At 35.4% G+C, this 107500-nt stretch overlaps 4 protein-coding genes and 4 non-coding genes across 8 annotated transcripts; 2 read left to right on the top strand and 6 right to left on the bottom strand.

Moving 5' to 3' along the window:
- Positions 1-15031: 15031 nt before the first annotated feature.
- LOC144448079 (uncharacterized) lies at positions 15032-23529 on the bottom strand. The gene is made up of 10 exons (XM_078138231.1): positions 23052-23529; positions 22254-22349; positions 21241-21438; positions 20878-20964; positions 20043-20117; positions 19567-19605; positions 19048-19134; positions 17916-18011; positions 17232-17303; positions 15032-16308 (listed from the first exon to the last, which is right to left on the bottom strand). Exons 1-10 carry the CDS (start codon positions 23527-23529, stop codon positions 15875-15877), a joined length of 1662 nt encoding a protein of 553 aa, XP_077994357.1. The 3' UTR covers positions 15032-15874.
- A 342-nt stretch (positions 23530-23871) lies between these two features.
- LOC144448078 (phosphatidylinositol-glycan-specific phospholipase D-like) lies at positions 23872-43319 on the top strand. Its single transcript, XM_078138228.1, has 25 exons — positions 23872-24030; positions 24762-24817; positions 25379-25457; positions 26334-26431; positions 26834-26944; positions 27590-27638; positions 28415-28475; positions 29375-29482; positions 30182-30209; positions 30835-30974; positions 31376-31571; positions 32065-32183; positions 32520-32706; positions 32836-32946; positions 33558-33632; positions 34100-34256; positions 35003-35055; positions 35402-35511; positions 37188-37387; positions 37930-38100; positions 38980-39039; positions 39750-39859; positions 40365-40391; positions 40798-40845; positions 42882-43319. The coding sequence occupies exons 1-25, from the start codon at positions 23919-23921 to the stop codon at positions 42963-42965; spliced, it is 2550 nt and encodes an 849-aa protein (XP_077994354.1). The 5' UTR covers positions 23872-23918; the 3' UTR covers positions 42966-43319.
- A 1817-nt stretch (positions 43320-45136) lies between these two features.
- Positions 45137-64833, bottom strand: LOC144448077 (nose resistant to fluoxetine protein 6-like). The gene is made up of 16 exons (XM_078138227.1): positions 64587-64833; positions 62174-62331; positions 61498-61597; positions 60093-60201; positions 59363-59547; positions 57650-57820; positions 56989-57082; positions 56452-56541; positions 51085-51262; positions 50250-50329; positions 49579-49695; positions 49174-49315; positions 48184-48370; positions 47331-47473; positions 46273-46390; positions 45137-45246 (listed from the first exon to the last, which is right to left on the bottom strand). The coding sequence occupies exons 1-16, from the start codon at positions 64831-64833 to the stop codon at positions 45137-45139; spliced, it is 2229 nt and encodes a 742-aa protein (XP_077994353.1).
- Positions 51431-51504, bottom strand: Trnai-aau (transfer RNA isoleucine (anticodon AAU)). The gene has a single exon. It is a non-coding gene; the product is annotated as a tRNA-Ile (tRNA).
- Positions 52887-52960, top strand: Trnai-aau (transfer RNA isoleucine (anticodon AAU)). The gene has a single exon. It is a non-coding gene; the product is annotated as a tRNA-Ile (tRNA).
- On the bottom strand, positions 61129-61202 carry Trnai-aau (transfer RNA isoleucine (anticodon AAU)). The gene has a single exon. It is a non-coding gene; the product is annotated as a tRNA-Ile (tRNA).
- Positions 64834-69138: 4305 nt separating the features above from the next.
- LOC144448076 (nose resistant to fluoxetine protein 6-like) lies at positions 69139-93733 on the bottom strand. The gene is made up of 10 exons (XM_078138226.1): positions 93436-93733; positions 85967-86124; positions 84991-85078; positions 84058-84166; positions 82530-82675; positions 76384-76560; positions 75468-75561; positions 74932-75021; positions 71529-71682; positions 69139-69375 (listed from the first exon to the last, which is right to left on the bottom strand). The coding sequence occupies exons 1-10, from the start codon at positions 93731-93733 to the stop codon at positions 69139-69141; spliced, it is 1551 nt and encodes a 516-aa protein (XP_077994352.1).
- On the bottom strand, positions 75663-75736 carry Trnai-aau (transfer RNA isoleucine (anticodon AAU)). The gene has a single exon. It is a non-coding gene; the product is annotated as a tRNA-Ile (tRNA).
- Positions 93734-107500: the final 13767 nt, after the last annotated feature.

The following is a 107500-nucleotide window of genomic DNA, read 5'->3' as shown; positions in this document are numbered from 1 at the left end:
CTGGTTTTTTGTACATGTATACCACGTATATGATACCATGACAACATCAGTCGTCATGGAAACCATATACGTCATTTCCTGTCGTGCCCTAGATGTTTTCATTAATAATAAACGATTGTTTAGTTAACCTGTGTTACCATATTTATACGGCACAGCATGTGCCTAGCAAAGACTTTAGACATCCAGCAAATTTATGTGTTTGCGGTTATTTTATATTATACAAGTGGCTACATTTTGACATTGAATTATCTTGAATCACGTCTAGCTACCGAGCAATTTGTGTATCCTATTACATAACACCTTGGGCCCAGTCTCGCTGAAATTGATAGCTCATCTCATTAAAAGCACATGCTCAGAGTGAATCCCCTGTAAGACAGAGTAAATGTAACATCGGTCATTTAAAATGTCAATTGATCTGAAATGCACCCGTGGAGAGGTTTGGTTTGAACATGATTCAAAAGAATTCACTCTACTTTCTGTGCCGGTTCTGGCACTTCTCATTCATTCAAAAATTGGAAGATCCGTAGTCTGTAAAATAAACCTAAAACAAACAAAAGAAAAAAACGTGATGGTCTCTTTGTGATAACTGGTTCCCCTGCGCAATAAAGGGATTTTAATCAAAATACAGCGTATCATCTGCCATTTTAATACCACAGCTTTGACTACAAAATCGTTTTTTTCAGTAGTAGAAGCAAGTTATTATACTTTTCAATTACATGACACGGATGCCAACACCCAGGAAAGACTCCATCTCTGGAATTAGACATGGCAAAGAAGCATCTATTTCTTTGTATTGTCGTTATCACGGCTCTCACGATATTCGGTTTTTATGTTCTAACACACGGGAAGGGCAGTTACATGTATAAATTAACAATGTACAAATCAACGACAACTAACCAATCTGAAATATCTACACCTCTCACGGACGAAGGTACTAAGACACTTAGAAACATAACTAAACTGGAAGTAATGGCAAAGAACGATACAGTCGATCACGGTACGAAGAGTGAAGCAGAGGCTCCGATTGATGTGTCCTTAGCCAACCATATCGTCCCCGCCAAAGACGATTCTAAGCCGTCTGAAACTAAAACTAGAAAAGGACGTTATCTTTTACCAATTGAATACTATTACAGTGGACCAAACTACCTGTATAATGTTTTCAAGACCGCTTTAAGCATAGCTCTTTACCAGAACAGATCTATAGTTGAGCTATCCTTCCCAACACATGGCAGTCAGGGACATACAGACCCATCGAAACTCCGATTGTTCAATACAACATTCGATGTAGCACGTCTGCAAACACTTCTAGGTTCAGTGAATATGGATGAGTTTAAACAGATATGCAACAACACAGTGGATGCTGTTTTAATTTCTCCGAGTAGAGAAGGGTCACCTGATTTACGCGAGAGGTATGACCAATTTCGATTTGCGTTCCCAAAACTATTTGGGATTGAACTTCCAGAGTATAGTGCGACAACTAAATCATCTATTTTATATGGTACGAATTTAAAGGACGCACATATGGATCAAATCGAATGTTTGGGATTGTTCTCTATACCGCAGTTTAGACACTTTCCGTTACCAGATTCTAAAAATATTCGTTCCAAGATTGACTCGCATCTTTTGAGAGCGAAAAATATAAGAGAGGCGGCAAAACGAGCTATGAATGATTTGTGTGATGGTAAACCTTACCTCGCTATTCACTGGAGGAACAAAACAGGAGGAGTGTAAGTTGTGTGTGTGGTCAAGTATTATTGAATGTCTTCCAATTTTGGTTTCGTTCATAATTCGTATATAATGTTTACTTACATTTTGACGAATATTGCTTTCAAAGGATAAACCAAATTGTATACTAAGTCTTGTTCACGATAATGTTTATGGTGACGATTTTGCACGGCGCATTGTATAATTTATGAAATGAGATTACTATTGTTCTGTTTAAGCCTATCCTATGTGTATATTGTTAGTTTAGTTAAGATAAAAAATTCAGAAAAGATAGCTATTCAGGCACCAATTGCTTACAAGCCAATTCGCTACCAAACATGATTAATTTGGAATCGATTCCACACACAAACAAACACCAACACCAACCCCAACACAAACATACATACATACATACATACATACATACATACATACATACATACATACATACACACAAACACACATACATACATACATACATACATACATACATACATACATACATACATACATACATACATACATACATACATACATACATACATACATACATAGAAAAAAGAAATGCATAAGGAACTAATAAACCATACATACATACATACATACATACATACATACATACATACATACACAGGCACAGACAGACAATATATATATATATATATATATATATATATATATATATATATATATATATATATATATATATATATATATATATATATATATATATATATAGACAGAACTGGAGACCCACCGATGAAGAGGAGCTCGGTCTCTTCGAAATATTTGGGTCAGAACTGTATGGTTCATGATATTATTTATATATAGAACCTCAGTGTAAAGTTATATATATATATATATATATATATATATATATATATATATATATATATATATATATATATATATATATATATATATATATATATATATATATATATATAATAATAATAATTTTATTCCGTACTGTAGGCCATGGGCCTTAAATGTACATAACTGAACATAGAATAATGATCATGGTTACAGAGGTATGTTCAACATAGCTAAATTGACAAGTCAGCTTATGTAGAGAGATTTTCTTCCAAAAGCTGTTTACGTATTTTCATGGCAAAGAAAATAAATTTCGCAAGGTTTTGAATGATGAAGGTATTTGTTGACTGCATTAATAAGATAAATTTCCAATCATATGCAGGTGAGTAATAAAATTCAGAAATAAACTTAGATCTAACAAGTTTGTACTTGGGGCACACAAGTACAAAATGGTACTCGTCCTCATATATATATATATATATATATATATATATATATATATATATATATATATATATATATATATATATATATATATATATATATATATATATATATATATATATTACAGGTAGCCATACATGCATACAGAATTAGTAATGCAGAATAAACTTTATCGTTTCTCATTTAGCTGTCGGAATCGGAAACCTTGTAGCAAAGAAATCTCTTTGTATAACGTCAACGCAGCAGACACGACACCGGATATAGTGGCACTTATGAAAACTCACAAGATGACATGTGTATATGTTGCACATCCAGATTTCAGCAAGGTAAGAACAAACACTTAATTTGTCCTAGCTCTCCGTGTGAAATGATTTTGCATTTGATAAAGCACCTAAAAATGAATTTTATCTTCAGAGCTTGTAAGCTAATATCGCAAACAAAAATGTGACTTATATTATTGCATTATTATATTAATTTCTCCTTCCACCCCCACCCCCACGAAAATGTGAGTATTCAGTCTCAAAGGTGAAGATAACATTCCCCAATGTCATTTTATATAAGTAACATAAGGGGTCTTGTCACTACTAGTTGGAACTTTTAGGCAACGCAAAAAAAGTATATAGATGCATGTTGTCATGACATAGAACGACCAGGGGTTAGATACTAAATTTTCTCTTCGAATGTGTGCAACTTGTCTTGCGTGAGGTGTAATAACAGGAATTCCAAATGTAATAGACTGGCCAAGAATAGCTTGTCGATCTCGAGGTAAAGCTTACGACCAAACCAGTGTGAGAATTTCAATTACGAAGCACGACGTTTTTGACGTCTCACACATGGTATTTTTGCTGGTAATTACATACATTAAAACAAAATTCTGACATCTATAACGCGAAAGCATATAACAGAGAAACATGTCTTAGAAAGCAACATAACGCATGGAATTATGTGCAACGTAATACATAGATTTATGTGTAACACAATACATAGAGGTATGTTAAACTTACAACGAATAAAAATGCTGACATTCTCTATCATCTATAAATCTCCTCCCGTGTCAGATATAATCTTGAGAAAAACATTTATTACCAACATAACGCATAGTTATGTTCAACATACTACTACATAGTTTTGTGCAACATAATGCAGTTTTGTGCAACACGATGCATATATATATTTGCAACATATAATAGCTATGTGCAAAATAATACATACAATCATGCGCAACGCAATAGCTATGTGCAACATAATACATATAGTTATGTGCAAAATAATGCATGAATTTAATACGTACGGCATTGATACACAAAAGAAGATACAATTACCAAAGTGTGGCATTACATTGATATAGGGGAGGAGAACAGAGCGAAAGGAGGAGCAAAGTTACTGTATAGCTTTGAGAAATGATCTGGGTGAAAGTGCCAGTGTCGGAGTCAATAACTATCATATAATAACTAAGGCACTGTGTGTCACATTGCTTATAGCTGATACCACTGATTCTAAGGAAGGGTGGCGTACCAAACGTACTTGACCAACAATCAATCGTTGCCATGGATTCTAGTCAACATATGGATGAATTTGTCAACGATTCCTACATGATGTCACTGCTAGAACAAGAAATCTGCCAAGGTTAGTATATTTGATTTTTAATCCATGTATTCTATTGTAAGTTTAAACTTGAGTTAGCGTCTATTTTTCATGGGTAATGAGTTAATTTTGTATACCAGCATGCTTTAGAGTAGAAGGCCTTGGGAGCTATTTTCCTGAATAAAATGAAAGTTCTTATACAAATTTTGCCACGCCAAGGCTTGTTCCTGGCCATTTTGAAATTATTGAGGAACTTAAGGGATCCACTGTCTTGTTTTCAAGAATATCCACGATATTTTATTTTGACAAATACAGTATTAGCACAGGGTAAAGGACAAATAATCAATTGTGTTCAGGCGATTTTCCTGATTTATTATATTATTTTTTTCTATATTTCAAATAAAAAGTTTTAAATATTAACAGTGGATGTTTACACTCACTGCGCAATGTGTTCATTGGACAATTAGCCCGTGAATGTGTTCTAGAATTAGTAATCTACTAATTAATGCAAAGCAGGTAAACTCTGATAAGACAGTAATAACGGTAGGAGACAGGAAAATAACAGTGCAAAGAAACAATAGTTATAATGGCAATATTTAAACTTTACTTGAAATATAGAGAAAATAATAAGAACATAATATTAGAAATCCAGAAAATCGCGAGAGTAAAATTAACTATTCGTTCTGTTCCCTGTGGTGTTAGGCGGCCATTTTGGATTCTAAAGTGGCTATGATATTATAATTAGTTTGATCCCTGATTTGATATAAACAATAGTAGTAATCCACACTGACATAGCTGTTCTTTTGTTAAACTCATAACAAATCACGTTGTGTTTATTTGACAGAAGCCAATGTTTTCCTGTATTCCTGGAGCTCTAATTGGTCTTCCTTCATAAAAGCACTTAGGGATGTGGAAGAGAAGTCATCAATTAGCCTAAACAAATTGCCAAGTTGGAAAGCTGTGCCAAACTCACATTATATTTAAGATTCATGGGATTCTATAGGACTTAGTAACATGCTAAATATAAGCCTTTAGGATCTAATGCCGCCTGAATGTCATTTTGAGAATATGTTGCATATAATCTTGTTATCTTGTAACTTTGGATGTTTTCGTCAATGAATAAAGTATAGCTACCTAGGTTTACGAAAACAAATGACACCATGATGGATTTCATTTAGAAAATTACGAGAGAGAGGGTGAGAGAGAGAGAGAGACAGACAGAGAGTGTGTGTGTGTGTGTGTGTGTGTGTGTGTTCAGTATACGAAGATAACAGCATCAGTCGTCATAGCAACAGTATGTTATTTCCTGTCGTGATACAGATGTTTTCAACAATATATTATTCTTGTTTCCTTTACCTGTTTTGCCATGTTTATACAGCACAACCTGTGTCGTGCAATTTTGTTAACGTATGCTACAGCACATACACACATACACACATACATAATACATACATACACACACACAGACAGACACACAGACAGACAGACAGACAGACAGACAGACAGACAGACATGTGGAATAAAAGAAATATAGCATTTATATGTCTGATTTGACATTGTGTGATGTATTGGAGGAAGTATGTAGGGTTCGTATATGGTTAATTTTATCCTTGCCGAACAAAAGCACACTGAGATCGCCGATCAGTATATCATACCTTTATTTCGTGTACAGTAGCTCTTAGAAACGACCCATTACTGTGCTCTGGAGTAACCCGCTAATATTACAAGCATAAACAACCACATCAAAATATCTATAGATTTGCTACAACATGACATGACACCATGTGATGTGATGTGGCATGGCATGATGTTATGATTTGATGAAAGGTCACGTGATATGACATGGCGTGACGTGACATGGGGTATACCATAACTAATATCATAAAAAGGGCCCAACTCAAAAGTTCTCAAAAATCCCAAATGTTTAAAGGTCGTTTACAGGCAACATTAAAACCATCACATGTATGGCATATGTGTGTTTCACATTTTAAATTGGAAAAAAAAATTCACACAGCAAAGATCAGCGAAGATCAAGTTCAGATTTCTCACTCAATAAATTGCAAAAATGTGCAGAATGTGTAAAAAAAGAAAAGTTTGTTAAAGTACCAGTATAAGCATATTACACGTTTGTTAAATTTACTGCAATATATGAGTTACTAACATAAGCATGGTATATGTTATTTTCATATAATGTTTTTTCAAAACATAGGAGAATTGTTTTATCAAATTAAAAATCCAAACACATACCCAATAGGGAACTTGCAAACCCGCCATGTTGAATGTTGCATCATGGGAAACGTGATTATAAATACTAATCAATTAGTATTGTAAACAATGTTGAGAAATTGTTGTAACCACAAATAATCAATTCATAGTTACCCTGACGATTGGTGGAGGTTTTATCAGTAGCTCCTGAATAGGTATTACGATAACCACAAATAAACCCATAGTTCTTTGCGTCTGAGCATGCTCAGTTTGGATTGCAAGTTCCCTATTCATCTACATGGCCACTTTAATCACCATAACAACAATAATACAAACGACTAGCCTATTAGAACGTGATATCAAATATGTCAATCATAATGAAGTAACACGCTACTAACCACCAACCTATCAGGGCTTGACAGGAAATATGTGTCAATCATCGAAATTTCATACGTAAACTTTCCAATGTGGTAGCTGTATAAATGGAATATGCATCGGTTTTCTGCGTTCTGGACGAAATTTCAAAATAAAAGTTGACCAGTGAGAATCCGAGGTATGTATAAATAATTCAGATTCTGTAAAACAAAAAAAAGTATATAATTATATTGAATTCATGGGAAATGGAAAGTGCAAAATTGAGCTTATTAATACTAATGTATATTAATATATTGGTTATCTATGACATAATATATATATATATATATATATATATATATATATATATATATATATATATATATATATATATATAAGACAGGTTACTATGGTAACCAACATACTGTCATGGTACCCATACACACATAATACATACATACATACATACATACATACATACATACATACATACATACATACATACAATTCAATATGTGACCAATTATGACACACAAAAAAGAACTATATTTAATTTATAATGAACTATACTTTTGCCTACTTAAATTTAACTTCGCAGTTTCGCTTACCTAAACAAATTTCCTGTTCTAGAAGTGACATCATGTATGGGTCTTTGAAAACCTTGACCATGCTTTCAGACAAACCCTTTTCCATGACAACTTTATCGTCAATCACTGTTGGTATTTTGGCTTTCTTTAAAAGTTTAGGGTAAGCCTGTGTAAAAGAAAACACCGAAATGAATTTATGAACCACAAATCAATTTCATGAAATGCAATTATTGACTTCCATAGTAGTAGTAAGTAATAGTAGTATTGAGGCAAGTCAAAACTAACATGGTTGTATTTAAAACAAATCAATCGCTCAGTCAAGATATAAACTTGTCACTAGTGTAGGTTGAATTGGAGGCTTACGTAATGGCAGTGGTTTAATTTTTAAAGCTAAAACTAAAACTAAAACTTAAAAAAAAAACCTTCATACTCCCCTGCGTGCACTTTCTATCAACAACCCCATAGTGTATATATTTAAAGGTTACCTCTGAAAATTTCGGGTAAGCAACATAGACACAAGACAAGCTGAACTCTTTCATAAGTGCCAGAATATCAGGAATAGTGCTTACTGCATTGTCATCATCACTGGCAATCTGGGCGATTGTTTCATTTGCCATGCCTTGAGACATTGACCTGAACATATAAAAATTCAAAGTCACCAGAATGAGAGATTTAAACTAAAACTTAGTTCTACAGTGAATTTCACAATACCATTCAGCCTTTCCGTTTGATACATTCCCACAGAAACCAACACGAAGATACATGTGCTACATTTCAATGGCAAGTTCGCATTTTTGTGCGACATTTAGTCTAAATGAAATAAATCATTTAAAGCTATTGCCACTCCATACAGACATTCCGGCGCCAATGTTATACTCTGTAAGGTGGCATTTGTAGTTCATTTCACTTAGAAACCGTACTCATTCAATCTTGCTATCTCAAAGTGTAGCATGTCCAGTTTCTTGTTGATCTCTGCATAGTTGTATCAAACAGGAAAGCTTAAATGCATTGTGAAATTTGCTGTAGAGAACGGTTAACTGTGCCTGTCTTAACCAGACATTTGGGGCAAACATCTGTTCCTGGCCATCTGTTATTTTGTCCGAGGCAAAACCAAGGACAAAATAATTTATGTCTGCCCCCAAAGTAGTATATAGTAGATTCTATGCTCGTTGTTGATTCTGGCTATTACCCACAAATATATCTAATGAACCACAAGCATAGAGTCGTCTAGGCTACCACCCAAAAATTGTCTAAGGAGCCGTACAATAACTAACTTATGCTCCGAATTCGACGAGTCTGTTGTCATCATTATATTATGCACCTTTGTTATATAATAATACACATATCACACCCTGTACTTATTACTCGTTGTCATGATTAACAAAATGAACATAGAAATCCCATTTTGTACAAATCTCTTCATAGTCTAGTTTTGAAGCGGTATTGCAGTCGAGACCAAACCTCTGTATACATGGATTGTTAAACACGCACTTTACTGAAGGTGCACAGAAGGGTGGCACCAATATGTCTTAAAGGTTGACGGGAAAAAAGTCTTTGTGATGGTTACAAAGACGGACACTTTCATATTTTTGTCAACACTGTCCTATTGACTGGAATTAAAAACAAAGTGGTTCGGTAAAGAAATGTGTGTATGTATGTATGTATGTATGTATGTATGTATGTATGTATGTATGTATGTATGTATGTATGTATGTATGTATATGTATGTATGTATGAATGAATGTCAAATTAAGTTTCTTTTCTAAATCCGATTTCTTCTTAAGACCTATAACCTTCTTCTTATGTAAATATATTAAACAATCTTACGTTTCGCCTGTCTTGTTCCTCCAGTGAATAGCCAGATAAGGTTTGTTGTCACAAAACATTCTCATACAGCGTTTGGCTGTTTCTCGGATGAATTCAGATCTACGTAAATGTGACATTATCTTCGACTTTATGGTCTCGTCATTGGGCATGGGTAAACGCCTATAAGTTGGGCTATCATAGAGTCCAATACATTTCATTTGATTAATTCTTGAAAGAAAGTCACCTCCATATATGATGGACGATGTTGACTTGTTGCTGAATTCTGGAAGCTGAATGCCAAACAGCTTTTGAAACCCATTATAGTGGCGTTCATAGACTGCATCAAAATGAATGAAATCTATGACAGTTGTGAAAGCCATTAGAACAGCTTCAACGGTATTATTACATTCAGCTTTAAATTCCTCCATAGTGGCGGTATCTACTACATTCTTCAGCAACGGAATATCAAATGTCGAGTTGCAGTTTCTCACTCCTAGAGAAGCGTTTGGTAAAAGTTGACTTTTATGTAGAGGGAATGGTATCTCAACAATTGTTCTGTTCAGGTACATAGCCATTCTTAAACCGTATATGAACTCATGATACAAATAGTTGGGACCACTTGTATAATACTGAATAGGCAAAAGGTAGAGATTATTGTTTTTCGGGTCACTTCTTGATACCTGCGTTAAACGTTCTTCTTTTGCAGAACTTGTTTCGATACTTCTACTGTCGTCACTCGTGATTGTTTCAATCCGTGATACCTGCGTTTCTTTTCTCCTAGAGCTTGTGTCGATATTGTTAGCGTTGTCATTCATATTTGTTTCATCGTTGTCTCTTTCCTCCATTGTAGCGGGTATTGTCTTCGATGTACTTGGTTCGTTCGTTTTCCATAAATGTAGCTTACCGTGTTCTATCATGTACAGTAATGCGTACCCTGCCAAAAATACAAGCATCGTGGCTAATTGATACTTCTTTCTCATGATTGCTGTCCGTGTAATTATTGATCGTTGATTTACAGTAGATTGTGCAAAGGCGTGTATCGGGTATTACTATCTGTGGATCGATGTGTCTAAAGAAATATTACACACAATACACAGCTGTTATTTTAAAAGCACCATTTGTCACCTACACCAACGGTGTTGGACGGAGGTTATATTTTCACACGTGTCTGTCTGTCTGTCTGTCTGTCTGTATGTTTGGTAGCAAGATAGCTCAAATAGTAATGGATAAATCTAGATAAAACTGCAAAGATTGCCTATTATAATAAGAACCATTAGATCGATGTTTGTGAAAATCAGTTGATATGGTGGCAACCCAAACAATAGTAATATAGTAATAATTATTGTCAAAATAAATGAAAGTGGCAGAAATATTACGTTTTCATCGCTTTAGGCAGTTCAAACTAAATTTTAGAATTTAATGTGGCACTAGGTAGGTTGTTGTTGCTATGGTAACCAAAGTGCAAACAATATATAAAAGTTGACTTTTTTGTCAAACTCTCAGGTCGTACGTAAATTCCCCGTAGCACTGGACTTCTCATAGTATTGCATCCAATGAAAATATGTAGGGGTCACCATGGCAACTGAAATACATACAATTGGTCAGATTGAAAATTGGGCCTATTGGTGAAAACAAGTCAAAATGATATATAGATTACAAGGATATGTGTTGTTTTGTGTGTATGACGAATCCTTACTCCTAATACTACACACAGAAAAATCTATAGAATGTTCCAAGGGCTATCCACATAAAAAGGGGTTAGTACCAAAACGGTCTAACACCATTTTTTAAACATGTACTACTTTCAACAATTTTACTTTTTTTCTGAATTCTTGTTTCACAAAAGTCAAACGTTTGTTGTGAAATTTTTAAACGTGAACAAAAATTGCTTCAGAGTTGAAAGGGCCCTGTGATTTTTTTACTCAAAAATGATATTTTCCTTACCAAGCCGTTTTGGCAATAACACCTTTACATGTGAAAACATATGAAATTCACCATCTTTACCAAAACAGTGGCATAGTGACACATACCAAATTTCCCCAGCCTTCTCCGAGTGTAGGTTACCATAGTTACTGCTAGGCGCTAGCAGAAATATATGCCCTAAATATTGCCCTTAATTGCTATATAGTGACGTGGTTGTGAACGCAGTGCAGGCATTTGAGCATGAAATAACTCTGAACACAGGGAAAATGTTGAACATAAACCAAAACTAATGTTAGTGTCCACAACCTAAAGGTCAAACTGTTTTGATACATTACGTTTCAGATTAAAGTATAAATGTAGAAATAAACTTCTCGACTCAAAACCTTGTAAATATCTGTGAGGACTTGTTGGCAAAATCCCATTTTATGAACACTGCACATATATATATAAATGCAGTGTACAGAATAGGTTGTATAAACATTGTAAAACTGACAAACCAAACAACAAATGTTTATTGATGACAGCATCTGGAGGACGACAGGAAATTATGTATAGTTTCCATGACAACTGATTGACACCATTCTATCTACTAAGCAAATGTGACCTTAAGGTCAAGAAATTGATAGAGTAGAATTTGCCTTGTTTTCATCCGTCCATCTATCCACCAAAGACAACATTCAAACTTTCTTTGCGTATTTGCAAAATAAATAAATGGTGTACGAATATTCAAAGCTGTAATTCAAAAACAACACATATACAACTGTTGACATCAGACCGTGGACAAACAGAACTTATTACAAACAGGGAAAGTAATCAAATGAATTGGATTAATAACACTTGGCTCAGCATGTTGGATGTAGAGAGACTTGTATTACACACCATAGTTTGATAAGAACCGTTTATGGCCTCTTTATGTGTACATGAAATGCCAGGGGAAGTTCTAATTTGTTTGTGAATGTGAACTATTATGTAAAGTGGCCATTAAACCGTTCTTATCAAATGATGGAATGTAATACAAGTCTCTGTACTTCCAACTTGCTGTGCCAAGTGTTATTAATCCAATTCAGTTGTTTACTTTCCCTGTTTGTCCACGGTCTTATGTCGGTAGTTGTATGTAAACTCACTCCCTTATTCACTCCTTCACATATTTTTGTAAAGTTAACACACACTATTGTTAAAATTGTCGTTTTTATTACACAAATTATATAATCTTATATACATATACCATCTAAACCCCATTCTGATGTTTAATAATATAAACCAATTATGTTTAGTTGTATTGAAATTGATATAAAATTATTGTTTTCAGTATAATAAATATACAAAATTCTAAAGAAAATAGATTTCTCTTGATTATTGACAAATTTCAAATTGTATTGTGTTTGTGCCAAAATCAAATAATTGCACAGAAGTAAAGATTTATTCAAGTTTCTCAAATGATTCATTTGCAAATTTTTTTTAATAAACTGTCTTATATAATAGGCTTTTCCAAAATTTGTCATGGTGGTGCCCTCCTTCCTGTCTGTGTGTACCTTGGGGGTATACATGGTATGGGTTACTCAGTTAACCATAGAGCTCTGCTGCTTTCCTAGATGTCTCAACAAAACAAAAAACATCCCTGATGTACACTTCTACAGAATACCAAGAGACAATGCTCTTAAGAAAGGTACTATGAGGTGATGATACCCCCAATTTGAGTGAGGGCGCTGTATTCTCAATTTCCTGTTTGCAGTCTGGAATGGCCTATTGTACAAACCACAAAAGCAAAATGACAACGATTTTACTTTAAGTACTGTTTTTTCTCATCTAACAATGAAACACACACAACTACAATAAACTGCACTTGTTACAGAAAATAGAAAATGTGAAAAAAAAAGAAATATCAATCCCACACCCGACCAGTTTAGATTGAACTATTTCTGTGGTCTAATCAGATGTATTACCATAATAATTTCTTTGAAATGTACACACTTTTATTCGTTCTGTGAATAAATCAATTCAATTCAATATAATTGGAGGGAAATGTCCCTAAAGGAAAATAATGGAAAGCAAGGAATAATATATTCCATGGAAAGTGACAAGGAATGACAATTATACAAACTAACAAGGAATAAGATCCATAGAAACTGGAAAATAAGCTCAACTTGCCTTCAGACAAATAACACACATTAATAAAAACCTGGCAAATGACATGGAAAAACAGGTAATATTCATGGAAAGTGACAAGGAATAAAATATATCTGTTGAAACTTACAAATTAGGAATTATGATTGTGTTTGAGATTAACTGATCATATTTTACTTGAAGAAAGAAATACAAACATATTTCATAAAATAAGATTTAAGATATTTAATAACAATTATACTGACAAATGCAAATATCAAATGTCATAACTGACACATTAGTGATAATGGAGATTCAAATCAATTCAAAACCTTTGCTGTATGCTTATAAAAAGAAGTGGGTATAGAGACGTAGACCAGGGTATGCCGACTTGTTAAAACGGTGTCTAGGTAGATTCATAAACTTATAAGAACAGGAAACGTCTTGTTGTGAGCTTGGTGTTAGTTTTGCACTTTATCCCAGACATTGTAGTTACTTTTATTTTATTTTGATGTACCTTTTAGAATTACACATCTGATGAAGAGTCGGTCTGGGTTCGAAACATCAACAGATATTAAAATAATTAAATAACACACATAACTCATCTACACAATAGAAACAAGTATAGTACATTCCATAACGGTAGAATAAAAATATTTTTTTTTTAAACTTAAAACTGTTACATAGCATTAAAATAGCCACTGCTGATGAAAGGAATGATTTTACTGAATGAAAAAATTACAAATTCCCTGCAAATATAAACAAATTTAAATACTGCATCATTTAGAGTTTGAGAATGGTTTGTTACTTCATGGACAGGTTATAATGCTAAAGTAACTCTTCTGAAGTTATTTGCCAAATGCCTTCATTTTTCTAAGGAGAATTAATACTTAAGTTGGTCATAAACTATAATCTATACTCTTACATACAAGGTACACAGAAGATAATATTCAAAACAAAATAAAAACTACAACCACTTTATTGCAATTAGTTTTACCTATCTATTTAGAGTTTGTGCTTTTTAAGGGTGATGCCTGCATCAAATCTCTTTATGAATTCATATGTCAATCTCACTCAATATCAAAAATATTTTTACTATAAAAATGTGTTTCATATAAAAACTATGCTCATTCAATGAGACATAATTTTCCTATTACTAGGTACTATAGTTAAATACGGTTACTCTAAAAATTCATGTTGATGAAAGACTTCTTAAGTTTTATCCTACAGTGGTTGAAGATAAATTTCATTTCTTATACACTTTCGACAGCACTTTATTTGACATGTGATACATTCTGATGATCACACAATGGGGGATGATAGGCGATTTACTGCAGTGTTGAAGTGCCCTTGCACTGTCTGTCAAAGGAAATACTTCTGACATGCCCTATAATGCCATTACGTAAGATTTTTCATGCACCAAAATAAATGGGATGACATTATCTGAACATTGCATTAGTGAACACTAACTGTGCTATCTTTTAAATTGAGCTTATTTGCAAATATTTCAAGTTATTAGCACTCAACTATCACATGTACACATAACATAATTTTATTGATTTCTGCAGAGTAAATGAAAATAATTGTTAAGACTGTCCGGCATTAAACAGACTGTGGCTTCGGTACAATTTCCATGTGACTTTAGTACAATTTCCATGAAAATCAAAGGTCTTAACTCTGTCCGAATGTGACTATATCAAAGCTTGTTTCCAGTTCTTTTGACAACTATAAAAATGTTGGGTGTTCACGGTCTTCATTCAAGGAAATTCAATTTTTTTAATTTTCACATAAAGTTAACAGGTTTATTTGGCAGCCATATTGGATTCATTCTAAAATGGCTATTAAATAATATTTACCATAGTTATCTTTTACAAAAACGTGTATGCTGACACCCAATTTTTTCATGATTTTAACTGAGAACAGGTTGGAGTTTTCCTGAACAAAGTTAGAGCAAAGGTTTGAAAACTTTTATTTCTGAGTTGCATACTATTAGGCAAAAAAAAATGTTTCTGGTTGGGACAGTTTGTCTGAAGTGGTGGGATGATGAGACATTTTTTTATTTTTTTTATTTTTTTCTCAACAAACCTGTCACTCAATCTACTATTTATGGCAGTTGCTGTTCTTTTTACTTGGTGCTTTAGAGCAAGTGTGTATGTGGGGGCAGATGTCATTTGCTTGTTCATGATTGGCTCTGCAGTTGTCTTCACTGAAGGAGGAAGGGTTATTTTTGTTTTTCTCCCTTGGATCTGCAGACTGTATGGGCTGGACAAACAAGAAAAAAATGACCAATGCGACGGTATTTAAGTGATGCGACCTGAAACAATTCTTTTTTTTTTGCATTAAAGTTAACTTTAATCAAACACTTTCAGAATCAGTTTTTTCAAGTCTTGAATGCACTGTCCTGTAATGATAGCATTCGGCATTTGTAGCACAGTAGCTGCCATCATACTCGTTGTATTACTATCAAACTTTAACATTTTAAGACGTTGATCAAAGCTAGCTGATATGTAACCCTCTTCATGTAAAAATGCTCTGAATTTACCAACATCACAATCATCAGAAGAAATATGCCGCATTCCACAAACCTCACAGCACATCTTCAAAATTTTCCATATCAAAGCTGTTCCTTCCTGTCCAAGAGATGCCACAGAAGTTTGATGTTGACGAAATTCAGCCGGTTTCATCTGGGTCATATTTTTGTCAGCTTCCATGGTTACTTGGTGTCGCTGTTTGTATTCTTCTAATTCTTTCAACAGATTTGGACCCAGATTCTTGATACTTTCATCTAGAACATTCACAAAGATAAAAATTTTAATTTTAGGAAAAATGATAATATCATCAAAGACATACTACTACAAGTACATACACTGAAATTACTGTAAACCAAGATATTTTCACTTACTATCAGAAATTTTGCAATTTTAGTTTTCAGCTAGTTCTCAAATACTTATTTTAACCAATTTCCTGAATAGTACATTAATAACAATAACAATAACAATAATAACTTTTATTGCCAACAATTATAGTCTTACAAAATACTCTAAACGTATCTACAAATGTACAAAATATCAAAATTTACAAGTCAAATGAGCCACCAAATAGATAATGTAGAGAATTACAAACATTGTGTTCATGTACAAGAAGGTATTTAGTCACTACTTATTTATGCATTTTAGTTTTCCAGAGAAATAAGCGTAAATAAGTCTCTCGCAAAAAGTTCCTGGTATACAGTAAATGCAATTTGCTTATAATTAAACACCAGAGAATGAAAGTTGACACTATGAAACTCATTGCTTGGAGTTAGTTTCAGCTCTGCTTAAGACAGGCTAACTCGGAGGATTGGTCAAATTTAGACAAACATGATATTCTAACAATAATAATATTGTACAAATTGTGTATAATTGATTAAGATGTATACAATAATTTAACATTTTTAATCAGTATTCTTTATTTTACTTGATTTTGTATTTTGTACCTTTCCTTACCTTTTAAGTTTTATAGTTTTATTCTTGTATATGTAATGTGTACTTGTATGGAAATTTAATTGTCTTTTACGATCCTATAAATCAGTGGACATTTATGGTCATTGCAACAAGATAAATAAATAAATAAATTAATCAATTAATAAATTAAATAAATCAATAAACAGACAGACAAACAAACAAACAAACAAATAAATAAGTAAATAAATAAACATTTTATTGTTACCTTTCTTTCTATGGATGTCATGACTATGAATGCCAGTCACCAGCACTTCATCACATGTATGTTGTGCTGATTCTAAAAAATTAAAAAGTTATGAACATTATTGCTTACAGAAATTCTCTTAACACACTTTCTACTTCATGAAACTCCACACACAAACACACATTAAATTTGTAATACTGTAAAGTAATTAACCCCATATGAGGAAACAGTAAAACTTAAGATGTCGTGGTAGTAGAAATATACATGAAGTAGTTACCCAAATGTGACGAAAACATGTAATTTTAAACCAAGTCAGCAGAATTTGATGGGTTGAGCGTACAACCAATGTTTGTCTTGAAATGCTTCAGGATGATTTTTCCAAAGGAGAATTTGTATCAAGGTCAACACTTCTGGTCCACAAGCTGATTCTAAACAGCACTCCTAGTGGCCAAACTTTACAATTTTTTGTCTTTCTGACAAAGAGAATATGGTGTATTGATTATTTCCAGGCTAAAAGCTAATTCTAAACAGCACTCCTAATGGCCAAACTATACAAACTTTTGTTTTTCTGATAATCAGAATCTGGTGTATTGAATGAAAAATTAGTCACTACTATGTAATGTATATTAGTCATATTGGCTCACTTTTAACACTCCTTAGGTTAATTATTCCAATAATACAATTACATATTACACATTGGTTTACCTGTATCACTTGACTCTTCTGCTTCTAAAACTCCAAATCTTTCCATTTTTGCCATTGAGTTTGCATTTACACCTTCCTCACCTCTTAAACTTAATACTGAAAATTAAAATTAAAATAAATCAAAACAATATCATCAAAATTACATTAAACATATATTTCACAATAGCAGGAAAGGATATGCCCAATTACAATTTATAACTTCTTTGTACAATTAATTTTCTTGTGGTGATCATATTTAAGTCGTGCCCACTTAAGGCAAAAAAAAAAAAAAATTCAGGTTCGTCAAAGGACGTTTAACCTTATTTGTCTCTGGTGTACAAACCTGATGTACAAACTGTTGAGCACTCCACAGACAAGAAAATGATAACAAGTTTGTTGTTAACTGAATAATAGTAATTTGCCGTTGAAATGTCATTTGGTGTATTAATTTATGTGAGACTATGTTGACTATGGGCAGATTCACATATGATTTGAATGTTATTTCCATAACAGAGGGTAATTTTTGATGTACACTACCACAAGCACAATGCAAAAGGGCTTGTTGTTGATATTTCTCTTCATTGTATGTGGGTAGCCCAACGCTAGCGTAATTCTGCCATATGGATGAAAAATTTGGTATTTATTTTGGATTTTTAATTAATAAAACAACTTTACTATATTTTTCTACTTGAAAAAATAATGTGAAACATCATATACTAAGCTCTTGTTGGTAACTCAATAAATTGCAAAAACTTATGAACTATGTAAAATGTTTGTTATTGTATGAACCCGGATACAATAACAACATTTTCCCATACATTCTTAGCGTTTTGCAATGTATTGAGTTACAAACATTAATTTTATCAATGCTGTTTCACATTACAAGTAGGAAAACGAAGGTAAAATTGTTTTATAAATGTAAAATCCAAAATAAATACCCTATGTCATCCATATGACCACTTTTATTAGAAAGCTAGTCTTGACCTATACTGCATTTTGTCTATCGAAGAACAACTTGTTTTTAGATTTAAAGTTTGAAAAAATTTCCAACAAATTTGTTAAATGTTGTTAACCCTCATATTCAGAAACAAACGTTCCTTTATAACAAACAGCAATGAAGGTATGGGGCTGTGATCGTAATAGATTTACATACCATTTTGCTGACTTTGATTGAGTTTAATGGAGTCTGTGGCTGCTGTCAGTACCGGCTTCACTTTCTGTCCCTCCTTTGAAGGCACTGCTTTAGAAATGAAAAGTTGATAATCTCGTCATAATGTAATAAACTGGTAGTAATGTAAACAAAACTAGTTATAGTATAATCAATTTGATAGTAATGTAATAAACTTGTAAAAATGTAATACACTGACAATAAGTTATTTATAAACCATTCAACAGGCATTTCCCGATAACAGGAGAAAGATTCAGTGATAGTGTACGAGGAAACTGGAGTACATGTACCTGTGGAAAATCTGTGTTGTTCGGTTGAGTGAACAGGACTCTTTGTACTTACAATGCGGTAAATTTCATCAAACCCTGAATGGGTTCAAACCCCGACCACAGTGGTAAAAGGCAAGTGGTTTAACCACTCGGCCACCGACAAGCCATAATATAATAAACATTAATATCATTATTATAATAATTATTATATAATAACAAAAATCTTAAAACAAACCTGCAGATGCTGTATGTATTTCCTGTTTATTAAGTACTCCTGAAAGAAAGCATAATGATGGTCATGAAAATGAAAGTGCACTCACACTGGTAAACCAGAGCTCTTCCATGTCTATGTTATTTTCACTAATGTCTAGATCAAGTTAGCCAGAGGGGGCTGTTGGCAGCTAAAGGGTAAGAACTGCTGAAACCACACTGGAGTGCTTTTCAGAAGTAAATTTATGTAGTACAGCTGAAAATGTAATTGATTGGGGGGGGGGGGGGGGGGGGGTAGTTGCGTGAGTGCTTGTGGTGTTCTCTACGGCTGTACTTTCACAAGTGTAGCAAGTGAAAGTGCTTCAGAAAACACTGCAAGCATGAGTGTAAACATCCCTGACTACCAACTGTTCTTACAGCACGTTTCGATGGTGCCGTAAAAGAGGCTGTGATTTACGACGATGAAATAACTGTGTAATAATGATAACATATAATACATACTTTCTTGGGGTTTGGCTTCTGCAGGTCCTGTTGTATTTTTAACACGAAAACTTTGACTCTTCTGAGACAGATTTCCTAAAATTGGAAAAATAAAAATATTTCAATCTTCTAATAAACTGTCCATTTTGAGAGACTAATATAAATCTCAATATTTGATAATGATAATGCCATATTTTTCAAATGTTTATCCTGTGAAAAAAATTATGTGGTTGTTTGGCTCTTTCTGTCAAATTACAGCTCATTGCAGGGTACTGTTAACTAGCTCTGTTTGATACAATCAGGCCGAAACCAATAAGAAACTGCACATTCTACACTTTAAGATAACAAGATTGTAACTTCTTGCTACATTTAGTCTGAATGAAATAAACCATTGAAACAACATATTGCAACAATGTTTTGATGTCAGCATTTGATGTCTGCCTGGTGGCCAGTGTGCCCTCTAAATGTAGTAATGATAGCCAAAGTCTGTTGTTGTGGGCCAAAATGTTAAAAATTGGTGAGTCACCATACACACATGTAGTAAGAGATAGGGGAACACCAAATTTTGGTGCATCACTAGAAATTGTGTGCATCTGTGGTCTGGCAAATTGGCTTAGAGGGCATGTGACTGCTAGTGCCACATTTGATCATTTCACTTAGACAAAATGTCGCAAGAAACTGTATTCATTCAATCTTGCTATCTCAAGATGTAGCATGTGCAGTTTCTTATTGGTTTCTGTGTGGTTGTTTCACACAGAGTCAGTGAACATTAACCTGCAACATGCTGTATATTACTATGGTAAGATGCATAAGAAAATGGAAATTCATGGTAAATAGTACTAAAACAAAACCTTACCTGTATCCTTTGGAGTTTTGGCTCTCTTTTGATTTCTTAAATTCAGACTCTGAAACTTAAGTTCTGCTTTTTCTTTACCATCTGAATCTGAAAAGAAAGATGATTTCTTTAAAAAAAATTCCTTCAAAACTATTTCTGAATAGTACATTAGAATTTTGAATAATTATAACTTTCATGTCTCATTGGCTGACCTACACAAAAGGTAAACTACATTTGTATAAGCCATTTGCTGATTGGTCTCCTCAGTCGATGCCCAGCTGTTTTCATGCATATTAGCCAATCACAGTGATCTTCTTGTAAAGCTACAAGTGAACTGTAGATGTGTTTTTCATTATATTTCAGGCTAAAATGTACTACATTTACCTGACAGTCTTCTTGAACCCTCTAAGTTTTCTATAGGAAATGCTGTACTTGGAGACTCCTCAAAATAAAACTTGTCCTTGATGGTGTTTCTTTCACTATCAAACTCCAAGCTAGAGGGTCTTGGTGTCATTTCTCCAGGTTCACTGCCAGGTTGTTCCAGATGATCCTCTGGAATGAATCTACCATCTCTAATGATATCTAGAATGTAACAAAACATTTCTCCTGTTTAGTGTAATACATTCCAAATCAGTATGCTCAACATTATCATAACTGCATTACAATAGGGAACTTGCAATCCAAACTGAGCATGCTCAGATGCAAAGGACTATGGGATTATCTGTGGTTATCGTAATACCGAATCTGGAGCTACTGATAAAAATAACCTCCCACAAAGATCAGGGTGACTATGAATTGATCATTCCTGGTTATAAACAATGTAACAATATTGTTTACAATGCTAATTGATTAGTGTTTATGATCACATTTCCCATGATGCAACATTCAACATGGCGGGTTTGCAAGTTCCCTAGCGATGATTTTTTTTATCCTTGAAAACACTGCAGAGTGATCTCCTATAATGCACCTATAATTTATCAGTCTGTAATAATGTGTGCGAGTAACTGCAATATTTATGAGTTTGTAACAATGCACAATAATATTTCAATAAAATGTCTGACCTGAGCTTGGTGGAGGAGAAATGTAGTTATGACCAATGATTATAGTCTCTGGGGTTAGCTGGCTGACTTGAACTCAATGGAAATATATAAACCTTAACATCCCTTCTACATGTATGTATAAATAATACTTATAAGTGATTGAATCTCTGAAAGTGTTATATATTTTCAAATATAGCAGTGAAAGAGTGTACATGTACATGTACATGTATGTGCACAGTTCTTTCATGTGATAAAAGGGACCGTGAACTTCTGAATTGTAAAGACTGTGAATATGACCTCTGACCTTATAAGGTAACCATATTATTAACCCATGAGGTCAATACGATTATGTCTTACCTGGTCCGGTAGAAGCACTGGTTGGTTCTGATGATGGTAAACTACATATGACTTGGTCTGGCATTGGATATATGTTGTTGCTAGGATTGAATTCATCTTAAATGGAAAAAAGAGAGAGGAAACTGGTCATGAACTTGAAATGGCACAAGCTGAGTTTGTAAGCATATTACACATTAGTATAATGTTAATGTCTTAGTATGTCTTCAATAACATTATAATAACATTATAATTGTCCTCTGGCATGGTTAGAACAGCTGACTGTGTGTACATATATTTGTGTAAGCAATTTCACAACTGAAATAAATTTTATTTCACCAGAACAAATAACAAAAACATTGTCATTAAATTTGTTTATTTTTGTTTGTCTTTATCTTCCTGTTTTGTAATACACCTTTGATATTTCCCCTGGATTTATGTAATCAATGAACACTGTAGAGTTGTATTTGTGCGGTGTTTTTATCCTTATCCTCATAAAATTTAATCAATCAACCAACCAATCAATCAATCAATCAATAAATAAATCAGTTTATTGTTTGTACTTATGGCTTGTATTTTATTGTGCTGTTGGTAACTCTACTAGTACTGGGGTGAATTAAGTGTACTAAATTAATTGAACAAACAAACAAGCAAACTAACTAACAAACCAACCAAAAGAATATTTCTTGAGCTTCTCTTATTCTCCAAGTATGTGTATGTACATATATGTATGTGTGTATGTATGTGTGTGTGTGTGTGTGTGTGTGTGTGTGTGTGCGTGCGTGGTGGGTGGTGGGGTGTAAGTAGGTGTGATTTTCTTACCTTCTTCGATTTTTTGATCTTGTAAAGTTCTTTCTCTCAATGACGACCCCTTAATACTGTTCCATAACTTCCAGTGGAAATCAGTCTCCCAATACCTCAACTTACTGTGGGTGGTCAGAAATTTCGGCAATTTTTTCTCCGCTTCTTTGTCCCGAAGTACAACTATAAGACGGTGTTTAGAGTTGTCTTGACTTTCTTGAAACATTCGATGCAATACCATACGACATGTATAATTGCTCCACTCGCTATGGCTATGGAATTCCACTACTGTCTTTCTACAAGTATAAACAAACTCCGTGATTTGGTCCAAGATTGGCGGTCCGCCGATGAAATCGCGGGCAGCGTGAGCTCCGTTGATTTTAAAGTTGCTTTCCATGTACTCTGTTGTTCGGTCTATCCATTCTTCGTCATCTCCGGTCATGAAAAAATCTGGAGCGTCGTCACCTTCATGTAATACCTGCCGCATGGGGTGAGCCATTTCGTTGTTGTATTTAATGCAGCCTGCAGGTACGTAATGTTGGCGTTGAACAGTTTCTGTAGACACGACTTGTGCCAACAAGCATGCGGACAGTCTAAGCCGAATAATATATCGCCTAACAGATCCCCGGGTCGTTATTCTTACGGTATAACAAGAAATGAATATTTTGTCATCTATATGTATTTTGCGATATCTAAAAATACATCGAAAAGTTAACGTTTAGATACTTTTCTTGTAAAACTTCCGTGTTGTTACTGATTACTAAGTTAGGTGGTCTAAAATGAGGGCGCTCTACATAGTACTACACAAGTTGGCGAAAAGGTTAGGGAAACATCAACAAGGTCATGGATTGGCGTGAACTTTGAGCTGTCCTCCTAGTAAATGTAATTATGGTGTCCAGAGGCCGAAGTGTTGTGAAGAATGCTTTTGTATATTCATTTATATTCGTTATTGTTATAACGACTTGCTTTGGATGTGGTGGGATAACACATACAGAAATCGGTAACTATGTACATAAATGTTCTAAACTAGTAGCTACTACTGTACTACTGACTAGAGATGATCGAATGATTCATCATGGAAGTATCACAGCGTACACTATTATTGTTCAGATTGAAAATATCATACGAATCCTGCTACTATAAATGTATCAATCTCTATACTAGTAGATATAACACACATGTTTTTTTCCTCACAGGTAGGAAATTAGTCAAATGTTGTTATATTTAGCTCATAGACAAGGAAAACAACAATCTAAGAAACACTACACGCCCCCTATGGGAACTATTACCTATTAAGATGTCATTCATATATGTAGTAGTATATATATGGTTATAATTTCTAATTATGTATCGTTAACTTTTGGTAAAACTTTCGGCCATGCACAGCAGTCAAATTAAAAAAAAACAAAAAAAAAAACAGACAAAACAACAACGAAATCGTGCACAATAACAACAACTTGAATTAGTCGGTTTCTCCTGTTTTATAAATTGTAACATTATGACACCTATTATCCATGGCTCCATGAAGAGAGCTGTCCCAATGTCATTTAGAGAAAATTATTTCTGTGTAAATTTAACTAGCATTATACTGTTATAGAACTCTGCTGAAAACTCACAAATTTCTTGTTATTGTTGTACCATATATTGTATCAATTATATAGAAAAATACATTATTTTTTTCATTTTCATGCAAAATCCAAGTTTACCTTTTCCAACTATCATCTCATATAGGTCATCGAGCAGCTTCATATTTCCAACACAAGACAGGTGATACAGATTATCGCAAGGTATGTGATCAGTATCACAATCACTTTATATTCATTTTTTTATTTATTAATCTTTCATATACAGACACCATTTCAGTGCATTTAGCACTGTTCTCCCAATGGAACATGTTATAGGCTATATGATGCTATAGGTAATATCAATTAAATCATGAGAGGGGTTTCGTCAAATGGTGTTTGTAGGACTCAATGAATTATGTTGTAATCATCGTTATAAACCCAGTCTATTTTACGACACCGTCCAAGACACACCACATCGTCAAAGAAAAGTAAGCTCTGGTTTTGTCATAATACCATTTCATTCCAGTATTTCTGGTCAGAGTTCAGCTGTAGTAGTCTTAGTTACCCAGACTCTGAGTCTCTTCATTGACCCGTGGGCTCTCACCTATCACCTGTCTGGGTGGCAGCCCTAAATGATGAGTCAAGCTGTATATTAAGGATGAAATAGGAACATTTCTTTTTAAGAACCAACGTTTCTTTGGACAACTGTTATTCTCATTGTATATAGTATATTTCATAGTTGTATCTTGTATATTTCATGATTGTATATTCTCTATTTAAAAGTTAATAGACAAACACAAGGATGCATTTGAGGCAGGCAATCCATTCCCTGACACCTTCTATGACTCCATATGCCACCAAGGTATGTATACAATGACATGTATATATGTGGAGTCATGATAGGCAAATAGTTATATAGTGGCCGGCTTTGAATCCACAGGTTGCAGGTTCGAGCCCTGTTGCTGCCGTTTGTTTCTGAATAACTGAAGTACTTGGGCAAGATTTGAACCATGATTGTGCCTCAGTCAAGCCAGCTATAGATCCATGCCAGGGGTAATAATTGTAAAAGCGCTTTGAGCACAGCGTGGGAAATATATAAAAACCAACATTATCATTATTATCTCAATGTTTTGAAGTGTCTGTATGTTATTCATATTTTCCTCTACAGCAAGGAAAACATCACAGAATAACAAATGTTTTATTGTAATCAGTGTTTTTGTCAAAGGCTTTAACTCAGTAAACTTTACCTGTCTTCCCCTGTGACTTTACAATGGCTCCCTACCAATATTATGGTATAGTGTTTGGATAACTGTGTCGGATTTACCAGATTTGCTCCTTCCTATTAGGACCCCACCTAGTTTTTCACACCTACCCTAAACATTTTTTTTACGTATTCGAGAAAAATAATAATAAAATTGTGACAATCATGAAGTCTCACAAGAACGGTGGATGCAGAAACTGACATCAACTTAAAAAGACAAAATAAAACTGTTCTTCCAATCTGTAATGGCTGTACATCTGATAGGGAGAAATTAACAACATGGATACCATGCGCAAAAAACAACAGAAAACCTAAACTAGACACTCACACATGAAATGAAAATATAATAAAATAAGATTAAAAAATCTATCTACCCCACCTATTTTAAAATTGAATATAATGTGAAACACACAATTTCTTTTATTAGGCCTTAGCAAAAACACTACTAATGTATATTTTCTTTCACATTGATTTCAGGGCAATTTCATGATGTCTCTGAAGACACCCACTGGTCTGAATTTATCAATGCTACTATCAATCATATCAGAAAGAAATATCCTAAACCATGGACAGAAGTGAGTTATGTTAAATAAAGATAGTTCAGTTGTTTGTGAGGATTCCTTGGTTATTCAAAGGTTTATATGAAAAGCCAAGCATACTCAGAAATAATTCCCCAATTTTCTTCATTCACCTATATAAAGGGGCCTAGTCATTACGAGTTGCTAGATGCGTAATTACAAAACCCTTTACATTTCCAGCTGAATGAAGAAAAATATTTGGGAATAATGTAACTATACGTCCTATCTCCTCAAGCATGATTTATGGAAATCGGGAAATATAGTAGTGATTTGAAACATTTTGACTGATATTTTGAACACCACAGAATCAATGATGACATAGAATGACCAGTTTTTGTTTAGGGTGTATATTTATATATTTCTCTAAACATTTCTATTTTTTGTTTCTATTTTTTTCAGGAGACAGAGAAACTTGTGGTATTTTTATTAGGTTTTGTAAGTCATGATGTTGCTGACATATCCTGGCATAGTCTTGGAATTGATCAAGGATTTTTAGCCACAATGGGAAAGGTAAGGCATATCCTGGCATAGTCTTGGAATTGATCAAGGATTTTTAGCCACAATGGGAAAGGTAAGGCATATCCTGGCATAGTCTTGGAATTGATCAAGGATTTTTAGCCTCCATGGGAAAATTAAGGCATTTCCTGGCATAGTCTTGGAATTGATCAAGGATTTTTAGACACAATGGGAAAGGTAAGGCATATCCTGGCATAGTCTTGGAATTGATCAAGGATTTTTAGACACAATGGGAAAGGTAAGGCATATCCTGGCATAGTCTAGGAATTGATCAAGGAATTTTAGCAACCATGGGAAAGGTAAGGCATATCCTGGCATAGTCTTGGATTTGAGCAAGGATTTTTAGCCTCCATGGGAAAATTAAGGCATTTCCTGGCATGGTCTGGGAAATGATCAAGGAATTTTAGCCTCTATGGGAAAATTAAGGCATTTCCTGGCATGGTCTGGGAATTGATCAAGGAATTTTAGCCTCTATGGGAAAGGTAAGACATATTCTGGCATGTAGTCCAGGAATCCAAGATTTTAAGCCATCATGGAAATGGTAACTAATCTGGGCATCATCTTCAAATACATCACTTCTTTTTACCTTTTAAGAGATGATAATCTGTCATTATATATTAGAATCTTTTTCCGTTACAGGTCAATTTTTATGGCTCATTTGAAGATGCCCATGATGCTGGTGATCCTGGTAAGTTTAGGGCAATATAACATTCTCAAATTTTAGTACACAAATTCTCTTCTTCCACTTTGGATTTAGAAACAGACATGTTTAAAATCACTTCTCCTTCTTCATTGTCTACACTGAATCTGACAGAATGATCCAAATATGGTCATAAAATACGTGGAGTTGAAAAACTGAAGGTGTAAACAGGATAACGTTAATATATGGAAATTCAGGTGTGAATGTATTTGTCAGTTATGTACATCTAACTGTCTGCCTTATGTGATAATGTCACTGTATCAGTAGATAGATGATGTTTCATATTTTCATACATTGTTGATTGGGTTGTTGAGATTGATGTATGAACTCCAATAGTATCCCTGTGTTGTTCCATGACAGTCATCTAGTCTGATTTTGACAGTTACTAATTTTTTGAAATTGATGGCAACTTTCAGTAATGTGTTGGTAAATTGTTGTATCAGGAGATAGGTCTTTCTTCTTGCTCTTCAAAACATTCTTTAGGGGGCCTGCTGGTTACCCCTATATAGGAGGCACGGCAATCAAATTTTCCTCAACTCATTAGATGCACACAGTACTAATGATCCTAAAAGTTTGAAATATCGGAAATTCCCATTAACCTTAAATACTCCTGGAAATTTTTTTTTAAAAAATTAATTTAAAAATCCTGGAAATCCATCTGTAAGTGTCTGAACCCAGACTTGCATAATTCCAAGGAAAACTACTTTCATATCTGTATTCAATCCTGACTTGTGTTTGTTTGTTTATTGTGTATTTGCTCACAGGTGGAGATGTGGCAGCCATGTTTGAATTTAACATGAATTACATACATTCCCTAACTGAATGGTAAGTGTCAAATTGTCTCACTCACAGTTTATTGCAGGTAATCATCATAGTTAGAAGAGTGTTGGCTTTAGAAGATTAACACGATATACATGTGAACCTGCAGCAAAGTTCTGATTAATTATCATTTTAATTCACATCAGTTCAGTAACAACGTTAACATTGTCTTTTATAAGGCTTACCATGAAAATGAACCTGTAGCATATGTATAGGCACTCACCTATGCACATACATACATGCACACATACATACATACATACATACATACATACATACATACATACATCATACATACATACATACATATATACATACATACATACACACACACATACATACATACATACATACATACATACATACACACACACATACATACATACATACATACATACATACATACATACATACATACATACATACATACATACATACATACATACATACATACATACATTCTGGGAAGAATATAACACCATTGAATAATTAGCCGGGGTACAAGATAGATGCCATCCGGGCAATACTTGCCTCCTACGTCGGCGTGTATTGACCCGGACAGCATTTATTACATCCATACATACATACATACATACATACATACATATATACATACATACATACATGCATACACACATACATACATGCACACATACACACATACATACATATGTATTCATACATACATACACACACACATACACACATACACACATACACACATACACACATACATACATACATACATACATACATACATACATGTACACACAAACGTACGTACGTACGTACGTACGTACGACGTACATACCTATATCTTGACAGACAGACATACAGACAAAGTTTGAATGTCTTGCACAACTGTTCTTGTCCAGATTCTAATTAAATTGTTTCATTTTCCTAAGGTATATTCCTAGTCAAGACCTAATAGAAATATTTAAAGAATTTTATGGAAAGACGATTATCACACCCTTGATATTGGAGGAATGCATTGCTTTAATGTATTTAGCAAGGTGGGTACACAGTACATTTGTTTTTTAGTTTCTGAATTGTTTTAGTAACCTCTAAAACAGTCCTTACAGTAAATAGTATAAACTGATGTCGTAAGTCAGGACAGTTTTAGAAAGATGTAAGAAGACCTCCCATGGGTATCCTAAGACAGTACAGTTAAAGTTGTTTCAGGAGACCTAATGCAGGTGTCCTAAATCTCAGTATCTATAATAACATTTTTACCTCATGCTAGAGGGTCAAAATAGAACAAGAAGGTCAACGTAATCTCACACACGCCTATATGTGAAGCACATGGAGCTGAAGTTATACATAATATGTCATCGCCTAAGAAATTGAATTTTTGTTATTTTTATGATGCACCTAGGCAGTAATATTCTATTTCAGGTACCGAGAATTCAAGACACTTTCAGTACAGTTTCAGAAGGGTTCTCCTAGCAGTACTATACATGTATATAGGACAGTTTCAGGATAGTACCTGCTGAAGGTCTATAGAGTCAGGATGGTGATGGTTTTAGGAGATCTAGCTCTCATAGGTACCAAGTGAAGATATTTCCACGAGGTGTTTGTGTTTACATAGGCAGGAAATCATCTTAGCTCTGTTATCTTTATTTAGAAGTCAAAATACAATTACCAGCTTTAATGGTTTGTGAACAATGTTTACTTTGTTTCATGACATGTATCATAATTCCTCTCTTGTACAGGGTTGGTGAAAAGATTATAATGTCAAAGGTAAGCATCTTGAAGAATTTCACAGTATGTCCTGAGAAAATATGGTTTTATGACACCCCCCCCCCATGCCCAGTCATGCCCCCTCCCCCTCCCCCTCCCCCTCCACCACTACCCCTAGGATTTGTATAATACTGCAGTGGTCTGAGATGAATATTTGTTAATTGCATTCAGTGATAATGATATTGTGAAAAAAATGTCTTTGACCATTGCAGATGGTCATCATTATGTTAATATGACAACATACGTACAAACAAGTTCATCATGCAAATATGATACAATATACTAATACTGTACCACATCAAGAGTCTGGAAATTCTTTAACTTTGAAATCTTGTATATTAAACAAAGCCCTACTGCACTTAAAATGTGTTCAGCCATTTTGGAGCTTTCCTGCAAGGGTTGATGGGAAAATATCTGGTGATGACATCACACTTAAATACCATAATCGCCTTGTATTAACAAACACGCAGAGTCTACCGGAGTTCTCCCGGTGTTTCTAATCCCAACATTCCCTGCCAAAGTTATAGTATAGTATTATGGATTTCCCTACCCTGTTCTGCACATGGCTCCAAAACCTTGGCATTTTATATTTCACAAGAATGGCTGTTTATATTATCGTTTTCAGCTGTATCCAATGTATTCGTCTAAGTCACCCTTCTTAATGGAACAGTATCAGAGTTTCTTCCTTGGTGGAGTAGATGACATGGCTGTCTGGAGTCAGAATATCTGGCATAATACCATACATATGATTGAACATGGAATGCAGTAAGTCTTGAGCTGGACTGGTTGTCATTTGAAAGTAACTTGACCAATCAGTGTGATTGATCAATCATTTGAAAGTAATTCAACCAATCAGAGTATCTCTTTTAATCAGAATCAATCATTTGAAAGTAACTTGACCAATCACATTATCCTTTGGAAGTCAGAATGATTATCCTATAATGATTTGAACCATTGAGTCACTACATACCTTGTCATGCACATTCAGAACCTTATTTACTTTGGCCAATCACAGTATCCCTTGTAAGCATGCTCAGTAAGAATCCTAAGTACTTTGACCAATCACTGTATCCCTCAGTTGGAATTCTAGCTACCTTGACCAATCACTGCATCCCTTGTAAGCATGCTCAGTTCAACTCCTAAACAACCTTGGTATTTTGTTTTAGGGACTGTGATGTTCCCCACAATCCATTGTACATCAGATGTAATGATACATCACTAGAATTAACACCACAACAAAGACATCCAGGCAGAAACCCAGGGTTGATCAAACCACCCCTAGGGGGTATTGTCAGTCGAGATGACATCATCATAACAAGATCCCCTAGGGGAGTGTATTTTAAGCCCTCCAACCGTCTGCAGGTGTGTGTATTGTAAATGAAATTGGTATAAACTTAGCTCATAAAATGTTCTTTACTGTATAACAACCAAAACATTTTGATGTAATTTGAGGTAGCTGAACTGTAAGCTATTTTTATTCAGTGGCAGTTATTTATTTTGGCAAATATCAGGGAATTTTATGTTCTCTCAACCAAAACCACAATATAACAGTTTTATGATTCATTTACTGTGATTATGTTTTTATACAGAAACATACTGATTCAGAAAATAGTGATAAAAATATACTAAAGCAAGAAAACAGCAAAACTTTTGATTTCACAAAAAATGCTGTAAATAGAGAAAATATCAAAATGTCCTGAATTCTGTCACAGGTTTGGAATTTATATTCTGTTTCTTTATTGGTTGGCAAAAGTATCGTCTTGTCCATATGACGAATTTTGTATGAAATATATCCAGTTATTAAATATATTCTTGAATTTTATGAAAATATTTCAATATATTCTTGATATTACAGATGAAATTGGATAATCTACTAAAGGATACTCAACCTAAACAAAAGAGGGTACAAGCTGATAGTCTAACAAAGCCGGACGCTACATATACAGTCAGTTCTCAAACTGCACATCTTGGATGGTAAGTTGGTTGTTTCCTCCACTAATTGCATCACATCTCAGATAGTAAGCTATTTGTCTCCTCCAGTAGTTACATTACAGCTCAGATGGTAAATAGCTTGTTAATGTTTCCTCCACTAATCGCATCAAAGTTCAGATGGTATTAAGTTAATTGTTTCCTCCAATAGTTACATCTATCATGACTCACATGATAATGTTCCTGTTTCTTTCGTAAGTTTGATATCACGTTTGATAGGCTAAGTAGGTATAATGTATTTTACAACTAACATAGATTTATGAAAAATGGCTATAAATTAGACTACAGCACCCTACAAAATGTGTTTTCTCATTCCTACAGGAGTCTTGCCACTGGTGATATTAATAATGATGATTTTATGGATCTGGTAATTGGTGCACCTGGACACAGTATGGATAATAACTACCAACAAGGCAGAGTTTACATTATACATGGCAGTGCTACAGGTCTACCATTAGTCAACAAAGATTTGAACCACAAAGCTTACATGGTATTGGATGGTGTTAAGGTAAGGCTAACTCTGTTTGATAAATTTCATTTCTCTGCAGATGTATAAATTCCACTTTCATTAAAACCTGGCACAAAGACTTGAATCATATATATGTATACTATATACATTTGTTTTCTTTCTTATCAGGTAAATGGTAAATTTGGTAGTGCTGTACAAGTAGTAGACATGAACTGTGATGGGGTCAATGACCTTGTAATCAGTGCACCAACTGTCAATTCAGATAAACTCACATATAACGTAAGTGCCATCTCTAAGAAGTGTATTGTGATTTATTTTCTAGAACAGTTCTGTCATGGTACCAATTTTATTAGACTGGGTACTTTTTAGCCCCCAAAGGCAGGGCTATTGCAATGGGCTCTGTCTGTCCGTCCATAATACATAATTTCTCAGACATGCAAAATCCATACAGGACATATGCATGTCAATTTGTTTTATGATATATGCAAATTTGACCGACTAGCTACCATAGTTGTAGTTAAAATTCAATATTTGATGCATAACTTAAAAACTGTAGTACACAGACACGCCATTGAAGTGTACCCCTATATTATCATATGCAAGCCATCTTTTGAGATATTGACCTTTGACCATGACATTGACCTTGAGAGCCAATTATCAAAATCAAGCCAATTTCTGGCTATTGTAATGTATGAAGAAAGGGGGTCTATGTCTTCTTGGAAGACTTGTTAAGATATATGTTTTATTTGTGTTGACTACAAGCAAATAAAATACCCTTTATTGTAGTCAATATTGTAAAATGTTATGTTACATATATATAGTCTTGTCATTGATTGGTCAGTCTAGTCACATGATTGAGTTATAAAATCACATGACCTCATATTTTATAGGGAGAAGTTTACATTTATTTTGGTTCTGCAAAGGGAACGTTCAAAACTAAACCAGACATCACTATAACATGTGAGGTAAGTTCAAAAGGTCAAATTGATGCTTATGTGATAAATACCAAAATAGACTTTTTCATGACTACATAATTAATTACTAGCTTTGATCTGAATGCCTTCAGCTGTAAGGTATGTGTATGTTCTATTATAAAAAGCGCCACCAATGGTGAGAGCGTGCATATGTGGACTATTCCATTTTTACACAGGGACATCTACAGGGGCCAGTGTTCTTCCAGTATGCATATTCATTGATTGTTCTTTCAAATTTAAAAAAAAAGAACTCCTAAATGCCAACCAAATTCAAATGTTGTGTATAGTGAAGACAGTATGTATCATTTTGATGTAAACTGAGCACTAATAATTTATTCAGAAAGTGTATTAAAACCTCCCGGGGAAGGGGGGTTGGGGGTGCTACAAAATTCAAACACTAGGGGTCAAATGTCTACATTCGACCTGAAAAACTAATGTTTGTGCGTGTATCTAAACAGGGTCGACAGTACTGTAATCTTGGTGTCTCTCTATCGGTTGGTGATCTCAACAAAGATGGATTTAGTGACTTGGTGATTGGTTCCCCGTATGCTCCTACCAAGGATTTAAAACAGAATGGCATGGTTAATGTACTCTTTGCTAGTAAAAATCTCAAAGGTTAGTTACTGTCAATGATATGGCTGTATCAGTAATCAATATGTTATGATGTTATTCCAAAACGTTGTAGAACTTGGTTGTAAGTGGTATCCATGACACTAGTGTCATCATCATCATCATCCTCATCATCCTCATCATCATCATCATCATCATCATCATTATCATTATCATCATTATCATCATCATCATCATCATCATCATCATCATCACCATCATTATCATCATCATCATCTTTCAAAGGAACTTTAATGCTTATTTGTCCTATGTACACAAAATACTAAGATATATACAAAAATGGTAAAGATCGAGGTTCGATTCAATACTGTTGTACTGTATGAAGACTGATATTTACATCGAGTTCTACAAGTTGTAAGTTATTCAAGTTCAGAAAGAAAGTGGCAGTATGATGGCTAAAAGTTGTATTGAAACAATGCGTTATGTGGCTAGAATGTAGAAATGGTAAATTTAATACTGGAGTTTATACTGTTTGTAGCTAAAAATTGAAGAGGAGTTGTCCGTCGACTACGCGGCATACGGCGTCGTTGATGGTCCAAATTGCTGAAAAGATATCTATACATCATCATCATCATCATCATCATCATCATCATCACCATCATTATCATCATTATCATCATCATCATCACTGGTATCATCATCATTATCATTATCATCATCATCATCATCATCATCATCATCATCATCATCATCATTCCTCACACTTAATACATGTTTACTCTTAATTTCAGGTGGGACTATTTTGCCAGTTACAGATACCAATTTGACCTATGTTGGAAACCAGGTATAGAAACTTTGGTTTTTGTATACATGTATGAGTGAACAAACGAGAAAGAGAGTTGATACAAACAGACAAAAGTTGAGTGAGTGAGTGAGTGAGTGAGGGAGGGAGGGAGGGAGGGAATGTTAGTGAGTGTGTTAGTGAGTGGGTGGATGGGGTGAGTGGGTTAGTGAGTGAGTGAGTGAGTGAGTGAGCGAGCGAGTGGGCTGGTGGGCAAATAGAGAAACAATAAGAAATTGATGATCCAATGTTCTCTGACTACTCTGGAAAGTGTATGAGGTCATGACATTGACATTGATAGAGTCAATCATACATATTTCTGACAGTAAGATTTTCTTTTCCCTTACAGAGCTACAGTTGGTTTGGTTACAATGTCAATGTAGAAACTGTCAAACTAAACTCTACGGAGAAAGCTGTTTGGTTACTTGTATCATCTCCAACATGGAGAGTGTGTGCATTGTAAGTTATTATCATCCCATTTGTCATAGTGTGTGTCACCCTATTTGTCACTGTCTGGTTACTTGTATCATCTCCGACATGGAGGGTGTGTGCATTGTAAGTTATTGTCATCCCATTTGTCATAGTGTATGTCACCCTATTTGTCACTCTGGTTACTTGTATCATCTCCAACACGGAGACTGGGCATTGTAAGTTATTGTCATCCCAGTTGTCATAGTGTGTGTCACTCTATTTGTCACTCTGGTTACTTGTATCATATCTCCAACACCGACACTGTTTGCATTGTAAGTTATTGTCATCCCAGTTTTCATAGTGTGTGTCACCCTATTTGTCACTCTGGCTACTTGTATCATATAATAATAATAATAATGTTGGGTTCTTATATAGCGCTTTCCCACACCGTGCTCAAAGCGCTTTACAATTATTACCCCTGGCTCGGATCAGAACGGCACAACGGCCCTTTAGTCTTCCTCAACTCCCCGGGGGGCATACAATCCATTGCAGCCATTTAAGCGCATAGGATTAAAGCCTTCACATTGCAACCTACATCCTACCAGGTCCCCAATTATACAGCTGGGTTGACTGAAGCACAATCATGGTTCAAATCTTGCCCAAGGACTTTAGCCACTCAGAAACAAACAGCAGGCAGCGACAGGGCTCGAACCTGCAACCTGTAGATTCCAAGCCAGTCACGCTAACCATTCACCCATCATGACTCCACATCTCCAACACAGTAATATCTCCAACACAGACACTGTTTGCATTGTAAGTTATTGTCATCCCAGTTGTCATAGTGTGTGTCACCATATTTGTCACTGTCTGGTTACTTGTATCATCTCAGTGGAGACATGTGTGCATTGTATGTTATCTGTTAATCGTCTTAATATTCCCAAATGGTCGGCACCTGGAGGGGGTTACAGGAATCGACCCATGCCTGTACATCCATTTGTTCAGCTGTCCACCCAGCCTTCCGTCAAGCTGTCCATCCATGGACAGTCATATCTCATCCAGTGCCATAACTCAATTTAACACCACTTGGCACAATTATGTCAGATATTATTATGCATATAAGTGTTTTTGCACCAAGACATCATTCATGTCATCATCCATATCATCGGAGAATGTTGTCTTGTGAGTCAGTTCTTGTCTCATTCACCAGTCTTGTACAACAGGTAACACTAAAGTAAAACACTTTCTCTATGTGCTACACTCGTTCATACCATTCATATCACAACGAGTAACACTGAAGTAAAGCACTTTCTCTATGTGATTCACTCATTTATAGCATTCATATCAAGTGTAAAAGTATACTGTTTCAATTGGTTTATTTACAAGCCTGGCATGTGGCCTTTCTAATGTGGTCAATTTGCAACTGAAACAGTATACTTTTACACTTGATATGGATGCTATAACGATTGTGGTACATACAGAAAATGCTTTATTTTGGTGTTATGGGTTGTATTTGATATGAATGCTATAAACGATTGTGGTACATACAGAAAATACTTTACTTTGGTGTTATGTGTTGTACTTGATATGGATGCTATAAACAATTGTGGTACATACAGAAAACGCTTCACTTTGGTGTTATGGGTTGTACTATGTTATTGTTGATGTCCATTTTTTCCTGTAATGTAATTCAGTCAATAAACACAATCATCTTTAATTGTTTGCAGGAAAAAGTGTAAATATTCCAAGAATGATACTCAAAGTGTAGGAAAGTTGAGCATATATGATTTCAGCAATGAGTTGCCAAAACAGCCGACTTCTGAAATCACTGGTGAGGTAGACTTCCAAAAACTTGGTGCAAGTGTTACAACTGGTAATCCATATAATGGCAAAGAGGATGTATTGGCAGTAACAGATGATACCATAGGTATGTAGTAATAATACTTTACAGCCCAACATTCTTACATTTTCAGTGCAATCTTATCAGTCATAGGGATTGCAATCATCGACAGGCAAGCATTTATAAGCCAAACTTGTTCCAAACTGGGAAAATAAACAACTGAATTGGACTAATTAGACTTGGTATAGTACATGTATGTTGGAAGTACAGGTACATATGTATGGTTTGATAATTGTTTTAGGGTTTCTTTACATGTACATAAAATGCCAGGGAGGTTTGAAATTTGTCATGAATATGAGGTATTGTGTAACGAGTCCATACTGTTGTCTCTGTACTTGCTGTGCCAAGTGGTATTAATCCATTTCATTTGTTTGCTTTCCGAGTTCGGAACAGGTTCCGTTTGTCCACGGTCTGATGTCAGCAGTTGTACTTGCCTGTCACTGGTTGTAATCGCTATGGCTACATTAATAATAAGGTAGCACTGAGAATATAGGAATGTAGGGCTTTAAATAATTATATTAACTGAGGGCACCCTGTCATGGTGATTGACTTTTACTTCTCTATATCAGGCATTCAAGGCAAGATATTAGGAGTATCAACAACATTTAAACAAGCTGGTAGAGTGACACTAAGAAATGTGACATCACTATCCAAGTCACATACAGCATTTAGTGGAGATAGAAGCTATGGTAGATATGGTGAGAAGATATTACTTGAAGATGTCACTGGAGACCAAATAGGTTTGTGTCATATTTTAGTTTTGATTAATAACTTTCAATGTCTACAGTAAAGTTCAAGAATCCATTTACAATTTGTTAGTCTGGTGTTAAAGGCTGGGTTTTGATTCCATGTTTTTGCATTAATCACAGTGTTATCAATGGATCCATGAGGATTATATAGGATTATTCTTTGTTCTGAACTAACTTTTTCTATAGCTGTGATGGATAACTGTTTTAACACCTAGATTTTAATCCCAATCCAAATGAGGCCTTAATAACATTCTTAAGCTGGTGTAAACAGTGAGCCTTCCAGCTGCAAATTCATGTTGGTGAGGTGTTAGTATCAGTATAGTGTGTTAACACTAATCTAGCCCCGTACCAAACTGATGCCAGTTCAATGCCAAACCCAACATCAGTCCAACACACCAGTCCAATACAAGCCCAATGCCAAGCCAATGTCAGTCCAACACACCATCCAATACAAGCCCAATGCCAACCCTATGTCAGTCCAACACACCATCCAATATAAGCCCAATGCCAAGCCAACATCAGTCCAACACACCATTCCAATGCCAGCCCAATGCCAAGCCAATGTCAGTCTAACACACCAGCCCAAATGTCAGCCCAATGCCAAGCCAATGCCAGCATCTTAAGAAAGTAATTCTTATTCTTAAGCCAGCAATTTAATTCAAAATTGACTGCATAATATTATTTGAGGAAACATTAAATACAGTTCTAAAAAAAAAACATATTTCATTGAAAAAAAAAAGAATTAAAATTCTAAATTGATCATAAATATCCTAAAATTCGAAATTGACCAAGAAAAGAAAACATAAGGTTTTCATATTATCTTGGTTACCATTTACATAGAGACTTAGTACATCACTTGTCTCTTTTCAGATGATGTCATCATAGGGGCTCCATTCCGTATTGATGATCTGTCAGAAGAACTGTATGGAGGTAAGATTTACCCAACAATCATATAGAGGTTATCACTAATTTTTATCATCCTTGCCTTATTGATTATACGGCTTTGTTTTTATTTTACCAAATAAGGAAGTTGCTTAATACTATCGCGGATAAATTCTTCGTTTAATACAATGATCAGTATTATCAATATGCAGTAAAAGACAGTGTGCAGAGGTTTCATACACAATAAGTAAGATGAGTGAATGGTTAGAGTGGCCGGCTTAGATCTGCAGGTTGCAGATTCGAGCCCCACCACTGCCATTTGTTTCTGAGTGGCTAAAGTCACTGCTGGTTCTCCTGTGTTCGAAATATGAGTCAAAACGTTCAAAATTGCCATTACTTTCTCCAATTTTTGTTTGATATTACTGGCGCTGGTATAATGTTATTCTCCAATATTTTTCTTCATTCAGCCGGAAAATACTCGTGACTTATGGGTTTTGTCGCTACGAGTCACTAGACGATTAGTGACAAAGGCCCCTTAGGTTACTCTTATTTTCCAAGGCTGAACGAAGAAAAGTATAGGGGAATGACATCTAAATATTGTAAAGTTGCATAGTCTGGTGGAATTAGTAAAGGCATTCCACTGTCTCAGTACAATAAACGACTGAGTTAAACTGACCATGTTCTATGAAGGATGTTGGTCACAGATAATTTTCAAAGTACTTAATATTCATGCCCTTATCTATGTTATTTTGTCTTAGGAGAGGAAGGTCGTGTGTATATCTATAAAGGAGGACAGTCATTGGCAATGGATGACATCACTAGAGAGTGTGGATCTAAGGAACCTGTAGTACCATGTCCAGCTCACAAGGTTAGATATTTTATTAGACCATAATTATATGTATAAAATCATTGTAGAAATTAAAGTGTGAGTTTGGGTTTGTCCAGTGTGAATGAATTTATTATTTATTTGAACAACTTTTAGAACTGATTGTAACACCTAAAAGAAAATTTTCTAGAACATTTCTGAATACATTATAGAATGAAGTAACTAAAAGTTAGTAAAATTTGTGTAGGTCCCGAGGAAGATTTGATCTTCTGAATTGATACACTTCACAAACCATTTCCTTTTTGAGATTAGTTGTTATTATTCTAAAGCTGAAATTCAAATCGTCATAACCATCAGGGTTTCTTTAAAGATGGAATCATCTTTTATTCATTAATCTACTAAACTTAGATTGTGACAAACTTTACTTTGTAAACCTGAGAGTAAAGTGTTAGAGAAATTTTGTGATAGCGCCCTCTATAGTCAGATTCGAAAAATTTTGTTATACTGCCCTCTTTGGTGATTATCAATATTTCTTTCTATTTTGTAGGCCTATGCAGAATATGGTACAGATGAGGTAGGCTATTTTGTAATTTCACTATTTATGAAACCATTGCTTTGAGTCAAGAGTTACTCTGGATATCTATGAACACAAAGAAGCAACCAACAAAATGTCTAAAATAACTTAAATTATAAATATTTTATCATTAAAAATGTAATAAGCAAATATGTGGATGAGAAAGTTATCAACGTTAACCTTGAAATTAAAAGAGACAGTTGCACAGTCTGGTAGAGTTAAACAAAAAAAGTTAGTCCAGAACAAATGAATGATCTCTGTAAACATTATTGCGCAACTGATCATGTGAGAACCTGAGATTGAAACCTTGGCCTTTAAAGATAATACTCATGTGAGAACCTGGGATTGACTCGTAGGCTTTTAAGAAAGTTTGACATGATAATGAATTTATAATTATCTTTTTCAGACAGGAAGCCGTTTTGGTAGTAACATAGCCGTATTAAGACATGCAAAGGTAGGTGATTATTCTGTGTTCTCTTGATGGTTTAATGCTTCAAGTGGTCAGCTTGGATCTACAACTTGCTGGTTCGAGTCTCACCACTGTTGTTTATTTGTGAATAGCTAAAAGTCCTTTGGCAACCACCATTGTGCCTTAGACAACCTAGCTGTAAATTGTGGGACCTGATAGGATAGAGAATATTTTGTGAATGCTTTCACCCTAATCCTGCCACACAGCCATTATCTTTTACATGAAGTTGGGTTGTCGGTGGCCGAGTGGTTAGCTCATATGCCTCTTAATGAATTTTTCGTAATTTTCATTAAAAAATTTCAGGATTGCATGTTGTACTTTCAGCATTTCTTAAAAAACAAATGTGACAACACCATACACTCTTTTCAATTTCTAAGAATATAATAGTATAATAAATGTGTTTTGTAAAAACCACATTTGATCAAATTCTTGTTACTTTTCATGTTACATGTCTACCTTGCTTAACAAAGTGATCAAAGTTTACGTCTCAATAACTAAAAACCCTTGCCCCCAACCAATTAAAAGATAACATTAGTGATGAATGTGGATGATACGTTATTAACAAAGACTAGATAACTACTATCATTGACATATTTCTGTAGATAGACACAGACAGACAGATATGCCCACTTCTGTACTGATAACATTTGGGAGACTGCCAGTAAACATGTGACTAAAGCGATAAAACACACACAATTAATGCTTCTAATTCTAGGGCAATAGTATTCTTTTGTGTGTGTGTTTTTCAAGCCTGACCTGTACTCTTTTGTTCAAGGATGAAATTCTCAATTTACTCATAGTCAAATAAAAAGTACCATCAGTATTTCTTTCATTTTGTAAGTAGTTCTGTGTCTGTGCCTGGAGCTCTCAGGAGGACAGTGCGTTATAAATTCACTTATTATTATTTTTGTCTATGATAGAGTGAACAAGACTGACAGTTTGCAGTTTTGAAAGTTCTTATCGAAAGCTTAGCAGATCATGTTGTGTGTGTATAGGCTAAATTTTGAGTTCGCAGTTCTCTACATTATAATTTTTACTATCTTAAAAATTGACTGACCAACTGTACATGTATACTTTGAAGATTATTAAATATGTCTTAGCTAAGTTTTTTGATCCCCATAATATGACAAGGTGAATTAGTGGGAATTCCGAAGTAGATAGCTGTAAGTAACAACAAACATTCTGCTGGGGGGAGGGGGGATACATAGATAATTTTCAAAATGGGTTTGCCAACCGGGTTCAAAAACAGTTACTCATTTCTGGGGACTTGTTTGGGGAAACATTTATGTAACATCAACTGATGAGTCCTTGGTGACTATTTGTATCTACAGACAGGACAGATTGCTCATTCTTTTTTTGTTTCAGACAACTACATTTCTTGTCCAAAAAGAATTTGTCAATTAATAAATCAATCAATCAATCAATCAGTCGATCTATTTACATAGCACTAGCACCCAATTCATAGTAAAGACTATAGAGTTCACAGGTGCTGTACAGTTACAAGTTGAAGGGCTTTTAAAAATATATAAACATTCTGAAGGTATGACCATTTTGGTTTCCAGTGGCATGTATTCCATAGATATGGTGCAACATGTGAGGAAACAACACCCATCACGGGACACTTATCTGTAATTGAATTCATACAGCAGACATTCACATGATCAAATTATCTCATTAGATTCATATCATAATGAAGTATATATCAGCAGGTTGATGGATGAAAGTCCGTACTGAGAATTGTACATTTATGTCAACACCTGTTCTTGAAGGTGAAGGACACCTCAATCTATGTTGCAGTCATTTCCGTTTTGCTACTATAATTGATCACATTCACAATAGTGTGTACCTTGGGCACACAATCCAGCTAAAATATTTTTGGAAAACTTAGTTCTGTCATATTATTTTGACAAAAAAATGACTTGTAAGAGAGACTGAGACAGATCTTTATTCATTCTGTATGTTATTTGTAATTCATTTAATCTGCAAGTCACTGTAATAAACTACACCTATCTTTCCATCAGGGCAACAATCTAATTGTGTCAGCTGTCCACAGCAACCAAGGTCAAAGGTTATCTGGAGCAGTCCATATATTCAACATTGAATGACGAAGATTTGACCAATCAAACCTCAAGACTGGGTCCACATGATCTTGGATTGGTTGTCACATGATTTCATGACTTTTTCTTAACAAAGAAGATGAATTACAACTTTTATTTGAATTGTAAAAGTTGTATTTCATAGTGTCGGACAGAACTACTGTACGCAGCTGAAATCTGAAGTAATTTATCAAAATAGGGCACAAGTGCAACTGAAACAATTTTTGAATTTTTTCTTAAATATAGTGACTTACTCATAATTTTATACATCCTGAACAATATTGAATCACCTGTAAGTAAACATATTTGTGTAGCTGTACACATAACCGAAAATGAGCAACCCAATGCAATAATGACTTTAACCTATTACTGTGATACTTAAAGTGGTCATATGGATAAGGATTGGGTATTTATTTTGAAATTTTTAATAATTCATAAATTAATTTTATCACGGCTTCATACTTGAAAAATCAATGTGAAACTACATAGACCAAATCTGTATTTTTAACTCAATGCATTGCAAAAACCTAAACAAATGCATGAAATGTTTGTTATTGTACGTGCAATAATAAACATTTTACACATTTATTAATGTTTTACAATTTATTGAGTTACAAACACAGACTTAGTCTATGTTGATTTTTCAAGTATGGAGCCATGATGAAATTAATGTATGAATTAAAAATCCAAAATAACTACCCAATCCTCATCCATATGGGCACTTTAAGGACAAATGAGAATTGGGTGGTCTCTATAACTCAACTCAAAGGGTTTCCAAAAGTTCTGAACTTCTGACTTGCTTTTACCCTGTTGACAGAGTATCATCAGGTCAGTACAGCTAAAATGATGTCGGCTTGGTGTTTCACTCATGTAACACGAAATTTAATACACACCCTCAGACAACATTTAATGCAAAAAGAAACAATTACAACCCATCACACCAAAGTAAAGCGTTTTCTGTATGTACCACAATCATTTATAGCATCCATATCAAGTACAACCCATAACAACCAAAGTAAAGCGTTTTCTGTATGTACCACAATCATTTATAGCATCCATATTAAGTATAAAAGTATACTTTTTCATTTGCTAATTGACCACATTAGAAAGGCCACATGCTAGGCTTGTAAATAAACCAATTGAAAAAGTATACTTTTACACTTGATATGAATGCTATAAATGAGTGTAGCACATACAGAAAGTACTTTACTTCAGTGTTACTGGCCGTGCACAATGGGGATGTAGAAGTAGTCAAGTTGAAATGTTGATTATCAGTTAGATTAAAATCATTGATGTATAACAGCCCACCTGGCTATAGACATCGACTAGTGCCCTCATAGCCAGTCAGTAAGTGTAAACTATATGTTTAGTAATTATCAAATTTCATTTACATTTCTATGAATATTAAAAATTGTATAAAGAGACTTACCAAGTGTTTTGACATGAAAGATTTATAAACATCAGTACTAACATATTCAATGCATTTTTTTAAGAAAACATAATTTGTACTAGAAAAGAATTGTGGAATTTTGTATTATAACATTTTATAAAAGAGAAATGTATCATTTTTAGTCTTTTACAAGAATACCTTAAGAATTTTGATATGTGATACTCAGATTTTAAATTTGACAAAATAAACTTTAAACATTTTAGACTAGAGTGATTAGGTCATCTGGTTTGTATTGAAGTTTGACCTTTCACCTTTGTAGTAAAAATTTTTAATTATTTGTCATTTTTTATCTAAATTTTGAATTATTTTGTGATTTTGGCCACCATATCCCACCACTGCCACCATTGGAAAGTAATATCATAACAAATCAGTGAAATGCAGTGGATTCTCGGTACCTACAATAGCATTTTACTCTCACGCCGTCCAACTTCAAAACAACACTTGCAATTACAGAGCTGCCATGCACAGTTGGAAGGTAGAGCAGACAAGTAATGATGTTGATTATCAGTTGGAAAGTAAACAATTGAAGTCATTAAAATCATTAAGTCAATGTGTAATTTTTTCAGCAGAAGTCTATTTCTACTGTACGGCAACCGAGGAGGCTCAAGATATCACAAATCAATTTTGATTTTTAAAAAATGAAAAAAATGAAAATGAATTTAACTTGGAAATTGATTTGCAAATGCAAATTGATATGAAATAAACTTTTTTCTTCTTTTCTTTTTTAAAATCAAAATTGGTTTTTGCTATCATGATCCTCCTCGGTTGCCATACTACTGTACTCTGCAAGAATAATATCACTGATTCGGTAAAGGATACTGCCATGTGTGATGTCTCTATCTGTTATTGAGAGTGTAGAGTTGAAATGTGTCAACGTTTATGTAACAAAGACACAAAATGGAAATAAAGAAAAAGATTCTTAAATACAAAAAAAAAAAGACACTTTGTCCCACATTGAATGAAAAGCCAGGGCAACTTCAATTTCCCTGTGCTGGAAGACAAACATACTCCTGAAGTTATTTTGGGCAGAAAAGAAGGAAAAACAAGAAGCTTGGTTGATTTGAAAAAGTATCGGCAACTTTATTAAAGCATAATACAAATTGTAAATCAAAAGTTGGCAAGAAAGTAATACAAAAAAGGACAAGTTTGAAGATTAGGGAACAAAATGCAATATTTGTCATAGTACTGGGTCGGGCTATCACAAAATAGTTACAATAAAAATCAATGCAATAGGGACAAATTGCATTCCACACACTCCCCATTTCCGATACTTTCAAAAGTATTTAACCTCCTGCATGAGGTTAAAAATAGAATAAAAATGTCTGACCACTTGTTGTGTGTGCCTTGCCGTTGGTCAAATTAATCATGTTATGCATAGATTATGCAAATAAAAAAATATGGCTACAGTTCTCTTGTAATTGGTCAGATTAATCACATGTTATGCAAATAAAAAATATGGCCACAATGGTATCATATCTAGTCTCGGTTACCCAGACTCTCGTCGCTGGGTGCAGTGCCTACGAGACCTCCCCAAGGGGGATACTCCCCTTATATGAGTATACGTATATGTGCCGCCCTTTGGGGTGCATTTTCTAGCCCTTTTGGTCTAAAATGGGATGTTTTTTTCGAGTTGAAGAGTCTAAAATGAGGTCCACTTTCCATTATTTTTTATTTTGCTTGGTCTAAAACCGAGACTATATCATATCTTATCCAAGAGGCTAAGTATGGTTATATATATTGCCATTGGATAGATTAGTCATATGTTAGGCAAATAGCAGAATATGGTTACATCTCTTTTGTCATTGGTCATATAAAATCACATTTTATACAAATAACACAGCAATGGTTACATTTGTGTATCATTACTTGTATTCCATTTCTTCCACAGTACTAGTTCCAATCTCACTAAAGGTTTCTCGGTTACCATGACGAAGAAAAACGCCGCAAAATATGACAGGAAAATGGTACTAAGCAACAACCACAGCTGGAAGAAAATGGAAATAAGTTAACATAATATGTATAGAGTCTCCGTTCCAAACACTTTCCCTTTTGAAATTAGCTGACTAAACTTACTACCAACCAAGAGAGACTATAGAGTTTCACTATTTTTTTTTATACATCACACAATGTTTTTGTTACCAATTAGGCCTACATACACAAACAAAATACAGGCAATGATAGCATGTGACCACTCACATGAAATGTTACACTTTATCTTACCGTGAACACCAGCTTTTTTCATCCAACAGTGATGTTTTGTGTTTACAATGAGATAAAATGTATCATTTTATATGCTTGCATGCGAACAGTATCAGTATTTTGTTTTGTGTAATTCGTAACAAAAAACGTGGTTTGGTAGTAATTGAAACTCTATATTGACTCTGGTTTGATAGTATTTGAAACTCTATAGTCACTCTAGTTTGGTAGTAATTGAAACTCTATAGTGACTCTGGTTTGGTAGTATTTGAAACTCTATAGTCACTCTGGTTTGGTAGTAATTGAATCTCTATAGTCACTCTGGTTTGATAGTAATTAAAACTCTATAGTCACTCTGGTTTGATAGTAATTGAATCTCTATATCCACTCTGGTTTGGTAGTAATTGAAACTCTATAGTCACTCTGGTTTGCTTGTTCTCTTCTATTTGTTGTTTATCATTGCATTTGATCATGATACATAGACTTAAAATGTGTACAATATATAGTACGAGAAAATAATATGGCAAAAATTATAAATTGCTATGAACACACATTTTTATTAACTTACTGAGTGGTTTAAACAATGGTAATACTACCTAGATAGCTGATGAAGGACAACTATCATAATATTATTGGTTTTCCTTGTGTCCAATGAGAGGCCAAAAATTAACAAAAATAATGTGTGATTTATATTACTTTATACTGGTATTATATTTTTCAGGTCTTACCGTGTTTGGATAGCTGAGGAAAATCAACGTATCTCGGTTGTAGAGGAATATATTGATCACAATACCATGCATCATGTAAGCACCAAATGATAAACGACTCAAAGGAACCCAGGCTTTCCATGATAGGAATGAATTAACAACACCTGAAAATATACAATATTGTGTTATAAAATTATATGTATGTTTATATCACCGTCTGCATGGTCATGCAATGTGATGTTTTACAGGCAATTCAATGTAGTCCTATATGATGTTATAATGCACTGTGCAATGCAATGTTACTTTATGTAACGTAATGCAATGTAATGTTATGTTATGTTATGTTATGTTATGTTATGTTATGTTATGTGGTATAAAGCAATGTAATGTTATTTGATGCAATGCCATTTTGTGACGTAATGTAATGTAATGTAATGTAATGCAATTGCGATGTGATGTAATGTAATGTAATGTATTGTAACGTAATGTAATGTAATGTTATGTAAGGTAAGGTAGGGTAATGCAATGTAATGTAATGCAATTGCAATGTTATGTAATGTAATGTGATGTAATGTAATGTGTTGTGATGTAATGTGATGTAATGTAATGTGATGTAATGTAATGTAATGTAATGTAATGTAATGTAATGTAATGTAATGTAATGTAATGTAATGTAATGTAACCAACTGAGCTAAATGGCCAATGAGCAACAAAACTTATATTTAATTTGCAGTCATAACAAAAATATCTTTGAATGACTCGTTCATACTGATCCGTATTGTGAGTCCTACTATTTCGTCATCGAAAGAACAGGGCGAAGTCTTTAGTTATCAAGCCCAACGGCTGTTTTTTTAATTCATTTGATATAACTTACCCCCATTGCCAGTGACACAGGCAAAAACAAAGTAAGCCACAGCCAGTGAAAAGCCAAACCTGGAGAATGCGTGGTGAAGTAGCGTGACACCTCTGGAAAGTTCAACGCCCTCAAAGGTCCAGTATAAACCAAAAACAGTAGCCAACCAGATAAAACCAAATACACACCAACATGTGATATTCAACCACTAATAAATAGATAAAGAAGACATGAGAAAGACAAGAATGGGAGATAGATGGATTTAGAGACATCTGCATACAGACCAACATGGAGACAGACAAACAGACACAGACAGACAGACAAACAGACAGACAGACAGACAGACAAACAGACACAGACAGACAGGCGGGCGGGCGGGCAGGCAAGCAAGCTGACAAGCATGCAAATAGGTTGGTAGGTAGGTAGATAGATAGATAGATACGTAGGTAGGTAGGAAAGGACGGTAGATAGGCACGGTAGATGGTTGGGGATGGACCGATACACCGTGCTGGTACCCAAGGGAAGAAATACACTTACACCGTTATGAGTTGGAAAGAAACCAAAAGTGATCTTAGAAGAATGAATAATGTGAGTTTTTACAATATATATTTATTAGATCGGATTAGATTAGATTACATTGCATTACATTATATTACTTAACATTAAATTACATTACATTACATTAAGTTACATTACATTACATTACATTACATGACCTTACGTTACGTTACATTAGGTTATAATTTACAATATGTTATGGTATGTTATTTTATGTTATGTTATGTAATTTATGATGTTATGTTATGTTATATTATGTTATACTATGTTAGATTATTTTACGTTATATTATTTTATGTTAAGTTACATTACATTATATTATATTATATAAAAGATATTTTTTGTCACCAACTTTACAATATGACAGTTTTTGATCATTTATAAGTGTAACAAATTTTCGCGTTTGCACACACTGTCCAGATTCCCACATTTAGTACAAAATTCTATAGTTACCTTGTTTATCTTGATATCTGTACCATACTTTACCAATATATATGCTACTATCATTCCAATTAAGTAAGGTGTCATACGTGTATATGGTTTACTATGTATGTATTGATCAAATATATCTGTAAGATCGTCCAGCACAACGTACCTACATGCAAAGATGGTAAAAGTAGGTATATCATTGACCAGTTCCAGTGTACTGTATTTGCATATTGATATTTACACCTCTCTCTCTCTCTCTCTCTCTCTCTCTCTCTCTCTCTCTCTCTCTCTCTCTCTCTCTCTCTCTCTCTCTCTCTCTCTCTCTCTCTCTCTCTCTCTCTCTCTCTCTCTCTCTCTCTCTCTCTCTCTCTCTCTCTCTCTCTCTCTCTCTCTTTCCAAACAACGTCTAACATCAATTGTGTGTTTTACCCTTGGAAGATCTGAACAAAACTAGCAGGAATGTCGTAGTAAGCTGCCAGTCCCACTGTACAGCCTATACACATGGCTATGAGTGCACCAATAGTTGAAAGACCTACCACGGGCCATCTGAAAATTAAAAAAATAAATATTAATTGATTCTGTAATATCAGTTACCTTGCCTCAAGATGATTTTGTACATTACTGTATGATTCGTTGCTGTGTACACCCCTATACACTGGACTCCGTATTAAAAGTGATAGTGTTGTGTTTTTATGGGAGCGATGCTGGTGCCCGGGAAAATGTACCCCAACCACACTATAACACATATGGTTCCAATGATTGCGTCTGCAGACAAATCATTATATCAATACATCGAGAAACACTTAACTAAAGCACTTTCTCTATGAACTACACTCATTTATAGCATTCATATATATATATATATATATATATATATATATATATATATATATATATATATATATATATATATATATATATATATATATATATAACTCGGTGAGTATCAATCTGCTAAGACAGTGCTCTATACCGCAGTGGCAGAGCGTATATATATATATATATATATATATATATATATATATATATATATATATATATATATATATATATATATATATTCCTATTCAGTAAAGCTGAGAGAGAAATTGCGAACTTACTTGTGTAACAGAACAATGATAATTGGCGTTACAATGTAGAACTGCATCAAACAGGCAATGAACCACCACCAAAGTCCACACTGTCAAAAAAGAGGGGTGGGCAAGAATTATAAAATGCCGAAACCTTGCGGTTTGAGCGCTCAGTATTGTCATTAGTTTAACGTTTGGTTTTCTCTAAGAGAGTCAACATTAATTCCGTACACAAATCTGTCTGAAGACTCTAAGCTTAACCTTTGAAAACAATGAGTTCTGAAGCATGCATTGAAAAATATGTGTTTAGTATTACAAAGACGCGGTTATAGAGTGGTACAAACATGTGATAATTGAACGCACACCATAACTATAGAACATTCTGTATGCAAGTAATGAAATGTCTCGTAGTCGGAAGGATCGATTCTTCTTTTTCACAGTATGGTGCATATGTTGCAGAAATAGCACCGGAGACAAAAACGAATGTCAAGAACCTTCGAGTCAAAGCTAAGAAAGAAAATGTTCTCACGTTATCAAGCAATTTTTTGAAGCTAACTCGTCTTAAACTTTCGATGCACGTGGACGTCTCGTACACTGTTGGCCTATAGTCAACACATGTGTACACCCCTGAAAATGCTAGTCACGAGACATATCAGTGAAAATTTGGGGTTCACTTCCAAAAAAGAAACATGATCCTGTGAGTAGAAATTTTCATTTGTAAAATAATTTCATCACTTCCCTTGGAACACTACTAGTAAATTGACGACCTGGTTCATTTATATTATGCGGAGCGCGAGCGTCGACTCGGTAAGATGCTCCGTGTCGGGCGCCCTCTACACGCCTAGAATGAAATGTCACGACTGACCTGTTCCAAAATGGTCCCCGGATATGGATACAGATTATTGATGTAAAGAACATTAGTCCACCAGTTTTTGTAGCATATTTCTACATCTTGATAATGGTAGTATTTGAAAGGCCCGTCAATAAAATACTCAACTAGGTACATATAGCCGAACAGAGCAAGGTAATACGTGGGTGTCAGCCTGAAAAGAAAACATAGCGTTTTATGAATTATGGTAGGATATACGCCTACGTCGTGCAGTTGGACAAAAAGTGACCAAAAACATAAATGACAACAAAATAAAACAAGGTTGGTTGATAGAAAATGAAAATAAAAATAAAACGAACTAAGAAAAAAAAGGAAAAAGACATGGCCAGTACGGGGCTCGAACCCGCGACATTCGCGTTATTAGCACGACGCTCTAACCAACTGAGCTAACCGGCCGTTGCTGACGTCAGAGAAATACAAATGGTATTATACTATTGTTGTACCAACACTGACCCCTATCGAATACATTATTCAACCAATGTCTAGTGCCATGCTACAGTATATGCTACATTCACACATACTCGAAATCTAGGGCAAAGAACGGAGATAATGACATGGATCGTAACATCAGCGTCCTCAAATACTAATCGATCTACCATGATAGCTGTTCAGATAAAGTCTATAAAGATGCGTCGAGTGCGTCACACTCGATTCTGACCCAGTTCTGACACGTTGTCACGCGACCGTAATACCATACCAGTTAAATCTAGTAGAACTCTATACTTAGGGTTGGTCTGTAGCCCAAAAGTTGTTGGCTGTCAATTCTTTGAATTTATAACGTTAGATGAAATGTTTTTGTAACACTACCAAGCTAATATTTCGTTACTTCGTACATTTTCTACAGTGCAGTGTTTGGAACTTTCTGCCAGTAGTGTTCGACTCGACTGCACTCAGCTCTGATCATTTTACACTGCAGTAAAAAAGTATCTGAATAAAGAGTTTGTTAGAACAACGCTTTCCGTATTCTTAGTCGCGTTTGTTCAAGACACAATCACCATTTTTGTGGCGTGTTTTTTAAAGACGAAAGCCAGCATACAATTTGATTGAACGATCGGGAAACTGTTGTAAATGGTCTTATTTTAGCTGTGCTATTAATTCTGATGTAATCCTCTGCCCGAGTAATTTCAAATTGTATAGAGATTAACTACTTTTATAATAACTTTTATAGTGCCAGAAATTATAGGCTTACAAAATACAAAATACATCTACAAATGTACAACATATCAAAATTTACAAGTCAAAAGAGCCACTAAATTAAATAGATAATGTAGAGAATCACAAACTTTTCTGGCTAGGGCTACAAAAATAGTTCTTTAGAACTAGTCGAGTTTGTGGCCACAAAGAAGAACTCAGTGTGATTATGCAATGCGGCGTCATGGTTGTGTCAGACTGACAGCTTGGAAATTAAAATTCATTTAACAAAAGAAAAATAAAGTGAGAACACAAACAATAAACAAATAAATTTAAAAAAGGTGTTGTATCAAATACAGTTCAATCGCTCTCCAATGAGTGCTTTTTTAAATGCTTGTAACTTCTTTCATGCGTTGTAATTATTAATTGTAAGCTTATGTGCATTTGTTCTGTCTGTTTAAGCAATGAGGTGTATTGAACGTTTGTTGTGTTTCTTAAATGATACAGAAGTTCAAGGGTCAATCTATCATTTGATTTCAAATTTAGAGACTGAACTGCAGATATCACTATTAAAAGCCGAGAACAACATCATGCGTACAAGCTTTAGTAACAGATCCAATGGGCGTGGTTCAAGAATATCATCGCTCGGCCGGTTAGCTCAGTTGGTTAGAGCGTCGTGCTAATAACGCGAATGTCGCGGGTTCGAGCCCCGTACTGGCCATTTTTCACTTTTCCTTCCAGAAAAAGTGCCTAGCCTGCACACGTACACGATTAAGACAACAATCATTATAGTAAGCTTAGGGTGAGGTTTTTTTTTTGTTGTTTCTCATCTCCAATGGAATAGTCAGGCGGGTCGGGCGGGCGAAATAAAAAAAAAAGGGGGGGGGGGGCAAGAAAAAAAATGTATTTTTTCAGTTCTATTCTCTGTCCTTTCTGTCCTGTTAGTCTCTATACAACTTCATTTCTCTTCTCTTTATTGAATTCCTTGTTACAAGTCTCTTTCCTTCATTTTAGCAAGGTTGACAAGTCTGTAGAACAACTTTGTAAGAAGATGATTAAATACTTATCATCCTGATGGGTGTATATCTGTAGCCATGAACTATTGTGTGATTTTATCAGGAGTACTAATACATTCGTCCTATTAATCAAAGTGGCATTGCCATCGCTAACAATGTTTTCAAGTTATCCAATTTGAACTTTAGTATGTAACTTTTTGAAACACTTACGTGATTGTCATCAGTGTGCTAGATGAATTTTCATTTATATAAACCATTACTTCTATGAAACATTTTTCTTCAGTGTGAACTTGTCAAAATAATCCACCAGATAACATGTCAAACATTTCTAGAACTCAGAACCCCTTTGGGATTTACTGTTTAAAAGTAATTAAAAGTAATAATGTAAACATCGGAATGTCTTCAAAGGTCATGCATGTCATGGGTCATGAAACGCTATGGAGTCGGTCATTTCCCTGATAATACAACTGATTTAAAGCTAAAAACTGGTCAAGAAATTAGGAATGCAGTATGACTTTTACCAATTTTAAGCATAATTTTGAAAATGATGGAAATATTCTGAGCTATTATTACATTGCAGCAAAATGTACCGCGTGACAGCATTAATTTTGAGCCCTGTCCCTCATCAAACCTCAACGGCTTCTGCCATGATGAAAGACACATGCTGCTCTGACGTAACAAAGGGGTTGGGTGGGTGGGTGGGTGAAAGGGGGGGGGGGTTAGACGGCGGTGTTCTGCCAAGGTTTCCAACAAGTGGGGACACAGGCCCCTTGGTTCCAAAAAGTGGTGTCATTTGACAGGGAGTGGGGTCAATTATTATTGTTTATGAAATATTCATATAAATTATCTCAGACCACTATAGAGATACTGTGGTCTGAGATATTCCATTACGTATAGACCATTACCTAACAACATAAAAAAATTCCATTCATAATAACAGTTCCCAGTAAGCTATTTTTTGAAAATTGTGTACTACACAGTACACCTTAGAAAAAGAAGGCAATTAAGATTATGTAATTTTAGGTTTATTTTAAGATTATGTAATATATATGACTACCTGGCTGTCCAATCTTTCTAAACAATATATCATTCATATATATATATATATATATATATATATATATATATATATATATATATATATATATATATATATATATATATATATATATTTTAAGATTATGTAATATATATATATATATATATATATATATATATATATATATATTTATATATATATGAATGATATATTGTTTAGAAAGATTGGACAGCCAGGTAGTCACAATTTTTAATGTGAATATCAATGAATAGCAGTGCTAAAATTTATAATTCCCTTTTTTCAGACAAGGACAATGAACAACTTCAAAATAAGTCACAGTGAACATATGATTGAATGAAAACTTTGAGAAATCCTAAACTTGTAACCACTTGTTTCATTTTTAAAATTGTTAGTACACTGCTGTGTTTATCATTCCCTCTTCAAATTCATGACATTTTGAAGAAAAAAATCCCTGACTTTATAAAGTACCAAATGTGAACGAAAAACTTACAAATAATAGTCAAACAAACTTTAAAATAATTTATTTTTTTATTAATTAACCGTTACTGGCTGTGTATCATGATTTGGTCCTGCTATATCAAATGACAGAATAGTTACGTACCGTAAACTTGCAATGATACGGAAAGCTGACATTAGGTGTCCTTGAAACTCAGAACTTGAATCTTTAACTAAAACTATCAACAAAGTCAAAGTTGGGATGCTCTGTAAATATTACATTAATTGTTTTCTGATTTGCACAACAAGTTCGTTCTTCATGTCTGACCGGGCGCACATGCATCGGCCGTCTATAGTGGCCATGCCAGTGATTACGCATTGATTCAGTGCCCAACATTCACATGTGTCACTAGCACTGTCAACATCATGCAACACGATCCCCTCACACAGCTTTTTCGGAATCAAAATACACATGTACTCATTTAATTTAACCCATCAACAAATGAAAATCACAACCTGTCCCATAAATTTGGTTCACGAAGGCTTCTGAGCTGTGGCATGGCAGATAGATGTTCCGGTAGCAAGTTCAGTGTTTCGCACACGTCAGTGATTAGGTCAGAGGTCACGACAGTGACAGTAGACAAAACATGTGACGAGAGACGTCCATTTCGACGTCTCATCTAATCCCTCTAATGTTTTAATTTGTAGATTAAGTTTATCAAAGTTGATCTTTTTGTGGCATTTTTTATGTTAACAATAGAACTGCGCGTTGTCACTGTATCTTATATGATGTCAACAAAACTTTCCCTTACGCAGTCAGTATACTTCTTGTGGGATTCACGTCGAGTCAGAGCCTGGCCTGGTCCGGCCGTGGACTTAGATAATTTTGATGTCTGCCGTAAAATGAATGCGCCAAAGCGACGCAAGGTGGGAAAATTATTGCTTCATTTGTAATTTTAGGGGGCCAATGTCGCAAGGTCGTGGCCTCGGCAGAACTGGCCCAAGACGCCATGGGGAACCTTACAATTTTGCTGTGCTCAGGGGTCGGTCGGAAATAAAAAAACTTTTTTTTTCTGATGTCGGAGCTGCAAATTAGGGTCGGTCGGGAGATGAGAAACAGAAAAATAAAAAGGGCCGCCCTTACACCATGTACAAGCCAAGTTGAACAAAAATATAGAATATACACTCTGGTCGTTCTACGTCACAACAACGCGTGTCTACGTCACCAGTTCTGCTGTATTCCGAGTCGAAATACGCGTCAAAACGATCAGAATTTTTATACCCGTTTCTTTCTTTGATATTACTGGCGCTGGTATAATTATGTCATTCTCCAATATTTTTCTTCATTCAGCCGGAAAATACTCGTGACCTAAGGGGTTGTCACTACTTGTCACGTCTCACGACTCGTAGTGACAAAGGCCCCTTAGGTCACTCGTATTTCCCTTAGCTGAAGAGAAAATATATTAGGCCTGAATAACATCTAATTGTCATTAAAGACTGAATGCACAGTTCTGTATCTTTCCTGATTAACAACAGCAAATGTTCACATTTCTCACAGTCAACACACATCAATTTCTAAGAAATTCATTTAACAAAAGAAAAATAAAGTGAGAACAAAAACAAATTTGAAATCAAATGATAGATTGACCCTTGAACTTCTGTATCTTGAAAAATAGAGCACCCTTTCTACATTGACATTACCTCCATATACGATGTATATAATAGTAAACCCAGTTTTCTTTCCCCGTTGTTTTCAATCTCGACAGTGAGTAATAGGTTACTAGGAGACCACTGTGAAGGGAAAAAAAGATTATTTTAAATTATACACATCGATTACAATCGAAGTGGCACAAACTGAGTTTAATAATTTCTATTTTATTCAGGTGAAAATGTCTAAAACTCAATTGAACACCGTTCAAGGCCATTAAAGTCATTGTCCTAAACTTTGGGTTGTGGGGTGACATTTTATGATTTCGCACGATCATCTAGAAACACCAAACTGCATCTTGTTTCACATTCATTGTCCAAGCAGCGGTCCAAAGTATTTATTTATTTATTTATTTATTTATTTATTTATTTATTTATTTATTTATTTATTTACCATCCATTAGGCATAGCCCAATAACAGGATGTCATATAATCAGTGAGACAGACAGACAGACAGACAGACAGACAGACAGACAGACAGACAGACAGACAGACAGACAGACAGACAGACACAGGATATATAGATGTTACCTAATCAAGAAGAAGGAATCTTCAGCATATGTAAAATATACAGCAAGTTGTGCAATTATAATTTCCAATATCCTCCTAATATCAAGAAGATTAACTAACAGGAAATAAAAACAAAAAGGGGAAATTGGATAAATGAATTTATAAAAGAGCGAATGTACACTTATAAACAAATGCAAGGAAAGGGTTAAGCATACCACATAGATTGATGACATAACTACAGTTATCAAGAACACGTCGTCGGGCTGGCGTCACTAGCGTAAGAGTTTTTTGTCATTTCAATGCCAATTCCAAAGTCTCGATATACCGAACCCCCTCCCACAGGCACACACCGTCACACACCACCATCACCACCACCACCACCACCACCACCACCACCACCACCACCAAGCTTAACTTATGTAAGGTTTAAGCTTTCCTGTAAATGTTGAACTCCAACGATTATGGTAAAATAACGCTTATGGTAAAATTCATAAAAAGCCCAGTTTTTCAAATTTTTGAGAAAATACAACACATCTTGTACTTTACCAATGGGTAATTGGCTAGTTTCAATGACAATGTATGAAAAAACACCATGTTTTGTGGTAGTGCCTTTGGTGACAGAGACAGTTCAAAACTTATTATGGACATTAAATAAACTAAATTGACGCTGGGAAATACTCACTTAGATAGTCCGTCTCTAAAATAAGGTTTTCGCCTAGAATCATCCACCATATAGAAAGAACTCGTATTCCGTGTACAGACGACATTGTGTTAGTCACATGATCACTGGTATCCATGATACGGGCGCCATTACTGATGACGGAGAATGACGTCAGGAGTTGCTTCCACAATGCTGTTTAAGATAATATACAACAATTTCAGTAAAATAGGTTTTATGAATCGATATATAAAACTATATTGGTTGATTTACAGAACTTTAGAACTTCTATCACAGGGGGCTCAGGCTCAGTTAGTTTTGTTTACGAAAACATACAAACACACACACACATACATACATACATACATACATACATACATACATACATACATACATACATACAGACAGACAGACAGACAGACAGACAGACAGACAGACAGACAGACAGACAGACAGACTGACAGACAGACAGACAGACCAAACAAATACTACCCCCTCCCCCAATATAGTCATGATTGTAGATACTCACGCAGTTTGTGACTTTGGGGGGGGGGGGGAGTCAGTATTTGTTTATTTGTTTGTTTGTGTTCATGTGTTTGTTTTTGTTATTTATTTATTTATTTAATTTATTTATTTATTTATTTATTTATTAGTGTGGTTTTTGTGTGTTTGTTTATTTATTTGTTTCCTTGGAAATAAATAAATAAATTAATTAATTAAATAATCATATAATTATTTTGTGGTTTATTGAACGTCAAAAATCATTAGGTGTAGTAAATTTCATCTTTCAAGTTTACACGTACGTAGGCTAGCTAGTAGATCCACGATTGAAAATAAAAAGTATAAGGAAAAATATATTCTCGCAAGCCAGCTGTAGAGTCGATATTCTAGAAATTCTTCTCTGGCAGAACACGTAATGACTGGAGGGTCTTGGAAAGGAACGCGTACAATGACTGGAGGGTCTTGGAAAGGAACGTGTAATGACTGGAGGGTCTTGGAAGGGAACGCATAGTGACAGGGGGGTCTTGGAAGGGAACGTGTAATGACTGGAGGGTCTTGGAAGGGAACGTGTAATGACTGGAGGGTCTTGGAAGGGAGCGTGTAATGACTGGAGGGTCTTGGAAGGGAACGTGTAATGACTGGAGGGTCTTGGAAGGGAACGTGTAATGACTGGAGGGTCTTGGAAGGGAACGTGTAATGACTGGAGGGTTTTGGAAGGGAACGTGTAATGACTGGAGGGTCTTGGAAGGGAACGTGTAATGACTGGAGGGTTTTGGAAGGGAACGTGTAATGACTGGAGGGTCTTGGAAGGGAACGTGTAATGACTGGAGGGTCTTGGAAGGGAACGTGTAATGACTGGAGGGTCTTGGAAGGGAACGTGTAATGACTGGAGGGTTTTGGAAGGGAGCGTGTAATGACTGGAGGGTCTTGGAAGGGAACGTGTAATGACTGGAGGGTCTTGGAAGGGAACGTGTAATGACTGGAGGGTCTTGGAAGGGAACGTGTAATGACTGGAGGGTCTTGGAAGGGAACGTGTAATGACTGGAGGGTTTTGGAAGGGAACGTGTAATGACTGGAGGGTTTTGGAAGGGAACGTGTAATGACTGGAGGGTTTTGGAAGGGAGCGTGTAATGACTGGAGGGTTTTGGAAGGGAACGTGTTATACTGTTGTCGTAAATAGGTCTGGTGGATTTACGACAATCAAAAACACAATGGGGAGTGTTTATTCTTACTTACGCTCGTCTTCTGAGACTGTGTAAATCGACGTGGGTCGTGACTTTTCAACACCTGTTGTTGAATTCTCTGATATAGGCTCGGCACACACCGGGTCAAGTTCAAACTCTTCACTCGACTTTGACATCATTGAGTACTCCAAACATGAACCACATATGATCAGCAGTAGGATAACCCCTGTAATGCACCTATCAATAATGTGGTATACGGAGTAAAAAAAACAGCATTAGATTTGAATGACAGTGATGAGTCGAAAACTGAAACTACACGTGCCCGTATCATAATAGATAAACGAGGTATTTTTTTTATCACACCCAAACGGTTTCGTGTTTTATTTTAATATATACTGTTTGCAGGATACGTATACTGTTTGCAGGTGTTCATGAAAGTTGTTACTACAGATGTTTTAAATCAGATGCTATAGTTAGTTCATCCATTCAAGTCATCATTTTTCCGCTGATACCACGAGCAATTCATGGTAAGTGCTCCCAGGACGGTGACTTCAAGAGGCGTTGGGTTGTGGTTTCACGATGACGGCACGGTTAAAATGCGAAAAGACTATTAAGATTTCACACATGTAGTAAATCTATCAGAGATCTTGTCCTGCTTTCAGAGGGAGTAAGTCAGGACTCACTAAGGACAAGTTATTGTCTGCAAGCAGGGCTACCAGACAGTAATGATGTCAGAGGTTTTTAGTTATGTTTTATTAAACTATTATGACAATGTCACTTACAGCATAACTATGGCTCCTGTTGTTAGTCCACCATCATAGTCACAAAATGTGAATGTGTTGAAGTCTGCCAGATTAAGTGCAGCTAGGAGATCAGCTATTGGTAATAAACCTAGACCAAATAATATCAGGATACATTATCTTTTTATCAGAACGTAGTAATTAAAGTCCTCGCCTCGCCCCTCTTCTGTTTATGTCTGTCACTGTCACTAGTCACTGTTTCATATTCTGTTTTTGACTGACTGACTCGTTCTCTCTCTCTCTCTCTCTCTCTCTCTCTCTCTCTCTCTCTCTCTCTCTCTCTCTCTCTCTCTCTCTCTCTCTCTCTTCTCTTCTCTTCAATCCTTCAACACCCTTTGACTCAACATTTCAACTGATTTGAATATATTCCCGATGTATACTTACGAACACAGCTTTGTGATTGGCTGATTAGTTGGGAAGAGGATTAATCGATTGTTTACACAGTTTGTCAATATATACAGGTATTACCAAATTGATTTCGTTTGTTAATTAACGGAGCACAATAGTTGATAGATTCTGGGCCGTAGGTACTCTCAGTATTCTACTTACTGAAGAATACTTAACCATCACTTACAATTGACTGATCAAAGCTGGTATTTTAGCTGTAACTTATAAATGGTCTGATGACGTAATTCGTTATACCTATAAAACATATAGGAAATCCTTACAAAGCAATCAACTCTTCTAAAAACTTGAACACCAGAAGATAAGATAAAAGCAATACACCGACATTAAAATTATACTAGAATATATAGTTTAATCAATATGCTATGTAAGTATTCCACTCCAGTGATTCAAAACAGCATTAAACATTCCGCCTGTGCCATATCACACACAGAAAATTATGAATATTAGTGACAACTTGGGTCAAAGTCATATTTACTCGTCTCATCAAAATCAGAAATTGAATGGAAAACAGTTGCCATACCTCTCTCTCGCTGACTTCATGTTGACCTGCTGAATAGCACAACTTTAATTCACCAACTTACTATTTTTTCACTAAAAAATAGTAAGTCGCTGGCCAGTACGGGGCTCGAACCCGCGACATTCGCGTTATTAGCACGACGCTCTAACCAACTGAGCTAACCGGCCACATACACCTACGTCGGTTGCATCACATATTTACTGCTGACTCATACACAATATATTTTTTGTCATGGATCATATTCTCTTCTACCTAATCAATTGTATAAAGCTTTCCATATTTGTTCTACAGATTTACTTTCCTCGTGAGTCTTTTTTGAATATCAATCAACCAACTAACCAATCACCCAACCTATCTATCAATCAATCAATCAATCAATCAATCAATCAATCAATCAATCAATCAATCAATCAATCAATCAATCAATCAAAACTGAAATTGACCAACTATTAGAGGACTTACCTTCTTCCATAAGTAAAGGAACGTCTTTTTCTAGACAACTATTCGGCATGCACAGACCCAGATCAATCAAACTTGTCGAAGTATCGCCATTAGTGCCATTCTGAACAATCATAATAAACAATTAAGAGTAGTAAATGACCGTAGTAATTAATACATTTATATATACATGTATCATATCTCTTATTCCCTCCCCCTCCCTCTCTCTTCCCGTCTTCCTCGGATCGCCTCTTCTGTCATACCTCTTTTCCCCAATCGCTCCTTTTCCTTCCTTGTTCGCCGCTTTATGTTTCAACATGTCTCCCCGTTATTATATCTCTCTTTGTGTCTCCCCTCCTCCTTCCCTCCTCGTATATATCTGACCGGCTTGTTATCAGTATGTCTGTCTGTCTGTCTGCTTGTCTGTGTCTATCCCATCTGTCTATCTGTCAGTCAGTCTGTCTGTCTGTCTGTCTGTCTGTCTGTCTGTCTGTCTGTCTGTCTATGTGTCTCTGTCTGTCTGTCTCTGTCTGTCTGTCTGTCTGTCTCTCTCTCTCTCTCTCTCTCTCTCTCTCTCTCTCTCTCTCTCTCTCTCTCTCTCTCTCTCTCTCTCTCTCTCTCTCTCTCTCTCTCTCTCTCTCTCTCTCTCTCTCTCTCTCTCTCTCTCTCTCTCTCTCTCTCTCTCTCTCTCCTTTCTTACCTCAGCTGTGGGTAGATATCCAGTCAGGCAGTACTGTGCATTGAATGTATTGGTACTAGTCTTCACATCTGTAACACGTCTACATTGTGTGTACTGTCCTATCCACTTTAAATGGATTTGTAGGAGAGCAGATGGAAACTTTCCTTGCGAGTCGTACACTGTGTGAAAACCACATGTATATATAAATACATTTTTTGTACACTTGGAGTTCATCATGTGTGTAAAGTAAAGACTCACTCTGATAGGTTTCTAAGAATATCACTCGACGGTAAAGTGACGATTTTATACACAAACTACTTCCGAATCTGGTCAAAATTGAAATATTTCGCGGTAGGTGGACTTGGGCAAGTGTAATTTTACCCCTTTCATATAAAGTTGGCTAAATACGTCAATATCGATATTAAACATTTTATTGTATTCTGATAGAAATATTCTGATACATATCTCGGGAAACAAGTGTCTGTGAGAGAGACAGACAGACAGACAGACAGACAGACAGACAGACAGACAGACAGACTGATTGACTGACATATATATACATGCGTACATACATAAAAGCTATAATGATACAATTTATCTGTATTGTATTGTATAGTATAGTATTGTGTAGTATTGTATTGTATTGTATTGTATTGTATTGTATTGTATTGTATTGTATTGTATTGTATTGTATTGTATTGTATCATATTATATTGTATTGTATTGTATTGTATTGTATTGTGTAGTATTGTATAGTATTGTATATTGTGTAGTATTGTATTGTATTGTATTGTATTGTATTGTATTGTATTGTATTGTATTGTATTGTATTGTATTGTATTGTATTGTATTGTATTGTATAGTATCGTATAGTATAGTATTGTATATCGCATTGTCCTATACACGATGCAATACACTCTAACAATGTTATGTAAGTTGTTGTACGAAGAGATTAATCTGTTCAAAATATCATAATGAGGGCAAGAATGACGTTATAAAGTTATTTTATTAGTTATTTGATGCACTACAACATCATGTGAGTAACAACAAATCATTAGTATTAACCTTTGCATCCACTTTATCTGACGTGTCATTTAGTTATCTATGTTATCTAGTTTATCTAGCTATCTGAATGGGTTTCAGCATTGTGCTATAAGAGGGACAACGTCTGTTTGTGTTCTTATCGATTTCTAGGTCAGAGCGATGCTATTTACGTAAAGACGGCTGCGTCAGTACAGACGCTCATTCAAAAACACTACTACCCATATTTCAGTCGAATACCCCAGTTTGTTTCATATTTTAATCGAAGTGTTATCATATTGTAATAGGAGAGATAACTTGAAAGCCTTCAATTAGTGACAGCGATATCAGTTGTGATAATAATGGCAGCTACGAATATAAGATACATCAAATTGTTGAGGACGATTGTTTTGTATGATATTGACAATGTTAATACAATTGATTTAAGTACCCAACATCACCCACCATAGTGGATGATACATTCTTATTCTACTTTCAATACTAGTAACACTATTCTTGCCAGTTTCATGTTAAATGGTAGAGAGAAGTGTCTCGAATAAATATTGTTTATCTAAGAAAAAAGGCCGCTGTTTACATACCACCTTTCGTCAGTGAACTAGAATAAGAAGGGAAACAACTCTATGTATGTATGTATGTATGTATGTATGTATGTATGTATGTATGTATGTATGTATGTACGTACGTACGTACGTACGTACGTGTGTGTATGTCTGCCTGTAAGTCTGTCTGTCTGTCTGTCTGTCTGTCTGTCTGTCTGTATGTATGTATGTATGTATGTATGTATGTATGTATGTATGTATGTATGTATGTATGTATGTGTGTGTGTATGTATGTATGTATGTATGTATGTATGTATGTATGTATGTATGTATGTATGTATGTATGTATGTATGTATGTTTGTGTGTATGAATATATGTATGTATGTATGTATATGTATGTATGTATGTATATATGTATGTATGTATGTATGTATGTATGTATGTATGTATGTATGTATGTATGTATGTACGTACGTACGTACGTACGTGTGTGTGTATGTCTGCCTGTAAGTCTGTCTGTCTAGCTGTCTGTCTGTCTGTCTGTCTGTCTGTCTGTATGTATGTATGTATGTGTGTGTGTGTATGTATGTATGTATGTATGTATGTATGTATGTATGTATGTATGTATGTATGTGTGTATGTATGTATGTATGTATGTATGTATGTATGTATGTATGTATGTATGTACGTACGTACGCACGTATGTATGTGACACTGTCTGTCTGTTTGTCTGTACGTCTGTTTGTCGGTGGGTCTCTCTCTCTCTCTCACTTGAAAATAAATAAACGATATATAATGAACAAAGTGGTATTCATATATCACATTGCATACATGTATATAAATCTTATCTTACTTTCCATGGCGTAGAGTTCATTTGCTTCCAGGTCAGCATTGTATTGACAAACATCACAATAACATTGCGGTGTTATACCCTTTGTGTCCACCTCACAATAGTCTACACAGCCTCCTTCTAGTCGACTCCACCCTTTTGCTGTTGATATGTGTTCCAATTTTCTCAGAGCCTGTTGTAAAAGTTGCTCGTCGGGTCGACCCAGTTTGCCAATACTAGTAAAACTTGGTGTTTCATACCCTGCCGCCATTGTACCTGATATATGAATCGCAGACATCACAGTAAAAAACACCAACACTGTTCTTAGGGACCATTTAAAAGGCGCCATTTTCATATCACGTGAAGCTGATATTAGACTCAAGCTAACCGAGGATCGCACCTCTGGGGTCGGCCCAGTTATTAACAGTCGACCGTACCGCCGGCAATAAACAGACTTTAACTGTATACCTTTGGACAACGACCCTGGAGGACACACTAGAACATACCTTATGTAAATACCAAAATACTGCAGCTTGTAATTGTATGTTTGGCAACAAATGGTTGTCAAATCGGATGACTTTAAGTTAAATGGGATTGCATCATCAGTTGTTATCACAACAAGGCTATTTCCGGACAATTTTCGAAACGAACTTAAACTTTTGCCGTGTGCAACCCTGAGATTTTGTAATGACTAAACTCGAATGTCGGCTTTGGTGAGATATATTTAATTGTTGTGGGAAAAGTCGATTTTACGTTTGTTTATAATGAAACAGGTAAAAAAAAAGTGACACAAAGTTCACTTCTATCAATCGAGTTGAGTAGCCTATAGACATTGATCCCCCCTTAGTGTTTATTCAGCCTTGTGACGTCATAAATACTACTTGTTGATAACATAGCGTGTAGGGACGATCGTACAATGTCACACAAGCTTAACAGGCGAATTTCGTTGAGGAGGGGGGATGACGTCAGTGCGATTGCTTAACTTCATTTTCGCACTTCTAACCAAATTTCGACGGAAAATGTTCACTCCTTCAATGATAACATACAGCTTTTGTATTTACTACTGAGATGTTGATAAGTTGATAAAAATTTACCTCTAATGGATGTGAAATACAGTTCTGGGTTTCCCGTACTATAATGTGTTTATTTCATGTGCTTACATTACATCGATTGTCGTGGTGTGACCGCTATAGTTTTCATCATGGTTTACACATGAAACGTTCGATGTCGTACTCGTGAACGTTCGTTTAGGCAGAGTGGGGGGGGGGGGGGGATTATTGCCCTAAACGAACGATGTTCGTTTGTTGAGCTTGTGCGACATTGTGCGATCGGCCCTTACGTCACTATCAGTGTTATCCAACAGGACAAGATTTCACAAACACGGATGACGGATTTTGGCGGGAGTGCTATCTACACAATGCTTTGACTGATTGTCGTAAACCACAGCCTCTTTTACGGCACCTTCCAAGACGTGCTCATTGCGTCAGCAGAAATAGGTGTCCTGGCTTGCGAGAACACTTTGACTAAACGTTACTTATGTTGGTTGTCAAAAACCGAACAGGTATAGTCGTACGTCCGTCTATACGTATTCACAGGCTACTCAGTGTGTGTGTGTGTGTGTGTGTGTGTGTGTGTGTGTGTGTGTGTGTGCGTATGTGTGTGTGTGTGTGAGAGAGAGAGAGAGAGAGAGAGAGAGAGAGAGAGAGAGAGAGAGAGAGAGAGAGAGAGAGAGAGAGAGAGAGAGAGAGAGAGAGAGAGAGAGACGAGAGAGACGAGAGATACAGATAAACTTGCTTGCCCACACGTATATATTGATAAGAATAAGCAGCGGTCGAAACACAGTCATGTATAACAAGGAATTTCGCTTTATTTATTTTCTATTTATATAATAAATAGTTTCAATTCCAAGATAAAATTCATCATGTCTTGGTTGGTGATAATAAATGACAAATATCTCAGCTTGTGCTGTTACAGGAGTGAAATATCTGTCACAGTATGAACATGATTTTTACAGGTAACTTCTACAACGTACCACTTGTTAGATTACCAGTTAACTATACTCTTCGATAACTAGGTGTCAAATTAACGCCATTGTCTATCGCCATGCTCTTGACAACCAAAATATAGTTGGGTGTGACATCAAGTACAGTACATTTTACCATACCTTGCGGCTTTTCTGTTTAATACAACCACGCAGAAACCAATAAGAAACTGGACATGCTACACTTTAAGATAACAAGATTGAATGAGTACAGTTTCTTGCTACATTTTGTATAAGTGAAATGAACTACACCTGCCACCATACAGACATCAAATGAACACCTCAAATTTTACGCGCCCTTCATTGGGTGTTCTATACTAAGAAAAACGTTGGCGCCCGATTGTCTGCGTGGAGTTGCAATACATTTAAATAGTTTATTTCATTTAGACTAAATGTAGCAAAAAATACGACCTTGCTGGTGTGACAAATGCAGTTCTTGTTGTTTTTTACTTGGTTGTATCAAACAGGAAAGCTGCACGGTATTGTGAAATTCACTGTACTGGTCTAAATAGTTTAGCCTTCAGAAATGAAAATTCATCAAAACGTTGCTACTCTTTTGTTCAAATCAAATTCCAACTAATTTTCAATTAAAATCAAGACAGACAGTTAAACGTGTTACATTTTCTCAACTTTCAGTATCAGAATGAATTATTCAACAAAGGAATATAGCAAAAAACGCTATAATCTTTGTGATGAAATTTCAAATTGTAACAATAAGCCTAACTTCATTTCACTCTATTACAATTTGAAATTGATTATTTTATGGCCAGAAAGTACCAAGTATTGTATTACCACATCTTGTACTTAATTATCGAAATCATGATTTAGAATATTTCCCATCAAACAAAATTTGTAGAAAAAAGATGAAAATACACAATTCATTTTAACATACTAATGCTAGCTTAGAAAGATAATGGCCACAAGTACAGTGGGGAAAGAAGAAAAAATATGCTATTTATATAACTGCTTATATACCGTGTATGTCATACTTGCAACACATTGAATACAAAAATGAATTAAGAACGAGATCAATAGACTAAGTTCAGTTTAGGATAAATAACTGAATTCTTTTTGTTTGGGGGTTGGTGTGGAGGGTGGGGGGGGGGGTTGAGCAATTTTAGTTCTCATCCTATAAAACTATTTTAATTTTATGGATCTGCCTTGCATCCACTTACATTTCTAGAATAAAATTCATGAAATTGAGAAGTGGAAGACTTTTCGTTTCATTAAAACATAGACCCTACAGGAAACCATTACATATCATAGAATTTCTTTGTTTGCATTGTGAGGATGACTGTATCAGTAGAAAGAGTACATAAATTATGTTAAAATGTCGAGATCGTCGTTTTTTACAAAAATATAAGTTTTAATTTCCTTCAAGGGATATTTTATCCAAAACAATAGTGAAATGTCAACAAGTATATATGGAGGGCGGTTTGAAAATGAAGCCAGCCGGCCAAATGTTTGACATTCCTCGTATATGTCACTATGAGTAACCTTGACGACAATACTAGTAGACATGTATATATGATATTTAGAGGGGTTGGATCATTTTACAGTGTAGGGTTTTTAATGTATTTTGAATTGACAGAAAATACCAAAAAATAGTGGCCCGTTGAAGTTAGCATGCCTTTAAAACCGAGACCCTGTATATTACCAATGAAGAAATGTAGTTTTCTTAACGGATGCAATAAAGAGTCTATTCTATTCTATTCTATTCTATCCTATCCTATTCTATTCTATTCTATTCTATTCTATAATACCCAAACCTTGTACACTGAACGTGCTACTAAATGTACTTCATGAATATCAAGCAAAACTGAAAGATACAGTCACATTTGTTGAGAGATTATTTGTTTGTTTGTTTTCTAAGTTTTTGAAACAGATTTTATTAACATGTCACCACTGTTCCAAAAGTGTGGCAATCTTCTCTCCCGGACAAATAAGAAAGGGGTCAAAGGAAAGGTCATTCAATTATTTAATTATGTATCAGATTCAGCAATCTCTAAAGTTTGAGATCAAATATTCCAAAATGGGTTATAGCTTGCAATTTAGATTATATAAAACGTTGAATCTTAATTAACATAAATTATATTATAATATACCTAGTGATAATGCTGTGCCATGATTCGCTAGAAACAGTCACGTGATAGGAAAATAGAATGACTATTTCCCGAGGGAAATAGTTCCATCAACTTTTGCATGGTCACGTGACCCCCACGCGTTCACAGCAGGTCAAAATGGCAGCTTCTGACGATGCCGTCTGCCACCGCGAGTTCACAGCATGAGGTATATTATAAAACAGATACTGCCTGGCCTATATTCGGGCTGTAGCACCCGTTCATTACCCCCTTGTGACTGTGAGTTACCAGAATCACATGCTATTTCCCTCGGCCTTTGGCCTCGGGAAATAGCATGTGATTCTGGTAACTCACAGTCCCTCGGCTCGGCTATAGCCCTCATGACCAGGCAATATGTGTTCACTATTATATCATACTGTGTTTTCGAAGGTTTTGGATCTCGTGTCTATTTCTTCTACAGCTCTTGTTCTGAGTCGTAGTGATGTGACGTTGCGCTCCCTTCGTTGACCTTTGACACGTCTCCTCTGATTTCCGTTTCCTGTGATACTTTTATCTCTTCTGTGGGTTTCGCATTTGAATACCATTTCTTAACAAGTGTACGTTCTATCCGAAGCATTGGCTTCTCCACTACCAAGGCAAATACGAAACCAGCAAAATACGAGAAGGCCAGGTGAGGAATGTATATGTATGTCTGGATAAAAGAAACGGAAAATTGTGAATTTGTTATCAAAGAAGCAGACACAATATCAGGCAAGTAGTATTGAAGGTGAGACACGAGACACACAAATTATTATTCAGGTGGGGTACACATAATGAGAGAGACAGCTGATGGGCAGGTAGATTGGCAATTGGATAAGCAGAGAAAAACTGCAGAGCTTCTCAAAAATAAATAATTGAATTTGTTTTTCTCTAGCCCATCTACTCACTGGATCTGAGAGTATGTGGATAATGATGAGTGTAGCGAATGAAGTCACAGATCCAGCAATTAGGTAGGTCAGGTTTTCGCTAAATAGATGCTGTTATCTAATATGGAATCAACACCTTGAATGAAATGTGAGAAGAATGATGACGATGACGTGATGATGATGATGATGATGATGATGATGATGATGATTATGATCAAAGTGGTTGTTATTGTGGTGTTGATGATTGTGATGGTGGTAGTGGTGGTGGTGGTGGTGGTGTTGGTGGTGATGATGATGATGATGGTGGTGGTGGTGGTGGTGGTGGTGGTGATGATGATGATGATGATGATGATGATGATGATGATGATGATGATGATGATGATGATGATGATGATGATGATGACAGTGGTGGTGGTTGTTGTTGTTGTTGTGGTGGTGGTGGTGGTGTTTGGTGTTTTGGTGGTGTTTCTGTTGATGGAAGAGAATCATAAATAGCAAACAATGTCCAGAATTAAAATATAGACTAGATAAATGAGAATGAAAGACTTAAAATACCTTGTATGAATAGAAAACTTTAAATATGATTCGTCCACGGAATAATGTTACTTACCATATTGGCAAAGCTAAGGTGCATTAATGTATCTGAGTTCATAATAAATGAGTTAAATACAAATGCATGCATTAGATACACAGCAAAGTTCATTCTATACAAAGGTCTCCAAAACCTCCATGCCAGAAATCGATGAATTAGACCTGTGGACAGAAGAACAATTTTTTCCATCATTCAAATGACAGCAATTGCGATTAAATGACGAAAAGAGTATTGAAGTGAATCAAAATTAGAGGCTAAGCTTAAATATATAACTTGACAGCCAAAAATGAGACGAAGAAATGTATTTCACAAAAAATGACATTTGCCTTACCACCATTGCCAGTGATGCATGCATACATCATCCAACCAAGAGCAACGGAGTATCCGAATTTACAACATGAATGGTAAAATAGGGTTAGGGATTTTGACAGCACAACACCATGGTAAGTCCAGTATAAGCCATACACGATAGCTAACCCCATGAAGATTGATATGACCCACCATACAACGGCTACTAGCTGATTAAGAAAAAGGAAATCACACTTCATTAGTTATCTAACTAATTACTAATATCATTAATCAACTAATTAATTAATCAACTGTTGTTGAATGGACTTTACATTTATATGGCCTGTCTATGAAATACTTGACAGATGCTGAAAGTATTAATCATTGCCATGATTGATTGTGGAGTGTATGTGGAGTTGTGATTGTGCTTTCCTTACATGTTGATACCCCCACCCCCATAATATGTATATCATATGCATTCTTCTTCTTCATTTTTCATATCCAGCATGGCATATTTAATTGAGCCATTTACCCCACTTTACATAGTTTAGTTAAGAAAGAAACAAACTAGAAGTATTTAATAGTATGACCTGTAGACACTAACTGTACAGGGCGTATTTACTCATTCCCCCCCCCCCCCCCAAGTGGTAACACGTTCATCCTCCAGAATGTTCAGTGAAACCTGTGCATCATTTTATTGTGGTCGACTTTCATGCTGGCAGTGTAAATTTAGGGAAAGTACAGTATTTTCCCTATGAAGTTGATTACATCCCCATCACCATGGCAATGCTTTCACCCATTTGTACATAATGTACCACATACAACAGTTATAGTTTTAGTTTGTCCCTGTGTGCTTAAGATTGTCGAATCTGTATGTGTTTGTGCCAATGTGGTATTATCTCAAACCCCCCCTCTCTGTCTGTCTGTCTGTCTGTCTGTCTGTCTGTCTGTCTGTCCATCTCTCTCTCTCTCTCTCTCTCTCTCTCTCTCTCTCTCTCTCTCTCTCTCTCTCTCTCTCTCTCTCTCTCTCTCTCTCTCTCTCACATCATAGTATCTTACCTTATTTATTTTGACTTTGGTTCCATATTTCACAATCAGGTATGCTACAACCATCCCTACTAAATATGGCGTCATTCTAGTGTAAGGTTTGGTGTCAATATGGTCATCCGTAGCCGATGACGTTCCTTCCGGGTCTCCAACAGGATCCAAGTACCTATTTTTCAACAGGAGAGAGTTCTAATATTCATATACATATAGTATGATAAACTAAAAGTCAAATAAAGAGATATATTTGACAACATTATAATATATCCAGTGTTCAAGTTTAGAGTCTAGTTTCCCTCAAATTTCATTTTGTTTGTTTTTGTTCATTTTTATGTCTGACGGTGGACTGGCACCAGTCCCTCGAGAAATATGTTTAAAGGGGCACAAGCTGAGTTTATATGTATTTGGGGGTAGCTTTTTCTGCTTATTTAAATGGTACTGTGGAGCGTAGATTTTGCTGCATATTAAAAATTACTGAATTTACTGAAGCACTTTTAACCACTACTTGCAGTTGACTGATGAACTCAGACCTAGTACAATGTATGTTGATATAACTCTTGAACAATCTGATGACGTAATTTATCATACGTATCAAAAAATGTTCAGAAAATCCCTACTATACAATCAATTGTTCTAACAATGCCAGAAGACAACCGTAATATTATAAGACATGCATCAGCTTTAACATTATATGGTTTTATTTAAGTATTTACACTTGAGTAAAAAGCTTATAATCTCAGCTTGTTCCACTTTAAGGTGACACAAAAGAATATACTTGTGTTTTAAAAAGAAACTGGTTAAATAATGATTGAAAAATGCCTGGAGACTTTAGCAAGTCTAGTGTCTGACTGTCCAACTGTTCTATTTGAATCACACCACCAATATATCTGTGTGTACGCTTTTAGACATATACTCTTCTCTTCATCTTGCCGTTTCTTTTGTCTCCATCTTAGTTTGCTTACATGTGCCAGTCTCCTTCTTTCAATAGATCTCCTAAAGCTCTAGTTATATATGTACCGTAACGAGACGTGTTAGCGCCCTCACTCGAGCTCGGTAATTCACCTACCCATTGAATATTTGTGAGACGCTAACTGGGACATTGTAGATGTCGGCGAGAGAGGTGGTGCAAGCCACACATACACCAATCAAAATAATGATGACAGTTAGTCCCACGGTAGAATTCCTAAGACAGAAAGATAAATAGGTTGAAATCTCTACGAATTCTTGTGTATCCAAAGACAAACTAAGTTAAGTGTATTTTAGGGCAGCTTCAACACATGCAAAACTTAATTACTGTGAGCGTTTTCAGATTTCCCGAAATTAAAAAAGATCGATATCAATACCAATCTGATTGAAAACCGATGTAGATGTCGGCTAATCGTTCATTTTTATTTTACCTTATTTTACCAATTATTTTTAATAGAAATAGTAATTAATTAATTTATTTATTGTTAATTTATGCAATTATTGTACTCACCTGTGGAGTAAATATATGATTGGGGGAGAAATGAGATAGAATTGTACCAAGCAAGCCATGAACCAGAACCATGGTGTACACTGTAATAAATAAATAAATAACATAATTAATGAGATATAGATGGAAATAGCCATCAAATGTATTTGCGTATTTAGTTGAAACAAATTAGTCATGTGATCAAATTGACTACAGTTGTATTTCCTTCCTGCTAGACCTGTTAATTATGGGACCATAGGTAGTATAAAGTAACAGGTAGAAACTGCGATCGCATTTGGGCGCTGATATAAGGGTGCGGACCCAAATATCTATTGATGGGGTTTACTGTACCATGATTATACCATGTGTACAGCTATACATATATGTTTACCCACAGATGATTCCATGCTGTTCAGAATGTATGATACTATGAGTAAGTCATCGTTAACAATTTCGGAAAAAAAGTGGTCCAGTTACAGCTATAGCTAGTGCAGTAGTCCAGTTCCTTTACAGTATCGTTATATCTTCACTCTCAGTCTAATCAAAGCTGTTGCTCTAGAAGTCCTGAGATGCAATTTAAAATTCATCCACAGCCACCCACATAGTCATTAACGTCATGTCTTTGTTAATCAATCACAAAATTCTAACCAATAACACAGTCCCTCATAAAGTTAGTGTTTATTGGGGCACTTATTTAATATCCAAAATATGGTATATTTGTCAGCTCAGGATGCTACTTATACACTGTTTATGTCACTATAACAGTTGGGGTTCACTGGTTGGATGACATCTTTTTGTGCTGATCGAGGGGACTTTGTCCAGACTATGGTTAGACCACAGTTTGCATCCAGACTGCTACTGTAGCTGTGAAACAAAACGTTTATATATGGCTTACCGATGAACTTGAATTTCCTGGGAATGGAACCAGATTGTTTATATAGAGTACAAATGTCCACCAGTATTCATAGCATGGCTGTAAATCTTGTATGAGATAATATTGGAATGATCCATTGCACAGGTAATCCATAAGATATATATAGGCGAAGAATGCCAAGAAATATGGCACTGTAATCCTAATGTCGAAACAAAGAATGAAGTAGGTTTGTCAATGCTGCGATGTCACACGTTATAATGCTACCGAAGTTTTATACAAAAATTCTTAAGTACAAAACAAAGACATCAGGCTTATTTTTTTACGTTTCCGAAAAACGCACCGACAAACAAACAAACAAACATACACACACACACACACATGCAAGCAAGCAAGCAAACACACAAGCAATCAAACAGACAGACAGACAGACAGACAGACAGACAGACAGACAGACAGACAGACAATTCATTCCTCTACTTTATCTATAGTCATCCAGTAAAGTAGAGAAAGTCTTGCCCCCTGTGATACAACATGAAGCACACAGGCCTGCAGTGACTATCATGCATTTGCTTATGACAAACACATTCGAAATTGACTACAAGATATACACGTTTTATACAAAACCATATTGACATAGTGATACGATATATAATATATATGATATGATATAGATACGATATGATATATGACATGATATGCTATGTATAATATTATATGATATGATATATGATATGATATGATATGATATGATATGATATATGATATATGATATATGACACGATGTGATATGATATAGATGTATGATATAGATACGATATGATATGTGATATTACATTATATGATGTAGATATATGTTATGATATATGATATGATATGATATGATATGATATGATATGATATGATATGATATGGTATATGATGAAAATCTTTACATTACATCACAACACAACACAACACAACACAACACAACACAACACAACACAACACAACACAACACAACACAATACAATACAACGTGGCAATACACCCCCACAATACACGGCAAGTACTCAACTTCTTACAATGCGACACAACGTGAATAATATCCCTACCTCCATAGTCGGTGAATGTAGAAATATACCCAGTTATAACTACCAGTTTCACTTAATCTCCTCAAAGGATAGTAGGTCACCAACAGACCACTGCAACGGAAAATAAACAAGATTCAGTGTGTACAAAGCAAGACCTTTTCTAGCGGCAACCTATAATAAAACTAATCACATGGTTAGGCGGTAATATATTCAAACAGAGAACCATATTTTTTCCGTAAGTACACTTGTGATCTTGAAATATGACACTGCAATTTGGGTCCAACTTGTCTACTGTGAGGTATATCTGTGCATTCATTCATTCTATCCAACAATACTATAAAGGGTATTGTCACTACTCGTCTCCGACTCAATGTGACAAGGTCCCTCAGGCCACTGATATTTTCCTTTGCTGAACGAAGCACAATATAGTTGGAGAATAACACATAATTTGTTTAAAATACCCAATTAGTATGCACATATATATAAACGTTGACATTTATCAGTTTTTTTACCAGTATTTACCAGTAATCCTGCCACCCTATAGAACTCATACCTACCTAAGGATAAAGAATGTGTCCTCTGCATATCTGTAGTTCATTGTAGCTTGTGCCATGATAGTAGCCAAGATCACATCAATATCAAAGAAGTTACCTATGTTTTAAAGTAAGAATATTATACATTATATTACCCGTTTTTCATTTTTCATAATTCTAAAAATAATAGTTCGTTTTTCACCAACAGAAATAGTCCATTGGCCAGTACGGGGCTCGAACCCGCGACATTCGCGTTATTAGCACGACGCTCTAACCAACTGAGCTAACCGGCCACATGTCGGTAAAGTACATCTCATTACATATTCAAGCCCGAAAAAAAAAAAAAAAAATATCCTATTTCTATGTATTAGGAGCAACAAAACAACAGCAAAATTACGGTTACGTTGCTCCGATTATGCTCAATTTTAGAATAGGTGGGGTAGGTAGATTTTTTTTTCACGTGTGAGTGTCTAGTTCTGGTAGTTATGTTTTCAGTTGTTTTCCATATGGTCTCTGTGTTATTGGTTTCTTCTCATCAGATGTACAACCATTACAGATTGGACAAAATAGTTTTATATTGTCTTTTGATGTCAGTTTCCCGCATCCACTATTTTTCGCGAAACTTTTTCTCGATTTTATTTTTTTTCGAATATGTAAAAAATGTTAGGGTCGGCAGTGAGAAACTAGGTGGGATCAGGTAACCGGAACCAAACATATTTTATTAGCCTTACAGTTTATTAAATTTATCAAATTGTAGTTACAGTCATGAAAGGACGCCCTCTTTCGACGATGAGTGTTGCAACATTACACGCTTTTTCTGTTACAGTTTATTCTGCTCGTTCTGTCTATCCTGCAATTAAAATGCTATCAAACATCAAAAACAGTATATTGAATCTGTGACAGAAAGATTGATATAATATAATATAAGAAATACACTTACTCATAAATCGATAGTGAAAGTAAAATACTTGACCCAGTAGCACCCACCACATGGTGAGCACACCTAGGCCATACAGTGAAGTCATTGCGTCGTCGCCATGATCATCAATACGTTGGTCAAGGATACGTGATCCGTTACTAACGCAGGAGAAAGACAAAAGTAGTTCCTTCCACACCGCTAGAGGGACAAAAAAATGGGTTACTGAATTTAATTGCTGACAAATGACAGCTTACGAGTATAAAAAATTACGTATATTCAAAAAATAATATCTCTTAGTTTTTAATCTAATGAACTGATATTTTTTCTGTAAAACTAAACAAAACAACACATTACTGCTTCTACACCGTGTTATCGCATATCCCCTTGAATAACAATAAAGGGCGCCTTCAATAATTACAGTGGAATCAAGCTCGGTCTGTTGCATAAAATGTTACCCTCTCCCTAGTCCGTTGTGCTAATAAATGGCCCTCCCTCAATTTCTTTTCTCTAAGATAAGACCCTTTCCTGTTCAAATATTTCAATGAAAAACAATCAGTTTTAAGTTCGTGAAGATGTTTATGATACATAGACACTACATTTGTATCTTTGAGGTTTAAAAACGGCCCAATATGTTTATAATCTTTTTATTCAAATGACAATACTTGAATAAAACCACATTCAAATATATAATGTCGTTACAGCAACATATGCAGCAAAAACTACACGCATGAACTTAGCTTCTGCCCCTCTTAGCAAATATCAGTCAGGGCACGATGTCCTACTTATTACCAAATCTTAAAAGATGACATTTAAATAAGGACACACGACCTACGTGGTTTATCATATGCATATGCAGCAAAAACTAGACACCTGAACACGTATGAACTCAGATTGTGCCCCTCTTAGCAAATATCAGTCTGGGCACGATGTCCCACATACCAAATCTTTAAATATAACATTTAAATAAGGACACACGACCTACGTGGTTTATCATATGCATATGCAGCAAAAACTACAAACCTGAACACGTATGAACTCAGCTTGTGCCCCTCTTAGCAAATATCAGTCTGGGCACGATGTCCTACATACCAAATCTTTAAATATAACATTTAAATAAGGACACACGACCTACGTGGTTTATCATATGCATATGCAGCAAAAACTAGACACCTGAACACGTATGAACTCAGATTGTGCCCCTCTTAGCAAATATCAGTCTGGGCACGATGTCCCACATACCAAATCTTTAAATATAACATTTAAATAAGGACACACGACCTACGTGGTTTATCATATGCATATGCAGCAAAACTACAAACCTGAACACGTATGAACTCAGCTTGTGCCCCTCTTAGCAAATATCAGTCAGGGGAGCCTTCAATAATTACAGGGGAATCAAGCTCGGTCTGTTGCATAAAATGTTACCCTCTCCCTAGTCCGTTGTGCTAATAAATGGCCCTCCCTCAATTTCTTTTCTCTAAGATAAGACCCTTTCCTGTTCAAATATTTCAATGAAAATCAATACCATTTCCCCGTGGCATAGCTTTTGTGTTCAAGTTTAGTAAAAGAAAGAAAATGTTTAGTAGTGAGGAGGTCCTGGGTTCGAATCCTATCAGAGACAGGGAATTTTTCTGCAGTAAGATTCCATCCCACCTCATTGATAGTTTTTTTAAAGGCATTTATTGCTTCCCACTATTAGTATTACCACCACAGTGAGCTTATATTTGTATTAAACCAATGCGTGCGTTTGGATGTCATTGGCTGGACTGAATGTCAGAACTCCCACATACTAGATGAGCGTACAAGTGACGACATCAGGACTAGGGCCAACATCTCCACTCCCTCCACATTATCCCCAATACCTTGTAACCCTGTTCTCCCCTTTCTACTGTAAGACCTGCTCCTCTCCTCACACCAATAACAACAGTTAATTCACTGCATTCCACTGAATATGTTATGATATTACCGTGTATCGTAATAACCCCGTCAATTCGATCGACTACCCTTTTAAATCGATTCACCCAAAGAGTCTTAGAATTGTAATTCTTTTTCTAAACCTTGCATTTCGACCACAACAAATTCAATGTATTTATTTTTCTTTCGACCACCAAATATATCCATATCGATTAAAGGAGCTTCATTTTTACGAATCCAAAATAAAAATGAAGAAACTTCAGAAATGATGGCGAAGAACAAAACTGATTAGTATGTTTAACTAACTCACATCTTGCAATTCGATTGGCAAAATTGCAAATTATCAAATTTCATGAATCAAGTAATTCAACTTCAAACTAATTATTAAAATATGGCCGATTGATGGGGTTGTATATGGTACTTTACAGTGGTGGCAGTGATGGAATGTGGTAGTAGTAGGTTTTAGAACCGGTGGCAGTGGTGGGATCAGTCCAAAATAACAAAATAATGCAAACTTACATACAAATAAATAAAGATAAAATGTGACCCACCCCTTATTTCCATTTTCTAAAATATGTCCCTCCCCGAGGACTGATTTGTACAAAAGTGACCCATCCACTAATTTCCCCGGCCCTCCCCCTCGTGATTAATAAAGGCACCTTACAGTTTTTTCTTATGTAAAGGACACATGGTAGGCAGTAATATTATGTTTTGTTTAAGGCATGCACAAAAAGAAAACTTCAATATAGTACAATAAAGCATATATAAACAACACCATTCTAATACACCGGAAAATGTGTTTATAGGAATAATGCATCGATTCTTAAAAATAAAAAAGGTAGCCATCATTAATTGATATCGTCGTAAAAACTACAGGCCTCTTTACGGCACCTTACAAAAGATTGTGTCAACGGAAAACTAATACTTTGGTTTGTGAGAATGACCCATCATGTATTCGGACCAGGGATACAGGTTGCCGCCAATTTACAGACATATCATTTTGTATACTGTTCACCCGACAACGTAACACCATTCTGTGATCGATGTCCGTATTTAGACGAACCGAAGCGTCACAGTCTGGATAAAGCCTCGCTATTCACAGTGACTTGTACTATTTTAGAGATAAATGAACCTGTTAGGAAATGTACAAATTCTTCTTCTTACACCTGATATAAAAGTTGACGACCTCAATCTGTTGTTACACTATACATATAATCTTTGTTTTTATCATAATACCAACATATTTGTACTTATTTATATCTGTATCGTCTCATATCTGATTACAAAAAGCATCGCATAGTGCACTTTATCTTATTCTGTCTGGATTTGTTTTAGAGATTAACTTTGTTATTTGTACAACAATATTGTTAATGAAAATATTGAATATCATGTAACAGATTACCATCCATTACATTGAAATAAAAGAAATATTTTCTCAAATGTCCAGGGCAGTGTTTCTTAAAGCTTGAATGCAATTGCAGGTGGTTGAAAATGTTTAAAGTTGTCATATATAAATACGAATACATATATTCATTAGATATTATTCCCCAATACTTTCTTCTTTCAGCTGAGGAAAATTTGAGTGACCTAAGGGGCCTTGTCACTACGAGTCTAGCGATTTACAGTGACAGACCCTAAGGTGAAGAGTATTTTCCAGCTGAATGAAGGCAAACTGAGCAATAATAAAATTATGACTCCTATAGAAGCATAATTTATGTAAAAATGAGGAAAAACAATGGCGATTTGGATCGTTTTGACTCATATATTAAACACTGCAAAACCAGTGACGTAGACACGGGTTGTCGTGACGTAGAACGACAAGAGTATATATTCCATATTTTTGTTCAACTCGTGCATGGTACAATTTTCTTTATATCATGACACTAATTTAATTAAAAGCGATAATACTGGGTAGATGTATACTACTAGTACATGGCTCATTTTAGTGAAATGTGTATTCATTTGCATAATTTATATAATATATTTTTTATGTTTTGGATGATAAACCTTCATAAAAGGTTGGATGACCGCACACACTATTATGAAACATTTGCTTTCCATTTAAATTGAAAGGTCGTTGAACATGTTTGACCGTAAATAAACATGTTTACTTGTTGAAACTCGTGTCTCTATTAATAGCATTGCATATCATATCCTACTTTGTCTAGACAGGTTTTGAAAGATTACGTAGTATTATTTGTATAACTTCAATGAAAAAATTAAATATGAAACAGTTTACCATACATTGAAATTAAAGAAGTATTTAGAAAAAAACAAAAACATTTCAGGTGTTCAGGAAAATGTTTTTTCTTGTGATTTGTAGACAATGTTTTGATCAGAAGATGTTCACCGTACATAAAACTGAATTTTGTATCCTTATACTTTAAGCAAATACAATAAGGTCACAATCAGTAAAGTGTATTTCTAATTTTAGTTGACAAGTAGATCGTGACTTTACTGATTATGATACGGCTGTATATCTCTGATAATTGAAAATAATACGATTACTTAACCAGGCTAGGGATGTACCTAATTTCATAATCAACAGGTAACATTAGGTGGTAATCTCTATAAGGGAAACCCGTGAATCTGTCCTACAATGGATACATAGAGGTTGAAACAAAGAATTCTTAAAAAAAAAAAATTTCTTTATAAAAAGTAGCCGATATATTTACCGGCCACCGGCCCATGTCTACATCCACGTTCACTTGTAGGAGACAATACAAATAGTCGAAAATAGTAGAAGAGGAATTTTGTCCAATGCAAATATATAAGGGGAGATCAGGAGAAGTACTGAACAACCAGAAATGTAGGTGGGAAGAGAAACACAAACTGTGGAAATGGTGAGCGAAAGACACACAATGGAGTAGTGGAGAGAGTAATTCTGATTTAACTTCTGAGGAAACGCTTTTGTTTTGGTTTCGTCTGTCTGTCTGTCTGTCTGTCTGTCTGTCTGTCTGTCTGTCTGTCTGTCTGTCCGACCGTCCGTCCGTCTGTTGGTATGTGTGTCTATGTTTCTCAGTGTGTGATTATTTGTAATTGAAATGAAAATGAATTGCTGCATTTATTTTATAAGACTATGCCAAGAAATGAATAGCATCGAAATTCGTGCATACTATTAATCCCAATTTGCATATCACGTCACAAATGTGTTATTTTCTTAATATTTAACTCTGATTTAATTGAGAGATAATATTTTTAGATGTATACTATATATGGTTGACGCATTCTATGACAATATTTTAGTAAAATCTGCCTCTATTAATTTGCATAATTAACATGTTCATGAACAAATTTGAACATAATATTTTTACATTTGTTAGATTATTCGCAAAACATGCTTGATGTCATTTGTATTTTTCATATATTTTTTTATATTTTAGATGATAGTATTATATATCCTATTTTACTTTGTTTTCTTTTTGTGGAATAGTTTTGGAGATTAAATTAAATTTTATCATTGTCATTTCAAAATTTAAAAAAAGAAAAAAAAAATGCTGGTGTTTAGGAAATATTTGTTCGTGTGATTGTACAGACAAGTTCGTGAAGATGTTTATGACACTACATTTGTATCTTTGAGGTTTAAAAACGACACAGTATGTTTATAATCTTTTTATTCAAGTGAGAATACTTGAAGAAAACCACATTCAAATATATAATGTCGTTCCAGCAACATAGGCAGCAAACACTACACGCCTGAACACGCATGAACACAGCTTGTGCCCCTCTTAGCAAATATCAGTCTGGGCACGATGTCCTACATACCAAATCTATAAAGATGACATTTAAATAAGGACACACGACTTACATGGTTTATCATATGCACCAAAAACTACACACCTGAACACGTATGAACTCAGCGTCTGCCTCCCTTAGCAAATATCAGTCATGGCACGATGTCCTACTTATTACCAAATCTTTAAAGATGTCATTTAAATAAGGACACACGACCTACGTGATTTATCATATGCGTATGCACCAAAAACTACAAATCTGAACACGTATGAACTCAGCTTCTGTCCCTCTTAGCAAATATCAGTCATGGCACGATGTCCTACATCCCAAATCTTTAACATTTAAATAAGGACACACGACCTACATGGTTTATCATATGCACCAAAAACTACACACCTGAACACGTATGAAGTCAGCTTCCGGATCCGCCCCTCTTAGCAAATATCAGTCAGGGCACGATGTCCTATTAACTGAATCTTCAAAGATAATGTTTAAGAAGGACTTAATGTTTGACTTACATGGTTTATCATAATTCATATCTTCGGTTGTTACTTCATTGTTTGCTGTAATATCATAGTTGTGGTTTCCCTTGCTGTTATTTATTGTAAAATACTCGTAGAGAGAGGCACACACAACAATGAATCCAAAGACTCCAGCAATACATCTATCATTTCAATAGAGGAAAAGCAGACAATACAATTCACATTCACACAATTATATTTCACCAATTAATATGAAAAACCATCAAACAATAGTACCCCCCCCCCATGTAAATTCTTATATTGTGTCGTTTTCTTGACTGAAAGGCCTCGTAAAAGTTAAGAAGTTACGGAGAGCTTTAAACTTTGACATTATCCGATAAAAACTTTTACAATTACAGAAAAAAATCTCAATCTGTTCGCACAGCTTTTGTTCTCAGTATAAAGTCAGTTTTCTCGTTCTATGTATATAGAATTGTGAACAAGTAGAATATACTAAAACGTAGGGTGGAATGTGCTTTGAGGACGAATTTCAGGTGGTTATTGTAATTTCTACAAATGTTACTCTGTGAAAGGTTGTTCTTGGTCCTTTTGACATCCAGAAAGAAACTTTAGAGTTCAATATCTTGTTTTTGTGGAAATCAATAATATTGTATATTCTATTTTCACATATAATTTGACGGTTATTATGGGATAATTTTCATTTTTATTTTGATCTTTGATTTCAAATTTTGCATGGTGAGCCGTTGTTTTTTCCTTGGTTTGGCTGACAGTAGGTTTTCATTAAACAGTAGCAGCAAATATCTTGGGGACGATCGCACAATGTCACACAAACTCAATAAGCGAACTCCGTTCGTTTAGGGGAGGGGGTCTGGCATCAATACGATTTCTTAACCTCATTTTCGCACTTTTAACCAAATTTCGAAAAAGTTCACGTTTACTAGTGAAATGTTGATAAGTCGATAAAAAGAATTACTTCTAAAGTTCTAATGTGAGATAACAGTGCTGGGATTCCGGTAGTGTTTTGATGTGTTTACCATCATCTCAGTAAACAGGTTCAGAAGGTTGGAACTTCATGTTCACGATCATGATTTTACATTGCATCGATCGTAGTGGTGTTCTCACTACAATTTTCATCATGGTTTACAAACGGTTGATGTCGCATTTTTTGTGAACTTTCGTTTTTTTGGTTTTTTTTGTTTTTGTTTTTTTGTTTGTTTGTTTGTTTGTTTGTTGTTGTGTTTTTTTTGGGGGGGGGGTTGAGGGGCTTTGTCGTAAACGAACGTTGTTGATTCATTGAACTTGTGCGACATTGTGCTATCGCACCTAAGACATAGACGTCGATAGATCCTAAACTACAGCTATCAATATTGCATGAAACGATTAGATAAAAATCCACCTGTGACACGCATTGTTTTAGCGAGGTTTGGTGACATTGGTTGTAATACGACAGATGTTAATTTGACCCACACAACGGTTGTCGATATTTGTTCGCATTGATCATCAAGTTTCCCAGAAGCTGTTCAACAGTACACGGTGTATATGGTATAATATATTATTAACTTACATCATAACTATGGCACCAGTAGACAAACTCTCATGGTAAGAACAATGGACAAAGCTAAAGTCGAATTCATTCATGACTGCTCCTACTAGTGGGGGTGTTGGTAGTATACCTGTTTAATTAAGACATAATATTCATTCATTGATACATCAAGCTATGTCAAGTCAGTCATTGACTGAGTGAGTGAGTGAGTGAGTGAGTGAGTGAGTGAGTGAGTGAGTGAGTGAGTGAGTGAGTGAGTGAGTGAGTGAGTGAGTGAGTGACTGACTGACTGACTAAGTGATCCAATTATTATCTTATTCGTCTATCTATCTATCTATCTATCTATCTATCTATCTATCTATCTATCTATCTATCTATCTATCTACCTATCTATCTATCTATCTGTCTATCTATCTATCTAGTATATATATATGTATATCTATCTATATGTCTATCGTTCTGTCTGTCTGTCTGTCTGTCTGTCTGTCTGTCTCTGTCTGTTTGTCTATCTATCAATCAATCAACCATTCATTCATTCCTTTGTTCGTTCGTTTGTCCGTTCATTCATTCATTCATTCATTCATTCATTCATTCATCATTTAGCCAGTCAACCAGCCAGTCATCATGCAAGACAGCCACATACATACATACATACATACATACATACATACATACATACATACATACATACATACATACATACATACATACATACATACATACCTACATACATACATACATACGTACGTACGTACGTACATACATACATACATACATACATACATACATACATACATACATACATACATACATACATACATACATACATACATACATAGATACATACATACATACGTACGTACGTACATACAATGTACGTACATACATGCATACATACATACATACATACATACATACATACATACATACATACATACATACATACATACATACCTTCAACTAAGAGTATTTCCACATCTTCTTCTGTACATGTATCAGGAACACAAATAGCCGTTGATATGCCAATAGGAAGCGTATAATTCTGTGACATAAATGAGAAATTAGTACTGTGTGACATTTCATTTTTTGGAGTACCACTGGTATATGTAATTCAAAAATGGCACAGTCTCAATGACAATGTCTTTGGGAACTAAGCCACCCCAGTTTATGCTGTACTGGTTCAAATTTGCTCGTAAGTTTATAGAGTGTATTTTGTGTACTGAATTTTGCAGGAAATTTGGTCCCAGTCAATTTAGACTGTGTCATCAAAATGTATCGAATCAAATCATAATCGCGAAACTTGAAACAACACGTCGCCTGGCTCAACAAAACTCTAAATACTAACAGTGCTATATTTTATCGTCTGGCTCATAAAAAATCTTACCAGGAGTGCTACATTTTATCGTCTGGCTCATAAAAAATCTTACCAGGAGTGCTACCTTTTATCGTCTGACTCAACAAAAATCTTACCAACAGTGCTACAGTTTATCATCTGGCTCAACAAAATTCTTACCAGCAGTGCTACATTTTATCGTCTGGCTCAACAAAAATCTTACCAACAGTGCTACCTTTTATCGTCTGACTCAACAAACATCTTACCAACATTGCTACATTTTATCGTCTGGCTCAAGAAAATCTACCAACAGTGCTACATTTTATCGTCTGGCTCAACAAAATATACCAACATAGCTACACTTTATCGTCTGGCTCAAGAAAATCTACCAACAGTGCTACATTTTATCGTCTGGCTCAACAAAAATCTTACCAAGAGAGATGTTTGTCTAGCAAGACGATAAAATGTGGCATTGTTGGTAATATTTTGTTGAGCCAGACGATAAAATGTAATAATGTTAATAGTAAGATTTCTGTCTAGCCAGACGACATTTTGGTCCAGGTTTTATTATTTGAATTGTAATGTATAAATGCTTACTGGAATAGGGATGTTATAACCAGCCAGACAGTATACTGAATTAAATTCAGTTATATTACTATATTTACGAGTTGCTTCAAAACATTCTCTCCGTGTCCCAATCCACTTGAAGTTGGCTTTAATTAGACCAGCTGGAAATTTTCCCATGGCATCCATCACTGTTTGGAATTTAAGGAAAGGAAATACACGTTATATTAATCTTGTATTACAAAAGGGATTAAAGTGGCATGTGGATTATCTATTTCCGAATTTTTAAATCCATAAATGTACATACAGGAATTGCTTATTGTATAAACTGATTAAATACAACCAATCCTGCACACGTACTCATCTGTCAGTTCCCGGATATTGAAACGTCACCATGCATAAATTAGTTTGATTACTTGTGTTTGCTTATAATTACTTCCTGTTCGTACAAAAACAAACTTTTCGCATATTGTTTCTCTCCATATTACCACTTTAAGGGACATGTTCTAAAAAATGTAAGTCACTGTGTTGCTACCAGGACATGTCGTCAATAACCAAAACATGTTTGACCGCTAAATGCCTACCTAAAATATAGATAATTATCGTTAGAAGTAAGGGGTCACATAACTTATTTAGAGAAAATGAAAAATGCTAGCTACTCCACTACAAAGCTAGTCATTCATAGACAGTACATACCAAATAATAAATTGCTTTCTTATTGAGGAAAGAGTACGCATGAAGTATATATGTGTATATTTAAAACACTGTGTATCCCCTCCTGCGTGCGCAGTACGGATGTTACAGCTATTTAAACTTGCACTAGCTGTAACTCTGAAATTTTTTCATCAAATAATTCAAAGACGTATTCACTAAAAATGGTCATTTATTCAGTGGTCGATATTATCCATAAGTAGTACAGAATCAGGTTGGAATCATTATCACCACTGAGGGCGCTGATTTTTGGATGCAGACTGGAAACTCAATTTGATTTTACTCATTGTATACAGCTACAAGGATTATATTTACCTACCGGTGATGCAATATAGTTCAAGGATACGATATTACGCGGAAGTTATTGCATCTAACAAAACAGTTTCGAAAAAGCATTCCAGTTGCAGAAAATGCAGCTTTGAGAGTCGTTTTACTAGATCAAACTGATAAATACTCTGATATTGTTATTTGATATTTGTAGGGTTACAAGGTGCTCTCTCTTTATAATCCAACAGTGTAAAGGACAAATCATCAATTTTGTTCTCTTGATATTCCGGATTTCTAATATTGTTTTCTTTATATTTCAAATAAGATTTTAAATATTGTCACCATAACTATTGTTTCCTCTCACTGTTTTTTTTTCTTATTTCCTAAGCGTTATTACACAGCAGTCTTATCAGAGTTTACCGACTTTGTATTAATTAGGAGAGTGCTAGTCCTAGAACAAACTCACAGGCTAATTGCCCAATTAACGCATTGCACAGCGAGTGTAAACATCTATTGGTCTGACACGGACCTTGTGGTAATCCCTATCAATTTGCAGTTTGCAAAAAGAGCCCCCCACCAGGCTTCAAGTGTTGATTTCCAAAATCATGGACCCCATCCAAATACACAACTCTAGCAAGTTACAAATAACCGGCCCCATCTTTAAGATTTCTGTGTTGGTTAGTATTTATCCCAAGGCTATCTATTGTTTTAAGAATTCGGATCGAGTTTTATTGAGCTCAACTTGCCGGAGTTCCATTTTTCGGCATTCTTAAAAGTTCGCCCTAACCCGAACCCGAACCCGAACCCGAACCCGAACCCGAACCAGACTGAGTTCTGTAACATATCAGCTTATAACAAGACAATCACGATTGCTGTAAATAGAGGCTTGGAATTATTACTAGGAATGAAGAATCATAAAATGTATATTCCGAATTTTATTAAAATTGACTTTCGATTTTTTTACTATCTCAATAACATTGAGCGTTTTGAAAGCAACAATAATAAAATTTGATTTTCATGACATGATGTGTCTTCCTATGAGTGTGGACATATTCCGACCAGAATAACGATCAACATCGACCTTCGACGGTAAACATGATTGTTTCTAACTAGGTTAGTACGATTTCAGTGGGTGTTTTTTTTCTTTTGACGTGTTATCAAAACGTGCTGGGTGTAATAACTGACTATAACATTCCTTAGCTAACCCATATAGATGAGAGGTAAATATCGAATGAATTGTATAAGCTTTCAGACTGAAAGATAGACAGACAGACAGACAGACAGACAGACAGACAGACTCAGGAAAACACATACAGAGACATACATACATACATACATACATACATACATACATACATACGTACGTACGTACGTACGTACGTACGTACGTCATACATACATACACACAAGCAATTATGCAAACAAACAAACAAAACAAAACAAGTGTGAGTGAGTGCGTGCGTGCGTGCGTGAGTGAGTGAGTGAGTGAGTGAGTGAGTGAGTGAGTGAGTGAGTGAGTGAGTGAGTGATCGATCGATCGATCAATCGATTGATTGGTCAAGCAAGCAATCAGTCAGTCAGTCAATCAATCAATCAATCAATCAATCAATCAATCAATTAAATAGGTTATCACTAAAAGACATTACAGTGATTTACACAGGGCTAGAATTATCTAGAATTATCTTTTGAATCGTAGAGTTAGAACAACTAAATATCATAAATAGACTAAGAACGTTGAATGTTGAGTATTAGAACTTTTATTGGATAATGATGTCATTCTACAAACTTATCGAAACATGGCCGCAAACACCTTATGCACAGAGAGATCATTGACCCTTGGTTAGCATGTACAGGGTTACAATTATAGTTCAGATAACTCTAAGAATAACATAGTGGTCTGAAAGATATGAAGGACAAACAATAGAAAATTGTTGTAGCATTAGATCATAGAAGGGCAGGGATCAGATAAAACAACACCTGTTTTTACACGTGGGGATGATTATTATCGTCATGTTGGACTCATTATGGTACCACAGTCTACACATAATGAATTTGGGTGAATGATGAAGCATTTTTAAACAAACAATGTATACATTATTTGAACTTTCTATGCTATATGTGCAACTTTCTGTTTCAATGTTCAAGTGTTCTTATGTCACCTTGTAGTTATGCCTGCTATTTGTAGTTCGGTACTATCGTGGTCAAAGTATTACGCATGGTTTAAGCAGAAAATGTCTACAGTCTGGTTATTTCGGGATCTAGAGCTCATGTTTAATTTTATTTCGTAATTTCAGTGTATTTCCATGTAACATCTACCACGTTTAAATATTCTTGATTGAAACAGGGCAAAATTAATGATGAGTGCAATAAGTTTTGTGAGGGGGGGGGGGGACTCGATTAGTTGTGTAACAGCTACTTCCACACCCTTTTCCCAGATAACACGTTTATTGTACATAAGGACATTTTGTTCTGTTCTGTAATCATTTTTTTTTTGTACGTGGAATAAATTATTATTATATACCAAGTCAGGGATAGCATGCGTAACTAATGTAACACCTCTTAATCTACTGTTGGATTTTATATTTTCTTAGCAAATGTGATAAATTTTACATCATAATCTTCAAGCTTGTTATCTCTTTCAAAACTTACACTTTACAATTGAAAATAATGAAAAAAAAATTATTATCCAACGTTTTTGAATTGTATTTTTATCAGTAAACTATATAAAAAAGTAAGGAAATTAAAAGTCTTAATAGACCAAAAAGTTTTTTTGATACTAAAAAATATGAAATTGTGATTTCCTTTCTCAAAAAATCCATGATATCTGAATTGGTGCAAATGGGAACTAAGACAATTGTTAGTGATGCAGCTTTAGATTTTTAATCTATAAACTGTGGTTTTATCTAACCCTGTCTGAATTCTAGAAACTTATGTCTAACCATAGGGAATCCGATTAACATTCCTTTAAATTGAATACTATTTTGTTCAAGCTCCTGTTTCTATAGTGTACTTTTTCAAATGTGTTAACTTACAAGTCAAATAAGACAGTTGGAGACAGTGTGTAACTTTAAACGAAAATAACTTGGTCAGGCCTAACAAAATTGTGTGGTTCTGATTACGCTCAGTTTTAGAATAGGTGGGGTAGGTAGATTTTTTAATTATTTACTTTTTTGTAATGTTTTTCATGCGTGAGAAGACAATAATGATTATCAATGTTTTTTTTAATGTTGCATTTTTTAACAGCAAAACATCAAGATAAAATCCCAAAGTATATCAGAAGGTGTTCAAAGTTTAAATTTCTTCAATCGTGTATGGGGGGGGGGGGAGGGGAGGGTTTAGCTGTGATATCTGTCTTACTGTGTAAGTTTTCCCATTATTGCCACGTCATGTCATCCGAGCAACTACAGCGTCAGTCGTTTTTCATTGTATTTTGGAATGATCCAATCAAATTCTTTCTGATTGAATCAGAAGTGGTGTTTCCTAGACGTTTTAATCAGAGGTCATTGCACTCTGTTACGTTGAAACCATTCCCATAATCTGCAACCACAGGGACCAGCGAGCATGTAATTGACTGATCGATCGATCGATCGATTGATCGATTTATTGATTGATTATTATTATTTGGTTGAAAGATTGATCGATTGGAATGATTAATTTTTGTGGTGAAATAAAACTTCTTTTTGTGTATGACATTGATGAATTGACTCACTGATTTTTGTGGTGACTACTCGATTTGTAGACAGAAAAGAGAAATCTTGTTTTGATGAGGCTACAGTACGATGTATAGGCCATAGGTTTACTAATCTTAAAGTCTATGTTCACTGTTGTATAGGCATAAGTAAATATTAAATTTCATACGTTGCTTAAACCAAATTGAGTGTGTTTCAATAATTTGAAAAAGACTAGGTTTATACATCTAGGTGATTATTCTACGCCATCACACCGCACGTCTACGTCACTGGTTCTCCTCTGCTCAACGTGTGCTTGAAAACGTTACACTTGCGGAGTTAATATTCACTGTATTATTTCTCTACTATCATTCAGCCTATAAATCTAAGGGTTTCGTCAACTTCGATTCGCAGTGGCCTTTACAGGTCACTAACATTTTCGCAAATAATGAACCTATCAATGTCCTTGGTATATATCAAGATAATGCTGCAGAACGTGAGCATAGAACCAAATTTAGCTGAAATCGTGTAAGGCACGGCATTCGACCTTGCGAGGGAGAAAACGTGCAGATACAGAGATGATACAAACTTTTATCATTTTAAACAACGTCCCGGCCATGTATGAGGAGTCTGGAAAAAACCAACATCGCTTTTGTCTCTTTTCCAACAAATTTAGAAGTCGTTTAGAGGGGTGTTAGAAAAAATGATAAGACCCGCAAATATTAACAGGAATCACCGAATGTAGCCATATATCTATATACGGCAAAAGGATGCCCATCATGAACAAAGATTGGAGTCAATTTGCAAGACAGGTCACTCCATTTCTACTTCTGGGAGTTTTCACTCCGACAACGTACCACCATTCCCAGACCAAAACCCTTAGGAGACGGGCCAAGTCAAACACCATCGTTTCAAAGTTGATGATTCGTAGTACTATTTCACAAAGATGATCTGAGAAATGTGTGAAATTATTTATGTATACATGTGATAGATGTAGCTAATTAACTGACCAGGTGTTCTGTGTATTGTTAATTAAAGGTACACAAGCTAAATATATACATTTGTTAGAATAACAGTTTGCTGCATATTCAAAGGGCACTCATTATCCTACGTATTGAAACATACGTAGCCATCACTTGAAACTGGCTGAACTCAAACCTGGTATCAAAATATAATCTATACATGAGCTGATGACGTAATTTTTCATACGTATGGAAAAATGTCGCGGAAATCCCTGCTTTGCAATCAACTGTTCTAACAGTGCCAGAAGACAATGGTAATGTCATAGAAGGCATTCATCGACATAATATATCACTAGAATAGTTTAGCCAAGGTTTTATGTAAGTATTTTCACTTGAGGAAAAAACTTCTAAACTCAGCGCTTGTGCCACTTTAAAGAAAACAAATTCATAATAGTCGAAGAGCACTTTCATATCGTATAGACGTGGTACGCATTATGTACACTAACTTGGTCGACAACAGTAACTCGGTTACAGATTATGCTTCGTTTGACGTTGAGAGTAGAATGATTTCTTCATCTGAGAATAGTTGCTCACTTCATCAGTTATTCACCATGCAAGCCATTACAACAGTGTTCGACCAACTGTATCTCTTAGCCTGTCTCAAGCTGTGCTACAAGTGCCTATGTGTAATCTTACATTTCACTGGTGGAGTTTTAAGTAGAGTCTTCAAGATAGTGACTCTGTGGAATATCTAATCTGGTATAATCACAAAGTTGTAAAGTTATATTGTGTTCTAGCACAAACAAGTAAGAAGACAGATTGGTAATGGATATTGTTCGACGTGTTAATCTGGGGATTAACAGCTCGATCCTCGCCTCGGGTACGCTAAAAGGGTCTCTCGCGCTTGCAATGTTACACCGAAAGCTACCGAAATCCCTCTTCGGGTACTATCGGTGTTTTGTTGTTTAACAGCACCGCATCATTTTCAACCGGAAGCCGACAATTTCTGCGGAAACAGCTTGAAAATCGAGCGAGATTTAGCTGAGTTATTGCCTTGTAAAATTTGCCTGTTTGGGACAGTCAAAATTATGAATATATAATGAACATATTTGATTTAAAAATGCAGAAATATGGAATTTGTTACACACTGTACGACAAATTCTGACGATAGAGCATGTTGTGTTCTATGGCTTTATAGTAAGTTACACCCTGGGATTTTCGTCCTACCCACTGGGATTTTTGTCAGAAAAGTGCATACTTTATTCAATAGTCGTAACATTTCTGACGTTTACATGAGGGTCTATGCATTCATCACCCATGTCAAAATGAACACACAAGCTGTTAACGAGTTCCCGATCAATTTATCGGAGCGGAGTTCTCACCGACCCCACAGCGGTACAAGTGTGGCCAAGATCAAAGTGAAACTGTACAACGGAAAACATACAAAATGCTTTGAAAATATAGCTGGTCTAACATTGTTATACAACAGTGTTACTGAGTTGGAGCGGTGCATTATGGATATGACTTAGTACACGTAATACCTTCACCACGATAGTACCGAACTACAGATACCAGGCATAACTAAAAGGTGACATCTGATGCCCTATACGAAGTGTTGATAAGTTGCGGTTTGACAACCAACGTACGTTCTAAATAATGTTCCTCTGTTCCGGTTCACTACTAAGTCATCGAGACTAAATTTTGGTACGAAGCCTTTTAAACGACTTTACCGGCAGACCCGAAAAAGGGTCGGACACAAAAGTGTATAAATATTTCTGTTCACATGGGTATAATTCCATTTCTTTTTCTTTTTCTTTTTTTTTGGTTCGTTACAATTAAAAAGTGATAAGTAAATGAAATTAAAGAAAATAATATTGAAGTAGAAAGTACGTACTGTGTGTAGCGTAAACTTCTCGGTTACTTAGGTCTTTGTCGAATTTCAGGACGTCGTTGTAACATTGTTCAGACGCGCTGTGTTTTATCACGCAGTCGTTCCGCTCCTGGCATCCTCGCAGGACGTTGGACCCCAGTTCATCGTTGATACCAAACTGTAGCCCATTAGTTGACAGAAGCGCTTCTTTAATTCTAACCGCTTCGTAGAAGCTATGTTGATATGCATCGACAAATGTTGCACTGGTTATGAGAAGAAAAATTAAAGTCTTAGCTAGGAAAGAAAGACGTGGTAGAGACATGCTGACTTCAGTTATCATGGACTAACGACGGTACTAGATTGCCACCAGTGGCCGAATCGAGCGTTTAAATACCCACGACCATGTAAATATCAGTGCCTTCTATAAACGCTATTGGGTCAAGACCTTTCAGGATTTACCGAGAGCACCTAGTCTTGTTTGTTTTGAGATATGGTCATCTAGATGTTTGACGACCGATAGAGGGCACTATACAGTGGGTAACCCCTCTGCTCTGTCTAGCGCACACGTTTTGGCAAAGTCAACTTGCATCATGTGGCTTTGGTGAGGATCTCGGATCGAGGGTTTATTTATTTATTTATTTATTTATTTATTTATTTATTTATTTATTTATTTATTTATTTATTTATTTATTTATTTATTTATTTATTTATTTATTTATTACGCCTTGGCAACGGTACATAAAAAGTTATTAAATAAGATAAAATATACAGACACTGAACAAATACACATGACAACACAGGGTTCTCATGGATTGGAACGCATACACAATTGTAGATAGCTGTCATCTTGTATCGCCATGGGGATAACAAATGTCATTGTTTTCCAACCAATCAGAGCTAGTCTTACAAAATGCGTCATGTATTGTCCATTGCCTATCAAATTCTGTGTTATTCGTTAGAATAAAGGGTGCTTGATTACATGACAAAGATAGTTGTACGGGCATTGTCATGTCGACTTAAACTATAAGTGTTCCTACATAAATTTTATCAATCAATCAATCAATCAATTGATCTACCTAATATGCAAAGAAAAGCAAACTAGAAAAGCAAATCAGTAGACCGACGGACCGACCGAACGACTAACCAACCAACCAACCAACCAAAGAAACAAATAGTCAGTCAGTCAGTCAGTCAGTCAGTCAGTCAGTCAGTCAGGTTAGTCGGTCGGTCGGTCTGTTACTCACTCACTCACTCACTCACTCACTCACTCACTCACCCATCCACCCACCCACCCACTCACTCACTCACTCACTCACTCACTCACTCACTCACTCACTCACTCACTCAGTCACTCACTCACAGAGTCACAATCAATCAATCAATCTGTTTTACACGTCAAACAGTTTTGCCTTCACAGACGAATCCTCTGAAGAATCTCGTTTGACGACAGACATAATCATAATAATTGATTGCTTTACATATCGACAATATAGGTTTGTTACGGTTTAATCGTAATAATCAATATAACAATAAAACACTTGGTAGTAGTTGACAGACTTTTGTGCTTTGTACATGTATATTCCAATCTCTGAAATCTAACAAAGACAGGCTTTTTGTGTTATTTTTTTTTTCAAATCTGAAATCACTAACAGGGACAGGCCTAGGCTTCTGTGTTTCGTTTCTTCAAATCGTTGCCACCCCTAGCAGTCACATGACCATTAAAGCAATTCAGCTAGTGCACAGATGTCTACTACTTGTAGTTTGGAAGTAGTCAGACGCCCCACAAATGTTGCTTGTGGCGAAACGCCTAAATAAAAGTAACAAATTCAGTCAGTCCACTTATGATATTTCACCAGTAAATACAGAAAGATCTGAACTTATCATCCATGGAAAAGGTCCATCACATTAGCGTTAAGATTACGGAAAGTGGTGAAGATTTATAATATCTATAAGCAAAGTATGTTTGACCTTATTTTAATAATTACTATATGTAACGAGAAAAGAGATAAAAAGTACTAGATAACTGGGATGTTTTTTGTTTGTTTTGCTGTTCCTTTCATGGAATTCCGGCAGTAGCCAGTTTCCTGCCATGCAATCCGTAACAGTGACAAAATTGATGACGTGTGTGTGTGTCTTAGTCAATCATATCATGGATAATGCTATGTACGTAACGAATAACAATTGATATCTGTACCTTTGGCTTATTCATAATAGCTTGATAACACAATCTTGACCCACGTGATAAATGCATACAAATGCAATAACACGTGGCCCATCTGATTTTTCGAAACGTTATACGTCTCCAAGTTGTTGTTGTTCAGGAATAATCTTGTATCTTATTCAGGTATCTATTCAGCCACTCGCAGCATAACAAAGATATAATAGGGTAAACACAGAGGATGGGATTTATAGCCTAACGGATAACGATCAGTCAGAAACCCTGAGCGCGCGCACACACACACACGTAGGCACGCACACACACACACACACACACGCACGCACGCACGCACACACACACACACACACACACACACACACACACATACATACATACATACATACATACATACATACATACATACATACATACATACATAAACTCACGTATATACACAGAAACACACGCACCTACCCCATCACCCGCCCCCACCACACACAAGTAAAGCAACAATCCACATAGCTAACCCATTCAATTCTAGACTACAGCATGGTATCCCTCGTTTGTCATGAAAATATTACTTTTGGGGTCAAGTTATTTCCATAGTAACGAACTACACACACAAACAGTCACCTGTTCACACACACACACACACACGCGCGCGCACACACACACATACATACACATACATGTACACACGGAAGCACGCGCGCGCACACACACACACACACGTACGTACGTACGACGGTACGTACATACATACATACATACATACATACATACATACATACATACATACATACATACATACATACATACATAAACTCACGTATATACACAGAAACACACGCACCTACCCCATCACCCGCCCCCACCACACACAAGTAAAGCAATAGCTAACCCATTCAATTCTAGACTATAGCATGGTATCCCTCGTTTGTCATGAAAATATTACTTTTGGGGTCAAGTTATTTCCATAGTAACGAACTACAATAATATTCGAGTAAGAAAAGTTGAAGAATGTATTCAAATATTTCTGGTTGTAGGGGCTGGAGTACTTAAACGTCAGGATGTCATTGGTTATGACTTGATAACCTTTCATCGAATTATAAAAAAAATGTTGATGGACTTATTAAATAAATACTAAGACGTTCTTTACAGTGATCAATAAAAAGGTATTTTATTCGTTAATTTTGTCGCAAAGGCTACACTCGGTCCAATCTTGAAGGCGGCGATCACCCGGAACAACAAGACAAACGTCACAAAACGATGGAAATAAAGACATCTAGCCGCTTTCAACACATCGGATTTTAATCAGATTGCACTCAGTCCAACTACAATGGTGAGCCAACTCAGAGATATGGACTTGAGAAAATGTCAAATTGGGTTTGATAGAAGATATGACAATTTTGTCTACGTAAAACTTTATTTCCGACGTTTCGCTCTCCCACAGGAGGTCTTCTTCAGGGTTATTTAGAAAGTAACAGTACAACCACAATCTCTAGAAAGAATTACACAATTTTCCAATTTTATACGTGTTTTTAGGAACCATACAAACATACAAATCTATCAATTACATAAAATGAATTTCAGACGTGATTGAATATCTACTTTCTAATATAATTTTCAATGCAAACATGATATAAATATACATTGTGTTGTTTGCTTTGTTGACACTATGTCGTATGTTTTTATGGACGAATATTAATTTTGGCGTCAGTATCGAATAACTGAATGACAAATTTGATACATTTGAGTTTGTTAACATAACGTCGTTCATCAAAATTTGCTGTTCAAGGAGAATTTCAGATCAAGCTATTTCATATACTTGTGTGACGTCAAAGACTAGGGCAGATATGTTTGATTGTGTTTCGGCATTTGTCAATGTATTTGACTCTCGGCAAATTCAATTTACAAAATCAAGTAACACTTGAAGACTTGAGCATAAATCACAACAAAGTTGCTAAAATATATTGTAAAGAAATGAAATGAATATATAAAACCATGGAGTACGTTGTAAAATTTGAAGTGAGGGCGTTGTACACTGTCGTCTGTGTGTCCAGGGAATAATATACACAAGCCCATCGCAGTACTACACTACAAGTTCATTCAGTTATGAAGAACTGTTGCATCTCCACATTGTCCAGATACCGAGTTCCAAAAAACAACTTTACACATACATTAGATATTGTAGTAAGATGTTCGGCTTTTCGCTCTCAACACTAAAATAATTCCTCAAAAAGGAAAATTCTACAATACAACTTGACATATATGTAAAACTGATTCTATCATAACTTATTGTGTATTTTTACATGTGTAAAATCACATGATTCTTATTTTCAGCATTGATTCGATTTGCATTATCTTGCGATACTATTCACCATAAAAAAACTTCGTTACCAAGAAAACTAGGGTAAAATACACCCAACAAAGAGATGACCGGGCTGAAAAAAAACCTTAATAACTCTAACGCTTATTAATCGATAATTTCTCACTACATATAAGCCTTATGAAATATCTTATTTAATCGTTTATCGATAAAATATTTCAATATTACTATATATTTTTAAAAATAAAAACTACACTTTTAAGTACAAACTATTCGTGTCTCTTAGAAGACGTTAACAGTATTAGTTAACAAATTTGTCTCTATAATTTCAAACGATAAATTTCTATTTGACACAAAAAATTAATCCGATGTTAGTATGTATGTATGTATGTATGTATGTATGTATGTATGTATGTATGTATGTATGTATGCATGTGTGTATGTATGTATGTATGTATGTGTGCGTGCGTGCGTGCGTGCGTGTGCGTGTGTGTGTGTGTGCGTGTGTGCGTGTGTGTGTGTGTGTGTGAATAATCCAAGACTGAGTGGATTAATTCTGTCTATAGGCAAAGACTATATAATATGACTGATGTGTATATGCCATGAAATTGGCTCTTAAAATCAAACGTTCAAAAAAGTGAAAATGTAGTAGTGAAATGATATAACAAGTTATAAAAAATGTAATTGAAACGACGCAAATTCAAAATTGCACAAAATGTAGTCAAATTCCTTCAGTTCTTTCATTTTTCCACCAAAGTATATATTTGTACATATCACATCAATGTTGGTGAAAAAAAAAGTGAATACATCTCTGACATAAAGAAAATTCAGAATCAATCACTTACAAGTGATCAAACAGTAGCGACCTTGCAAACACGCCATTTTCAATGCTGCATTATGGGAAATATGATACATTATGTAAATTTATTATTGTAGAAAAATGACTTGAATTTTGTGTAGTAACGGTATTACCTAATCTGGACTTTTCGATGGTTACATACGATATGACGTAATATCTACAATTGTTATATATTCATATTTATTGACGCACTGCTACTGTATTTCCCATAGTGCATCATTCAATATGGTGGGTTCATGAATGGTCTATTCATGCTGTCTTTTCCATAGTTTTGATTTTTATTGTTTGTCTACTTCTAAGCCTTTTCCAAACATAAGCCTCTCTAACTGAATAAATGGTCGTTCCACTACTAAAGCAATGGTGAATCCCGTTAGATAACCAATGCCAAGGTAGGCAACAAACAGGTACATCTGATAAAAAAAGACAGAAATCATAGAAATTAGTTTATATGGAATCTACATTAAAGGGAGAAGGTTGTACATAAAGATGGCAAAACAAAACATAAAGATGGCAAAACTAAGACAAAATTGAACAACATATGATGCATATGATCAATATTTTAGCATTACATTATAATGCGTCTAATGTCATGAAACGGTACATAATTTGGGAGATATCGCTCACGACTGGTGAGACACACGAAATGGTAGTTTTGAAACAACCCTAACAGCTTTATTTGCATGAATCCGAAAGGAATTCAAGGCTTTATCGTGATAGCTTTCATCATGACCAATTTACAAAAATGAACCGAGTATATTTCGCATTTTTATGGGTACGTCGATATACTACATGTATCGAAAATGCAAATAACGTTTAAGGAAACCTAACCCTGTAATGACGAAATCCTCTAAAGGAATCACCGAAACTCTTCAGATTACTATTTAGGCTATTTTTCAACGAAGTCGTGAGTTTTAGTATAAGGTCTTTAGATAGTCACCTTACCCAAGATCGTAGAATATTAACTGCTATAATTTAAAAGCATAACAGTATGTCTGTGATTATATGAGTAAGTTTGTTGTGAGTTCGTTTTTAAGACTGTTGCAGTGTACATATAATACGGCAGATATGAAGACCCAAAGATGAAGTTTTTTTTTTTGGATTCCGCGACAAGTTAGGATAGACAAGATTTGAATATGCGCAGTACGTCAGCAAAGTGGTATTTACGTAATATTCATTAACAGCGCATGATCACAACAATGTCGTCTGCTAAAATGTCGTCTGCTAAAATGATATGATAAACTGACTTACGAAGTTATAATCAGAGACGTATGGTTGGACGTGGTTGTTTAGCAGCCAGAATGCCATCATGATAGGAAACATTAGGTAGGTGCAAAATGACATACGGCTGAGGGGAACCCAGAAATTCCACGACAGGAAAGTGTTTACCAGACCTATTGTATGAAAAATTCAAATTAGTACATCAATATGGGAGAAAAGAGTGGTGCAGGAAAAAGACGCAGTGACTGTGGTTTCGAGCTCAAGAAAGAACGTTTTTTGGCCGTAATGTTTTCTCAATTATTAAAGGCATTTACATATAGGTATTCTTGAGCTCGATAACAGCATGTCTAGTCAAACACATGCAATTCGCAAACAACAGTGATTTCAAAACTCTTTCAACAGGAGTGCCTTTGCCAAACAATAGAAATTCGTTTACTAATTGAGTCCAACAATAAATGTAAGTTAGCCGCATTAAAAGTTCTGAGTAACATAAACTAAAAATCAGAGAAATAGTAATCATAAATGGAAAATAATCTTGCAAATATGAGACTTTGAAGTGTCTGACCACGTTGGTGCTCCTGTGCAAGGAGCGCATATTATCATTTTTCATTTCAGAGAACATTCTCTTAACATAGAATCAATCAGACAGCAGAATGCTATCGTCAGGAAAACAACACCTGGATGTTGAAAGCAATTGAAATCCCACGTGATGAAATGTTGGGGTTACATGAGGTTACTTCATAATCATAAACGGTGTATTCAAATTCATGCAAATGGTTAATGTATTAACACTCACCTCCGTGACCTGAAATGCAGGCAAATATAACCCAAGCTATAGCCAAAGAGAAAGTGAATCGACTAACAGTAAGGTAGAATACAGTGACAGACTGACTCCATTCTGGTTCATGGTAGGTCCCGTATGTACAGTACACAATAGTAAATCCCAGGAAAGTTGAGATGATCCAACACGTGATGCTGACGGGCTTCAGAAAAATAAGACAAAATATTTTTTTATTGATTTGATCTGAATGGCAATATATATGCAAATATCATGCAAATATTATGCAAATGTTATAGAAAACGTTCGCCGTGTGTATACCAAAAGTGTGAAAACGTGTACATTATAGTTAACTAGACTTGAATCAGTATGAGACCATTTCTTTTCCTTATTGAAACTATTAGTTTGTATTTCTTTTGTTAGACTTGTTAGACATGCAAAAGTATGAATATAGAATAATATTATAATAATTACGTTATTCATCATCAAATCTTGAAATTTCTTTGCATTGACAGGAACTACATGAATGCATAGGTTACATTTGCACAACCATATCATATATTATTCATACATTTGATAAGAGGATTTGAATATTTTGAAATAATAGAAAATACCTTGGTAATCTTGAATTTGCCGTCCTCATACTTCATAATGATATAGGCTAGACACATGCCAACTAGATATGATGCAATTCTTGTATGTGGTTTACTTTCGATGTAATCGCCTAATGGATTGTCGTCTGCTCTATCGTTAAATCGACTAAAACGGAAAGTGAGAGTGAGTATTAGGTTTCATGATATTCAACACACACACACACACACACACACACACACATACACGTACGTACATATACACACATGCATACATACATACATACATACATACATACATACATACATACATACATACATACATACAGACAGACAGACAGACATACATACATACATACATACAGACAGACAGACAGACAGACAGACAGACAGACAGACAGACAGACAGACACACACTCACATACATACATACATACATACATACATACATACATACATACATGCATGCATGCAGACACACACACATACATACATACAGACAGACATACATACATACATACAGACAGACAGACAGACACACACACACATACATACATACAGACAGACACACACACATACATACATACATACATACATACATACATACATACATACATACGTATATACATACATACATGCATGCATGCAGACACACACACATACATACAGACAGACAGACAGACAGACAGACAGACAAACAGACAGACATACATACATACATACATACATACATACATACATACATACATACATACATGGGGCAGCGTTTGCCGTCATACTGTTATAAGTATACCATGTTTGTTAAAAATACTTTTTACTCTCTGTATTACCTTGTGCGAAAACCGAACAGAAAATTGTGGCAACAAAAGTAGGTGTTCAACATTGATGTAAAAAAAAACGGATGTCTCAAAGAAGCAAAGAAAAAAAGTTGCCAGCATAGGCGAAGGAGAAAAAAATAGTTCTCAGGCAAGCAGGTGGGAAAAAATAATGACTCCACCAATCTTTCAAGCCCCCCCCCCCCCCAGGATATCGAATGGTCTACCCCTTAAGATTCGATATAGATGTTGGCTAATCATTCATTGTAACATACCTTGGTATTTTCGCTTGACTTCACCTTGGTGACACATGATTGTTTACGTTTTCGTCTTGCCATGTAAACATTGCATCACGAAGGTCAAAATACCGAGGTCAAAGTAACAATGAACGCCGACATCTACATCGGATTTTAATCAGATTACATTATCGTTCAGTTGTATAGTGATAGAAATACGTGTTAACCTCATCCATTGTAAGTGATTTTACAGAACAAAGACTAAACACCATTAATGGCACAGAACAATTGTATTGCTAAACCCAGGGTATGGTCAGGTGACAATCCCTTCCCTGGGCAGCGCGTGTATATACCCCCTGGGCGCACAGAATACATGGCGCTGTATAGAGAGACGTCTTGTAACAGACAACATGTCTGTCTCCTATTCTGTATCATAGTTCCACAATATCTAAAGTCTGATAAGTCTTGTTATCACAGCTTTTATCATTTCTGATTAACAAGGACGTCAGACTCTAGAAATAATGGCCTCCCCTGTGATGAGTAATCCTAATCTTTGCCCAACAAACAAACAAACAAATTGTGTGTCAGTTAAAAACTGAACAATTCTTTCTTGTATCAGTCTGTTACTGGTTATTTTTAACGTGAATATTCAAGATCTAAGAGCGAATGACTTTTTACTAATGGAGATACGCTCCCGTGAATCTAGCGGAAAAGTCAAATAACTCAAGACGAACATCGAGATTTTGACTCAGCAGTTACAACAACGTTGCTTAAACGTTGTTGTCGTCATTTTCATTACGAAATACACTGCAGAATTATGGGTGTACTTTTTTAAGGGTTTTATAAGTTAGTGGTGTGAAAAGAGACAATTCCAATTATTCAAACTTCTATTAAACCCTGGTTACTGGTTGATTTGTATAATGAATATAAATTGCCGGTCTTCTTAAGCTTCGTTTTAGAGAAAGAAAGGAAAATGGAAAATAAAATAAAACAATATATCGACACAGCTATACATGTACCATCGTCTATCTGTTGTAAGCAAAGCCAGAAACGTTTAGTTAAAATGTTACCATCCGCAATAAGAGATTTCCAGCCCTGAAAATCTAGAATCCAAAATGGAAGAATTGGCGAATAGGGAACTTGTAATGGTATGGTAATTCGTGGGACTATGGTATCATGCATTCAATTGATAACCGTGAATCATCCACTGCCGTAAGCAATAATTTCTCTCTCTACTACGAAAACTCTAGCCTGGGTTTAATACCCAGACTCTGGCAGGACTATATTTCTTATACATACATACATACATACATACATACATACATACATACATACGTACATACGTACATACGTACATACATACGTACATACATACATACATACACACATACACACATACATACATACATACATACATACATACATACATACATACATACATACATACATACATACATACATACATACATACATACAAACATACATACATACATACATACATACACACACACACACACACACACATACACACATACACACATACATACATACATACATACATACATACATACATACATACATACATACATACATACATACATACATACATACATACATACATACATACATACATACATACACACACACATGGGCCAGCGTTTTATATTTCTGATAGTCATATAGTAAGAATTACCGTAGCTACAAATATTACCACCGTCTTTTGCATAGAAGCATTACGGTTGAGAAAGCAAAGTTGCTGTTTTCTGTGACGTGAGATGTGGACTTTGATGGGTAGGGCAGTCCTCGAGACATTGAACAAAAACATTCCTTCTTAACTAAATAAAAGAGACAAAATTTAATCAAACTACCCACAATCTTAATCAAACTACCCACAATCTCGCACATGCTTCGAAACCATTAACCCTATTACGTAGAGGATTTTAGTAAGAAGGTGAACATTCGCATTTCATAGACCATGGGAGATATAAATCACTGCAATGTTATCCAGTGGTTAGATAATACTTTGCATAACACACTTCATATCTCTGTCTCCCAGCATGCAAGCACTGACTACAAGAATTATATTACCAAAGATTATCATCAGCTTGGGGGACATCAAATCATTCACTCTGGTTAAACTTGTAACTTCTTTTGAAATATAAGCTGTGCAAATGGTGAATTGTATATTTGGTTTTCCTAAAACGAGTTTATACAGTGACACAGTGACATTTTGAATACTTAAAATGTGGTTATACTGTTTTGAAAATGGAGTAAATATCACAATATAACACTATCAGTAAAAATCAAAGAACCGTTTTTGTCCAATTTCTGAGATGTAGAAGGCATTTTTTTTATACAGTATTCAAAAACGCCAATGGGTAGAAAGCATACCTAATGAATTTTCTTGTAGGCCTCACTTGGGAATTTACCATGTTAAACGTATTGTTGACGACTTGTATTGTTATGGAATTACAACAATTGAAAGTCAAGGTATTTAACGGAAGTTGCCAAGCAAGGCGCGCTCGTCACTTCCGCCCAATTTCGGATCGATGGCAGCTCTGCACAGAAAAGCGAAAGTAAATGAAACCAACGTATGTTATCTCGTTTAATATCCATCTTTTATTAAGCATAGATAATTCACGAGGTAACCTTTCCCGTTAACACTAATTAATGAGAATATCTGGTAAGTGCTTGTTAAATATGGAAAAAAAACTTTCATCCAACGTATTGTAATATTGTAATACATTGTATGTTGATGCGACAATAAGATTAATATAAAGAACAAGAGTGTACAAGATCTGCTTACCTTTGACCTGGACTTGCACTCAAACCATAGTATGAAGATATCATTGCAGTGCATGTAAAGTCCATTACGAACAGTAACCCAACGATAACAAAGCCAACAATTGCTTTCCTGATAGAAAAAAAAATATATATATAGAACAGATCAGTGGCGGTATTACAATATGTTTAACTTTAAACAGCACTTTCCAACAAATGCCTAAAATATTCTACAATTATTGCCTTTTATGTACAAAAATAATTGGTACAAACAGCCCGTTCAACACCCCCAACTCCCTGTGGAACATACAGTCTCACTAGCCTGTCAGGTATATATGATTTAAGTTATTCACTATCCTACTAGCTCCAAAATTATACACTTTGGTTTACTGGGGCACAATTGTTATTCAAATCTTTTCCAATGATTTTAGTCTTTCAAACGGCAGTGACGAGGTTCACACAACCCGGTAATCTCCAGATATTGCTGATTTTAGTCTTTAGGTAAATGTAATTAAAGAGCATGTTTATTAGGTTTTTTTTCCGATTACGTCCGATTACGAAATCTATTGTAATACACTCCACTTAATATGTAAGCCGAGTGGAAGATGTATTCTACCACCTGAGGGCGTTCTTCATGGATATGGATTATATAAATCGTAAGTGTTAGAACTCACCCACTAGAATAATTTTCCAAATTGATCAATATTTGTAAGATTCTATGCAAGTCATTACGCTTGCTATTAACACATCATATGGTGTTTGGGGAGGAGGGCCTAGGGGTGTAACCATGGATATTTTAACTTGACTATTCCCGGATATTCAGATGCTGTGACGTGTAATAATGTAAACAACTCACCAATGTATAGCCAAGATAATGATTGGGCTAATAAGGTAGAACTGCATAACACATGCTATATACCAAGTCCAGGGCATGCACTTGCTTCTTATTGAATCAAAGTATGGATAAACGTTGTTGATAAAGATGACATTGGTCCACCAGTACTCGTAACATGGTTCGGCGTAATTTTGTGCAATGTATTCTAGAGGACCTCCTACCATATATGGCATCAACCACATGTACCATAATAATGCAAAAATGTATGCTGGCCAGAATCTGTATAACAGGAATAGCAATGTATTGCTTGTAATATTTAAGGTGTAATTAGGGTGTTTTACATCTGAGTGTAGACCGTGCTTGCTATGTACATGTCATCTGTATCTGTATCACTTTCTTTTTCTGCTTGCTGACTGTTTGCCTCTGTAAATCTTCAATTACTAGTTCTTTATGAATATTGCCATTTGCCTGTGTCTGTCTTTCTGACTGACTGACTGACTGACTGACTGACTGACTGACTGTCAGTCTGTCTGTCTGTCTGTCTGTCTGTCTCTCTGTCTCTCTGTCTCTCTGTCTCTCTGTCTGTCTGTCTGTCTGTCTGTCCGTCTGTCAGTCTGTCTGTCCGTCTGTCTGTCTTTGTTTATTCGCCCATCCACCCACGTCGTTTGCTTTGTCCGTGTATTGGTATTTGACAAGATTATACATTTAAATGCTATGAAAGGAATCAAGGGTCTCACGGAAATCGTTGTACAGTTTAAAAGACAGGATTTTAATTAACAATCTGATAATGTAGCCTTACTGTATATTAAAAATAGAAATCAAACAAATTTAATAAGAAGAGTATCTCTCCCCTCCCCTCCCCCTCCATTCCCTCTCCTCCTCTCTCTGTCGCCAAAATCTATTTTATTTTATCTGCCTGCCCCTCTCTCCCTCCCTCCTTCCCTCCCACCCTCCCTCTCTCCCTCTCCCTCTCCCTCCCCCCCTCTCTCTCTCTCTCACTCACTCACTCACTCTCTCTCTCTCTCTCTCTCTCTCTCTCTCTCTCTCTCTCTCTCTCTCTCTCTCTCTCTCTCTCTCTCTCTCTCTCTCTCTCTCTCTCTCTCTCTCTCACCTCCAAACTCTATGGAAGTAATACGTTAACCACATCTTCCAACTCGACCCATTCTCTTCAAGTTCTTTCAACGCCATGTATGTGATAAGTAAACCACTGAAAGTTAAATAAAAGAAATATTCAAGAAACCATATATGCACATATGCATTATGCAAAATGGAGCGCTGAATTAAAACCTACGTGATTAAGAACATGTGCGCTTTGCTTTCGTCGACGTATAAGTGATACGACATTCAAATATTGCTGAATTACCAAATATCAGTAATTATATACAAGAGACGCGTGAATTTGAAAACTAAAAAATCAATAAACTGGTCACATCCACTTTGATATCATCTATAAATACGCCAAATTATATGAAATTTTGATACTTGAAACT

Source organism: Glandiceps talaboti, chromosome 17, assembly GCF_964340395.1.
Source record: "Glandiceps talaboti chromosome 17, keGlaTala1.1, whole genome shotgun sequence".
NCBI lineage: Eukaryota > Metazoa > Hemichordata > Enteropneusta > Spengelidae > Glandiceps > Glandiceps talaboti.
The sequence above is the reverse complement of the archived record's forward strand: the minus strand, read 5'-3'. Positions and strand labels throughout refer to the sequence as shown.

What these genes read in the sequence shown, in the direction of transcription:
- LOC144448079 (XM_078138231.1), bottom strand. Translation starts at nt 23,529, where the DNA reads ATGGCTCACCCCATGCGGCAGGTATTACATGAAGGTGACGACGCTCCA. An exon ending in AGATCAAAAAATCGAAGAAG is followed by an intron (nt 22,350 to 23,051) that starts GTAAGAAAATCA and finishes TTTCCATTTAAG; the next exon opens with ATGAATTCAATCCTAGCAAC. An exon ending in CAATCAAAGTCAGCAAAATG is followed by an intron (nt 18,012 to 19,047) that starts GTATGTAAATCT and finishes TTTAATTTTCAG; the next exon opens with TATTAAGTTTAAGAGGTGAG.
- LOC144448078 (XM_078138228.1), top strand. Translation starts at nt 23,919, where the DNA reads ATGGTGTCCAGAGGCCGAAGTGTTGTGAAGAATGCTTTTGTATATTCA. An exon ending in AGTAACAGATGATACCATAG is followed by an intron (nt 37,388 to 37,929) that starts GTATGTAGTAAT and finishes TCTCTATATCAG; the next exon opens with GCATTCAAGGCAAGATATTA. An exon ending in TGTCACTGGAGACCAAATAG is followed by an intron (nt 38,101 to 38,979) that starts GTTTGTGTCATA and finishes GTCTCTTTTCAG; the next exon opens with ATGATGTCATCATAGGGGCT.
- LOC144448077 (XM_078138227.1), bottom strand. Translation starts at nt 64,833, where the DNA reads ATGGCGGCAGGGTATGAAACACCAAGTTTTACTAGTATTGGCAAACTG. An exon ending in CAGATATCAAGATAAACAAG is followed by an intron (nt 48,371 to 49,173) that starts GTAACTATAGAA and finishes TCTATTTATTAG; the next exon opens with TGGTTGAATATCACATGTTG. An exon ending in TCCTCAGCTATCCAAACACG is followed by an intron (nt 46,391 to 47,330) that starts GTAAGACCTGAA and finishes ATTTTCTTCCAG; the next exon opens with CTGTGGTTGTTGCTTAGTAC.
- LOC144448076 (XM_078138226.1), bottom strand. Translation starts at nt 93,733, where the DNA reads ATGTCTCTACCACGTCTTTCTTTCCTAGCTAAGACTTTAATTTTTCTT. An exon ending in GTTATAACATCCCTATTCCA is followed by an intron (nt 85,079 to 85,966) that starts GTAAGCATTTAT and finishes TTTATGTCACAG; the next exon opens with AATTATACGCTTCCTATTGG. An exon ending in GACACATTCTTTATCCTTAG is followed by an intron (nt 75,022 to 75,467) that starts GTAGGTATGAGT and finishes TTTCCGTTGCAG; the next exon opens with TGGTCTGTTGGTGACCTACT.